This window comes from Nelumbo nucifera, chromosome 7, assembly GCF_055504915.1.
Source record: "Nelumbo nucifera cultivar China Antique chromosome 7, China Antique-T2T, whole genome shotgun sequence".
NCBI lineage: Eukaryota > Viridiplantae > Streptophyta > Magnoliopsida > Proteales > Nelumbonaceae > Nelumbo > Nelumbo nucifera.
Window position 1 is genome coordinate 59,045,061 of NC_142655.1, and position 117,740 is coordinate 59,162,800.

The window sequence follows — 117,740 nt, forward strand, 5'->3', positions numbered from 1 at the left end:
TGATTTGGGTTCAGTTGATATTCCTGAATCGCTTGTCGCAGCTCTAACAGATCAGAGAATTCCCAAAGATGCCTCCTAAATTTTGGACACCAGTATCCTCCTGTATTTCCCTGCCGCTCAAACTGATCTGCCACCACCACATTCCTGTCTTCTGCTATAAGGAATAGCGACGGGACGGTCTCCATTAGGGGAACACCATTGCACCAAGTGTCTCGCCAGAAACTAATCCTCTTGCCATCCCCTAAATTTAGCCTAATCCCTTGGATAAAAAGAGGATAAACCTTCTCAATTCCTTTCCAAACTAAGCATCCAGCAGGAGAGGGTGCAGGTCCAGGATCCCATCCATAGTTTCTAGTTTCAAACTCTTCCGCAATTATCCGCCTCCAGAGAGATTGGGGGCTAGAATTAAAGAGCCACCACCATCTACCTAGGAGACAAGTATTTACCTGCCTATTATTGGTAATTTTTAGCAATAAGTAGTTATTGATATTTTCAGTAAGTTTGGTCAATTTATTAGTATTTAATGATATTATCATATAATAATTAACAAATTTCAATAATTTATTTTTAGTGGAAAATTAATTTCAATAAATATACATCGATTTTTCAGTAATTTTGATATTTACTATAATTTTTGAGCAATAATTAGTGATTTTGGTAATTTAATTACTAAAAATTATTGATTTTGGTAATTTAATTTAATAAAATTTAAATTATAAAACTTCCAATTATTCAAATTAATAATTGAAAAATTTTACCATAAGTATTGGATGCTACATTTATAATTACCATAATTATTGGAACTATATTTATGGGTTTGGGGATGACCCCCAGGTAGGAATGACAATGGACGGGGTTAGAGCGGGGATCATATTCCTTGTCCCGATCTTGAGTTTTAAATTAATTCCCATCTTTGACCCCCGATCCCTGTCGAGAAAAGTTTAATTTACATCCCCAATCCCTGATGGAGACGGGTTTGCCATCGAGGACCTAAATCCCCAATTTTTTAATTAAAAGTTTGTTTTCAAAAATGTACTTATTTAAAATAAAGGAAAATTAAAATACAAATAATATTTTAAATATATTTTGATATATATAATATAAATAATATTTTATATTTAAGGACAAATTTCTTAAACTATCTTTATTATTTAGTTAATTGATTCTTACTATTTACATATTATCTAATACTACCCTTAAATTTTTTTAAAAGATTATTTTACCCATAAAACATTATCGTGAGTGATTCCTACCTCAAAAGTGACGAAAATGGTGGTATGCATCGTCCCAATAGGAACCGGCACCATCTTCTTCCTCTCCATCTCTCTCTTCTTCTTCACCGTTTTCTTCCTTTCGGAAGCGGCAAACCGAGTTCTTCACAATAGCGAATCGAACGAGACAGCAGCGGCGATTTTCTTCTTCCCTCTCTCTCTATTCGTTTCTATATTTTTAATTCGCCACCGCCGCTGCAACTATTAGCAGCGGCGATCCTCTCCTTGTCGGTTTCGTTTCTCTTCATCTTCATTCTTACTCTTCTACCATTTTCGCCCTCCTCAATCCCTGTTTATCCTGTTTCACCACTGAACCACCGCCTTACGCCCACCGTTGCAACAAATCCCCATTGAACCCGATCCAGTTTGGCAAATTCCCTCTGAATTGCATTTTCATTCGAACCCTATAGTTTCTCTATCAATGCTTCCTTCACACCCTGTCTCTCTCTCTCTCTCTCTCTCTCTCTCTCTCTTTCTTTAGAATGAGTAGAACGAATCCTATTTTACACCTCAAAAGTCTCTCTGATCAAAATCAGAGTACTCTTTTCCTTTATTTCCCTTTGGAGTTAGGATAACGATATGAGCCTGGATTCTATTTGTAGTTGCTTCGGTTCCCGCTTTGAAATCAACTGTTCAGTCAGTACTGGTTGCTTGAACAGGTAACATCGAATCATAGAGCTATGGCCGATCTTCTTTACTACATTTCTTGATAAAATTCTAGTTTGTTTTAATTCTCTTTATTGACTTTCGGAGTTTGGATTATGTCTTATCGTTATCTTTGTTATTCTTGTTAGATATGCTTATGTTTCCCAGCTTAATCTTTTCTTTTTTTTGGCGCTTACTAAATTTGGGTTTATCAGATTGATTTCCGGTTGTTCGTTTTTAGAATTTTATTGAATGCTTCTATGATTTTCTTAACAATTATACTGATTGACTGTTCGAACTTCGTATAATGCTTTGCAAAGTCAAGCTCATGTCAGGAGTTTCTGTTGCTTTTGTTGTTAAGTTTGTGAAACCAAATGTCCAATGCACAGATCCAGGACTTTCGGTGTCCATAAATAATTCGTATTCTAGTGATAATCAGAAGTCTATAGCCGTCCCTGTTCCTGAAAAACCTGAAAAGAAAAAGAAATTGAAGGAGTGTTGCTAATATCGGAGGTGCAGATCGAAGTGTTGTCGATCTTCTAGCTTGGATCGTTGGAGGGGTGGACGGGTGGACTAGGGGCTGAATCGGAGGGTGGATGAAGGTGGTGGTTGTCTTCTGCAATGGGAGATCAGAGCCGCCACGTTTTGATCCTCATCGACGGAGTGGATGGAGAGAGAAAGGGAGGGAAAAGATGAGAGACGAGAGATGGGTTGGTCATTGTTGCAGCCGGGCAGGGGCACAACTGCTAAAACGATGGCTGATATCTCTCTTGAACGACTGGAACTCGAGAAAATTGATGCAACGGATACATCTACGAGTTGCCACTGTGTGGGTAGTCGCCGCTTTTCAACGTGATGGGATTCAGTCACTGCGAGGCCCGTTCGAACAACCATCGTAGCCTTGCATTGGGAATATCTCCCTGTGACTGAAGCCGATCTCCTTTTCAAACCTCATTCCTCCACTTTTATCTTCCGATTTTTAAAATGGGAGTCTTTTAGAAATTTTTGAAAAATATAACAGTCACTGATGTTACGTGTATTTGTCAGAAAACTTAGAGGTAGTCTAAGTTAACATGTAAATAGTAAGAATAAAATTAGTTAATTAACTAAATATTAAGGATAGTTTAAGAAATTTGCCTTATATTTAATATAATATATATATTTTATATATATAATTGAAGTTAGGATGAGGTATTAGACTTCACTCCTCGTTCTTGTCGATATTTCTATTAATCCCACTCAACTAAAAGGAGAAAATTGCTATCCCTACACTCTGTGTAGCCTCATATATCAATATTCTTGTAAGTTGTAGCCTCTACTAAAATATATGTAGGTAGTGAGGTAGCCTCCATATAACTGAGGTGTACGTCTTTCGCCTCGAGGCGCAAAACATGCGAGGCGGGTATTTGGTCGTAAATTTTATTCTTCAACGGGGTAAATATGGTAAAGATTTTATAACTGTTGGGGACTTCGGCTAAACGGAATGTGTTTTGTTTCTTTGTGATTTGCGATTTTCCCTCCACTTCTTCACTCTTCGGAACTGAACGAACCCTCCTTGACCTCCCTCAGTCCTCCGTTTGAAGTTTTGAGTCTTTTTGAACGGCGATCAAGGTGAGTTTTTCTTTCTTTCTGGCGCATAGGGTTCCTCTCCAAGAACTGGAGTTTAGGCCATAACAGCAGCCCGGATCATTAGTTCTTCCTTCCTCTTTTGAACTGAAAATATAGTTTGGAGTTTCCTTTCCACGGTTTCTTCTTCGGTCTAATTTTTTATTTTTCTAACTTTATTTTCAGGTGAGAACTCAAAACAGAGTACCACTTTAGCAGAGATGGTGTCGACTGACCAACAAGGCAACGGCCAATCACGATTCAGTGGATCACGACCGAAGTAAGTCCTCGTCTAGTCGTCTTCTTCTTCTTATTCATAAATCTTAATTTTCTTCTTCTGTTCTTCTACAGGTTAATTGGATATTTGCCTTAGTGTTCTCTAATCTCTATAATTTAAAACTCAGTGGGTATGGTTATTCTTAGGTTGCATTTGCATTTGGCATTCCGTATTTTAAAGATTTATCTCCTTTTTGCAGTTAAAAACTTAGTGTTCATAGGGACATTTTAACAGCAAAAAGGAGATAAGTCCTTAAAATAAGAAATGCCAAATGCAGCCTTAATCCTTCCTTCCTTTTTTTTTATTTTTTATTTTTTTACTGTCACATGAGAGAATGAATGAAGTTGGATATATATATATATATATATATATATATATATATATATATATATTGACAATGTTCACTGAAACCAATTGAGGTACTTATGAAAAGGCATGAATTTTGATAATGGGTTAAAAAAAATTAAGATATCTATGAATACCTTAGAGAAACTCATGCGATCTCAAATAAATATAAATATGAGATAGAAGTATAAAAAAAACTTCAATGCATAGCCATCACCATACAAATGGAAATGGTAGGTATAAATAATATGAAATACATAAATAAAGTTCAGCTAATGTTTATTAATATAGATATCATATGATTAATAAGTATTAATATTAATATTAATATACTTTAACATGAAAAAGTGGAAAAAATACTTTCATTATACAAATCTGAAGTTCCAAACTATGTTTTGTGATTTGGAATGACCTCTTGAAGTGTAAAACGTGGAATGTAGAATAGTTTTCTTTCTAAAATTTGAAATATGGAATGGTTTATGTAGTCACATGTATTTTCTATCTTAGTTTCTTTCCTTTCTGCATGATTGAAACTTGAAAGTTCTTATTAGTTCATCTTTTAGGGTGAATTATGAAATAAAGAACACTCTTCTAAAGTCTTAATTTGCTTTTTATAGGAATTTGCAATTTTGAACTTCAAAGATTCATATTTCATAATTTATCTATTGGATTGCATCAAGTGTGTTCTCTAAATAGCTAAGGTACACTCATTTGACCCCATCTTCTTTTTTAACTTTTCTTCTATAGTTTAGAATTTGTATTGTAGTATCAAATTCTATATAATAGTTGGTAGTTATTTTAATTATAACATTGTTGTTTTAGTGCTTGTGTTTCATAAGAGGAATCTTGAAAAGATTTGAACACACAACTAACAGTTATTGGACCATTATACATTAAATAAATAACACATAATTACGTAAAATTTCAATTATTTATTTCTTTTTATGTTTTTTATTATTTATGAAACACATAACACATAATTACATAAAATTTCAATTATTTATTTATTTTTATGTTTTTTATTATTTATGAAACACATAACACATAATTACGTAAAATTTATACATTAAATAAATAACACACAACTAACAGTTATTGAACACACAACAGTTATGTTTTTTAGTTTGAGGCCTCAAACTCCCTTTGAGGCTTTTGCCTGACCTCTTTGGCACCCAACCACCTTGCCTCCACCTTTAGCCTTTTAAAACCTTGGTAGAGTGTACTTGGGTGGGGTTGAGTGGATAATTTATTAACTTGTGAATGGGACCAAGACAACACCAAAGCTTGATATAGTTGAGATTCATCAATTCAGCAGCCCAACTTTCACCTTACTGGCAACTGGCTCCTAGGTCATAATGAGTACAAGTCAATAGCTAATCCTGTAGAAAGAAGTGTGCGTTTTTCTCTAGGGTTTATGTGAGACTTGGCGGAAGTTCAGGGCTTCAAGATTGACTGTTATGGTTACTGTTGCAGGACGCTCAACCCTCTTTTATCTTCTTCATTGGTGCAGAACTGTTCTAGAGACATGCAGTCTTTCTTGAAAAGCCTTCAAATAATTGATCGCCATTTTACGAGTTCAAAGGTTGTTCATCCTAAATCAGCACATGGTTATCACTTAAGTGGTGGTCCTGGATTCATTGCTTTGGAATGTAATGTTGGAGGAGAGGGGCTTCATTATTTCATAGGCCATTGAATCATCTTTCAGACGGCTTCCTTTCTTCATTGTGCCCCAACTCTACTTCATGCTTTGCCACAACATTGGTATGTTTTCTAGATGTTACTTTTTGTACTTTTGTTCTTCCATGATCCATCTAGGATTCATGCGTTTTTGGATTCTCTGAGTGCATTTAATTATAATACCAGACTTACTGCTTCTGTGGGGTATATGTTAATTAGAAATTTCAAATGGATCATGCAATGCTTAATTATTGATTTTATGTGTAAACGTTGGTTTTGTGATTTATTAATCCCACGACATCATATGGGTTTTACCATTTGAAAAAAGTGCACCTATTCCTTTATGGTGTATACCAATGCCAGATATATGGTCTCATTTTTTACAGCTTTTTGGTGACCAGTGGGTAATCCCATGGACCTCAAATCCTTAATGTTCTTGTTTCAATTAAGGGGCCTTACTGCCTTAGTAAGAGGGGAACCAGGTTATGGATGATTGCACCTTTACAGTGTGCTGGGGAATTTGGCAAGAAAGAAACCGCAGGATTATTAGGAGAAAATAAAATATGTCCTCAACTAAGGCGTTGATTGGAAGTATTGAGAGACTCTTAATCTTCTGGTCAAATGCCCTCAAGGGGTTCCAAAAATTCAGTTATACTCACTTCTGTAATCAATGGCATCCAATTTTATGTGACATTTTTTTTGTCATTGATCATGGGTTGATGATACTTGGGGTTACATATTTCAAGTTGTGTGGTCTTGGTGTCTCAGTCATTTTTTGTTTTGTTGGGTTGTTTTTGACAATTCTATTTTTTGCATTCCCGTGAAATTCATAAATGAAGTTTTCATTTTCTTTGTTATAAAAAACACAAATATAATAAGGATCAAGGGTGGAGATGTAGGATAGAGGCTAGAAAATTAAAATGGGCTTAAGAAAAGGTTTGAGGTTGAGAAATAAAATGTAGATTGTTGACTAGGAAAACTATCAGACCAAAATTCCATAATAAACGGGATAAGAAATGCATACAAGAGAATTATTGGGAATAAATAAGCAAGATAAGGAGATTGAACTATCATAGTTGGCACCTGTTCTCTGGGAGTCATTGCCTTCATGAATTTGGAGTCATACAGTAGTAAAGAGAATTCTTCATTCTTCATTCTTCATTGATTGATCTTAAAAGAGAACTACACTATGCTATTTGTAATTTTTTTTTTCTTGATCAAATGAACTAGACAATTGAAACTTGCAACCAAATTAAAAAACATTTTATCCTGATCTTGAAGATTTTCTGAATATTTGTAACTACCAGAAATTCATCTTACAGATGTTGCTTCCAACACAGAACACCAAGCATTCTCTGCCAGATGTCCCAGCCTGGTAGCCCCATTTACATTTGATACTTGAGTAGATTATAAAAAGGGATGTGATCTTCAACCAATCTGAGTATATAAACCAAATATTGATGATCAAATTTGCAACCAAATTGAAAAAATGTTTTATCGAGATTTTGAAGATTCTGATGGGTTGTTTTCTTGTAGAGCTACCTTGGCTGCTCCTTGGAAGGCCATTCATGAAATTCTTCCTACCTTTCTACTACCATATCAGGTATGACTTGGCTTCTGATCAGAAAATCAGATTTTGGGAGGATGTGTGGATTGAGGATACCCCTCTGGGTGAGAGATTCCCTTCTCTTTTTTATCTTTCCAGGTTCAAAGATAGGCCTATTTCTGAATTTCTAAGTCAGCACCATCGTCCTTTAGAGCTGAACTGGAATTTTGGCTTTAACAAAAACCTTAGAGAATTTGAACTTTCTAGTGTGTCTGAGTTGTTAGGCTTGCTGAATTCAGTAGTCTTGAGAGAAGGTAGTTCAGATTCTAGTGTTTGGGGCCCTAATTCGGATGGGTTGTTTTTTTGTAAGTCCTTACATTCCTTGTTAGCCACCTCCTCCTCTCCTTCTTTCGCAGTCAAGGAAATTTGGTATTTGCTCATTCCCCCTAAAATCAGTGCTTTCTATTGGGAAGTGTTTCATGGTTGTATTAATACCTATGATCTACTCTGAAGAAAAAGACTAAATTGGTGTTTGTCCCCCAACTGGTGTGTCTTGTGTAAGTTGAATGGTGAGACTGCATTTCATCTTCTAATCTCCTACCCTTTTGTTAGCTTTATTTGGAATTGGTTTGCTTCTCTGTTTGGTTGAAAGTGGTCTTCTCTGACAGGTTGGATGGTTTGTTTAGTTCTATTGGCATTAATTGCACTAAAAGGAGGGGCAGGATTTTGTGGAGGAATACTAGAGCAACACTACTTTGGACTGTTTGGGAGGAAAGAAATGCAAGAAAATTTGAAGAAAGAGAATGAAGCAAGGAAGCCTTGGTAGAAACAATAACTTTGAGAGTGGCACATTGGGCAAAAAGCATGAAGCTGTTTTCAGACTTTAAGGTTGAATATTTCTTCAGGGTTTATTGCTGCATCTTCATCCACAAGACAGAAATCTGTTGAGACATGATCACCCCCAATAGATTGCTGGAAGAAGCTGAACTTTGATGGGAGTTGTTTGGGTAATCTGGGCCCCTTAGGCATAGGAGGGGCCATTAGAGATGAAGATGGAAACATCATTGCTTTATGCTTTGGTTCTGTGGAACAAGGTGATGTGACAAGGTCAGAGTTTTTGGCTGCAGTATATGGGGTTGAAAAGGCAAAAGAATTGGGTAATAATAGACTGATCATTGAGGGAGACTAAAAAACTGTGGTAAAATGGCTGCAAAAGGAGGAAGGGGTGATATGGCATTCGAGGAATAATTCCAGGAGATTTAAATGGCTATCAAAGGACATGTCAATCCGAGTGAGATGGGTGAGGAGGACTGCCAATAGCTTGGCAGATAGCTTAGCTAAGCACGGGGTATAAAGAACACATCTGTTTTGGGCTTAAATGTAAACTTGGATTGGGACAGCTTTCTAAAGCTGGTTTTTTCTTTTCACAACTTGTTATAACCTGATTTTTATAATTAATGAATTCTTTTCTGTGTTGCTGATAGAAAAAAAGAAAAACAATTCTCTGAATATTTGTAACTGCCAGAAGTTCATCCTTCGGATGTTGCTTCCAACACAGGAGGCCAAGAATTCTATAAGATGTCCCAGCCTGGTAGCTGTAATCTGAAGTGCTATACTCGAAGTAGCAAGGAAGAAAAGAGAATGACAGAAAAGAAGAGAATGTCGAACTGTACTAGCCAGTCGACCAGTTCTTTATTTATAGATGAATATAGTACAAGGTACAAGAAATTACTGGGATGCCCCTGATTAGTGATGGGACACCCAGATGACTTAAATCATTAAACATGATTAGGCCCATTAACACAAGCCCAGTTACAAGATAAGTTAAACATAAGAATGGGCTAATAAGAACTCTTATCAGCCGAACATAACTCTAACATTCTAACACTCCCCCTCAAGCTAAGCATAGATATCAATCATGTTTAGCTTGCCAAGTATGTCCCTGAACTTCGTTGATGCCAGCCCTTTAGTTAATACATCTGCAATCTGCATCTCTGATGGAGTATAAGGCACACAGAGTTCTCCTGAAATAATTCTCTCTCTGACGAAGTGTCGATCAATTTCAATATGTTTTGTCTTGTCATGCTGCACAGGGTTGTTGGCAATGTTGATAGCAGCTTTATTATCACAATACAGCTTGAGAGGACCCTCTGTCTTGATACCAAGCTCATTAAGGAGAGTCCTGAGCCATAAGAGTTCAGCAACCCCGTGTGCCATAGCTCGGTATTCTGCTTCTGCACTTAATCTAGCCACAACATTCTGCTTCTTACTACGCCATGTGACTAGGTTTCCTCCCAAGAATGTACAGTAACCTGAGGTTGATTTTCTGTCTCCAACAGACCCAGCCCAATCAGCATCAGTGTAGGCTTCAATTTCAAGTCTGCTGTTTTTTCTGAATAAAATTCCTTTCCCTGGGCAAGTCTTCAAGTATCTGAGGATTCTTTCCACTGCTCTCATATGAGGGGTCTTTGGTGAGTGCATGAATTGACTGACAACATGTACTGCATAGGCAATGTCTGGCTGAGTAAGGGATAAGTATATCAGTTTTCCTACCAACTTTTGGTACCTTTCCTTATCACAGTATTCCTCACTCATTGATTCTTGTAATCCATGGCTTGGTTCTATTGGAGTGTCTGCTGGCCTGCACCCCATCATGCCTGTTTCCTCTAGGAGATCTAGCACATACTTTCTTTGACATATGTAGATTCCTTCTCTTGATCTAGCAACTTCAATTCCAAGAAAGTATCTCAGATTTCCCAGGTCTTTGATCTCAAATTCTGAAGCTAAGAACTCCTTCAACCTCTTCATCTCTTTCACATCATTTCCAGTAATCACCATATCATCCACATACACAATGAGTGCTGTAAGTTTGTCATCCTGTCTCCTTGTAAACAATGTATGATCTGCACTGCTCTGAGTGTACCTTACTTTCTTCATGGCCAAACAAAGTCTCTCAAACCATGTCCGGGGAGATTGTTTCAAACCATATAATGCTTTCCTTAGTTTACATACCTTCTTTCCAACATCATATCCAGGTGGGGGTTCCATGAATACCTCTTCATGAAGATCACCATTTAGGAAAGCATTCTTCACATCCAGCTGATGAAGTTCCCAAGAGAATTTTGCTGCTAGTGACAGTAGAACCCTGATTGTGTTGAGCTTTGCTACTGGGGCAAAGGTTTCCTTGTAGTCAATTCCTTCCTTTTGTGTAAACCCCTTTGCCATGAGTCTGGCCTTGTACCTCTCAACTGACCCATCTTCCCTGTGCTTTACTGTGAATACCCACTTGCACCCAACAGTGCCTTTCCCTTCTGGCAGGTCCACCAATTCCCATGTCCTTGCTTTCATTAGGGCTTTCATCTCCTCATTCATGGCTTCTTTCCACCTTGGATCAGATGCCGCCTCTGAATACCTGGAAGGGACACATACAGAGGAAAGAGCAGACACAAAGGAATGATAGGCAGGGGATAAGTGTGAGTAAAAAACATAATCGGCTATGGGATGCCGAGCGGTACAAGAACGAACAGGCTTACGGAGAGCAATAGGAAGATCCAAATCTGAATTGAGTGAATCAGAATTACCTTGGATTGCAGAGACAGATTGATCTGAGTTCAACTGGTTGCAATCATGAGGTTGAGGGGCCTTCTTCCTTCTACTGTATGTATCTCTTTCTCTTGTTTACTGGAACCTTCGGAAGTATCAGCCGAATCTGGAGAAGCAACTGGCACAGTGGAAGTCTCACTAGGTTGACCCGGAATGTTATAGCTAGTAGTAGTGGAAGGTGCTGAAATGGGAACAAAAAAGAAGGGAGAATGAGAATCCTCTTCCCACTACTCTCCCCCTGAAGAGGATTTTGAAAAGACCCGAAATAGGGTTGAAACTCAAAAAAGACTACATCCCTGGTGACATATTTTTTCTTGGAGATAGGATCATAACACTTATACCCCTTCTGCGTAGGAAAGTACCCCAAAAATATTCCCTTTGTAGCCTTAGGATCCAGCTTGGTCTTCTTTGGATCTTTCACATGTATGAAGCATGTATAACCAAAAACCCGCGGGGGAAGAGGAAATTCTGGAAGAGTGGGACACAAAACAGACAAAGGGGTCTTCATACCTAGTACCTTAGATGGCATCCGATTTATCAGGTATGATGCAGTGAGAACAGCTTGAGACCAATATTGCTTGGGCACATTGTGCTGGAAAAGAAGGGCTCGAGCTGTCTCCAATAGATGTCTGTTCTTGCGCTCAGCGACCCCATTTTGCTGAGGGGTGTAAGCACACGATGATTGATGTAACATGCCTGCATCTTCCATGAATGAGTTCAGGGATCTTTCAAAGTATTCAGCTGCATTGTTTGAACGGAATTGCTTGATCTTTTTACCAAATCGTGTTTCAACCATCTTGCAAAACATCATAGTTATCCGGGGAACTTCTTCACGTCCTTTCAACAGATAAATCCAAGTGCACCGAGAATAATGGTCAATAAAACTGATGAAGTAACGGAAGCCATCAATGGAAACAATGGGTGAAGGACCCCAAACATCAGAATGAACAAAGTCAAAAGGGGCTTGAATTTCATTACTAGAAATTGGATACATTGATCTACATTGTTTTGACATTTGACACACATCACAAATTAAACTCTGACTCGAAATACCCTTACATAATTCGGGAAACAACATTGCTAAGGAAGAAAAGGACAAATGACCTAGCCTAGCATGCCACAAGTGCAGCCTAGCTATTGACTCCACACTCTCCGGACTAGTACTAGAAGCTTGCATGGCTGAGCTGACATCTTCATCAAAGTAGTAGAGGCCCCCATACTCATGACCACTCCCAATCGTTCTCCTCATCAATCTGTCTTGGAAGACACAATGAGAAGGAAAGAAAGTTATACTGCAGTTCAAGTTTTTTGTAAGCTTTGAAACAGACAACAGATTTGAGGTAAGACTAGGAACATGTAGGACTGATTTAAGAGAGAGATCCTTGCTTAGGTCAACCACCCCCTTTCCAGAGATGGTGGAGAGGGACCCATCAGCTACTCTCATCTTATCCTGTCCAGACAACAAATGATATGTGGAGAATAAGGAGGACATATGTGTCATATGGTCAGTGGCTCCGGAATCAATCACCCAAGAGGCAGAATTAATGGAACTAGATGCACTAAATGTAGAGGCTGTACCTGATTTGGCAAGAGAGGTGGAAGCTAAAGAATTGTTCTTCAGACGGGCTAATGCCCGACTGAGAACCTCTACCTCACTAGCTGTGAAGCCCAAAGTACTTGGTCCAGAGGAGTCGGCAGCCTGCCTTGCGGTGAAAGATGACACTGTTTGAATACTCTGTGAGTTGTCACTACTGTTGTTGGTGGCAAGATTCCCACTTGCTGTGTGGCCCTTCTGTTGCCTTTTGTCCTTTCTCAGAGCAGCTGGCTTCAGATGAGGGTACAGGACCCAACATTTCTCCTTTGTGTGTTTCTCACCACCACAATGTGTACACTTGAGGGACTTCTTGTCTGAAAATCTATTCCCCTTAGTGGAGACTAAGGCTGAATGTTCTCCAGGTTGTTCTGTTGACTGTGTCTGGGAGTCAACTTACATCTCCTTTCTCCTTACTTCTTCATTCCTCACCAGGTAGTAGACATGGTGAAGCTCAGGTAATTCATCTCTCCCTAGAATCTGTGACCTTATACCTTCATATACAGGGTCAAGACCCGCCAGAAACTTGAAGGCTCTGCCCTCCTCAATCTGCTTATCATGCCTCCCCTTATCATTAGCATTTTCCCAATCCAAAATCAAATGGTGGTCAAGCTCTTCCCAGAGGCCTTCCAGTGTTGCAAAGTAGGTTGCCACGGACATGTCTCCTTGCCTTAGGGCTGCAATGTCTTGGTTCAACCTGTAAATTCTAGCATTGTTCTTTTTCTGGCCATATGTCTTAGATACTTTCTCCCAAATTTTAGCAGCTGTGGGGAAGTGATGAACAGTTCTGGCCACCCTAGGAGTCATAGAGGCCAGCAACCAAGACATGACTGTGGCATTTTCCTTACGCCACACGGTGTATTCAGGACTGCCAATTTCTGGTTGTTTCTTGTCTCCATCCAAATAGCCTGTGAGGTCACGAGAGGTAATGAACAGCATTGCTGAGACAGACCACTCTCTGAAGTTATACTCATCTAGCAGCACACTTGTAATCTGCAAGCTGTGCAGATTAGGGTTTTCTAGGTTTGAGGACCTTGTAACAGGTCTGTTATCTCTAGAGGAAACTTCACCGGATAGTGAGGACATTTTGACTTCAGTCCAAGAGTTGTTCACAGTGCTGTAGGTGATTCTGTTTAGGACTGGCCGAAGTGGTCACAGTGTTCACCGTGCTGGTAGAAGTGTTCACAGTTCGGGTACTGAACCAGTTCAGTACTGATAACCGAAGTAGCAAGTACAGGGCTGCTAACTGAACCAGTTCACAGTGCTGTTTAGGACTGGCCGAAGTAGCAAGTACAGGGCTGTAACTGAACCAGTTCACAGTGCTAGTAACTGAAGTTGCTTCAGTTAGGGCTTGTTGTGCAACTTGAAGTAACTGTGCAGTGCAGTAACTGAAGTTCACAAAGTAGGACTGATAACCAACCTGAAGAGAATCTGTAACTGAAGTTACCACAGTTCTGCCCAAGTCTTGCTGGAGCACGAAGCTGCAACTGTAGAGGAAGCTCTCCCTCTTTCGGCTAGTGCTAGGACTACTGAAATCAGTCCTCAACTAGGTTTGTCCTATACAGACCTCTCTTAGTAGCCCAATAGCTACTACTTGCTGGAGATAATCTAGTAGGACATCTACTTCTGGGTCTTACTTCTCTTGAGTCCTACAACCAAGAGAAGCCCTAGGTTCGAACTTGCTTTACTCTCTTACACTCCTAGGTCTTCACTGCAGCAACCCAGAAAAGGAAGAGAGAAGATGAAAAGACAGCAAGAGAAGAGAGTGCGCCTGCTGAAACCAGGAAGGAGCTAATGCTCTGATACCATGTAATCTGAAGTGCTATACTTGAAGTAGCAAGGAAGAAAAGAGAATGACAGAAAAGAAGAGAATGTCGAACTGTACTAGCCAGTCGATCAGTTCTTTATTTATAGATGAATATAGTACAAGGTACAAGAAATTACTGGGATGCCCCTGATTAGTGATGGGACACCCAGATGACTTAAATCATTAAACAGGATTAGGCCCATTAACACAAGCCCAGTTACAAGATAAGTTAAACATAAGAATGGGCTAATAAGAACTCTTATCAGCCGAACATAACTCTAACATTCTAACAGTAGCCTCATTTACCTTTGGTACTTGAGTATATTCTGCATGTCAAACAGTTCCCATCTCTTTTCATTTCGTTATACTTTCTTTATATCTTCTGCATACATTTGATTTTAATATAATGTTGCTACTGATCAATTAAAACATAAAATCAGTGCATCTTGCATTTTCATCATCTATACACATCTAGTTGGTGTGATGATGCTAATGTTTTGTTTTTGTTTTTTTTTGTTTTTATGGTAAAACGAAATTTTATTAAATAAGAAAAGCTTACAGTCTAGCAGGTGATAAGGCATCACCCTGCAAGCAAAACAACAGAAAAGAACCACTAGGGAAGTTAAAAAAAAACGATTCTCTGAATATTTGTAACTTCCAGAAGTTCATCCTTTGGATGTTGCTTCTAACATAGGAGGCCAAGAATTCTATCAGATGTCCCAGCCTGGTAGTCCCATTTACCTTTGGTACTTGAGTATATCATAAAAAGGATGCCATCTTCAACCAATCTTAGTATCTAAACCAAATTATGAGGATCAATTTTTTTAAGGCTTTGATTTGGGAGAATATTTTGCATGTCAAACAGTTCCCATCTCTTTTAATTTCGTAATACTTTCTTTATATCTCTTGCATACATTTGATATTAATATAATGCTGCTACTGATAAATTGAAACCTAATATCAGTGCATTTTGCATTTTCATTATCAATACACATCTAGTTGGTGTGATGATGCTAATTTTTGTTTTTTTATGGTAAAATGAAATTTCTGTAGAGAACACTGATGTGGGCCCCACAGTTGTGGTCCCACTCTGTCCGTAGGGTAGAATGTACCTAGTCATCCTAGGGTTAGTTGATGGTCAATCTGTTATTCTAGTTGTTATTTATATTTCAGTTTTATATTGTTTTATGTGTTATGTAAATACCAAGGGTAGATGTGTCCTTTCATGTAACTAGCATAACCTATAAATATTAAATAGAAGTGGTGGCGGCAGAACATTGAGATTCTGTCATTCCTTTCAAATCTTGTGTTCTACTGCTCTCTCTCTACTCTTTCTCTTCTTTCCTCTATACTTTCTCTCCTTTTTCGAACCTGAAATTTATTAGTGCTCAGGACTGATAGTAGTCTTGAACATCTACAATTTCATTAAATAAGAAAAAAATCTTACCGTCTAGCAGGTGATAAGGCATCACCTTGCAAGAAAAACAACAGAAAATAACTGCTAGGGAACAAAATTAAAACAAACTATCCAAGTTACAAAGTTGAAATCCCAGAATATCTCTCAACTTTTCCCCCAAATCCTCCCTAGGAACTTGATTAAATTCTGGAGATAACGGTGTGGAGATTCTGTAACTTGATGTATCTTATTAGTATAGTCCTTGTTGTATATTATTTATACATCTTACTCTTCTTTTCTCTTTCAGCCCTATATGGGCATTCGTGTAATTGTGATATGTAAGAGACTCTTTGAGGTGGGGGTCATTCATTCTTGACACCTCTAAGATTATTCTTGTTCTTTTCTCTATTCAGCCAAGAGTGTTGACATGGTATTAGAGCAAGTTGCTCTTTGATCTATTTTCTCTCTCTTGAACCTCACTAGAACAGTAATCCTGTCGTATTAGGGCTGTTTTGGTCCACCCTTTTCTGTTCAGTTTTCTTTGTGCAACCAGCAGGAAAGATTTCATTAGATCTCTCTTGGGAGACATTGGTTCGAGGCCAAACTTCAGATCTAGTGTTGCCTAGACCTGATCTATTCTCCCTACAAACAACATCTGATTTGGTGAAGTTTTCAAAGGAGTTCTAATCTTCTTGGGGTGGCAACACTGTACAGTTTCTTTTTTTGAACTGCAACAACTTTGGACTTCAGATCTGGTGTCGCCTAGACCTGATCTATTCTACCTACAAACAACATCTGATTTGGTGAAGTTTTCGAAGGAGTTCTGATCTTCTTCTTGGGGCGGCAACACTGTACAGTTTCCTTTTTTGGACTGCAACTTTTTTGGACTTCAGGCCTTCTACATCGGCCTGCGATTTGAGTTTTTCTCTCCAGATTGAAGGGTTCTCTCAAGCTCTTCTTAACCCTACACTCAGTTCTGGTTTGGAGATTTCTAAGGATTGTTTCGATCAGCACAAGATACCTCCTTGTTTTTGAAAAAGACACCTGATGTGTTGGTAAATCACAATTTTCTCTCAATCGGCTGATTTGATCAACCTATAACCCTAGATCTGGTGTCATCCTAGGGTTTTCTTGCTTCCCATTTATTTGATTCAGACTTCAGATTCATATTTGAAAGGTTTTAGACTCGACTATCTTAAAAACTTGCCTTTTTTTTGGACTGTCATGTTGAGTTCTTGATTGCTGAATTTGGTTGTCTCTGATATCCTTGTGGCTTGACTGTTGTTTTCTTGCTGAAATGGCCTCCGATAGAGACAATATTATTCCTACAAAACTGGAAGGATCAACCTATGGAATTGACACTGCTGTTGTAGCACATGGGAGTAAGAAATCTACTACTGGTGGTGATTCTTTTGTTAAAGGTGATTCTCTGACACCTTTTTTTTTATCAGTAAATATGTATTTTATTAAAATTCAGATTGTAAGTAGTTTATACAACTTGATGATGGGACTGTTGATCCCCTTTAATCACTCTATTCACCCCTCATTACAGTGTAGCCCAAAATAATTGCTGTCTCAATGCCCCTTGTTTTGCTAATCCATTAGTTATCAGCTAGCCCATTTGCACTTCTTCGGACCCATTTAAATTCAGCCTCAACCTTCTTTGCAATCTTCTCCACTTCCCTAATCACATGTTTAAGCGTCCATGGGGTGTGGTTGCTATTTATTGCCCATGAAATTACTACTTTTGAGTCCCCTTCCACTTCAACATGTCTGCATCCTAGTTGTTTGGCTAACTTTAACCCTTGTAGTAATTCCAATAGTTCAGCCTTCAGTGAGTTTTCGTTGCCAATTGGTCCTGAGAACATACCCAATATCCTCCTGTCAAAGTTTACTCCTATTCCTGAGATGCTTGGGTTTCCATATGAGCACCCGTCAAAATTCAGCTTTACTTTATTGCCTTCAAGTGGTTTCCACTCCAGCCTTACTTTATCTCTTACTCTCGAAGATTGTGCTACTTCAGACCATGTTCTTAGAATATCTGTGAATGAGAAGACTTGAAAGTAGTCCAAGAGTTTTCCTCCTGTTAGACAGTTTTGTATGCCCTTAGTTTCAATCAGAATGATGTACTTTATGAGTTTATTGTAAATGAATAAAAGTGCATATTTGATTCATGTTCCCTTGGTATGTTTCTGTGTAATATCCTTAAACTGGACACTTAATGAGACTCGTGTTAGTTTAGAATGTTCACAGCCAGTGGGTCGGTCTGGGGAGACCTATCCTGACAAGGCTGACACTGTGGTGCCACCAAGTCGGTTGGGGTGGCCTGTCTCAGCTGCCGGGGTGAGACCCTAAGCACACAGTGTAGGATTAATTGAATCTATGAACTGGACCAGATTTCCAGTACTGCCCTGGACCTTGGAGATTGATGGGCAAAACTGGAAAGTTACACCCGACCCCTAGACTCGATTATGATACTGCACTAGGTGTCGGATTGGGCTGTCTTTGATATACCAATCAGTGAGATCCTTAGCGGGGGTAAAAACCTGGGTATGTTGGGACAGTCCGAGAATTCATCTGAGTGGGTGATCATAGTGACAGGATCAGCCCCTTTGTCGGACAAAGGTAATGATCGGGGATGCACTCTCACTGATGGAAACCAAGACTGCCGGCAGCCGATTTCAACCGTTGAGATTTGTTTTGCAAAGTATATTTTATATGAGATATAAAAGTATATGTATATTATGGTTTCTCAAATGTTTGCAAAAAGGTTTTAATTCCCGGGATCCATATAAGTGGAGAGTGCAACACTGTTCCTTGCAGTCGAGGGAGAGGTCCTCTCTTGTCGGGCAGTGTGTGATCATTATGGGCTGAGAGGTTAAGTGTAAGACCATTGAGGATAATACCTGATGGGCTAATCTTGCATCTGCCCACAGTCCCTAGGTGTTACAAGGTGGTTTGGCCCAAGGACCACTTAGGGTAAGTGTTGGGCCCATAAGAGCCCATTCGATGGGTTTCAGGGGGTGCACTGTCTTTAACAGTGTATTCGGCCAGGCCTTGTAACAAAGGCTGGGCCGAACCCATGTGGCTGATGTGTAGATCAATGCTTGGGTCCCACGCCATACAAGGAAGCCCAACTGGGCAGCAGTTAGGAAGGTTAAGTGAGCACATAAGCTTAATGGGCCTAAAGCCCATTTCGAACTGGGCTATTTATTTAGTTAATAATGGGGCGAATTCTAAGATGGATTAGCAGATAGGATAGGGTCTTGACCCTATCCACTCAGAGAGTCCAGATCTAAATGTGATTCAGATTTAGAAACCTCCTAATGAGATTAGGAGAAAGCTAATCTAATCTGCATATAAGATAAGGGTTTATCCCTATCACCTGAAGAGAAGGCTGATCCAAATATGATTTGGATAAGCAGCTCCTAATGAGATTAGGAGCTGATCTTTCTAGGTTAACAAAAGAAGGGGGCGGCAGCCTTTAGAAACAACATCAGATTCTTTAGTGCTGAAATCAAGAGGAGAGAATTCTGTACCCTGCGAATACTCCCTTGCTGCCTTCCTGTTCTTGCCGCCCTGTTTGCCAGTTCGATCTCCAGTTGTGGGAGAAGTCAAGATTGGATCTTGACATCAGTTCTTTAAGAAAGGATTGAAAGGAAGCTGTGCTCACGTACCATCCTGCTGATTCTTGCGAATGACAGAGTTCTTGGAGAAGAACACTGCTGATTCTGCTCCATCCTGCACTGTGCCATCTTCAGTGGGAGCAGTTTTTGGATCCTTCCTTGGGCGTGAACACCTCCGTTGGGAGATACTACTTCTCCGTATCAGGTATAATTCTCTCCTACTCCTTTTGGTTTAGATCTGGTTCAGTTTAAGGTTCAAGAATGATCCTTGAAAATATGATTTTCTAAATAGGGAATGTGATTCCCAGTTGAAGGGAGAGAAAAATTTTTGAAATTCGCCTCTTATTCCGCAATCTTTAGGCGTCCATGGGATTGATCTCTCATCCCTTCAATGAGCATCCGTCAAAATTCAGCTTTACTTTATTGCCTTCAAGTAGTTTCCACTCCAGCCTTACTTTATCTCTTACTCTCGAAGATTGTGCTACTTCAGACCACGTTCTTAGAATATCTGCGAATGAGAAGACTTGAAAGCAGTCCAAGAGTTTTACCCAATGGGATACTTTCACCTTGATACTATCAATCACTTCCTCTACTGTTCTACTTTTTTCCAAGAAATTTCTGTTTTTCCTCTCTTCCCATATTACCCAACAAATTGCTGCCTTTGTTGCTTTCCAGATTACCATCCCTCTTTTCTTTCTCTGTCTTAAGAAATCATGGTTGAAGAGTCCTGCCACATCTTGAGGGGGAGCCCACCTACAGCCAAAGAGAGTACAAAAGAATTCCCAAATTTGATGCTCAAAGGAACAAGATATCATTAAATGAGAAAGGGTCTCACCACTTTCCTTACACAATGAACACACATGAGGAGAAAGGCACATATATGGCCTTCTTTTCTGCAGCATATCACAAGTGTTTACCTTACCAAGGAATACTTCCCAATAGAAAGCTTGGATCTTCGGGGGAATAGGCTTACACCAGATTTCTTTCACAGGGAAAGTCCCACCTAGAGAGTTGGGGGAAGCAAGTACTTTGAAGAAAGAGGAGCAAGAAAAGAGGTCGTCTGGGGAGCCTACCTAGATTCTAGAGTCTTCCAACTAAGGGTCCAGGTGGATCTACCTTAAGAGGTCAGCAAGCGGATTAATGATTCACACTCATTCTCCCTTAGTCCCCTTCTAAAGCCCAAATTCCAGTTCACACCAGTTGGACACAGTGATCCCAACATGGATATAGCTTCCCCCTTAAGGTTAGATAGTGCAAAGAGATCAGGGAATTGGTCTTTTAGTGGGGTTTCCCCTATTCATAGATCTTCCCAAAACAGAATTCTATTACCTTGTCCCACATCGAACCGGATGGAATTGAGGAAAGTAGGGTAGATTTCATGAATTGCTTTCTAAGGAGAAGCCGAGGATTTGTGAGGGGAAACTTTTGCATCCCAATCATTTCTAGCCACCCCATGAATGCTCTCGATCACTTTGTGCCACAATCTGTCACCCTCAAAGGGAAACCTCCAAAGCCACTTACCTAGTAGAGTTGTGTTCCTTAAAAGGATGTTCCTAATTCCCAAACCCCCTTGTTCCTTGGGTTTACTAACCTCTTCCCATTTAATCAAGTGATCCTTCCCTTCCTCTCCTGGGTCCCATAGGAAATCTCTCATATACTTCTCTAAGCATCTTGCTACCTTAGAAAGGATTCTAAAAGTTGAAAGGAAATAGGTGGGGAGGTTTGCTAGAGTGGCTCTAATCAAGGTTATTCTTCCACCCAAAGAAATGTAATTCCTCTTCCAAAGGGCTAACTTCCTATCAAACCTTTCTAACACTAGTTTCTAGAAACCAACTAACTTGGGATTTCCTCCTAAGGGTAAACCTAGGTAACTAATAGGCCAGCTTCTAATCTCACACCCCAAGATTTCTGCAAATCTTATTAGTTCTCCTTCCTCTAAATTGACCCGTACAATTCCACTTTTGGTCCAATTTATCCTCAGGCCTGTCACTCCCACAAAATTATTCAGTAGCACCCTCAAATTTTCCACCAACTCCTCATTGTTTCCTTCACATAAAAAATATGGTGTCATCTGCAAATTGGAGATGGGTAACAATCACTCGGTTTCTACCTATCCTCCACCCTCTAGTGAGGCCTTAAGCATAATCTTTTGCCACCATTCTACTTAACACTTCTGCCACTAAGGTAAACAAGAATGGGGATAGGGGGTCACCTTGCCTAATTTCTCTCTTGGCCGGGAAGAAATCCTTTGTTGTACCATTGATTAGGATTGAGTAGTGAGCTGAACTCAAGCATCCTTTGATCCAAGCCCTCCATCTATCTCCGAATCCGAATCTTTCTAAAACTTTTAGAAGGACACCCCAATTAACCAAGTCATAAGCTTTTTCTAGATCTACCTTACAAACCAGCCCCTTTTCTCTACCATTTCTTCTTTCCCTTATGCATTCATTAGCCACCAAGATTTGATCCATAATCTGCCTTCCTTCTACAAAAGCTCCTTGCAAAGGAGAAATGATCGAGGGCAATACCTTTTTGTCTTTCTACTAAAACCTTTGAAAGAATTTTGTAAACACTCCCAATGAGACTTATTGGTCTAAAGTCTTTAGGGGTTTTGGCCTCCCTCTTCTTTGGAATCAAAGTGACAAATGTGGCATTTGCTCTTGGTGATACCTCCCCTTTGGAGAAAAATTCATTAAAGACTTCCAGGATGTCTGATTTCACCATATCCCAACACTCTTGATAGAAGGCCATGGAGAAGCCATCCGGCCCAGGGGCTTTAGATCTGTCCATTGAAAAAATAGCTTCCTTGATTTCTTGCAGAGAAAATCTCCTTTCTAGGACACGAGATTGTTCTTCTGACAAAACATCCCCTTCCATCTCTGGCAATTCTGGCAACACTCCGTGTGGGCTTGAGAAAATTTCTTTAAAATGATTTACAAAAATCCTTGTAATCCCCTGACTTTCTCTTACCACTTGTCCCTCTTCCTCCACCCTCTAGATTAAGTTATTCTTTCTCCTTCCAGTTGCAAGAGAGTGAAAAAACTTAGTGTTTCTATCCCCCTCTGCAAGCCACTGACACCTTGATTTCTGTCTCCGACAAATCTCCTCCTTTCGTACTATCTCTTCAAGCTTTTGCTTTTGATTCCATCTTTTCCCTCTTTTTTCTTTTGAAATGACTCTAAGAGCCTCTTTCCTATCTAGCTTCTCAATCCTTTTCACCAAGTTATCTTTTATTTCCTCTACCCTTCCAAAATGTGCTTTATTCCATTTTTTTATTTTTTCTTTTAGCCTCTTCAGTTTTCTGGAGAAATCTACCATTTTCAACCTCCCCAAAGGTCCGAGTACCTCCCACTCCTTTAGCCTAGTCTTAAAAGTAGGGTCTTCAAACCACATATTTTCAATTTTGAAAGGAGAAGGGCCTCCCCTTGGGATTTCTTTCTCGATACAAATACGGCAATGGTCTGAGGTAACTCTAGGTAAGCCTCTTGCTATCAAGGATCCCCACATTTCTTTCCACTCAGGAAATAAGAGGAACCTGTCTAGTTTGGAGCAGGTTGGGGGGGATTGAAAGTTTGACCAAGTATAATCCACCTAAAGCAAGGGGGGGCCTCTTATTCTTGTTGTCTTTTAGGTGTCATGCCAATAACTTAAATGACTAAATTCAAGATTCCAAGTCTTAAGCTATTATAATTCATATGCATGAAAATTAATTAGAAATTTAAAATTACAGGATAATAACTAACAAAATGATTCATAAATTATAAATCATAAATCTAAAAAGTAATTAAGAAACACTTAAAAATTATAAAATATCATATTAACATTTACTTTGTAAATCCAAGTGTCTATCATGTTAATATGAATCATATCCACATTCAATTATTAAATAAACTATTTAATTTCAACTTTCAATTGTTACTAAACAATTAAATTAGATTTCATATCTATAATTTATGCAAATTTCAAGTGATATTAAAAATCCTTTTTTTAATTGTTGTAAACATTTTTTTGAAATGCTATATGATCTAATTAAACAATTATTTAATCAAGCAATTGTGTAATATTTTTAATCTAGTTATATAACAATTATTTAATCAAACCTTTTTATAATTTTTTAAACAATTATTTATTTCTTATTCAAATAATTATTTTATATTTTTATATAAAAAATTATAACAAAAATAAAAAATAAATATGTAATAAAAAATTTAGTAACTCTGTGAATATAATAGATCACCCATAGTTGCAACATAGTAAATATTTATGGTTAGTTCACAATAACACATCAGAAAAGAACAAATATTTTCTATTTTAAAAAGTACAAAAAAATAAAAAATAAATATTTCATAATAAATTTAAAAAGATTTATGAATATAGTAGATCATCCATAGATCTACAACATAGTAAATATTTATGGTTAATCGCACAAAAATTAGAAAATAATAAATATTTTACAAGAAATTTTAATAATTCAATGGATATGGTAAATAATTCATCCATCTATATCACAATCATTCTTCATAGGCATATTACTCCAAAAATATATCTCTTTTGATATTTGATATTTTTTGAATTTTCTTCAAAAAATTATATAAACCTACCTAACGCATCAATAGGTGTAGGATTTTTAACACAAGAAGAGTGATATAAAAGTATTTCAAATGGTAGGTTAAAGGAGACATTTCAGACATGTCAGCCTCCCACTTTGTTGATTTCCCACGAGATTCTCAAGGAAAAAGCCTAAGAAATACAGGAAAAAACAAAGAGGAAAAGGTAGGGTGGGAGACAAACCCTAGATGAATTGATCAATAAAGAATGGAAAGGAAACCCATATAGCGCCGGAAGAAAATCTCTCTTTTCTTGATCAGTTTACCAATTACTAATTTCCTCATTTTATTTGAAAAGTAAGTTTCATTATTAATAGGAAAAGCCCAAGGGAAATTCACCCCTAGCTAAATTTTGTAGTTTAACCTTAACCATTTTGAGTTAAAGCAATGTGACATGAACTGATTTAAAGCCTAGTGCCACAGACCTAGTCTCCTCTAGCGTCTCGTGCGGCACTTGGGCAGTAGTCCATTGCTCCACAAGTCAACCTTCCTTGCTTAGAGCACTCTCCTGGCTCTTCGGACTAAGTAGCTCACTAACTCATCCCTCACACTAAGGCACACACTTAGGCAACAAATGCATAAAGCACACAAGGAAAGAGAGGTTGAAAACTCAAAAGAACTCCTTGTATTGTTCAAGAGAGGAATACAACACTTGAATTCTCAATGAATGCAAATAAGGGAGGAGGTCCCCTTTTATAGGCACTTCCACCTCCTTACAGGATTTCTCTAGAATATGAATATTCTAAGCATGCTTCTAGGCTTCTCCTTCTTCTAGATTTATCTTAATTCCCTTATGTATATACAAGAAAGCTCTAAAATAGTGTACAAGTATCTACAATGCCCAATGATCCTCATGAGTCTTCTAGAATGCTTCTGAAATATCCTTAAACTCTCTTAAAACTTCTTGGGGTTTTAGGAAGCTTCTAGGATGTTCTTGAAGCCTCTTCCATCAGCCATCTTCATTGAGTCAGGTCACATAGCTTCAATATTGGTACCTCGTGGCATCCTCCCCCACCACCTAATCTGGTGACGTCCTTGTTGCTTTCTCATAATGTTGAATCAAGTGTTCAAATTTCCAAAGGTCTCCCGCACGTTCCCAACTTTCTTTACTATCTAGCAAGTCCTTCCACTTGATGAAGTACTCCTTGTAAGGTGGCACACCACATCTTCTCATAGTCTGACCTGTTAGGATACATTCAACCTCTTTGTCAAAGGATGTAACCACGGTCGTGGGCGCTCTCTTAGAGACACTTCGGGTAGGGTCCTCCATGTATCTGTTATATGGCTTGAGGTAGCTCATATGGAAGACGGGATGTATCTTGAGCCTGGAGGGTAGTTGAACTTGGTATGGCACCTTGCCCACCTTCTTGACAATGGGAAATGGTCCTTCATATCTTCTAACTAACCCCTTGTGCACCTTCCTTAGGGACTTGAATTATTAAGAGAGTAGTTTGACAAGCATCAAGTCCCCAATGTTGAATTCCACGTACCATCTCTTTTGGTCAGCCCACTTTTTCTTCTTTGCGGCCTTGGCCAAGTAGGCTCGAGCGAAGTTCGCCTGTTCCTCCCAACTGTGGGCAGCACGGTAAGCTATTGGACTACTTTCTATGTAACCAACCGCAAGCGCCTGTGGTGTCATTGGTTGTTGTCTTATAGTAAAATCAAAGGGGCTTTGGTTGGTCGACCCAATCCTCTATAAGTTGTAAGAGAACTATGCAATGTCCAACTTTTTAACCCAATCCTTTTGATTGGCACTTACATAGTGCCTCAAGTATAGCTCTAGTAAGGCATTAACCTGTTCGGTCTGGCCATCTGTTTGGAGGTAAAAGCTAGTGGAAAAGCGCAACTTTGAACTTAAGAATTTGAACAACTCCGTCCAAAACTTGTATGTGAATCGAGGGTCTTTGTCACTAATGGCACTCTTAGGTACACCCCAATACTTCACTATGTTCCTCACGAATAGGCAGGCAGTCTCCTCCATTGTACAATTAGTCAAGGCAGCTATAAAGGTAGCATACTTAGAAAATCTGTCCACCATGACCATGATAGACCCACACCCTTTTGACTTGGGCAATGCAGAGATAAAGTCCATGGAAACACTCTTCTATGGGCACTCAAGTGTGGGCAAAGGCTTCAATCCACCAAGTGCCTGTTGTTCGATCCACATTGTCCTGTTGGCACACAAGGCATGTCTGAACATAGGCCTCTACATCATATACCATGTGAGGCCAATAGTAAGCTACTTCAACCAAGGCTAAGTTATGACGTTGACCGGGATGTCCAACCCATGGAGTGTCGCGACACTCTCGTAATATCTCTTTTTGTAGGTTTCCCCATTTTGGCACATAGGGCTTGTTCCCCTTGGTATAGAATAGTCCATCTTGCACCCAACCCTTCTTGGGTTGCCTTGAGTAGCTCTTTGGTTAGCACATCCTGCTCCAACCCTTCTCGTATGCGGTCTAGGAGAGGGCTCTTTGGGTCACTGATGGCCGCTAATCCCTATAATGAGGCCATCTCAGCCTTTCTACTCAATGCATTAGCTACTTGGTTGGTCCACCCAAGTTTATAGGCAAACTCTATGCCAAATTGGACCAGGAAGTCTTGCCAACAGGCTTGCTTGGGACTCAGCTTCTTTTGGGTTTGGAAGTAGTTGGTAGCAATGTTGTCCATCTTTATTGTGAACCTACCCCCAAGCAAGTAGTGTCACCAAGTTCTAAGACAATGGACAATGGTTGTGATCTCTTTCTCTTGGATAGTATACCACCATTCCGTCTCATTCAACTTCCGGCTCTCATATGCTATAGGATGTCCATCTTCGATAAGTACCCCACCTACGACATAGTTTGAGGCATCTATTTGTACCTCAAAGCTCTTGGTAAGGTTGGGCAAGTGCAACACTGGCTTCTCTATCACAACCTTCTTCAGTTGCTCAAAAGCAAGTTGACACCGCTCAGTCCAATGCAACTTAACATTCTTCTTCAACAAGTCAGTCAATGGGGTGACTATCCTTGAGTATCCTTGGATAAACCGCCTATAAGAATTTTCTAAGCCAAAGAAAGACCGTAGCTCTATGACTTTGGTTGGTGGCTCCTAATCCAAGATGGCCTTGACCTTGGCTTGGTCCGTGCTTAGCTGCCCTTAGCTAATCTTGTAGCCAAGAGATGCTACCTTTGTCTAGGCAAATAAACATTTCTCCCTCTTTAGATAGAGTCGGTTTTTCCTCCGCAACTAGAAAACCTTTCTTAGGTGGCCCACATGCTCCTCCATAGTTTTTCTATAGACCACTATGTCATCTAGATAGACCACCACAAATTGATCCAAGTAGGGGCAGAATATCTTGTTCGTCAATGGACAAAATGTGGTAAGAGCATTGATTAAGCCAAATGGCATTACCAAGAACTTATAGGAGCCATACCTAATCAGACATGTAGTCTTTGGCTCGTCCCCTTCAGCTATGCGGACTTAGTAGTACCCTGAACGAAGGTCCAACTTGGAGAAGTATTTGACTCCCCCAAGTTGGTCGAATAAGTCAGCAAAAAGTGGGATGGGATACTTGTTCTTGATTGCCACTTTGTTCAGCCCCCAATAGTTTATGCACAACTTGAGGGACCCATCATGCTTCTTCTAGAACAACACAGGGGCTCTATATGGGGCTTTTGAGGGTTGGATGTAGCCAGCATCTAGCAATCCCTTCAATTGTTTCTTCAACTCTTTCAACTCGGGTGGTGCCATTCGATATGAGGCCTTAACTGGTGCGATGACCCCAAGCTCTAGCTCAATCTTCTGGTCCACCTCCCACCTAAGCAGTAGCTTCTTGGGTAACTCGTTTGGCATTACATCTTTGAATCCTGCCAGCACATTCTCAATTTCCTTTCTCTTCTTGGGCCTCTTCACCCACCATAGCTGCTAGGTAGGACTCTTCGCCCTTCTTCAAGCCTTTTACTAGTTGTAAGGCTGATAGCATTCTTGGGCTTGTGCCTAAGCCACGGGTAGCAAGGACCATGCATGGGGCGCTTTTCTCCATGATGCACATTGAGTTGGCATGTGGCATGGGCACAACATTCAGTTTATCAAGGAAGTCCAAGCCAAAGACAACCTTGAAGTCGTCCATAGGTATTATTGACATCTTGCCCTTTCATGATCCGACTTGCAAGTCGACTCCTCGAGCTATTCCATGGTGTGAGTGACTTTGCCATTGATGGTCGCTTCCACATACATGAGTCCAGCCTTGATAGGCTTTGGGGTCGTCTCAACCTTCTTCATGGCATTGAGGAGTTGCATCAAGCCCATTGATGCTTCCTCCCCTTGATCATCCTTCTTGGTTGTAAGGGAATTGAAGATCTGCTTCTTTAAATAGTCCCTGATCATGTGTGCTCCATCAAATAGGAAGCATTTGAGTGGCTTCTTCTCTTGACCTTTAACCTTGTCTCTCCAGCCACCACCCTTTCCATCTTTATGGCCTTGAGAGGACTGGGGCTTGGATGATCCTTATTTGGCATGGGCCTTTTCTCCCCCACCTTTACCCTAACCTAGCTTGGTGGGTTGGCCCTTGGCTTCCTTTTTGTATTCAATTAGCTACTTAGTAGCGGCCATGGCACTAGCCAAATCTTGAATGCCACAATGCCTTAACTCTTGCTCCTCCCATGGCTGAAGGCCTTCTATAAAGTGAAACAAGAAGTCCTTGTTTGTCATGTCCAATACCCCCAACATGTGTAGAGAATGTATTCACATAGTTCCTTAGGGTACTTGTATGCTTGAAATGCCTAAGATTCTTCCGAGCAAGGTGTCACGTTCTTAAAGTCCTCCTAGGTATTCATGGTGCACGTGTCACGTTCAATGTCCATGCACCATAGCATGGCAATATCTAGTAAGTACATGGTCGCAGTACGTAGCTTGGTCCTCTCATCCTCAAGACCAATTGCCTCAAAGTATTGCTCCATTTGGTAGAGGAAGTTGTCTAGCTTGTGTGCATCTCGCGCTCCCTTGAATGGCTTAGGTTCATGGGTCTTCACCTTCACCACTTCACGAGCTAGGGTAGACGAACCCCCATTGGCCAAAGCCCTCTTCCACAAGGCATGATCTGCTTACATCTCCATCTTGACTTGATGCTCAGCAATAATTTGCTACATTGCCTCCATTTGGCCTTAATACTCCTTGCACAAGGCCTCTACAATCTCCTTGAACTTGGATAGCGCCTTTTCAAAGAAGTCAAGACTGTCATTAAACTTCTTGATTTCCTATTGGGCTTCACCAATAGTCGTTCGCACTTTGGTTAGCCGCTTGTCCAAGCTAGCAACCCTGTCTAACGATGCTTCTTGATTCTTGTTACCATGCTTACTCTTCTTGCTTCGCTCTACTTTATTCGCATAAATCCTTGTGGCATCCTCCACTTCAGAGGTAATGTTCTTCCTGTCCTTAACCATGTTCTTAGTGTTGATGAGACTCTAATACCACTTGTCACAGACCTAGTCTCCTCTAACATCTTGTGCGGCACTTGGGCAGTAGTTCGTTGATCCACAAGTCAGCCTTCCTCGCTTGGATCACTCTCCTTCTCTTAGGACTAAGTAGCTCACCAACTCGTCCCTCACACTAGGCACACACTTAGGCAACATGGGAACAAAGCACACAAGGAAAGAGAGGTTGAAAACTCAAAGAAACTCCTTGTATTGCTCAAGAGAGGAATACAATACTTGAATGTTCAATGAATGCAAATGAGGAAAGGGTCCCCTTTAATTGGCACTTCCACTTACTTACAGGATTTCTGTAGAGTATGAATGTTTTAGAAAGCTCTAGAATAGTGCCGGGCCGGGCCATCGGGCTACCTAGCCCATGAACAGGTTTATTGCTGAGTTTTGCGCTCTATGGACAAAGCCCACGCATCACCACAATTTATTTATTTTTGTGCCCTTTAGAGAGTTGAATAGTTGAGAGATACAAAACGAAGGAAAGAACAGGGTGAGCATCTGCGAAGGGGATGTCAGTACTGTGGGAGAAGAGCGAGACGTGGCGATGGATCGTTCGGATGACGCAGGATTCGAAGCCGTTCTTCCTAGCATTCGCTACGTTGTGCGGCGTCGTCCCTAGTGTCATCGGCTACGGCGTCATGCAACTCACCAACTCCCGCAACGGACAGGTCGAAGCTGAGCTCCGCAAAAACGCTCGGCCTGAGTCCCTGGTAATAACCAATCGGATTTTCTTTTAACGCTCCTTTTAGGGTTTTGAATTTTTCCGAACGAAATTATTTAACATCGATTCCTGGCTTCTTGTTTCGACAAATTTTGAAGATTGACTGCAAAATTGTTCAAGTAATTTATTCTCTTCGAATCCCTCTACTTAATACTTATGTTATTGAACTTAATCAGGGAATAAGACTTCTATGGATGGATTCATTATTCATGTGTTGAATTACTTTATATATCGAAGAGTCAACTTTGTGGGCTTACTAACTCATGCCGATGAGCTTGGCAAATTAACCTTGAAAGTTTAAACGTTAGTTGTTTTTATTAATTATGAAGTAGTTAGAGAGTTAGTAGGTTGATGGGATACTACATTTGTTAGAGAATTGTAACCAAATATGGCCTTACTTGTTTCACTTTCTTGGATGCTATAAATTCATTCTGTCAGTGAGTTGAGTCATGAATGAAGAAAGATTTTATTTTGGAGGCCAAACATCTTCGAAGTGTTTAAGGAGGTCGGACACCCTCAAACTGGTCTTCTCCCCCATTTTCCCTAAATTTCCCATTTTTTGCTAGTAGTTTAAGAAAGCATATATAGTTAACGTCTAATTGTGAGAGGACCAAGACAATGGTAGCCAGTTGAACCCTGTAAGCTGGATCTACTCTGGCTGCATCTGAAACTCAGAATGAAAAGAGACCAACAGTGCTGGATGGAAGTTACACAAAGGAAGGTGCAAATAACTTTTGTTGGAATCTCTTCAATTTTTTAGTATTGAATGTACAAATTACTGATCTAGAAGTTTTTAAGTAAAGAATTTAACAAGAAAAAGAATTTTAATTGCCCCTCGATTAACATGGATTCATGCTCTTTAATGTAATGATATTGGAGTTACGGTCTTCCATAAAATCCCTGCTGTATTGAAATTACTATTGCCTTATTTATTTATTTATTTATTTATTTATTTTGGGGGGGGGGGGGTGTATTCTGGATCTAGTTCATGTAAACCATTTATCTGAAAATGGGTTTGATATGATTTGCATCAAGAACTTGGAGCAATAGAAAATGGTTGAAAAAATGAAAGTAGTAAATATCATCTGCATCTCCTCCTCTTCCCTCTTCCCTTCTTTATAAAAAAAACCAAAAAAAAATGAGAAAGCTATAATATAGAGAGGCATTTCATGTGTCATATCTCACTCAACTCAGCCCTAAATCCCAACTATTTTGGGTCAGTTATATGAATCCTCTCCCGCCATTATGTTCTATCAAGAGCCATGTTTTCTGTCAAATTGAAGTCTTAAAATAATTTTTTACCACTTAACATCACATTTTCTTTGGTCTTTCCATAGTTCTTTTAGAGCCTTATACTTGCAACAATTCATCATGTGTCATGCAACTGATGTTTATTAGTCTTCTTTATTCCCCTATAACACATAAAAGATAAGTAGAAGATTTCTCCCGTGGATTATGAAGAATTTCTTCTCCTAGAGTTATTCCTTCACTTTCCGGATTATAACTAGAGTGGGTATGACTATGTTTAAAATGTCGTTGTCAGTGGAAATGCCGGTCATCCAAATTTAAGAAACATGTTGGAAATATCATATGGAAATATTGTATGCAAAATATAGAATGATATTTTATGAAATGATAAAGCATAGGCACACCTTTTTAAATTATTATCTTGTTCCAAATCATTAAACAAAGATAAGAAACTAAGGTTATAGACAAAAGAATGCACTTTGAAGTTGCCCTATAAACCTTAAGATTCATAGCTTCGTGATAGAATGAGTTAAAGCAAAATTTAAAATCATAGAAAATGTAAATGGTTGTAATAGATTAATCAAATAATTTGTTACACAATAAAAACTAATACTTGCCTTCATGTTCGAAATGAATATTGAGCTAGCTCAAAGTGGTAATCACGTAAGTTGGGTGGGTAATAACATTATCACCAACTTATGTTATAATATTTTCTCTTGTACTCTACATAATGCTAGTAGTGTTCACTGGGGAATATGTTGATTCCAGTAAAATTTCATGTTGCTACCCATGGAAGTGAAAATGGAAACATGTGGAAACTATCTCTTGTACTCCACATAGTGCTGGTAGAGTTCATTGGGGATTATGTCAATTCCGGTAAATTTTCATGTCGCTACCCATGAAAATGGAAATATGTTGTGGAAATGTTTGGGAAATTAGGGGCATTTTAAACCATGGATATGACATAAATTCAATTAGTTGTCTATCCAAAGCTTGGTCTATGAAATACAGAAACTAGTTGTTGCATGTTCTCAGACGATGTTATTGCCGTGGACGTTTGAGTGCAAGGCACTTGACTACTATGGTGCTCTTTCCTTGTATTGTCTGATAGTCAATACAAGCTGCTGGTGCTTCCATCCATGGCTATTGGGAAAAAAAAAATCCAATATCCCATACCCCAACCAACAACAACAAACCTACCACAACAAATCCAGGAACACAATTAAACAATTGTAATCACTAATGACACAATTTGTGGCGCAAACAGATAGACATGTAGAAAAAGTACAGATGTAACGGGGATCTCCAGCTTTGAACAAACTAAAATTGAACTTCGATGGCAGTTCGTTGGGCAATCCAGGAAGAGCAGGCATAGGGGGTGTATTCAGAAATCCAATTGACTTTGGAGATTCAGTTCGGGCTGAAACATGGGCTCTGCTACAAGGAATGAGACTTGCAATATAACTTGAAATTAGGGAATTGAAAATCAATTCAGCTCCTTGGAAATACAGATAGTGTGATAGGCTTTCAGGGAACTTGATATCCTAGAAAAAATGTTCAATTCTACTTTCAGCTAGGTAAGGACTACCAATGGGATGGCAGATGTATTAGCAAAACAAGGAGCTGATAGGCCTCTTCTATTTTGGGAAAAGTTGTAATATGATGTAATTTGAGATGGGAAAATGCTTTCATGATGCCAATAAAAAATGCTTTAATGACTGTACTAAATTTTATGAATTATTAATGAAATCCTTTTACTGATGAAAAAATGACACATTTTGTGGCTTTAACCCAAAATAAAACCAAATCAAACAACATTAACCAATAAGGATTCTCTTAGTTTGGTTATTCCTAGATTTACAAATTACAATGCCTAAAAGTGGAAAGATCCAACAACAGGCACCCTTAAGTATGATGGTAGCAAGTATTTCTTGGAATGGTGACAACTGACAGCACAGGAAGCTGTGTAGTTGTTTGTTCCACCAAGAACCTCCAAAATTGTCAAGTGGAGATATCTCCAAATAATCCAAAGAAGAGTTAGTAGTTTAGCAACAACCATAATGTTTATATTATGGATTAGTTGATTATTCTATTCAAGCTTAGTAGTTCACATGTTACGAGAATGTTACTGACAGCTTTGGAAGAATATAGAGAAGAGTGGTTGCATACCAGCATCTGATACACCAAAGTTGACTTCCAACTTTTTTGCATGAGATAATTATCAGTGGGAGTGTAGCACAAATATAGCACTCTCAAGGTGGAGAGGCATTTTAAACCCAACAAAGCCACCTAGGTGAAGCATCAATTCTAGTTGATTATCATTGCTTAGTTTTATTTTCCTTTGTAAAATATATGATCAATGCAATTTTTGATAAAAGTTAGCCACTTGTTTTTTGGGCATCATGGCTTCGTGGTTGGAGAGTGGATCATGGCAACTGTGCTAAAACCAACACCATTTCAGAGGGATGGTAAGTTAATTTTAATTATAGAAAAGATTGTAAAAGAATTAGTTGGGATTATGTCAGATTTCCTAAGTCAATCTTCTCACCTTCCAGGGTTGAATTAGAACTTTAGCTTTAATAGGAACCTTAGAGAGTCTGAACTTCTTGTCGTGTCCGAGCTGTTAGGCTTGCTGAATTCAGTGTTCTTGGGAGAAGGTGGGTCAGATTCTATGATTTGGGGTCCTAATTTTGATGGATTGTCTTTTTGTAAATCCTTCCTACACCCGTTAGTTGCCACCTCCTCCTTTCATCCTTTCCCAGTCAAAGAAATTTGGTACCCTCTCATTCCCCCTAAAATCAATGCTTTTTTTTTTGTTTTTTGATCAGTAACAAGAAACTTTATTAATGATATGAAACTTTAAATACAAAGGGAGGAGGTAAAATATCTTAACTCTCCAGCAAGAAAGTCAAAAGTTAGCCCAAAATATAGATTCCCTATTCACCCCTTGCTTGGCTGACCCATCAACAAAGGTTGGACTCTCCTGGCTAACGAGCTTTACCAGAGTCTTGTTATTAAAGAGTCTGGGGCGGTAAAGTTACAGGAAGTTAGGGTAGAAGGAGGGTTGGAGAAGAAGGAGGAGATGAAAGAAAGAAGGAAAAGGTTGGAATCATTGGGCCTAGAAGAAGTTGCTGAAAGCCAAGACCAGCCGGTGGTGGCTCTCACAGTATCAGAACCAAAGATCTCACTGGTAAGAGAGAAAGGAGATTGGGAGCATAAATTAGTCCTTGCTGCAAAAAAAGAGATTAAAGATTGGAAAAGGGTATTAGAGGAGGTGACTGTGAAACTTGGGATCCTTCGAACGGTCATTTTAATCCCCTTTAACGACAAGAAAGCAATAATGGATGTAGGGGGGGAAGAAATCAACTTCACCAGGGTGGAAACAAAGGAAGGAACCATCACAGTCGAAAAATGGTGTCCCTCGTCCAACACAGTAACACCGGACGACGGGAGCTTCAAACTGAAGCTACTGGGCTTACCATTTCATCTGTGGAAGAAATATTTCCTTGAAAAAATAGTGAAGGCGATGGGTGGTGTTCTTCTTTCCTTCAAGACCTTAGATTTGAGAGCAGTTAACCTACAGATTGCTGGTGTTAAGCCTGAAGCAGTGCCAAGAACTATCAAGATATGCGTAGAAGGGTACTGGTACATGGTATGGATTGCCTCAGAAGTGGAAGTGTCATTCTGGTTTGGGAGATCGAAGATGGAAGATGATGATGATGACCTGGCAAGGTGGGTGACACTTGGCAGGGACAAGAAAACCTTAAGTGGAAACGTAAACAGTCTTGCGGAGGAAGCTTCACATAGAAAAAAGAAATTTCCAGCTTCAGAAGTCGAACAGACAAGCTCCAAAAGTCAATTGGTTTTTAAGGAAATTTTTTCAAATATTTTTGAAATGAAAAAGAGTGTTGTTAGCGGCCAGACTTTTGCAGAAAAAGTTAGAGGGGGGACTCAGTCATAACAGGGGTGGGGCCCACTTGGAGTTGGGAAAGAAAATCATTTTACCCTCTCTGACCCAACCGGCCTAAAATTGGATCAGTCAGGGTTGAACCAAAAGGCGGTCCATGCTGAATTAAATGAGTCATGTGACTCTTAAGTGGTCACGTGGGTCGGGTATCGAGGGGGCCTTTGGGGGACCATTTCGATGGTCTATCATCTTCTCCACAGATTCAGAAAACCTGTTAAGGCCAAAAGTTTCCAGTAGTTCAGAACTCCCTGAAACAAGACTTATGATGGATCCCAGTAGCAAAATCAAAAGATGGGATCCAAAGGAGATTGGGAGAAGATCGCCCAAACCCAAGATATGCTAGGAGCAGAAGAGAGGAGGCTGAAGAGGAAGACGATGGATGGATTAACTACGACTCCTCAGAAGACGACTTTGATTCAGGGTGAGAAACAGAAGAGGAGATTCCAGGGGAGGATACAGAGCTAAAGGGGGAGACAGAAGACACTTTCAATGCTGCCTTTCTTTTTTCTGAGGATCAGAAAGAGGTTACTTCTGTGCCAAGACCCTCTTTTGAGAGCGGATTGTTAAATGAGGCTCAACGCTTGGATGATATGGGGGAAAACCGAACCTTGGAAAGAGGAGCACCAAGCCAGAACTTGAACATTGGGCAGGGGATCAATGTGACGAAAGTGGTCGATCACCAGTCTTCAAACCAGGATACTTTAGGAGGGGAAAAACGACAGAGATCCAGAAGTATTAGTTGGTGTGAATCAAGCCTAGGTTGCTCCTTGCAAAACCCCACTATGTTGTAGAATTGTGAAACCCAACTATTTGTCGAGTCTCCTTCTTCTTCAGTTCCTGATACGCTTGTGCTTTCAGATTTTGGTACTAACCTTTGCTCTGCCCCTGATGCTTGTCTTCCAGGTCTTAGTCATACATCCTCGCTGCTTGCCCATGGTTCTGATGGTGACAGAGTAGGTAGTACAAGGGAATCACAGGAGGAAGTTGAGAGAGAGGAAAGGGTATGGAAAATAATAATGGAAGAGTGGAATGAATTGACTGGAGTAGAACTAGAGAAGGAAAAGGAGAATCAGAACAAGGAAAGCTGGTTTAAGTAGCTGAAGAAGAGGTGGAGCATGAGATGTTGAGGGAGAGGCCCGGAGAGGAGAACAGAGAGAGAACTGGAGAGGAAAATAGAGAGGAAACAGAAGTAGGAGAATTCCCCCTGAAGCTCCCCATGAGGGTGTATATAACCAGCTCAAACCCCTGGCTCCCCAAATGCTCCTTATCCACCTTCTATTCAGCTTTGATAATTTGGTACCTATGGTTGAGGAAAACATTCGACAACTGGTAACATTTGCTCTTTCTGTTATTGGCTTACTTGGTGAGTTTTTCGGTTATTGTGCTTCTCCTTCTCATATTTGGATCATTGACTCTGGAGCTACCAACCACATGACAAGAGCCTACCCTAACCAACCAAGTAACCTTACTGAAACCCATCACAAACATATTGTTATTGCCAATGGTGAATTGGTAGTAGTGATCTGTCTCTTGAGCTTTCATCCACTGCATCTTTCCCTCTTACCAAGACCCTTCTTGTTCTTAATCTCACTACAAATTTGATTTTTGTTGGCCAATTAGTTGATGAAGGTAACATTCTCATCTTCTCTCAGGATGGATGTTTGATTCAGGACCGGAACACTGGGAAGGTGAAAGGGAAGGGGCGTAGGTTGGGCCATCTGTTTGCATTGGAGTTTTAGAAGTCTCAAACATTAGCATCATCAACTTATTTCAATTCCTCCACTTCTAGTTCCTTTCTGAATCATAGAAATAATGTTTGGGACTTATGGCATAAACCTTCGGGTCATTTACATGCTGAAAAATTAAAATTTTTGTTTGATTCAGGCCTTATTAAGAATAGAGTTCCTTCCTTGCATACCTTTAATACATCTTGTGTTTCTTGTTGCTTAAGTAAGAGTTGTACCTTACCATTTCCTCACATATCTGAGCATGCTACCTCTCCCTTCAAGCTTATACATAGTGATGTTTGGATTGCATTTGTCACTTCTCGGCTTGGATACAAATATTTTGTGTCGTTCATTGATGATTGTACCAGGTACACATGGATATACTTTCTTCACCACAAGTCTGAGGTGTTCCCAACATTTAAGCTGTTTCATGCTATGGTACGGGTTTAGTTTCAATCACGAGTGCGTATTCTCTGTTCGGATTCAGGGGGAGAATACACTGATGGAGATTTTTTTATCCTATTTGAAGAATCATGGAATACAAGTGCAACGAAGTTGTCTAGATACTCCTCAGCAGAATGGTGTGGCTGAGCGCAAGAATGGACACCTTAGTGTTGTGAGGACATTATTGTAGGAGTTCCATACTCCACCTTCTTTTTGGGTAGAGGCAGCCATTACAATTGTGTTTTTGATCAACTATATTCCTTCCTCTATTTTTGGTAATATGTCTTCCTTTCAAAAGTTGTTTGGTCGTTCTCCAAATTTATCTATGCTTCATGTTTTTGGATGTGTGTGCTTTGTTCATCTTCCCTCTCGTGAACACTCTAAATTGTCTGCATAGTCTATCATTTGCGCCTTTGTGGGTTACATTCCTAACCACAAAAGATTTCTTTGTTATGATCCCTCTATTCGTCGCATTCGTATATCACGTAATGTTGTTTTCTTTGAGCACACTTCCTTTTTTACTGGAATTGCTAGATTGTCTGCACCGTCTGTTTCTATTTTGCCAAACTTTGATTCATAGGATGCTCCACTTTCTGTCGAGAAGGACCTTCTCGTCTTCTTTCGCAAACGGTTACGTGCTCTAGCCCCTGTGCCTGTGACTCTCCTTCCTCCTAGTTCAGATCATCATCTCTTGTAAGTGATACCTCTACTTCAGACACTCTTCATACTTCTGTTCCTCTTCGTCGTTCTACTCGTATATCTAGATCTCTTGACCGCTATGGTTTTCCTTTAAACCGTAGCTCTTTGTCTGATGTCTTATCCTCCACAGATGTTCCTCGCTTCTACCAAGAAGGTAATAGTAGCCCTCATTGGAAGGAAGCCATGGATGCAAAGATTCATGCTTTACATGAGAATGACACTTGGGACCTTGTGCCTGCTCCTCCAGATGCATACATTGTTGGGAGTCGTTGGGTTTACAACATTAAGCTGAAATATGATGGATCTCTTGATCCATGTTCTTTTAGCAGTGTTTGCTGCTTAGTCTTGGACCATATGCCAACTTGTTGATGTGAAGAATGCCTTTCTTCATGGTTAGTTGAAGGAGACGGTCTACATGAAGCCTCCTCTTGGATATTGCAATGATCCTTCTTTAGTATGTCGCCTAAAAAAATCTATATGGTCTAAAACAAGCTCCTTGAGCATGGTTTGAACGCTTTTGCGATGTTGTAGTTGTTGTTGGATATAGCTAGAGTTCTTCTTATCACTCTCTCTTTGTTAGGCGATGGCCTCAGAGTATTGCCGTTCTCCTACTATATGTTGATGACATGTTGTTGACTGGGAATGATGCTGAGGGCATTCGTGAATTGAAACTATTACTTCATAATTCCTTTCACATGGACTTGGGCCCTCTCACCTATTTCTTGGGACTGGAACTACATCGTAGTGATCGAGGGTATTTTGTTTGTTAGCAGAAGCATGCCTCTGACCTTGTTAAACTTGCTAGTCTTAATAATGAAAAGCATGTTGATACACCTATGGAGTTAAATCTTAAGCTATCTAAATCTGAAGATCCATTACTTCCTGATTTTTCCTTGTATCGCTAGCTTGTCGGGTTCTTCATTTATCTCACTATGACTCGGCCTGATATTTCTCATGTTGTTCAGGTTGTTAGTCAATTTGTTTCTTCTCCTCGTTCGCCTCGTATGACTGTTGTTCATCGCATCATTCGATTATGTTAGAAGCACAACTTCTCAAGGATTGTTCTTCTCCTCCTCTCCTATTCAGTTGAGAGCATATGCTGATGTGGATTGGGCTGGTTGTCCAGACACTCGTAGGTCCACTTCTAGGTGGTGTGTTTTTCTGGGTGATTCACTCATCTCTTGGAGGTATAAGAAACAACAAATAATCTTAAAGTCTTCCACTAAAGCACAGGGTATAGGGCTATGTCTTCGGTTTGCAGTGAGATTGTTTGGTTATGATCTCTCTTTATGGATTTTGGCATTCAACTTCCTACTCTTGTTCCTCTCTATACAGACAATACAAGTGATATTAAGATTGCATCTAACCTTGTCTTCCATGAGAGGACCAACCACATCGAGGTGGAATGCCACTTTATCTGAGATCTTTTCACTACTGGGTCTATATCTCTTTCTCATGTAGCCTCGGACATGCAAATTGTTGATATCTTCACCAAAGCTATGACTAGAGTTCGACATCTCTTTCTTATAGACAAACTGATGCTTATGTCTAGGCATCAGTTTTACGGGGAGTGTGGAGACTTTGTAACTTAATGTATCTTATTAGTATAGTCCCTGTTGTATATTACTTATACATCTTATTCTTCTTTTCTCTTCCAGCCCTATATGGGCATTCTTGTAATTGTACATATCTTTTAATATATAAGAGACTCCTTTGAAGTGGGGGTCGTTCATTCTTGACACCTCTAAGATTATTCTTGTTGTTTTCTCTATTCTGCCAAGAGTATTGACAAACAGAACCTAGTCTGCAACCAAATTACTGACAGTTGCCACAATCTTGTCCAGATTCCAATATTTGTCTTCAAAAATTTTCTATTTCTTTCCTTCCATATGTTCCAACATATTGCAAACGAGAGACAGCTTCAGAGAATTCTTGCTTTCTTGTTTCCTCTTAACTTCGGCCATGTAGAAAAGAATTCTAGAGCAGATTCTGGCTGAAAGTTTGTTAACCCGAACATAGCACTGAATATTCTCCACAAAAGCCAAGCAATCTTGCACGAGAAGAATAGAATGCCAACAGTTTTCTCCTGTTCTTTACAGAGGAAATACATATTAGCCATGCTGAAGCCCCTAGATTTCAGATGGTCCACAGTCAATATGCTAATGTTTTGTTCAATTATAAAAAAAAATGCTAATATTTTGTTCGTCAAGTCAACCTCTGTCTTAACAGCCTAGGACTGCAAAAATTTCAAAGTTTACCTTATCTTACTATTTCTTTCAAGGTATAGAAAATTTTAAGCTCTTACATGGTTTGTTCTGAATATGTTACAGCAAGCCAAATATGGCATTGAAAAATTATCATCAACATATCAGATTAAAGGTTTGAAGTCAGTCGTATGGAAAACAAGAGAAAGCACTATTTCAATGGGGCACTGTGGGGCCTAGTCCCATCAGGTGCATTACAACAATGATTCAGCCAGAAGGATCTGTCTTGCAAGATTCTGCTGCTTCCAATCCTGATGTCGCTCCTCGGATCAAATTTAAGAGACTTGATAAAACAGCCAGGCATATAATGCAGGCATGGTCTTCATATTAAATCCCTCTATACAGCTTGCATCATCTCCTTTACCTACGATAATAGTGTTGTGCTTTGCAGATTCTGGATAAAGAGGCTGTAGAGGAAGTAAGGGCACAGAGAGAAATACCTGATGTAAAGCCTGGGTATATTGTTCAGCTCAAAGTGGTATGACATGCTTGGTGAGGTGATTTTGAATTGGGTTGTTCATAGCTGATCCCTGATATGAACAGGAAGTGCCTGAGAACAAGCGACGTGTTTCGATTCTGAAAGGCATTGTTATAGCAAGAAGGAATGCTGGTCTAAATACAACATTTAGGTTAAGGAGGCTGGTGGCAGGGGTTGGTGTGGAATCTGTCTTCCCTTTGTAAGTGAATATTATTTATATAGAGTCTTTCCTATGAAGTCTGTGCCTTTCACTGCTTTTTATTTTAATAAGTGAATGTGAATTCCAAAAAAAAAAGAGACAAAACATGCATTATGTCATAGATGCATAAATGAAAGGTTTGAATGAAAATGTCTTAAGTTAATAAAGGTAATCATGCATAATTAACATGCTAGGAGCTTCTTACTATATGTATATACATGAACAGGTGAAATCAAAAAGCAAGAATGCAGGGCAAGAGGTCTTCCAGATATCTTTCTTTATAGACCATCTTACAAATGCATCTATCATGTATATTCTTCATTGGTCTTCATTTGGGCTTAGTTTTTTTATTTATGGCATGATATTGGTAACTAGACAGGAGTGAGATTGTCCTTAGTTTGAACTATTGTATTGAAATTTATGTATTGTGGCATGATTGGGACTGGACATTTTTTTAATCATGATATCACTTTATGAGGGGCTAGATCACTAGTGTCTATAGTTAACATCTCATGAATTTCATCTACCTATTAAATAAGTTAACAACTCATTTATTTGGACTACTAGATTGGTCAATTTTTTTGGGTTATGAGATGGCCATGGGAGAGGAGGTAGGAGCCCTTTGTATTGTGGGATTGGATTATTCTCGTGGAGTCATTATGGGAGCTTTGTATTGTAATGCCACTTTTTATTGTTATTGCTTGCCCTTCTAGGGTTTTTTTGTAGGCCTATCTTCTAAGGCATATGCCAATGTTCCCTACTACCACTATTTTTTCTTTTTGATGTGAAATAATTTCTTTTGATGAATAATGAGTGAATTTATTAATAGATAAAAAGCATAAAAGATACACAGAGAAAATTCCTAAGATGAGGCACGAGATGCAGCCTCAGGTTAGAGCAAAAATTACAGTTTAGCCCAAAACATCTGATTCCTATGCACCCCTTGTTTAGCTAATGAATCTGCTAACCCATTTGCTTTTGCTGATCTTCTTTCCCATTGGAATTGGACTGACATGTTTTTCGTTAACCATTTGAATCTTTGTAAAGCTCCTTTATAGGACCAGGCTGCTGTTTCTGGTTCTTTTAACCACTGATCACCAACTTTGAATCACCTTCAATTAACAACTGTTCACAGTTCAGTTCCTTGGAAAATTCAGCTCCTTGTAGCGCTGCTTGAATTTCTGCATTGATTGAGTCCCCTACTCCTATAGGGCTAGAATATAAAGCAATGATTAGCCCTTTGGTATTTCTAAACACTCCCCCAACACCCGAAGGACCCGGATTGCCTAAACTGCAGCCATCAAAGTTGAGCTTAATGATACCCTCTTGAGGAGGTTTCAATTGTGCTAACGGTTTAGGTCTTGTACATTCATAAAAAAAAAAAACGGTTTAGGTCTTGTACTAGAGCTTTTGGCAACCACTTCCCAATTTCTCCATAAATCATCAAAAGAGAATGAGGAAAAGGGTTCCAGGGTCTTTACCCAATTAATGGCTCTATTAATTAAGCAATCCCATACAATGATCTCGTTCCTCTCCTTCTCATCAAAGATCCTGACATTTCTTTCTTCCCAAACAGTCCAAACCAGTTCAGCCCTAGCACACCTCCACAAGACTTTACCTCTTTTCTTAGGCCACTTGAAGGTTGTAGTCTCAAATAGATTGCTAACCTGCATTGGCATTGTCCACCTGCACCCAAAGACCTACAACAAAGGGACAAGATATTAGTAAATGGTAACAACTTTCTCCACTTGCTTTGCAGAGGACACACCAGTTGGGGGAAATACTCAGACAAGGTCTTCTTCTTTGTAGGTTGTCCAATGTGTTTAGTTTTTCAAGAGAGGCCTCCCAACAAAGGGCTCCCACTTTAGGGGGAACAGGTTTAGACCAGAGCTCTTTACAAGGGAAATGCTGAGAGCTAGGGACAAAGCATAAGGAAGAGAAAAAGGAGGCGCAAGAGAAAGTACCCGAAGGGTTAGGGGACCAAATATGAGCATCAGGTTTAGAAGGGTCCAGAGATAGAATCAAGCAAGAAAAGTAACCATGTTGTCTGGTCAAGCTCAGAATCTCTTAAATCTCTCTTGAAACCCAAATCCCAACTGAAACTAGAAGATGAGGAAAATGAGACAAATCTTTGAACATGTTAATTTTTAAAGCGAGAGAGGGAATACAAAGGCTACAAAAGATCCTTGAGGGTTGAATTTCCAATCCATAAGTCCTCCCAATGCCATAGATTGCCTTTCAAGGAAAGTTCAACGTGGCCCTTCGAGAAATGCCAACATCCCAACCATTGCCTTACTGCTCCATGAATACTCTCTACAACTTTGTGCCAAAGTCTTTCCTCCAAAGGCCATCTCCAAAGCCACTTACCCAAAAGGGTTGAGTTTTTCTTCCTAGGTTATCCAATCCCAGACCCCCTTGCTCCCTTTTCTTGCATACTAATTCCCATCTTACCAAATGATCCTGCCTTCCCTCTCCAGGCTCCCACAAAAAGTCCCTCATCAATTTCTCTACTTTCATTACCTCCCTTTGTGGCATTCTAAATACTGAAAGAAAGTAAATTGAGAGATTCGCTAAGGTGGATTGAATTAAAGTAATTCGATTCCCCGAGGTCACATAATTTCTTTTCCAGGCTGCCAGTTTCTTAGCATATCTTTCCACAACGGGATTCCAAAAACTTCCCTCCCTAGGATTGGCTCCTAATGGTAACCCCAAGTATCTCAAAGGCCAACTAGATGTCAGACAGCCTAACTCCTCAGCTACCCCACCCAATTCCTCCTCCTCTAAATTCAGCCCCACTACACAACTCTTTCGGAAGTTGATCTTTAGTTTTGACACAACTTCGAACAACTTTATCACCCCTTTCAAATTCCTTGCTATCAGAGGGTCCTCTGTCTCACAAAAAAGGATAGTGTCGTCTGCGAACTGTAGGTGTGTAACAGTAACACCTTCTCTTCCAACCCTCCATCCTCTAATCAAATTCAGCCTGTCCGCTCTCAAAATAAGTCTACTAAAAAGATCTGCTAACAAGGTTAAGAGGAGGGGAGAGAGGGGGTCCCCTTGTCTCAGTCCTCTAGTAGCTGGAATGAAATCTCTAACCACTCCATTAACCAAAACAGAGTAATGAGTAGTAGTCAAAGAATCTTCAATCCAACAACACCACCCATCTCCAAACCCAAAATTCCTCAAAACTTCCATCAAGAATGACCACCCATTGATCAGTGATTTGTCTACCTTGAATGGAAGCCCCTTGCAATTGACTTATTAAGGAGGGCAAAACTATTTTTAACCTCAAGGAAATTACTTTGGCCACTATCTTATAGATACTAGTCACCAAACTGATGGGCCTGAAATCTCTTGGCTGAATAGCATCTCCCTTTTTAGGTATCAAGGCTAAGAAGGTGGAGTTAATCCTTGGGCTAATAGAATGCTCCTCAGCAAATTCCTCAAAGACTAGCCATAAATCTGACTTGATATCCCAACAGTCTTGATAAAAAGCCATAGTGAAACCATCTGGCCCTAGAGCTTTAGCTCGATTCATTGAGAACACTACTCCCCTTATTTCTTCCAACTCAAAATCCCTTTCCAACCAGTGTGCCATTTCAGGGTTCAAGCTTGGCCAATCTAATCCTACCAGGCTAAAACTAGTGCCCTCCTGTCTCTTATATATCTTTTTAAAGTGATATACGAAACAAGTGACAATCTCCTCCCAGTTAGACACCAACACTCCATTGACTTCCAGTTTCTCCACAAAATTCTTTCGTCTTCTACCATTGACTAGTGCATGAAAAAATTTAGTATTGCCATCCCCTTCCTTGATCCATTGATGTCTTGATTTTTGTCTCCAACAAATTTCTTCTCTGAATAGAATTTCTTTCAACTCCTTCAGTGACCATCTTAGACTCTTGTCTTCCTCTGATAATATACCCAGACTTTCCTTGTCATCAAGAATCTCAATTTGGGATATCACATATAATTTCCTATCTTCTATTCTCCCAAAATTCTCTCTGTTCCACTCCTTGATTTTGATTTTTAAACTTTTTAATTTCCTATGGAAAGCTGCTCCTCTCCCTTGGACTCCTTCCTTCTCTTCATTCCACCACTCTTTCACCTTAATAGCAAAGTCCGGGTGAGTTTTTTTTTTTTTTGATAAATGAATGAGATTTATTAATCAATAGAGGAGAATAGTACAATGTCCCAAGGAGAGGCATGAGATGCAACCTCTCCTGGTTAGTTAAGTACAACTTCCACTATATTATAACAACTTACAAAGTAGCACAAAAAAGGACCTCCCTGGATACCCCCTGTTTAGCCAGAGAATCAGCCATAGTATTAGCTGACCTACTTACTTTTTTGATGAGTTCTTTGTAGCCCCAAATGGTAGCATCTGGGTTAAGCAGCCACCTTGTTACCACCTGAGAGTCCCCTTAACTAAGAGATTCTCCACCCCAAGCTGGTTAGCAATCTGAATTCCTTGTACTGCAGCTAGTATTTTCGCCTTTGTAGAGTCCCCCACTCCCACCGGTCCTAAGAATAAGGAGATGATGTTGCTGTCCTTGTTCCTCAGGACACCCCCAATACTTGATGGCCCAGCGTTACCTTGGCTGCTTCCATCAAAATTTAACTTGATGATACCTTCTAACGGCGGATCCCATTCTGATAAGCGTTTATTCTTCTTTGTAGAAGTATTAGCTATTATTAACCAATTCCTCCACAAATCATCAAAAGAGAAATCATCGAATATCTCCAAGGTTTTCAGCCAATGTATTGCTCTTGTTAGAATGCAGTCCTTCACTTCTTCTAATCTTCTTTCCTTCTCTAAGAAAACTCTTGCATTCCTTTCCTCCCATAGTGTCCATTAAGTTGCTGCCCTGACACATTTCCACATGAACTTGCCTCTTCTAGTGTGCCAAACAAAAAAAGAAGGGTTAAATAACATATTCAAATCAGTTGGCGGAGATCACCTCCCTCCAAATAAACTAAGTCTCCAACTCCATAAGTCTGTAGAAAGGGAGCATGAAATCAGCAAATGGAAACAATCCTCATTCTGGGCCTTGCACAAGAAACACCAATTCGGGGAGAGACATAGAGAGGGTCTCTTTTTCTACAAGTTTTCTAAGGTATTGATTTTCCCGTAGTAGACTTCCCAACAAATTATAACAATTTTTGCAAGGATAGGTCGGGCCCAAATCCCTTGGGAGATGGGGTTGGAATTGAGGGATTTTTGAAAAGAAGAGCAAGTGAAAACACCTTTAGGAAGGGGAGTCCAGACTCTTTGATTAGAAGAAGTGGGGCCAAACAAACAGACTCTAGTAAATGAAGAAGCTCAATGATACAAATCGACTCACCATCCCTCAAACCCATACGAAAACCAAAATCCCAGTTTAAAGACAGGGGACTCAATGGGTTCGGAAGAAAATTTGCAATCGGCTCATTTTTGTGAAGGGATAGGGAATAAAGCGATGGGAATTGATCTTTGAGGGGTTGAGTACCCACCCAAACATCCTCCCAGAACCTAATAACATCACCAGAGCAAGCATCATACCTGATAAAACTGAGGAAGCGAGGAAGAATGCCATGTATAGCTTTCCAAGGTGTTGTGAGGGTAGCTCGACGAGATATCCCGACATCCCAACCATTTCTTGAGCAGCCATGAATACTCAACACCACCTCATGCCATAATCTCTCTCTCTCTCGAGGCCATCTCCATAACCACTTCCCTAGGAGGGCTACATTCTTTAGCACTATATTCCCTATCCCTAAACCCCCTTCTTCCTTAGGTTTATTAATTATCTCCCATCTAACCAGATGATCCTTCTTCACCTCCCTTGGTTCCCATAGAAAGTCCCTCATTATCTTCTCCAGTTTCTTAGCCTCCCTTGGTGGAATCCTGAACACTGATAAGTAGTAGGTTGGAAGGTTGGAAAGTGTAGCCCTAATCAAGGTCACCCTACCCCCTATTGAGATGTAATTCTTTTTCCAAGCTGCCAATCTTTTATCAAAATTTTCTACAATAGGGGCCCAAAAACTGCTTTCTTTAGGGTTAGCTCCTAAGGGTAGCCCTAAGTAGGTCAAAGGCCAAGGAGAGGTAATGCAGCCTAAGCACTCAGCAATGGAATCAATCTCCCAATCCTCCATATTTACTCTAGCCACACAACTTTTGTCAAAATTTATCCTCAGATTGGAGGTAAGCTCGAAGGCTCTTATTAACTTCTCAAGGTTGTCCACCTTTCTCAAATCACTCCCTTTGCAGAAAATAACTATATCATCCGCAAACTGAAGGTGAGTTACTGGACAACCTCTCCTCCCTATTCTCTAGCCCTTTATGTGGCCCTCCTCATCTGCTTTGGAGATCATTCTACTAAGGACATCAACAACAAGTGTAAAAGGGAACGGAGAAAGTGGATCACCTTGTCTTAAACCTCTGTTGGTTGGAAAGAAGTCCTTAACCACTCCATTCACCAAGACTGAATAATAACAAGAACTTAAACATCCACTTATCTAATTACACCATTTGTCCCCAAACCCACATCTTCCTAACACCTCCAACAAAAAATTCTAGTCCACTAAATCATAAGCCTTTTCCAAATCCAATTTGCAAACAAAACATTTTCTGCTAGATCTCCTCATCTCTTCCACACTCTCATTTGCAATGAGGATCTGATCTATGATTTGTCTATCCTATACAAAGGCTCATTGTGCTTGGCTAATGAGAGAAGGGAGAACTGCTTTGATCCTCGTAGAAAGCACTTTAGCCAAAATCTTGTAGACACTTGCCACCAAGTTTATTGGCCGAAAATCTTTGGGGTGTTTGGCTTCAGTCTTTTTAGAAACTAAAGCTAGAAAAGTGGCATTGATTCCAGGACTTACAATATGTTTATCCTCAAATTCTCTAATGGTTCCAATTAGGTCTTCTTTGACTATATCCCAGCAATCCTGGTAAAATGCCATTGTAAATCCATCTGGGCCTTGGTGCCTTAGCTCTATCCATAGAAAAGATAGCTTGTTTGATGTCCTCTTCCTCGATCATTCTTTCTAGCCATCCCTTATTTGTCTGATTCAAGATTGGCCAATCCTCCTCCCCCACTAACAACCGATTCTCCAGGGGTCTTTGTAATATTGATTTGAAATGGTTCACAATCCTACTACCAATCTCCTCTTGAGAAGTAACCTCTACTCCATCAATCTCTAGCTTTAGTATTAGGTTTCTCCTTCTTCTCCCATTAGCCATAGCATGAAAAAATTTGGTATTCCCATCCCCTTCCTTGATCCACTTATGTCTAAACTTTTGTCTCCACGATATCTCCTCCCTCAGCAAAACCTCTAATTCTTTTTTCAATCTCCATTTCTGGTCTCTATCATGCACATCCATTATCCTTTGAATTTCTTTTGCATCCAAGTCCTCAATCTGAACCATTAATCTAGCTTTTGCTTCCTCCAGTCTTCCAATTGATCCCTATTCCACTCTTCTATTTTGCCTCTCAACCTTTTTAATTTTTTATGGAATCTAACCCCGTTCATTTCACTTTCCTCATCTCTTCATTCCACCATTCCTTAATCTTAACCAAAAAATCTGGATGTGTTAACCACATATCTCAAATCTGAATGGTCTAGGTCCATTTCCAAAAGGTTCTTGTCCTACTTCTATGGGGCAGTGATCAGAGGTTATTCTAGGTAGTGCCTTAGCCACCAATCCTCTCTAGTGTTTCTCCCAACCCTCATTAAAGAGAAATCTATCAAGCTTCGAGCAAATTGGGTTTTCTTGGAAGTTGAACCAGGTAAAGACTACTTGTAGTAGAGGAAGTTCTCGTAACTCATAGGAGTTAATGAAATCATTAAACTTCCTCATACTAGTCGTGATGGCCTATCTTGGATTATTTGATTCAATTGTGAATCTAATTGCATTAAAATCCCCCCCCCCCCCTAAACACCAAGGGCCTTCCCATAAACCTTGAATGCCATGAAGCTCCTCCCATAACTCATTCCTCGCTCTGTAATTATTTGGCCCATACACATTTGTTAGCACCCATATAAAGCCATCTTTCATCGTCTTGAATTTTAAGGATACAGTAAAGTTTCCTATCAGCTCCTCTATTGGTTCTACAAAGTCCTCCCTCCACAGAGTTACTATTCCCCCCGAAGCTCCCCACGAAGGAGTTGAACACCATCTGACCCCTCTTACTTTCCAGATCTCTCTAACTCACCTCTTACCCAGTTCAGCTATTTTGGTCTCCTGTAGCATCACAATATCAGGTCTTTCTTTCCTAAGTAATTCCTTAATCAATCTCCTTTTTCTAGCACTGCCCAAACCCCTCACATTCCAACTGATTATCTTCATTAACCTTCATGAATAAGCCTTAGAACAATATTTCCTTCATTTGGTTGCCTTTTTCCTTTCCCCTCTTCCACTGAATTCGATATCCCCTTCAATGTCCAAAATTAATCTCTCTACTTCAGACTTCTTTTTCCTGCCCTTATTACCCACTGACTTCCTAGATGGCCCTTTACTTCCTGTTTCCTGCCCCAAACTGTTTGGGTTAGTATCTGCTTCAGATTTTTTTGGAGTCTCCTCTAACATTTCCTCTTTCTATTTATATTCCTCCAGCAAAGTACAGATCTGCTCCCACATCCATTCTAGTTCCTCCTGTTTCCTTACTACCAACCTAACTCCCTCCTCAGTTTGAAATCCCACCTTATCAATCATCATCCCCCTGCTGCTGCTTGGTTGGTCTGGTTGAGATTCCAGGATATCTGTCACAAGCTAAGAACCCTTATTAATATTTAAAAACAAATGGACAGGCTTACCTGAAGGTGGCTTAGATGATTGCAAATGGACCAGCTGTTGGGTATCAGTTCTTGGAGTCTGAGCCAGACCCATCCCCATTTCCTGATTCAGCCGTGGAAGTGAACTAGGTTCAGGCAATACTTTTTCACCCCCTACAACCACAGATTCCTCCCTATGCTTTCCCTCTGCGTGAATCCTTTGATAAGGCGCCATAACTGATTCCTGTTTCTCTGGTCCGATGTCCTGACTATGCTGAGCAAGTGGAGTAGAGTCGTTTATTGGCAGAGATGTCAACTGCCAGACCTCTTCGAGAGTTCCCAACTCCCTCTGTTTTTTGTTCGGAATACCTGGACTGATAGACATCTGTTCACCGCTGCTGAGATTTAGGACTCTTTGCCGTCTAATGTTGCCAGTGTCTTGCATGTCTTTCCTCCTCTGGAAATAAGATTTCCGTGTTTAAACTTCCTTCGTCCAAAATATCTTTTGGTTTTTGAAGGTCGATACTTCCCAGACTCATCGTTCCTCCATATTCTGAGTCCGAATCAGAGAGCTCTTCATCTTCTGTCAGTCTGTCCGAATCTGAGTCAAGTGACTAGCTTCGCTTCACACACCTCGGATTGCAGCGGTACTCGTCTTCTTTGTCGAAGGGATCCATTGTAACGAACTGGGAGTTCTCGCTGAACTGTTCACTGACCTGTGCGAGCTTGAGGAAGACAATGGTAGACCTTGTTTATTGTCTACCCGAGGTCCTTCCCCTATCACGTGCCCCTTTAAGTCATCACGCGCATACTTGATTCCTGGGCCAGTTATTTTTGGCCCACTTAACTTTTTGGGCCTGTTGGGCCCAGGAAGAAGATCAGAATTAGGATTTGGGCCTGCTGGGTGAACCACCACGCCACTTCCTGGCAAAACCCCCACCTGACCCGATGGTTTACCTCCCTCCAGCTGTACTGTATCCAGATCCTTTCCTTCATTTGAAACACTCAAAATATTTTTGGTTGGCGCCACAAGCGGCTACCTGAGCATAGGTTCTATTGGTTGTCAAACTTTTGCCTTGTGTCACACGCCTCCTAAGAGTTTCCTGGCCCAAATCTTTTGGACTGCCTAAAGGTAGAATTTCCATTTTAGTGAAACCTCCTTGTCTCTTTCTTCCAACCAACTTCAAGCTGCCACGTAGCTCCATTTCCTCCACCTTCTCATCTTCCTCCTTCCTTGCCTCCCTCCAAAAGTTAGCTTCAATGGAGGATACTAACCAAACTGGTACAAACAGTTCATTCACCATTACAGTCACCTTCCTCGGTATATCTTCTGGTTTAACTCCACCCAGTAGAATGGCTGCACTTCGTAGATCTCCCCAGAAGACACCATCAAGGCGAGCTCCACACAGCAAAGTTATTGAGTTTGCAGTTTCTTGATTCCAAAGATGGAAAAGCAACCCAATCACTTGGACAGTAACATTGTCTTCAACTGAGAACACTTTCGAATTTGAAGAGACGGACCATTTATAGACTGAAAAGGTCCCCAGAACATCTTGGATACAACAGGCTCTAACATTTACCTGGTTTTCAAGAGGGTCCAATACTGCTTTAACAGAATCGAACGGAGTTAAAATGAAGGTGCTTCTTAGCAACAGTCTGAGCTTCAGTAGTTCTACAACTTTCCACCAATCTGTCACCAATCCTCCAGCTTCAACCACTAGTGTTCTTTCCCATTTTCCTGCTGTTCCATCTGCTATCCAGGAAGGATCCCTCCTACTGTTTGCCATGGTTAAAAATTTCTTTTCTGGTACCTCTTCCTTGTACCTGAGCTGTCTTCTAGTTTCTGGTCTTTGCTCCCTTTCATCAATTTCCGATAGTTCTTTTTGTTCCTTTCTATTTAGGAATTTTGTAAGTATCTCAGCTATCTTTATCCATCCTTCGCCATTCTTCCCTTGAGGGAAGCAAACCATCTGCTTCCATCCTTTAGAAAAAAACTCAGTGAGGGATATGAATGCACCCTTTGCATTCCCCTTGTTCTCCATCACATATCGCCTACCTGACCCTGAGGACTTCTCTTTCCACTTTATCTGTTTCCCTTAGTTGCTGCATCAGAGACATATTCCTTCACCCAGATAATCATGTCTGAGCCTTCCACAAGAACCGTAGCCCTCTTCTGTTCTCTTATTTTCAGTCCCATTCTTCCTTTGATCCAAATTTCTTCAAAGAGAAACTCTTTGGCCTCTACCCTCAAAGCTGTCTGCCATTTTGCTTTCTCCACAAAGCCTCCTTCCACTAAGCCTCTATCCATGGTGTTATGGATTCTCTTCTGTTCTATGTCTTTAGTTCTAACCACCTTACAATCTCCTTCAACCATTAGATCCGACCATGGAAATGCAAAGTTTTACATTGGCTGCAGTTTTTTTCCTCTCTTCTCCTTCCTTCCTCCTTACTTCTTCCTCTCTCTTTTGTTAATTCTATATGGTAATAAGAGCGATGGGACTCAGAAACTTAGCCTTGTTAGGGAAGTGGTTATGGATATTTTCCCTACAGCAACTCTGAATATTATATTTGTGATGTTTGGATGAAGCCAAGTCAAGCCATTAGTCATGATTGTGTTTCAAATGGCTTTCCAAGTACAAATTACAAACTCAAAACAATTGGCACTAGAAACTCAAAAGTTAATCACTAGGAACAACCTATGGATGCTACCTCCAAACAGGTGTTAATTCTTGCATGGTTAATCCTTAGTAGTGAAACAAAAATCTAAAAGGGAACTCAGCCACTGGATGCTAAAAGGGAATGTATTGAAAATGCTGATGGAAATAATTGAAAGTGTAATTTGTGGGCACAGGCCTGGACGTTCATCCATGGGGCTTATGTTTTTTTGTCCATACAGATAGTTTTAATTATGTTAGCAACATATTTTCAAATCTGAAAGGTCTAGGGCCACTTAGAAAGTCTTTAGTCCCAATGCTGATCAGCCAATGATCCGAGGTGACTCTTAGTAAAGCTCTAGCTGACAATCCTGTCCAATGTACTTCCCATTCTTAGTTAAAAACAAATCTATCCAGTTTGGAGCAACTTGGGGGGTTTTGTAGGTTAGAGCATGCGAAAATGATCTGCTGAAGAGGAAGTTCCATCAATTCACAATCATCAATAAAATCATTGAATTTCCTCATGCTTGTCGTGACCAATTGGTTGGGGTTATTTGTCTCGTTTGTGAATCTAACCACATTAAAATCACCACCTAAACACCATGGTCCATCCCACAAGTCCACAACCCTCTAATGTCATAAAGCTCTTCCCACATTAAACCTCTATCTCTGTATCTGTTGGGACCATAGACATTCGATAGAACCCAAGTAAACCCTTCTCCTATACCTTTGAACTTTAGAGAGACTGAGAATCGACCTATTAACTCCTCCACCGGTTCCATCACTTCCTCCACATTGTCACAATCCCCCCAGAGGCCCCCCACGAGGGCACAAAGGACCAACCTATCCCTCTAGAACACCACACACTTCTCACCCATCTTGTATCCAGGATTTCCAATTTTGTTTCTTGTAGCATTACTATATCTGGACACTCTTTTCCGAGAAGATCCTTTGTTACCCTTCTTTTCCTAGCACTGCCTAAGCCTCTGACATTCCAGCTCAATATCAAAATTCAACTTAATCCCAACTCAAATAATCCCTTACTTTGGACCCTTCCTTCTCTGCCCCCTCGCACTAAATTCAAGATCAGTCGCAACATCAGATTTTAGTTTCTCTACCTCTGTTATTTTTCTCTTCCTTTGCTCAGTTGTCTCTTTTTTCCCTTTCTTTTTGGCATGGGTTTTAATGTTTTCTACCTCTCTCAACTTTAACCACATCGCTTGTACAAGATCTGTCGCCGGTTCCTTTTCCTTTTTATTTGTCCCTTCATCTACCCTCCCTTCCTTCTGTGAGACATCCTGTACACCCAACTCCCTTGCATTATCTTCAGTTACAGCCTCCTTTCTTTGCAGATCCTCAAAATATTCACACACCAGCCTCCAGATTTTTTCACCAAGTTCCTTCAACTCATTCTCCTCCCTCCTTCCTCCAGCTTCACCCCTCAAATCTTGCTCACCCTGCACACTATCCTTTTTCGTCTTCATAGGCAATGGCTGGGGCTAAACAAATGCTGTTACAGGCATAATAGACTTGTTAGTGTTCTTAAACTTAAAGACAGACATACCTTCCAAGGGGAGATCTGTAGGACACGATTTCTTGGATTAGAATTCAATCCACAGAGGTCTGTTTCCACTCCTGTAACAAGAGGCCTGGTACTGATCTGGACAACGGAACTTGGCGGCTGAACTTGGTTTTCACTCAAAATCTCTGGCGATGTGCCTCTCCACTTTGCAGAGAAGGTAAGTTATTAGCCATTAACAAAACATCCTGCACCTGCAGTCTCTGGGTTCACTTCGAAGTCTGCTGGATGGTCTTCAATACCTTTGCCGATGGCGATTTCTTCTCCCCTACCTCCTTCCGTTGAAGCCTCAGAAAAAATAGGAACAGTCAAGCTCGTTAGGTTCTTTGAACAGTCTTCTCCATCAGACTCCCGAAACTGTAGTTCTGTGTAAATGCTTTCATCTTTGTGGAACCCACCGTTTCTTACCAGGCAAACACTTGCAATGCTCGAGGTCTCTGCATCTTCAGGGTCTAATCTTCATCTCTTGATGAAAAAATGTTTTCCTCCTTAATAGATTTATCAGCAGAGCATTTTCTACTCCTTGGATTACGGCGTTCTGGAGACTACCAAATTCACTGTAACTGGTCTCCAGCTTAAACTCATTTGCCGCTGCAAATATTAAGATGGATGAATGGAAAAATCTAGAAAGGACAAGGTCATAAATGTAGTCATTCAAAGGAACTTAGGAGTAGCTCCAATAGGTGATAAATGAGAGAAAGCAGATTAAGATGGTTTGGTCATATATGCAGAGTGGATCATCTACAATGCCTGTAAGAAATGATCTGTTACAAGTTAAAGGGGCTAGAAGAACTAGGGGCAGACTGAGGACATGAGTTGAGGTAGTAAAAAATAATTTAATGGCTCAAATTTTAACAATGGATATGATACTCAACAGAATGGAATGGTGAAAGAGGATTCATGTTACTGTAGCTGGCACATGGCTTAGATGATGATGATGATGATGGATTGGAATTGGAATTGGAAAAGTTGAAAAATAGCTAGTTCCTAGTTGGCAGAAAAAAAATATAGCTCTTCTTTTCTTATTAACTACTAAGTTGTGGGGTTATTAAGTTTCTATTATCTTTGGGAATTTGATTGGTTTTCCTTTTACCTCACTGCCATACAATAATTGGAAATTGATCTTATATTATTGATTTGACTTAAAACTGACGTGCTATAGTTAGTTAGGTTTTGAATGTATCATGACGAGAAGAATATTCAGAAAGGGGCAACTGTACTGCATTATATAACGATTATTCCTCTTTTGAAATCACTGCTGCAGTCGTCCCCCTTGGTGCTTTTAGCCAACTTGTATTTATATTTTCATGCTTTTAATCTTTATGATTTCAAAAGTTGTATTAATACTCCATCCTGTAAATTGCTAAATTCAATTGTTCCAATTACAAGTATGTAGTGATGCCACTTGGAGGTTATTCACGTCATGTAGTTTTGCCTTTCTTTTAGTTTTTGATAATTAATTTATTTGCATTCTTAAAAACAGCAATTATTTTTCCCCTCTTAGGGTAAGCTTTCAAAGATTCCAATAAAATAAGTGAGATAGATTCAAATTTGAGATTTCAGGTAGGAAGTGCAGATTCACCAAAACAAAGGGCTTTTGGCACAATTGGTAGCCCTAGTTATTTCCTTAAACATATGAAGACAATCTTTTTATTGCTGTAATCAGCCAAGTATTATTGTTGGCATTTCTTCTTTCCTTCATGCTGTTTTTAACATTTTATGAAACCTCATCTCTAATATCTGAAAAATGGGTGATAACAGATACTCTCCCAACATAAAGGAGGTGAAAGTGCTGGACAAGAAGAAAGTAAGAAGGGCCAAGCTTTATTATCTCAGGGATAAGATGAATGCACTCAAGAAACAATAGCTGCAATTGAACTTGATTGGAGAAGATCAAATAGGTGCTTCCCTTTAGGTTAGATGACTCGGTGTAAAATTTACTGGACCGCAATTTTGACTCGGCATAATGTCCTTTTTATTTTCTTGAGATGTTGAGGAAATTAAAAGAACCAAGTGTGCAGGGGCACCCGCACAAGTAGTAATCTGTAATTGTTGTGGGGCTGATAAGCTAATTTGACATTGTAGAAGAGAGACCACTTGAATAAGGGGTCTTTGATCATTTTCTAGTATTTAGCTCTAGGATCGGGATGTGAAAATCTGAGTGGCCTAATTGTGGCTCCAATTCATTAATCCAGATTCTCAGCATGTGAACCAGTGAATTGGCGTATTAAGAATTCTCAAGGGTACCTAGTCTGAGACTTCATTGGTTTCTTCCAAGGTTCAAAATAGGGGTGGTCACGGGTTGGATTGGGTCAGTTTGAGTCATTTTGTTCAGCTGACCTGACCTAATAGGTTTATTTATTGACTAAACTGAAATCGACCGATTTTAAAGCAAAATCGACCCAAACATGAAGGGGTCGGTCTATCAGTTTAGTCGATTTATTTAATCTCTCTTTTTTTCTCTTTCCAAAACTAGAGTGAAGATTCCAACAATTGTCTCTCCATTACAATTTCCAAGAGTACTTGACAACAATGCTAGCTAAATCCAAAAAGGTAATAAATAAACTAATAAGGATAATAAATAACTTTATTTAACCTCTCTTTTTCTCTCTTTCCAAAATTGAAGAGTGAAAGACTTCAACAATCCAAAATGCATGTTCATTCCAATTTCCAAGATTCTTTCACATCAATGCTTGTCAAACCCAAAAAGGTAATAAGTAACTTTACTTAAATTTAAAGTTAACTATGATAGGGAGTAGGGCTGAGTAGCGATTACTTAGTAATTACTTAAAACATATAGGGTTGGTTCTTTCGGTTGTTATGTATAAAAATTGAAATCTGAACTGAGTTGTCGGTTTATTTTCTCTCACAAATCGGAACCGACTGGTGGTTTTGAGAAACAAATCAACTTAGGTTGGGTCGGACCGGTTTGGTCGGTTTGACATTTAATGTGAACACCCTAGTTCAAAATATTGAGTATTGGGCTCTATCGACCCTTGCTCTTTTTTTTTATCTTTGTTAACCTGGTTCAGAGGGGTCGGCTTAAGGCCCTTCTACCCCCTGAACTGGGTTAAACCCCGAAACACCCCTTGTAGGGGCATACCGGGAGGCTCCTGATATGATACGTATTGGTCGATACGGCCTGATATGTATCTCAAAATTTTGAACCTTGGACTTCTGATGGTGCTCAGGAGTCTGGACTATCATGGTAAGTAGTATTATACATTTAAACAAGGTTTGAAATTTTGATATGTATCGGGAGACTCCCGATGTGCCTCTACAGGGAGTGTTTTGGGGTTTAACCCGGTTCAGGGGGTAGAAGGGCCTTAGGCCGACCCTCTGAACCAGGTTCACAAAGAAAAAAAAAGAAAAGAGCGAGAGCCGATACAGCCCCGATACGCCCCTACCAGCGTATCTGGCTATATGATATTTTACCCATATTGGAAAATCCTAGTAGTAGAACAACTCTGCGTATGGTCTCTTGCTTGGTATTTCATGGAAGTGGGATGCATTTGAATTCACTGATCCATGGACATTGCATTTTGCATATACTAATATATTACCTAGATCCGTCAACGGTATTTTGAGGCGTTTAGTTATTCATCTTCTTAGTTCCAGGAATGTCTGATATGATAAAGAGCCCATTTAGTAACGGTATCAGAGTAGAGTAGTGAAAAAGCAATATTCAAAGATTTGTCGGGTTACATTTTTTTTAAGGCATCGGGTTACATTTTAGAAATGTACTAGAAGAGAGCGGATTAACTGACCTTGACCTTAATAGTTGTGCCAGTGTTTTCAAAATCTGACCGGAAAAATTGAGAACTGGTCACTTGATCAGTTCCATTTAATCATCAAAATACTTTTTGGCCAAAAATCATTGATTTGATCAGCGAATCATTGACTTGGGCAATTGAACTATCGAACCATTTGATCTGAGAACAATTTTTGATTGTTTTTTAGGTTTTTTATTTTTTTGTCAGAGCAGCTGTCCATTCAAATCCAACGATTGAACTGTTCAACCCAGGAATCAAATCCCAGAACGATTCCTGTCCGATCCCATTTTAAAAACCTTGAGCTGTACTATTCTCAGTAGACCCGTGCGATGCGATGCATGGTCCGAGGGTTGAAAAGGCTGCATGATTATGAATCCGACTATGATATCTAAAAAATCTGATATCCAATCAACTGGACCAACTGGTATTGATCAAAACTCAGAGGGATTCTGATCGGCTGAAGTTCTGGTATCATACCCTTCCAGCATGCCAGCATCATAGAAAGGGTCTTACTAATATATAAAATATGCTCGAGAAGCCAAAATAATTCTTACTAATATATAAAACATTGATTTAATAGTTAATTAAAATTTATTTTTTGGTTGGGAACCAGATGGGCAATAAAGAAAATCTTGCACACTGGGCTGGGCTATTTATCGCGAGCGAACATGTCAATGTTCTGGTCTCACATCTTATCATTATGGAAATAGTGAATAGTGATAATGATTTTTTTCTCATGGGTGACTTTTGGGTTTGATTGTTTGGCAATTGGGTATCTCTATACAGGATGATAGTTTATGTGAAGTGTTGTTTACCTAAGGTGGTGTTATTGATACCGTTTTCTGAGAAAATGGCACCACGTAAGTGTTTTATCAGAAAAAGTGGTGCTTCAGAAAATAGTCTCTTATTTGGTATCGTTTTTTCAGGAAAAAAAAACATTGTTCCAAACCACGTATTGAAAATTGGGAAAATGTGGTTTGAAGAAATGTCAAATTCAATGTTTTCTTAAAAAACAGCCCATTGCTGCCAGCAGTGCAATGATGTAGCATCATCTTGGACATTGGATAATGACCAATACTGAAAACAGTTCTACAGCACTGATACCAAATAAAACTAGTGTTGTTTTCCCAGAAAACAGCCTATATGACAGCATCGTTTCCAAACAAAAAATAAGAACCACTTTCTGAGAAAACGGTGCTTACAACTCAGACATATACAGCACCGTTTTCTGAAAAAACAGTTCTGTATTCCCAGCACCGATGTCAAACACCTACTAAAAGAATGATTTTGTTAAATGTGAACAAATATGCTTTATCAAAGTTCGAGAAATGTATACCTTAGGAAATCAATATAAATCTCATTGATACTTGAAAAACCAATTTCAATAATTTAAGTAATTATTTTTCTAACTTTTGGTTGATATTATACTAAGGTCAGTTTGGGAAGATACAGATATAAATATGTACGGTGTAAAATACAAGATTTAGGAAAACAATATTAAAGGTTTTGAGTGTACAGATTTGTATTTACACTCTTGAGCCTAACTTAGTTTGGAAATACAAATCTATACAATACAAATATATATAAAATAATACAAAATACAAAATTTTACACTTTATAAATTTGTATTTATACTCCGTCCAAACCGAGTCTAAGTTACTAACAAGACTAATAGTGGTGGTATAAAGTTTGATTGTTAAACAAGTGTAATTTAATAGTCCTCATTGTTGCATCACTCAAGTGGTTTGGAATTAACCCCATCCAATTGTTAAGCTCTCAACAGCAATTTCAAAAGGTGGACATGTGTCATTCCACAACTTTGTGGATATGAAATTCCTAAGAGTGTCTGTATTCTCTCCACATAGCTTGGTACCAATATCCAACTGGAGTCTGGAAGGACTAAATATCTCTCCTCCAACCATGAATTTTGTTGAAAAGTTCTCTTTACAACTGTTCAACAACGCTTAACATCTCTTATCCACCAATGACCCAATTCTTCTTCAACCACTTGTAACAGTGGACAAAGAAGGGAACTTTCTAATAGAGAACCCACTGACCCACAATCTTTATTAGAAAAGGAGAAAAGAAACCCATATGAGCATAAATGAAAATGAATGAGTAATCGAATTGAATAAGGGATTGGCTGCCATGGATCGGAGTATACAAAATTACAAATTGTAACCGAGCCGATTGGAGTGGTGACTCGAATCGGTAGTCAACCAAAATTGAATATTTAATTGAAGAATGGGCTTTTCCCTAATTATACTTTTTCCATCTACTAAAATAAAAGAAAAAAAAATCTCTTCCTATCTCTGGAAAAACTGCCGAATAATGGTTTATGGAGATGGCATTAAAGTATAACCGCTGACAATCCCAAAGTACATGCTAGTTATCTATAATTTTCTCTAAAATAAATAAATCTAGTTTGAAAGTTAAAATAAATCTCAGAAAATATCAGAATTATAGCTGATAAAGGCAACTTTTAGATCTTATTATCAATAAAAATAATCTTTTTAATATAATTTTTAGAATAGGGTAACTATTTTAAAAAAATATCATAAAAGGATAGAAACACAATTCATCTCTTTTCTCCTTTAGACCATCGAACAAATCTCCCCGTCTTCGGTCTCTACCTTTCTCTTTCCTAGTCCTCCTTTCAATGGCCATGAAAGAGCTTCATCGCTGCTTCCTGAAACCTTGGCCCTCCTTTCGGATCCACCTCCACGCCCAAGATCGCTGGAACCCTCTACTTCATATCCTTGGAAGATTTAATTATTTCAAGCTGGTTCTTTAGGTAGAGAAAATCATCCGGATCCATAAGTCTATGAGAAGCTTCCAAATTCACTTGAGTAACCAGCAACCACTCGCTACTGTTCCGAATTCCTGGCCATCGGTTCTTTCTTCGATTCGTCGGAGAAGCTCCCAAGATACCTGATGTAACCGTTTCCGGTCACGTATCATTTTTTCGTGATGTGTCAATTTTTTGACTAAGTACCTCATCATCTCGTCTACTCCCAAGTGGCCTGTGACTCAGGGACTGAAGTGGAGGTCCCTGGTGGTGAGCTACCTTGATGAACTGCTTGGAGGTGAGTTACCTTGATGAGTTGCCTGGTGGTGAACCACCTTGATGAGCTGCTTGGAAGTGAGCTACCTTGAGCCCTGTTGCTCTTTTAGAGGCCTCTTCCTTCAGCCTCTTTTCACATACCTTTGCCCCTGGGGGGTGAGGTCTTTATATACCGGAGTCTTCGTGGGTTAGGTGGAGCAGTTCCAGGATCCCAGCTGTGATGGGACTGGCTTACGTGTTAGGTGGATGAAATGCCATCAAACGGTAAAACTGTCCCTTCTCGTCAGAATCGGGGAGTGGGTGAGCTAATATAGTCGTTACAAGTCATAATCCCATAAAATGCGGGGTACAATGGTGAGCTCCTCGAGGTTGTCAGGTTGGCGCTTGTGTCAGGCCGCCAGGTCGGTGCTTGGGCCAGGCCGCCAGCTCATGCCAGGGCCAGGTCACGCCAGGGTCAAGCTGCCAGCTCATGCCAAGGCCAGGCTGCTAGCTCGTGTCAAGGCCAGGCTGCCAGCTCGTGCCTGTGCCAGGCCACCAGGTTGCGCCTGTGCTAGGCCGAGCCTGTGGGACATCATCATCTTAGCAAAGGCAAGTTGTTGTCAAAGTGGTCTTGGGTGTCACCTAATTGTTCTGAGTTGCCAGGCTACATGATGGCGAGCTGCCTGTGAGTGCTGCATGATGGCGAGTTACCTAGTGGCGAGCTGCCTGTTGCGAGCTGCCTGTAGCGAGCTACGTATAGCGAACTGCCTGTAGCGAGTTACCTGTAGCGAGCTGTTTGTAGTGAGCTGCCTGTGGCGAGCTTCGAGCTGCCTAGCTGTCAAGGGGCTACACTTAGTTGGCATGAGGTGCCAGGTGTCACAAGATCATTGGAGGGTTGAATCCGCCCTCATCAATACCTGTATCCACGATTGCAATATTTGGTGAGTGGTGAAGAGCGTCTGGTTCTTGTGGTTATTGAGATTCCTTCGATCGGATGAGCTTTTCTTCGAGGAATTAATGGAGGTCAGACGGTTTACAGATGAACTCATAGTAACTCTGCTCCAAACTTAGATGCAAAGAAGAAGAAAAAACATAAGAAGAAAGAAGAGAAAGAAGAAGAGGGGAATCCAGGGCCTTCGGGTATTCGGGGGGTGTTAAGAGATGAGAAAGGTAATGTAATAGCTATGTTCTCTGGCCCAATTGGAGTTGGAGACTCCTTGAGGGCTGAAGTGTTAGCAGCTTTAGAAGGGGTACAAAGGACCAAAGACCTAGATGTCAAGAAATTGATTATAAAAGGAGATTCTGTGATCATAGTGGACTGGCTAAAAGAAAACACTTCTAAGATGTGGAGCTACAGTAATGAAAAGAGAAAGTTCAAATGGCTGGTCAAGAATATGGAAGTCCATTGTACTTGGGTAAAGAGAAATGCAAACTCTTTTGCTGATGGATTAGCTAGGCAAGGGGTTAATAGGGTTTCTGGGTTCTGGGCTCAGTTGTAATTGTTGTTTTTATCAGTTTGGGTGCATTCCCAACTTCTAGGAAGTTAAGATTACCTTAGCTCCTCTTCTTTGTAAGTTTACTACTATTTAATGAAATCTGTTGTTATTGATAAAAAAAAAAAGGAAGAAGCAGAAGAACGGCTTGGCACCTAGCAGAGCCAAATGACAATTCCCGTTCTGGGAATGTGCTGGTTTGGGACTCGAAGCTTGGCTTTTGAATTTGATTCGGTGGAGTTTTGGATTGCCCAAAGTTGAATTAATGGGGATTTAATTTTAAACTAAGTCATGGACCATACGATGGATTTTTAGATTGAGCCAAAGAAGAACGGCCTGGCACCTAGCTCTGCCAGGCCGCATACGGTGGATTTGTCATTTGTGGGCGACACCGTCCATAGAAAGCAATTCCCGTTGGCTCTGCCAGGTTGTGACGGTTCAGCCACCATCAGCACGCCATCTAAGTGTCTTGGGTGGGGTCCTTGTACTCTTTTTGTAAGGGGGGTATGCCAATGGCAATTATGTAAATAGTAGTATGAATGTATAGTATTATGATGTATCCTTTTGTCACTCCCCCAAAAGCTTAACGTACTCTTTGAGGGGAGTTAGGTAGTCAAGTGAGCTCATAAGCGTGTAAAGGTTAAGCACGAGATCCCCTCGACACTGTACTGTGTGCTTGTGCTTACCACTGATTAATGCAATACAAGTTGCCTTTTGTCTAATTTGTGTGCACTCTTGTTTCCTTTCGTGTGTTGTTGCTTGCATTTGTAGGCTTTCTCGACCCCAATCGAGCGCCGCACGGGCCCCGTCGATTAGCCCCGTGACAGTTGATATCAGAGCCTCATTGACACTAGCGGTTGTCAAGCGCAACGAGTCCCTTTCGTGCCCCGCAACAACACCAGCTGGATGAAGAATCGTGACACACGAGAGGAGATCCAGGAAGGGATCTCACGGGTTTATGATGAGGATGAGCCTAGAGGTAGCTCTCCCAAGGACAAAGGCGTCAGCTCAAAGCATAGCAAGCGTGACAAGTCAATTGACAAGCTTGCGACCATGGACAAGCGCATCATGCGCTGTGAAGCAGTGGTTGACGAAACTCGTGACCGTGTGGACGAGCTTCAAATCAACCTTGAGACCGTAGCATCGGTCGTGGAAAGATTGGAGGACCAGTCCGGTGACAGCTCCAACAGGCCAGATAACCCACTAGAAGACCTGGTGAAGTGCCTACAGATCCAGCTTGAAGACTTGAAGGGCGAAGTGACCCTTCTGAAGAGGCTGATGGCCAGTACAGCCAGCACACCTGCTGCTCCAGCCCCTCCAAAGATCAAAGTCCGCGAGCCTACCTCATATGCAGGGACCCGCGATAGCTTGACAACTTCCTGTGGCAAATGGAACAATATTTCACTACCGCCAAACTCGTCGAGGAGGCGGCCAAGGTGCGTACTGTTGTTATGTATCTTACTGATGTTGCTATGTTATGGTGGCGCAGGAGATGTGCCGATGTGGAGCGAGGATTATGCTCCATTAATACTTGGTCCGTGTTCAAGAGCGAGATAAAGTGCCAGTTCTATCCAGAGAACGTGGAGTATCAAGCTCGTCGGAAGCTCAAGAACCTAAAACACACGGGCCCATTGCATGAGTACATGAAGGAGTTCTCCGCACTATCGCTCGAGATCACGGACATGTCAGACAAAGACCTTCTCTTCAACTTTATGGACGGCCTACAACAATGGGCCGAGCTTGAACTCCAGAGACGAGGTGTGAAGGACCTCGCCACAGCCATGGCCGTTGTTGAACAACTGGTAGACAACAGGCGACCAAGCAAAGACGGCCCCAAACCCAACTCATATCAGGGCGTAGGCAAGATAGGAGGTGATAGGAAACCTTACTACGCGCCCAAGGGAGACCCTGGGCCAAGTAAACCCAACACTTTTAAGTTCTACAGGAGACCCGAAGGAGACACTGGATACAGGGGTGGCCAGTTTGTGAAGAGAACACCTCCGGCACCATGCTTCATCTGTGAGGGAAAGCATTGGACTAAGGATTGTCCTAGTCGGGGGAAGCTCAATGCCTTGCTTGCAAAGCTTAGTGATGATGAGCATAGCGAGGAGGAGAAGGAACCAGGGGAGACAAGAATGGGGGCTCTACGAAGACTCAATGCAATGAAGAAGGAGACGAGCCTGCAAGGAGCATCGAAGTTCAAGCCAAAGGGACTGATGTATGTAGACATTCGCTTGAATGGTAAGCCCACAAGAGCCATGGTGGATACTGGTGCTACCTACAACTTTATCTCTATGGAGGAGGCATCCCGAGTAGAACTTGCACCTACCAAGGAAGTCGGATGGTTGAAGGCTGTGAACTCTAATGCCAAACCCATACAAGGTGTAGCTCATGGGGTGGTCTTGCAACTTGGTGACTGGGAAGGGATGATAGACCTCTCAGTCGTGCCCATGGATGATTTTCAGGTTGTTCTCGGCATGGACTTCTTAACTCAAGTAAAGGCGGTGCCCATGCCCTTCCTCAACAAAGTGTGCATATTTGAAGATCATGCTCCTTGCATGGTTCCGGTTGTGCCAGATACCACGTCCACCCCCAAGATGCTCTCAGCATTGCAACTCAAGGATGGAGTGCGGAAAGGAGAGACCACTTACCTAGCCACATTGGTGGACTCCGACCTGCCTGATCCACCAACTGAGCATATCCCGCCAGCGATTACAATGGCACTAGAAGAATTCCAGGACGTCATGCCTCCCACATTGCCGAAGAAGCTTCCCCCAAGGAGAGAAGTTGATCACAAGATTGAGTTGGAGCCTAGAACCAAACCACCGGCACGCCCGCCATACAGAATGTCTCCTCCTGAGTTGGCCGAGCTACGCAGACAGTTGAATGAGTTGTTGGATGCTGGATTGATTCAGCCTTCTAAGGCCCCTTTCGGAGCACCAGTTCTGTTTCAGAAGAAGCATGATGGATCTCTTCGGCTCTGTATTGACTACCGAGCTCTCAACAAGCTCACCATCAAGAACAAATATCCCATACCATTGGTGGCCGACCTCTTTGACCAACTCAACAGGGCCAAGTACTTCACCAAGCTAGACCTGAGGTCGGGGTACTATCAAGTCTTGCGGGACAATAACCTATTTGTTAAGAAGGAGAAATGTTCTTTTGCCACAGAAGAGGTGGCCTTCCTCGGTCATATAATCCGAGCAGGCACAATCAGTATGGATCCAGCTAAAGTCAAGGCCATTCAAGATTGGGCACCGCCCACCAGGGTCACCGAACTTCGCTCCTTCCTTGGCCTCGTGAACTACTATCGAAGATTCATCTCTGGATTCTCAGCACGAGCCACTGCCCTCACCAACTTACTGAAGAAGACTAATATGTGGACCTGGAGTGAATGTTGCCAAACAACTTTTGATGATTTGAAGAGAGCTGTCTCAGCAGAACTTGTCCTCGACTTGCCTGATCCAAGCAAGCCGTATGAGCTACACACAGATGCTTCTGATTTTGCTATTGGCGGGGTCTTGATGCAAGAAGGACATCCCATCGCCTTTGAAAGCCGCAAATTGAATGATATAGAGAGGAGGTACATTGTACAAGAGAAGGAGATGACAGCCATCGTCCACTACCTCCGCACATGGCGACACTACCTGCTTGGCTCCAAGTTCGTGGTCAAGACTGACAACATAGATACTAGTTACTTTCAGTCTCAGAAGAAGCTGAGCCCTAAGCAAGCTCGATGGCAAGATTTCTTAGCGGAGTTTGACATGACTCTAGAGTACAAGTCAGGGCCGATGAACAGGGTTGCTGATGCACTTAGCAGGAAAGCCGACCTTGCAGCACTATCCACAGGTGAAGGTCCCTTTCAAAGCCAGATCAGACTAGACCTCATCAAGCTCATCAAGGAAGGACTCCAAAAGGACCCCATTGCTCAGAGCCTATTGACAGCGGCTCGTGAAGGGAAGACTAGGCGGTTTTGGGTTGAAGAAGACCTTCTTTTGACAAAGGGAAGGCGGATATTTGTGCCGAGAGTTGAAGACTTGAGGAAGACTCTCCTACGTGAATGTCATGACAGCTTATGGGCAGGACATCCTGGGTGGCAGCGTACTTTGGCACTTTTACAACATGCCTACTATTGGCCTCATATGGAGCAAGATGTTCGAGAATACACAAGGACATGCCTGATTTGCCAACAAGACAAGCCCGAACGTGCCAAGCCTCTTGGACTCCTACAACCTCTTCCAACTCCCTCACAACCTTGGGAGAGTGTTTCCATGGACTTCATCAGTAGTCTTCCTAAAGTGGGAGACTATACATCCATCATTGTTGTTGTTGATAGATTTTCCAAGTATGCCACTTTCACCCCAGCACCAAAGCACCTTTCAGCTGAAGACACGGCATACATTTTCTTCAAGCACGTGGTGAAGTATTGGGGAGTCCCACAGAACATTGTTAGTGATCGGGATCCCCGATTCACTAGTGCTTTCTGGACAGAGCTATTCAAGCTTCTTGGCTCGAACTTGAACTTCTCCAGCAGCAGCCATCCAGAGTCAGATGGGCAGACAGAGAGAATGAACTCCCTCCTTGAAGAGTACCTCCGCCATTTTGTATCAGCTACACAGAAGAATTGGGTTCGATTGCTGGACATTGCGCAGTTCTCCGTCAACACACAGAAGAGCTCCTCCACCAATCAAAGTCCTTTTGAAGTCATCACCGGCCAACTACCAAGATGTCCGCACAGCATCGTCAACGACCATCAAGGAAGAAGCCCTCGAGCCTTCACTTTCACCAGGGAATGGAAAGAATGCCTTGACATCACTCGAGCCTCCCTAGAGAAAGCCTCTAGAAGAATGAAGAAATGGGCCGATTTGGGTAGACCCGAGAACTTCCAAGTAGGTGACCTGGCCTTAGTAAAACTCCATACCCATTGCCTTAGGTTCTTTCGAAGAGTTCATCCCGGGCTTGTGAGAAAATATGAGGGACCCTGTGAAATCCTAGCCAAAGTAGGAGCTTCAGCCTACAGACTCAAACTATCTCCATGGCTAAAAGTACACCCTGTCTTTCATGTAAGCCAACTTAAACCCTACCATGCCGACAACCAAGACACCTCCCGAAACCAAAGTCAACGCCCACACCCATCCTACCAACCACCCAAGAACCGATCCCTTGACTCCATCCTCAACCATAGGTTGTCCCAATCCTCCCGAACATCAGAATGGGAGTACCTGGTGAAGTGGAAGGGACTTGCAGAAGAAGACACCTGGGAGCTTGCAGAAGACCTCCTTCCGTTCGCAGTGAAGCTGGACAAGTACCTGAGGAAGAATCTTCGAGAACGAAGATTGAATTGAGTGGGGGAGACTGTGACGGTTCAGCCACCATCAGCGCCATCAGCACGCCATCTAAGTGTCTTGGGTGGGGTCCTTGTACTCTTTTTGTAAGGGGGGTATGCCAATGGCAATTATGTAAATAGTAGTATGAATGTACAGTATTTTGATGTATCCTTTTGTTACTTCCCCAAAAGCTTAACGTACTCTTTGAGGGGAGGTAGGTAGTCGAGTGAGCTCATAAGCGTGTAAAGGTTAAGCACGAGATCCCCTCGACACTGTACTGTGTGCTTGTGCTTACCACTAATTAATGCAATACAAGTTGCCTTTTGTCTAATTTGTGTGCACTCTTGTTTCCTTTTGTGTGTTGTTGCTTGCAATTGTAGGCTTTCTCGACCCCAATCGAGCGCCGCACAGGGCCCCGTCGATTAGCCCCGTGACAAGGTGCCATTGCCACCGACATTAGAGAAACTTATATGAAGGAGGAAGGATATGAACAATGTTTTTACCCTTTTTTGATATTTTTTTAAAAAAAGTTACTCTATCCTATAAATTATGTTAAAAAGATTATTTTTATTGATAATAAAACCAAAAGTTGCCCTTATCAACTATAATCCCAAAATACATTATCTGAAATTGGTCATAACTAGCTTGATGTAGTGTCTTGGTCTAAGCCTTGCTGAGAGCCCTGACATAACATGTCACATTAGTCAAGTGAGAGACATTCTTTACCTTCAGAAACTGTCTGTACTTCCTTCCTACTCCATTAGCTTTAGCTTCAAAAATTAAGTGTAATCTCTAGTAAAACAGAAGAGGACAGTCGTCTCAAGGACTGCAGCATATGAGAGGCCACTTTTTTCATGTGAATGCCTCCAAGAAATAAATGGGTTGAAAAGAATTTTATTTCTTTCTTCCTCACTTAACAAAAAGAGCCTACAAGTACAAATTCCTTAATCTCTGCAATTTCAAAGGCTGCCTTCTACCTCTACCAAAGAGAATGAAAGGTAGTAACTGTAGTCAAGGTGTGCCCAATTTCCAGCTTAGTCCATAAATGATTCATCATTCATGACAGCTCTTTGGGAGTTTAGATTACAATGTTGTGACCAAGAACCATCTGCTTGGGTTGTAGGTTTGTCTGGCAGTTGCCAATTAAAGTTCATGAATTGCTTCAGTGAAGAGACCGAAATGATGAATGCCTACATTGCTCCATTTCTAATGAAACTAGATCCTCGGACCTTCTTCACATTTTGGTTGAGCATCAATTTCCTGACCCGTTCTGCATCATCCCACTTATCATTCAAAACATATAAATCGGATATTAGAGTATAAACACCTCCATCATTATCTGGCTTCACAACCTGCATAACCTGTTCGATCACTTTCTCAGCCAACTCAAATTTCTTATGCATCTTACAAGCCGCTAAAAGAGAACTCCATACTATAACATTGGGTTGAAGTCTCATTGTCTTGATCACCTCATAAGCTTCTTCCAGCCTCCCTGCTTTACCTAATAGATCAACCATGCATCCATAGTGTTGAATCCTTGGCTCCAAGCCATACTCCTCAATCATGTCTTTGAAATATTTCTTGCCTTCATCAACCAGACCCGCACGGGTACATGCACTAAAAATCCCTGTAAATGTGATCTCATTGGGTTTGATGCCTGCTGCTTTCATTTCCTCAAATAAGGAGAGTGCCTCTTCACCGTATCCATGTTGGGCCAACCCACAGATCATCGCACTCCAGGATAAAACGTTCTTCTCCGGCATCTTCACAAAGATTCGACATGCATTTTTTAAGAATCCACACTTAGCATACATGTCAATCAGAACTGTTCCAAGTTCCACATTCAGTTCCCATCCGTTCTTCACTGTAAAACCATGTATTGATTTGCCCACCAACAACCCAAGAGAGCCCATGTGAGCACACCCAGATAAAATCGACCCTAAGGTCACCTGGTCAGGTTTCAATGGCTCGTTTACCATCATTTCTCGAAATAGTGTTAGTCCTTGGTCCCAATTGCCAGAGTTAATGTAACCAGCAATCATGGCAGACCACGATGCAAGGTCCCTAACAGGCATGGTTTCGAAGAGGGAACGAGCCTTTTCGACATTACCGGCCTTGGAGTAGCCGGTGATCATCGTATTCCAGGTGACAGTGTTTTTCTCGGGCATTTCATCGAACAAGAGACGTGCATCATGGAAGGTACCAATAACATATGCATAGAGTAGCGATGTAGCAACGTAAACGTGAGAGTTAAACCCAAGCTTGAGTAAATGAGCGTGAAGATGACGGACAAGGGTGAGATTCTCTAAATGGGTACAGGACTTTAGTGTGAATAAGATGGTGAAGCTATCGAAAGGGACGCCCTGGCGTTGCATTTGTGTGTACAGGTGCAAGGCTTTGTAAGGAGAAGCAGCATTTCTTATGGCGGAAGCCCATGAGTTGTAGCTTTTACTGAACCACCGAAACTGATGCTCTATAGCGGGCTTCACCAGGTAGGAGACCATGGCGGGTGTTGGTGATTGTTTATTTCAGTTTGAGTTCAGCCATGCCACATTATGCACTACTTGAGAATTGATCACTAGCATCCGAATAACGTTCGCTAGAATGCCTGTAAGAAACATTGATAGCGAAGAGACGAAGAATTTTCTAAATCGCTGTGGGTAGGGATGTGGCGTCTACTCTCTTATTTATAAATCGTAGGGGCTGAAACAGAAATTGTCCGGGAGGGGCGGGGAAGGCGACGTAAATGACTGTACTCGGAAAAAAAATTACTTATGAAGAATGAAGTGAAGGCTTGGGCTAACTTTGGAAGTGCTTAAAAAAATTACTTTATGAAGAATGAAGTGAAGGCTTGGGCTAACTTTGGAAAAAAAATTACTTATGAAGAATGAAGTGAATGAGCACTTATTTTGTAACTGGCCTACATTAATAAGCACTTATTTGTTTTTGGAAAATATTAAAATAGGTGATTATTCTAAGGGCAAATGTTTTAAACTACCCCTAAGGTTTAGGAAATTGACTAATTCTATTCCTATGTTTCAGTACTGTTTTAAAGTATTCTAAATGTTTGAGTATTGTTTTAAGGTATTCTACTGTTTCTAACAATTGTCTAAAATTTCTCCTGCCGCTAACTTTTCATCACAATCGATCACATATGACATCACGTGACTGATTTTTTTTTCAAAAATACCAAAAATACCCTTTAATTTGTGAAGATAACTAGGAACCAGAATCATTTATCGATTTTAGATAGAATCGTCGTCCCTGTTTATCGATTTCTGATGAGGGCGGATTTGGCCCTCCAATGACATTGTGACACATGGAATCTCGGAACAACTAGGTGACATTCAGAACCACTTAGGCAACAACTTGCCTTAGCCAAGATGATGGTGTCCCAGCTAGCGACCTGGCACAGGCGCCAACCTGGCGACCTGGCACAGGCACCGAACTGGCGGCCTGGCACAAGTGCCGAATTGGCGGCTTGGCATAGGCGCCGACCTGGCGACTTGGCACAGGCACCAACCTGGTGACCTACGAGACGTGCTCGCCGACAAATTCGGCATGCATATTCCAACATTCCCACGATCATTGGAAGTTGGCCCACGTACCGAACGATCCGGAGGGTGGTCAACGTGCATGGCGGTTGTCTCCAAGAATCTCGGACCACTTAGGCGACCTCTCGGAAATCTCGGATACGGTAAGTGAAACCCATGCCAAACAATGCCTATATAAAGGCACCAACCCCAATGGCATGGAGGGGGGCAAGTAAGTATATTCTAGCTCTCATACTTTATGATTTTTAGCTCGTAGTCTACTATGAGAGTACTGACTTAGGCATCGGAGTGATCTCGCCGGGTTAGCCACCCCGGGTCCTCTGACATTGATTCCTTGCAGGTCTCTAAAGAATTACGAAACTCAACAATCAATCCAGCTCAGCCCTCTGGTCAGCTCGGCATCTAACATGCAGCTCGGCACCTAACCTGCCCAGCTCGGCCCAGTCAGTTTGGCACCTAACCTGTCAAACTACGTAAATAAAATAAACATAGCTAATTAATCTAAATAAGTAAGTTAAGCCAACTACGTAAATTAAGCAATTGATTAAGTCAATTAAGTTATGGTCACTTAAGTAAATTAAGATAAGAAAATAAAGTAATTAAAGAGATTAAGCAAATTAGTTTAATTAAGCAAATAAAGTTACTAAGCTAACTAAGTAAATTAAGTGATTTTTAATTTACTATTAGTTAAGCTAATTAGTTAGAGTTTAAGTAATAATTTGTTATGAACACACCACCCGGCAACGCACGGCGGCACAGCCATAGGCAGCAGCACACACAGCGGGCCGCCTAGCGGCACGCACCGCCCGGCAGCGCCGCATAGCAGGCTGGCAGCACGCGGCACATACCGCCCGACAGGGCGCTGCACGCACACGCCCGACACCACACGGCAGCGGCACCATGGCGCGCGACACGCACCGCCAGGCAGCAGCGCGCACTGCACGGCAGCACGCACCGCGCACACGCCGGCACCGCAAGGCAGCGATACCATGAGCCGCGCGCACGCACTGCGCTGCAGCATGCCGTGCGCGCCCGCCCGCGCAGCAGGGCACCATGAGCCGCGCGCACGCACCCGGTAGCAGCAGCAGGGCGGGGCCCACGCGACAGCTCATAGGGGTGGGCCCATCCTTATCTGAATATGCCAACTCGCCACCAGCTTACCTTATCCTTATCTTATCCCTTATCCCTTATCTTTATCTAATCTTATCTTTATCTTTATCTTAAGTAAGAGTGAGTTACCAGTAGGAATAGGTAATTAGGAGTTTGAGTTCAAATTGGAATTTGAGTTTAATTAGGAATTCCCTTCTGTAATCTCCTATTTAAGGAGCTACGAATTGAAATAGAGCATTCAGTTTTCCAGTCAAGAAAAGAGTGAGGAGAGTTTGGGTGGTCTCTTGGACAAACACCCTCTTAGGAGAGTTCGGGTGGTCTCTTGGACAAATCACCCACTAGATATGCAAAATAGGGTCTGTGCGCAAGGCCAAAGGCAAGGGAAGATCAGGGGTTCCTGCCGTGGAACGACCCGTGACGCGATCCTACGCTCGGGCCCATAACAAATTGGTATCAGAGCCAACCGTCATGGGAGAACAGGAGCCGTTGTCTTGCAGAGTCCATGAACTGGAGCATAGGCTCGCTGAAACCAGTATGGAGGTCCGAGAGGTCAAGGAGGACGTTCGGGAGCTACGTCGCCTGTTAGAAGCGTTCCTCTCCAACAAAGATAAGAACTCGGAAGGGCTAGCCTCTACCAACAGTCGCCGCATGGACGGGACAGAATCAGCCAACGAACATCAAGCTGCAACACCAATGGCTGCAGTTGTTCCCAAATACAGTCGGCTTGAATTTCCATCTTACGACGGCACCGGAGACCCGTTAGGATGGTTGTACCGCTGCGAGCAGTTCTTCCGCAACCAGCGCACGGATGACAGAGACAAGGTCAGCCTGGCAGCCTTCCACCTTACGGAAGAGGCACAACTTTGGTTCTACCGCGTGGAGCAAGAAGAACCAGGGCTCAGCTGGGAGCAGTTCAGGTCCTACTGCCTCCTTCGGTTCGGACCCCCACTAACAAACAACCCCTTGGGGGACTCATTAATCTCAAGCAGACCAGTACCGTAGCAGAGTATCAGCGGGAGTTCCAGACCCTTCTCGCCAGGGCCTCTTCAGTACAACCGGACCAGCAGGTTGATATGTTCACAGCGGGTCTAGCCGAATCCCTGAGAGTTGATGTAGAGATGCAGAGCCCACCTAACCTGGTCACAGCAATGAATTTAGCCCGAGCCTTCGAACGCAAACTGCAGATCAGTCGAGGGCCGTTCAGCAGGGGATGCCCAGCAGTGGCTTGGACAAACCCGAAGCCTACTGGAGGAGGGTCTTCACAAGCAGACAACAGGGAACCACTCGGAATGGCCTCATATCCAGCAGCCAGCCTAGAACGGAAGCCACAGACGAGCACCAATTCCATATCAACATCCAGTGTGGGTAGCAACGGCGGTACACCTCCTATCAAGCACTTGTCAAGGGCTGAGATGGCAGAACGCAGGGCGAGGGGGCAATGTTTTAATTGCGATGAACCCTACTCGGCAAGGCACAGGTGCAAGAGACTTTTCTGCCTCCTGGTGAAACAAGAGGAAGATGAGGATGAACCCCCTCCATGGGAACCCGATCCAGGAGGGCAAAGCCACCCAGGACTCCCTTGAGGGTGTTTCGACACCCAATTCGAGCTTGGGGACAAGCTCGTAGTCCGGGACGGGTGTGATGTTATGAACACACCACCCGGCAACGCACGGCAGCACAGCCATAGGCAGCAGCACACACAGCGGGCCGCCTAGCGGCACGCACCGCCCGGCAGCGCCGCATAGCAGGCTGGCAGCACGCGGCACATACCGCCCAACAGGGCGCTGCACGCACACGCCCGACACCACACGGCAGCGGCACCATGGCGCGCGACACGCACCGCCAAGCAGCAACGCGCACTGCACGGCAGCACGCACCGCGCACACACCGGCGCCGCAAGGCAGCGATACCATGAGCCACGCGCACGCACTGCGCTGCAGCATGCCGTGCGCACCCGCCCGTGCGGCAGGGCACCATGAGCCGCGCGCATGCACCCGGTAGCAGCAGCAAGGCGGGGCCCACGTGACAGCTCATAGGGGTGGGCCCATCCTTATCTGAATATGCCAACTCGCCACCAGCTTACCTTATCCTTATCTTATCCCTTATCCCTTATCTTTATCTAATCTTATCTTTATCTTTATCTTAAGTAAGAGTGAGTTACCGGTAGGAATAGGTAATTAGGAGTTTGAGTTCAAATTGGAGTTTGAGTTTAATTAGGAATTCCCTTCTGTAATCTCCTATTTAAGGAGCTACGAATTGAAATAGAGCATTCAGTTTTCCAGTCAAGAAAAGAGTGATGAGAGTTTGGGTGGTCTCTTGGACAAACACCCTCTTAGGAGAGTTCGGGTGGTCTCTTGGACAAATCATCCACTAGATAGGCAAAATAGGGTCTGTGCGCAAGGCCAAAGGCAAGGGAAGATCAGGGGTTCCTGCCGTGGAACGACCCGTGACGCGATCCTACGCTCGGGCCCATAACAAAATTTGCTCTTAATTATTGTTAATTATTTGTTATTAAATTAATATTTGTAAATCTAATGACCCTAATTTGATAAAATCCTTGAAGTAATTTACTGGAAGGATAATAAAGAATTTATTTATTAACTAATAGATTTTTTAACATCCAATTTTCAAACTTTAGGATCTAAAGTGGCATGTAATTTCTCAATTTTTTTAATTAAGTAGTGTAAAACATAAACACCTTTAATTATTTTATTCATTGTATGTTGGATCCGTTGACGACATGCATCTCTAACATCATTTGATTTTTCCTTAAAATGACCTTTCTAGCATAATTTGAGGGTGAAAATGACCCTTTTTAATTCTTTAGGCTCAGTTTGGAAGGAGTACAAATACAAATATGTAGAGTGTAAAACCTCATATTTTGTATGTATTTATACTATACAGTTTGGAAGGAGTATAAGTACATACAAAATATGAGGTTTTGCACTCTACATATTTGGAGTACAAATACATACAAAATAATACAAAATACAAGGTTTTGCACTCTACATATTTATGTGTACTCCTTCCAAACTGAGCCTTTAGGGTCTAAAGTGTTCTTTTTTTTTTTTTTTTTTGCAAAGTTTAAGGGTTGTCAAAGCCACTTTGTAACTGAAAGTTTTGGTTTGATTAGGAAAATATACTCAGAGTGGAAACCCCTAATTTTCTGCCATATGATTATATGAGGTAGGGGTTAGCATGGGTCGGTTTGGTTCAATTACATGGTAGAACTTGGAACTTACCTTGTAGGGGTGGTCTAGGTTTTTGGAACTGGAACCTATCTTGTGAAGGCTGATTCCAAGGTTGGTTCTAGCCTTGGCAACTCTTGGGTTGGTTCCAAGGTCTACTTGTAGAACATATTCTTTCTTTACTCTTCCCCTTAAAAAATTGACATGTTTTTTAAAAACTTGATTTTCAATAAATATAATATATAGTTTAAAACTTGTATCATTTTTGTTGATTAAATTAAGTAATTTAGTGTGTAGATTACATAATATATTTATATATGGTTCAAAACTTATCATTATAATTCAAATTTTGTAAATATTACCTTTTATATTACTTATTATATGCGTTTAAATATTAAAATGAAAATAAATGATTAAATCACTTAAATAACTCAATGATCAAGTGATACATGGGCTTTGCAACCATGAATTTTTGGGTTCAAATCTTCATATCTTTAAAGGTATTTTGGGGTTTATTTTAAGATAAATTTGGTTCCAAGGCCGGTTCGTTAGGTCGGTTCTAGGTTGAACCTATCCATTTGCTCGACCCTAATATGAAGCATGATGTGGAGATAGGATTTGAGTTGGATATAGGAATTAATTATGTGGTCAATCCACCAGGGAGCCTTCTTGAGGTTATTTATTCAATCATTTGTCCATATCAACACTACACTTTTCATGATTAATGTTAGCATTTCAAAATCCCAAAATTGCCATGTGGCAAGAGTATCCAGGCTGAAATTTGGCATGCACATTTAGAATGTTATTGCGTCCTAATATTTGGTATACATTTCAAAAATAAATTTTTTAACGTGCCACTAGGGCCTAGGGGTGTTCATTGTTTGCTTCAAATCACAAAACCAAACTGAATTTGTGATTTGGTTTGGTTTGCACCTAAAAACGGTTTAGTTTGGTTTCATATTTTTTTAAATTGTGGTTTACAGTTTCGGTTTGATTCATGGATTTTATAAACTGAACCAAACTATAAACTGTAAACCAAATTTTTATATAATAAAAATCTATAAATATATAAATATACAATATAATTATATAAATTAATAAAGTGAAAATATTATATATAATTTAATACAACATATCTAAATTGAATGTATAAAATTATAAATATATAATAAACTTTTTATTTTATAATAAAATAAAAGTTTTAAGTTTAAATTTTAGGGGTATTATTTGGGCTTTCTAATTGGGTGAAACCCACTAGAATCAAAGAATGGTCCAAAGTTCCTCAAATCATATTTGAAATGCACCAAACCATAATAAAACGGTTTGGTTTTCATGCCAAAATGGTTTGGTTTGGTTTGGTTTAAGAATTTCTCAAACTGTAATTTTCTGGTTTGGTTTGAGATATTCTCTAAACCGCACCAAACTGGACCATAAACACCCCTACTTGCCACGTATCTCATGTTTAGATGTTTGGAATTACATCAAATGGTCTCTTTTTTATAATTAATTGGGAAAAATAATTAGTTTAAAACATCTATACTATCTATATAAAACAAAGTGATTCTATATCACCCACATTCTCCTTTCCTACATTCTCCTTAAATCTCTCTCTCTCTCTCTTCTAGGCCTTTCTAGCCCTTTCCTTAGTTCCATGTCACCACTCCTCTTTTTCCATTCTCTTGGTTTTTTAATTCTCTTATTAATGATGTGATCTCATTGAATCACTCCTAAAACATTTCTTTGTTTAAAACTTCTCCTAATCTCTCTCACCTTAAATTTTTCCCTAATATACATTAAATACTATCTCACATACACAAATAGACTATCTAACATCTCTCTCTCTCTCTCCATTCTATTAATTATTTTTTAATAACTGTATACACAAATCTCCCCCCCCCCCTTAATTATTAAATCCAATGGACCTAATTGAATTAATGTAATTCAATTAAGTAAATTAGTTTTGAAATAATTCAATTAGGTCATTATCATCATAATCATCTTCCATGTCTTAATCTAACTATATAGGATCGGCTACATGAGTCCTATTTCACCAATCCCTTATTTAAAGCCATATCCACTGTTAAAGTATTAGTGCTTAAGTCATTGCCTACTACTTCTAGCCATGTTATTTTTTTGTCTATCCTAGCCTTTCTAGCCCCCTCAAATTGTAACAAATCATTTCTTCTAACTAATGTGATTTGATGGTAATCTAATTATATGACCAAACCATCTTAGTATACTTTCTCTCATTTAATCACCTATTGGGGCTATTCCTATGTTCCTATGGATGATTTCATTCCTAAACAAATCCTTTCTAGTTTTTTACTCATCCATCTTAGCATTTACATTTTTTCCACTCTCAATTAGGTAAATTAGTTATTAAATTTAACTTATTTGACCCAACATGATAAATTTAATTTATTCAATTAAATTAACTAACAAAACAAAACTAACTTAATAAATGTATCACAACTTAATTTAGTGTAAACTAGGATAACCATTAGATATATCTTGCTTCCCCAACCCAATCTAGTTGGTGATGGAGATTGCTCTAGTGGCAATGAGAACGACGATGGGGAGTGAAGTCATTGGTCTAATCAGGAACCCATTGGGACAAATTTTGAAAATACTTTTGTATAATTACAATAATGACATCATTTCATATAGGACACATTTTTATGTTATCTTGGTGATTAATGATAATAGTTAAGTGTTAAACCAATTTAGATAAGCAAATCGTTTTCCCATAACAGGCTTTTAATTCACAAAAAAAATAATAAAAAAAGAATTTGGGGATTTGGCTCCCTAATAGGAACCCATCTCCAATGGGAATGGAGGTTCATTTTTCTCCCCAAGTAGGGATTTGGGACAGAGATGGGGAGTATGGTCCCGAAGCTGTACCATTGGCATTCCTAAATTCTGCAATGTCACTATATTAAATTAATAAAAAAATTAGATATGTAATATTAGTAAAAAATAATAATTAATAGTATAAAATATCAACACATGAAGTAATTTAGTCACAACAAAATATTATTAAGATAAATTAGGAAATTTAAAATAAGTATTAGTAAATAATACTGAAACAAGTTAATAAGTAATAGTAAGTATATATGTGTAATAAAAAAATGTATATCTGTGTAATATTTCGCTAGATGTTTTAAATTAGCCATTTAATCTAAAATTATTATTTGTATACTACATCTATATTTAAATTCCATTTAAAATAAATCAAAACAAATCAAATCTAATAAAAATTATTAAAAATCAAAACAAAATTATCGAAAAAATATAATAAACAACAAATTTCATTTAAATTCAATTTAGAATAATAAAATTTAACAATAGTTTATCTAACCATAACAAAAATAAATAAACATTGATAGAAAAATTAATACAATTTTATATAACAATATATAATCCAAAAAATGTCACAAGGGTCTTTCAACTTGGATTTTGTTTAACAAAGCTTGTGCATCCCGCTCCTACTAGATTAGATAGGTCAATTTAATATTTTAACACATTGCTTAATTAGGTATGTCAATGTAGTTTATATTGAAGTAAAAAAAAATACTTAGATTAATAATACCTATATATTGTTAACTTATATATTGATTATATAAAAAAACTTTGTTAAAAATGGCTTTCCCTATTTTGTTAATAAATATATTTTCCTAGATTAATTGTTAGTAAATATATAGATTCTATTTCTATTTAATTCATTGATTAATTAGCTATATTTGATTAATCAATTATCTATTTAACTATTTTTATTAAGTAAAATACCTTTTCTCTGGGTCAATGATATAATGTTTACATTTCTTTTAACCCTTTCTATCATCATATTGGATATTGGGTGTTTCAATGCAATGCATGGGGCTCCAATAGTTCTACTATATAAAATTCTTTTGAATTAGAGGACACCAAGTCACCAAATATCTAGGTCACGTTATCAGATAAGAATTGTCCATTCGTATTATACTATTGCTAATATATACTAAGAAAATCATTATGTCGTGCTTACATATACATTTTATTAATTAATTAATTAATACAGTGGTGAAGTATCTCTAAGAAAAAATTATTTACAATTTATGGACAATTTTTGAACAATTATAAGTGGGCAATTTTTTAACTGTTATAAGTAGGCAGTTTTTGAACAGTTATAAGTAGACAGTTTCTTAACCGTTATAAGTAAGTAGTTTTTGGATTAGAGTAAATGACATATATGCCCTTTTTTATGCCCGTTGTATGTTGCTTAAATAAGAAATAAAAATATCTAATGAAAAATTCAGAAAATGAGGCTATTCGCTCTTTTATTAGTAGTATAGAGGAATTTTAACACAAATTATCCCTTATTCTAGTGGTAAAAGATTAAATATTTGAGGCCAGCATTTCAAATTAGGACAATTCAAAATAGATAATTCTTTGCCAGCCCTGATGGGCTTGATCAATCCTGGGCTCTCAACTTAAACTATAGTATAGGGCCGGGCCTTTAGGCTAAGCCCAACACTGGGCAGAACCATGGTATGTTATGTACTATAAATAGTTTTAAGCTTCATTTTCATTAGGCATTTCTCCATGAACAAATGCAAAATTTTTATTTCAATTAGACACCTGAAAAAAATAGAGGAAATTAATAAAATTTTAGGGAAAATAATGATTTATTTATTTATCAAACTTCTGTAAGACTGTAACTATTAAAAGATGTATAATTATATACTCAAACCTGAAAAATGTAAAAATCCATCGTGTACAAAACAGATGGATTGATCAAGAAAAAATAAATTCCAAAACATTTTTCTTGAATTTATGCAAAACACCAGTGTCACCATTTTCTATGCCTTACTACTTTTTTCAACTGATATTAGAGAAAGTGATGAAATTTGGGAGAATGACTGTTCAGCCCACCTCAGAATTCTTAGCCCCACCATACAGGTGGGATGAATCCTGACTGTGGATTGATGCCAAATCCACGGACAGGATGTGGTTTTAGAATTCTGCAGTGAGCTGCAATGTACTTCTCCGATGAAATTTTCCTAATATTTTCTCGAAACTAAGAATGGCTATAAATAGAAAAAAAAGCTGATATATCATAAAAATTTAAAGCATCAAAGAAACATTTGAAATGCTTGGATTCTGAAAGTTCTTATATTCACCCATTAAGGAAATGAGGAAATTTCAGAATTTTTTTTATTATGTTTGATGAACCCTAGCTCTACCCACCAAATTGCCACTATTTAAAAGGTGGACCTCAACCCATAAGCTGAACAAGATTCATGCGTGTAAAAGAATGCTAATTAAATTCATTCAATGGGTTTTATATCCCTGGTCCCAAGATAACGCATGAGTTTAATTTGAACATCCTCAACCTAAAGCAGATAATTATAGAGAAATTAAGTAGATATAACATACAATCACATAATAAAAATAAAGAACTTAATAATTAAGCTTGAAAGTTTCCTACTTTATAGGAACACGAAATACAAACTGTGACTTCATTTTCTTGTCTTAAAGATCTGGAGAAGTTTTTTTCTTTGGTGTAGAAGAGATATATAAAATGTGTGACATACTGGTATACGATTTTGATACGTCACCCATAAAATGATAAAACTTGTGGTTTTTACTAAAAGCATGATAATGCACTAAAAAAAATTAAATAAATAGTTAGTAAATGTCAGGTGTTATTTAATTATGCAAAATTATTCCAAGAAAAACTATGCAAAATAGAACCAAGTTGGTATCTCTTGGGGGAACCAAAGCCTTTTTTTCTTTTTTTCTTTTTTTTTTTTGGGGGGGGGGGGCACCAATTTTGAAGTAGAGATATGCATTGGTATGAACATGCAAATGAGAATATTTGTTTTTTTTTTCTTTTTATTCTTCTGTCTTTGATCACTTCTATTGTTTTCATCCTCTTTCTTTATTCTTTTATCTGTGGAGATTAAGGGTGATTCTTCTCACAAGTATTTTTTTTTTCCTGTCCAACTTGCCAGACCAGGCCATAGGCCCATAGCCCAATTACCTTAGTGGGTTGGGCCAAGGTTTCATTGCCCAGTTCTAAGCCCTGGCCCCTGAGATGTTTTCTCCCAAATTTTGATTTAATTGATTGCATGGACAAAGGACAATAGCCAACTTTGACTCATACCTGTTGTTGGGTATAAGTTTGATTTCTTTCTTTCTTTTTTTTTTCGGTATTAAGTATAAGTTTGATTTATGTCATAACAGAGTAGGGTTGGGCTCATATTGATTATAATCACATTTACTTGGATATCTGGATTACTTATAAAAGTATGGTTCTCATCAAGGTTTTAAGAACCGGACTGGACATGGAACCATTTTGGCCACTGGTTCCCCATTCAAACGGTCCCGAACGGATGGCCTGTTCTGATTTAAGAAATTAAAAAATAATTAAAATAAAAAATGGCCAAAAACTGTTGGTCAAGTCAATGATTCAACTGCCTGAGTCAACGGTTTTTGGCACAAAAATGATTTTAGGGTGAAATGGAATCAGTCGTCTAACCCATTCCCAAGTCAACTGGTCTGACCGTCCAGTCTGGTCCAGTTTTCAGAACCATGGTTCTGATAGAAAAAAAAAATTGCATAATTTTCAGAGCTTTTAATTTTTTATTTATATAAAATCTCTATTTCCTAATTTCTAGGCTTAATTTTAAATTCATTATTAAATTAAATAATTATTTTCTGCTATAATTCTTCAAAATAGATATGGCTCATTGTTATAGGAATCATATGATGTCGTAGAAGGCCCCTAGCCAGGGCTTAACCTGCTTTAGCTATTAATGGTCTGGGCTTGGGCTAAATTGCATCAGGCTCTTGTGCAAGATTTGCAAGCCCAACTAGTCTGAAAATCTACATTGAAAAACATTTCTTAGGGAAACATCAGTCTCTCTCGAGAGAGAGAATCATCCGGTCAATTTACATAAAACCAGTCGGACGACAATGAAAGAAATTAAGAATTTAGTGTGAGAGAGTAGTGAAGAAGAATCAACCAAGTCCGATTGCTGAAAGTCATTAACTTGTTGAAGCTGCCTTTTAGTGGGTAAAGCCATAAGCTAGCGGTGTGTTAATTAGAAGTGAAAACTAAGCAATCATGGGTGTTTTGATACATGCCATTCACGCGTGGTGGTTGAGGAGGAGGCGTCAGATTTCTTGTTTGGATATCTCCGTTGAAGCAGTTCTTTTTATTTGTTTTCTTTAATTTCTTTTGCCAGCCCCAAACCGGATATTTTCTTGATGGAATGGAGTGGAAAAAGTTTGCAGATTAGTGAGTATCAAAGAAATAATAGAATAACAAGAAAGCAACAGGAGAAAGTTCTACTCATGAAGAAAACTGTTGTTGTACGTACTTTTATTCTCTCACAATCTGTTATTTGATGAGGCAAACGTCTTAACCTCCACCATTATTTCTACCATTTGTGGGTAAAAATAATGGTGATACAAAATTAAGGCCCCGTTTGGTTTGTGGGAATAGGGGTTTGGAATTGGAATCAAAATGGGCTATTTCGATTCTAATTGGTTGGTTGATATTTCCTCATTTGAAGGAATGGCAATTCCCATCCCTTTCTTGAAAATAAAATCTTATTCCTGTTGATTTTAATTCTCATTCTCATTTTTATTTCTGTCTGAACCAAACAGATTATGAAAATGGACCATTCCCGTCCCGATTCCGATTGTAAATCAAATGAACCCTAATTTTTATGTGTATTATAAGCAGCAGCCACAACTCCAACCCTTTTGGTTTACCAGAGTTGAGTGTACAAATGCAATGTATGAATTGATCTTTTAGCTGGGAGTCTACAACTATTGACAATAGGATATTAGGATTCATTGCTTTGTCTTCATCTTCAGCCATTAAAGAACTCATCACAACCTCTATAATGGCATAAAGCCTGCTTTTTTCTCAACAGTATCCGGGTTGAGTTTGAAACTGGTGGCCCTAAACGTGGTCATGTCATTAAGATGTGAACAGTGACTAATATATATGAGAGAGAGAGAGAGGTGTCATAAAGTGATTCATTAGTCAAATTAGCCAGCAGCAATTGGACATTAGTGGAATATTTGCATTGGATGGTTTGAAGTGTGAGCTTTGATTATTCACTTGAACACTTCATCTACACTGTTTTCTTCTTCATGGTGAAGTATTGATGAAAAGTTTGTCATACATAATTAAACCAAATCCGATTTCTTAAGACTTCACCAATATATCTTAATCCAAAAGTCATTGTCGGCCATCGCGATCCTTTACAATATTAGTTAAAACAATGGTTTTCTGGTTTGGTTAAGCTTCCAATTTTATATTGCAACATTTCATTTTTTTTAAGCTCTTAATTAGCTTTTAAATTGAGCAATTGAAGAGAACACGAAGCCCCTATAGATGGGTTGATGATGAGCTAGCTGTTGCGGCAATGGCTTCTCATCAACATAATGCCCTCTCTACCCTTAATTACTTCTGATGAATTGAACTGACCTTTCTTGAAACCTCCATTAATCTTAATCGAAAGAAAGCTGATCACCTCTCAATAAGGTATACCAGGAAAGAAGAAACAAGAATTATTGAATCAAAGTCAAGAGTAGTCAGTTATTTATGTTGTCCAAGAAATGCTAGTAATTAGGGCTTTAATTACAAAGAAATGAACTAGGATTGGCTTCCTTGTAGCTAGTATATACTTGGGAGGGGCCCCTAAAACATCAGAATATAGCACTTACCAGTCACTGTAGTGCCAGCTTCTTTTGGGTCCCAAACCCACATTTCTTATAGATCAGACCATTGTAAATATTTAATGAATGATTCTTGTGAAGAAGGGGTGAGGGTGATTTTTTGATTGATGTTGAGTTCAGCTCTATGAACCCTAGAGTCTTGTGTAGTACTACTTCTCTATTTTGTAAATTATAATTCATTTCTTACTATATATGCTCCCAGCCTGCAATTAAAAGAATAGAAAAGAAAAAGGAAATTAAATTCATTTTAGAGTCATATTGTATAATAGTCTCCAAACATAAAGAACACACCCTTTCATCTTACTTTTTTTTCAGTTTCTTTTCTTCCTTTTCTTTCTCTACTTTTACATTTATAAATGAGAGGTTTTCTTAAAAGAAAAAGAATATGAAGAAACCGCATTGGTTTCACGTTGCTGTTTATTGAAAAACGACATCAGTTTATTGTCACATACGTGTTTATTTTGAAATGCTATTTAATAAATCGTTTATTAAGGTTATGTTTCTGTGGACGTTTATTGAAAAAAATGCCATACTACATCAGTGTCATATAAGCATTGGCGTTTATTGTGGATGAAACAATTGTTTAGTTTCAAGGTTTATCAAATAAACATTGAAAAGCAGAAACTTTTTGATTTATGTGCATGAGGTGGAAAATAACTTTATGGGGTATTACTTGAAACATCCAACCAAACAACAAAAGAAATAAATGTTTAAAGTATCATTTTTCAAATAAATGTTTATCTAATAAATACCTCTTCAATAAATGCCCACAGAACCAAATACATATTAAATAAACGTCTATCTCAGTTTGTGTGGAAGCCAACCATTCATCCAAGGAAACTTCATTTTAATGTTTCCTTCAACTCAAGGTGTTTTTGTACTGTTCAGCTTATGTATCGTATAATAATGCCTAAGTATCAAAACAACATTAAAAAATATTTATCAACTACTTTTTTTTTTTCAAGATAAATCTCATACAAAACGTTTATTAACCACAGTACCCAAGAGACCGGTGACTCTGCCCCCAAAAAATGAAAACTCGCATTTGAAAACAAATACACCTACATTAGATGAAGATGGTTGATTTAATAAAAACCAAGGCTTATTCAATCTGGTCCAAGTCATGAACCGTGTCTTCTGTTGATAAAATAGAATACGAAAAGTCGTGGTTAGCTATTAGAAAACCAAGGTTAGAACGTAATAAGATTGACATACTCTCCTTTCCGATGACGATGTGTGTCCTTTTAGAAGGCGGGGGCCTATCAGTACTAACAGAAGAAATTGAAAAACATTTTTTCTGCATTTTTGTTAGATAAGCAATAAGCCACTAATAAAGTAGATTGCTTCAAGACAAAACCAATTCTGATATAAATTTCCCAACCTAACCAGAGGAATCAATTAGGCGGTTCAACCATTTGATGAGTTGAGGGCTGTCAATGAGCCAAGCTGAATCGAGCTTAATTTGAGAATTTCCCTAGCTAGCTTTACAGCTCTCCATTGCTCAGGCCAAGATAGCTTGTTTTCTTGGCAAGTGACCTAAAGAAAAGGGTTCAACAATTGGGCTTATCTAGAAAGCCTGGAAGTCAAGCTAATTAGCTGAGGCTTGGCATGAAGTTAAACAAGTAAGACAATGGGGGCATTATATATACAAAATATAAGATTTCTTGTCTCCAAATGACCCAATTTCCTAATTGAGAAAACTTCCAAACTCAACTCCCCCTAGACAAATTCTCCACGACTCGTCCATTTTGTTGCTTTCTTGTCCAGATCGTTTCTGGGTCTAATTTAACAGTAGCCAGAGTCAATGATAGCCCCACCTAGGCCCTAGCTCGTATGAACCATATAACATAAATCCACGCGTAGCATTAGACCCTTGTACCCATTATATTATTATTATTATTATATGACACGGTAATATCCTATAATAAATCCACAACTTACCGACTTGGGTTCCCATGGATAAACGATTCTAAAACCGGTTCAAGTGTCCCAACCCATGCATATATTTAGAGTTGTCAATGGATTAGGTCTGACTTGATAGATTCCATGGGACTGAACCAATTTCTGTTCTGATTATTACCAATAAGTTATATATGTGTATAATATTTTCAATAGATTTATTATAATTGAGTCTGATTTGATTTGGGACAGAATCTACCCTGTTCCAACCCGTTGACAGTCTTATTCATCATAACTTGATGCTCGGGTCGACCGGTATTCCTGTCCAGTCGGTTGGTTCAGAGCTGGTTCGGGCTGCAGGCATTTTAAACCAATTTCCATCGGTTTTGACTAGTAAGAGTCGTGATAGATATACATAGAAAGGACCAAGGAGAAGAAAGGATGGTAGAAGAGCAAGCGTCACCGACAGAAAATTAATTAGCCAATGCATGGAAAGGATGAAACTGTCGTGGGCTGTATGCAGACCACAGAACATATAAACACTTCTACTTGTCTCGTGGCACCAAGCAGGCAGAGGCTGATTGGGTCACCGTTGAAGATTGGACCACCTAGCTAATTACTAAGATTCGATTCAGTTACTTACAAGTTTAATTAAAAGGATTTATTATTCAAACACTCCCTATAGTATTAAGTATTTATTAAAACCTACCCTGTAATTTGTATATTAAAACACCCCTTGCGATTTACAACCATTATCATCATCATGGCTCATTCTAATTATATGAGGTCAGCTGCATGAATCCTACTATTTAGACGGGGAGCCAGGAATTTTCTATGAGAGGGGCCAAAATCTAAGTGGAGAGAAGGGAAAATAAATATGGATGAGCCTATAGGGGGAGGAGAGGCAACCGTTGGGGTGGGGAGTGGGAGGAAAGGGAAAATTTACATGAAAAACTGTATTAGAGCGGTGATTTCTAGACCATGGGGATGGCTCTTAATCCTTTTTGGTCTACTCTTAATCCTTCTAACCCCTTCAACTAAAACCAAACCACTTCTATAGTGTTGCAACTGTTTTAAAATGACTAAAAAATGTAAAAGAGTATTGGCTGAGAATTTGATTAATTTGATTGAAGAGACGTTAGGGTCAACAACATCATGATAGTGCTATGTAAACTATAAGGCTCAGTTTGGTAGGAGTACAAATATAAATATGTACTATATAAATACATACAAAATAATATAAAGTACAAGGTTTTGCACTCTATTCCTTCCAAACTAAGCCTAAGGTTTCTTAATGATATAAAAACTAGCTATAGGGTGGATTTTAATAAATACATGAAATTATAAGGGGCGCCTGTGTAAATAACCCTAATTAAAAAATAAAAGAAGATTAATTAATAATAAATGTATGATTAATTTGTTTGACACAAGAAAGCTAGAGCAAAAGACAACATATACTTTCTAAATACAGAGATACATACAGATTTTGGTTTAAAGAAAGATGAGCCACTCAAGTAAACCCTTGGGCATGAAAGATTGATTCATCATTTGATTAGGAAAGCAAAATCCAAATCTTAATTATGCCATCTTTATTTGTTTCCGTGTACTACGGGCATACAAGGCTTCAAGTACACACAAATGAATGAATCAATGAACCAGAGGGGGAGAGAGAGAGGTGTTTGACAAGTGGGCGTAATCAAGTCTGTAGCCTGTTGGCTCTGACATGTGAGCATAATAATCGTTTTTAATTAAAAAAATAATGTTAATAATTATGAAACTGTCGGTAGGATTTGTTTAAGAGAGAAATTTATAATGGATTTGTGGTCCATTATTGTTGATGGGCTCTCCTCGTATTCGTACACATGGACCATTAAATTGATGTCAACACACAATTCAACAGTTGGAACCATCTTCCAGAATTCTAAGGCAGGGTTAGCAGCTTTTACTGGTTCAATAATAATAATAATAATAATAATAATAATAAAGATCTGAATTTGGAAATGAGGCAGACCATCTGTGATATGAAAATATAAATTATGGAATGCAAGTCTTATAGTCTATACTGTTGAAATTTTGCTAACATGTGTATTTATTTAGAATATTGTAATTTATATTATCATTGTTTAAACCAAATTGTCTCCCTGTATATTCTCCAAATTTGGAATCCGGATGTGCTATTCACAAAATTACTCACGAGTATAGCAAATTAATAAGAATGACACTAAAGCTATTCATCAAAAAAAGTTCATTTATCATTCATGGAGAGATGTTCTCGATGTACAGGAAATAAACTTCATTGCTCATAAGACCATGCTTATACTGTTGGAATAATCCCCTATAGTCTTGCATTGAGAATATCTTTCTATGAAAATAACATATAAGTGTGAAGATATTCTCAATGCATGGTGTAAAAGGTTGTACAAATGGTGTAAACACGATCTTGTGAATGTGAATACTGAAACCGATCTTGGTATACAGCTATAGTGTCTTATAAGTATGTCTGGATAGATTCTTTTTGGGTAACAGATCCAAGTTCATCTGATAGTGGGATCTGCTCCTAACAAGCAGATCAGATCCGAAGTCATCTTGTAGGTACATGTGGCTTGTGGGTAGTGTCATGGGTAGCTACTGTCCCAACTCAGTTGTGGGAGTGTTGAGTGATGAGTTGGTATCTGCTCCCAACAAAAGAAAACCGCTTCAACATGCTTCCGACATGATCTATGTCCACACATCTCAGACATAGTGGATTTCAGTCTTATAATGAGATGTGCGGACACAGATCATGTTAAAAGCATATTGAAACAATTTTTTTTTGTTGGGAGCAGTTCTGGTCTCAGTTCAAGTTATTGTTTTAAAATTTAAAAAAGAAAATAACTAATAAAAGCAAACAAGGGACAACAAAGATTTATGTGGTTAGTTATGTATGAAAAAATACACTATATATATTATCAATTAGAATTATGTATAATCCTAACTTATCTCTTCATAAACCCTAATTCAAATCCAATTGATATATACTGATATACATACATAAAATACCCCTCCCCACCTCAAAGAAAAAATAAATAAACAAAAAAATTGTATGAATGATATATACAGACAAATGCTGCTTATGTCTTCGTAAAGCTGTATGAATGATTAAAGGTGTAAGACGGATTGGCCCAAGTTAACAGTTTATACTGTTTTGTACTCGGGCTTCGAATTGAACCTATTTAAATTTTGTCAAAATCTCAATCCTAACCCGTAAAAATCGCACCCCATATATGAATGCTACTGTAATGTTGCTCAAGCAATTCATGTCATCATCAGTTATACCGTTTAGCAAGTTTGGTGCCTTTTTATATTTTGACAAAGAAATGCCGAGTAATCAATTTGATCCAATGATCAATGTTTTAATTGTGTATGAAAATTCTGTAGCAAGTTTCTAATCACTGTCACATTCTCATTTTTAGGTAGAAATTAAGTCTTTATTATAACATTTTCAAAGTACAGAAGAAAACAAGAAAGAAAACTGACGCAGCGTGGAAGTAATGAGAAACCGGGCTGGCTATGCAAGTATCGGGCGATCGCTAGCTTCGAGCGAAGAGCACCGAATTCTCTAGGAGAGAGAAAAGGTGGCAAAAATTGGAAGAAGAGAACTTGAAGAAATTCTGAAAATATGAAGTATGAATTGATGATTAATTTTGGGAAAATAGCAATATTTATAATACATTTGGAAATTGTAAAAGAACTAGAAAATAACAATTAGGATAGATCCAAATATCTAATCTGATAGGATCGAACTCTCCTTGGTTTGATCTCCACTGTCCGATCTCCCTAGATGCATGAATCTTGGCTTATCTTGCTAATCTTGATGCTTCTTGGAGTCTTTCTTGATAATCTTGGAAGAGTCTTGGAAGAGTCTTGCTTTATCTTGAATTCTTGGATCTTAGTTAGACTTATCCTTATCCTAGGAGTTGCCGCCCCTAGGGGTGAGATGGACCTTGTGATGGGCCTCCATCATTCTCCCCCACTTGGAGAGAACTCGACCTTGAGTCGTGACTAGGATAGGCAAGTGTTATTTCCGGCAGGTACCAATGAAGGTCAGCAATGTTAAAGGTCTTGGATATACCCATATGATCTGGTAAATCTACTACATAGGCATTGTCATTAATCTTCTTCACGATCTTATATGGTCCATACTTCCGAGGCTTCAACTTGTTGTAAGTACCTACGGGAATCCTTTCCTTCCTTAAGAAGACCATAACCTCATCACATACATCAAACGCTTGAGGTCGGCGGTGCTTGTTTGCGACCATCTTGTACTTGGCATTGAATTGCTCTAGCTTCTGCTTCACGGCCTCTTGGACGGACTGGATTTGTTCTGCCATCTGCTCTGCTGAGATACTGGCGCTAGGTACTTTGGGTAGCTTCACTAAATCTAGTGCATGGTTAGGGACCTTCATGTATACGATGGAGAATGGGGATCTGCCTGTAGAACTGTGCGCTGCATTGTTATAGGCGAACTCAGCCTGGGCAATGGCGAAGTCCCACTGTTTTGGCCTCTCCCGGCATATGCTACAGACTAAATTCCCTAAGGTCCGGTTTACCACTTCTATCTGTCCATCTGTCTGCGGATGGGCTGTACTGCTGAAATTAAGTGATGAATCAAACAACCTCCACAGTGTCATCCAAATGTGACTGAGGAACCGTGTGTCACGATCTGAAGTGATGGTCTTGGGTACCCCATGCAAGCGGACAATCTCCCTGAAAAATAATTTCGCTGTTGCGGATGCATCTGCTGTTTTCTTGCATCGGAGGAAGTGAGCCATTTTTGAGAATCTATCAACCACCACGAAGACGGAGTCCATGTTCCTCTGGGTCTTTGGCAAGCCTAGCACAAAATCCATGGACAAGTCTTCCCATATAGTAATAGGAACGGGTAGGGGCATGTAGAGACTAGTATTTTGGGTTTGTCCCTTAGTTGTATGACAAATATAACATATGCTTACAATGACACATCCCTTCTTAATTTCGGCCAATAATATCGCCCCTTAACTGCTTCTACTATTTTATCCCTTCCCAAGTGTCCTGCTAATCCCCCCCATGCAAATCCCTGATGATCTTTTCGCGGAGGGAGGTGCAAGGGATACACAGTTGTTCCCCTTTCATAACGAACCCATCATAAATAAATATGTTTTTTGCTGGCTGCTTATTCACACATTTCTCCCATACCTGTTGGAAGTCTTCATCCTGGGCATATAAGTCTTTTAGGCACTCAAAACCCACAATCTCAACACTGAGGGTCTTGTTGAGAACTACACGCCTACTAAGTGCATCAGCCACTTTATTTTGATGTTTTGTCTTATACACAATTTTATATGGGAACTTGTCTAGGAAAGCAGACCATCTGGCATGTAAATCACTTCTTAATTGCTTTTGCCCACTAAGATATTTTAGGGCCTGGTGGTCAATATAGAGAACACATTCTTTTGCAATTAAATAGTGTTCTCGTGTCTTCAAGGCTCTAACCACAGCATAGAACTCTTTGTCATAAGTAAACCACTTTCTCCTGGCTTCACATAATTTTTCACTGAAGAAAGCAATGGGTCTTTTCTTGGGACAATACAGCCCCTATGCCAACTCTACTGGCATCACATTCAACTTCAAATAATTTATTATAGTTTGGCAAGGCAAGAATAGGAGCAGTACATAATTTTTCTTTTATGAGAGCAAAACTTTGCTCTTGTTCTTCTCCCCATTGAAATTTACCCTTTTTCAAGCATTCAGTAATGGAAGCCATGATACTACTAAAATTCTTAATAAAGCGCCTATAGAAGGTTGCCAACCCATGAAATCGCCTGACATCTGTGACAATGGATGGGGTCGGCCACTCCCTAATGGCTTTCACTTTTTCCTCATCTACTTTCACACCATCCTTACTTATAATAAATCCCAAGAATAATAAATTATCATTCATAAAGATGCACTTTTTCAAATTAGCATATAATTTATTTTCCCTCAATGTTTCCAAGACCTCCATAATATGTCCCACATGCTCAGTGATAGATTTGTTGTATATCAAAATATCATCAAAATAGACTACCACAAATTTACCAATGAAGGGGCGCAATACCTGGTTCATCAGCCTCATGAAAGTGCTGGGTGCGTTGGATCCTAAAGGCTGTCTTCCATTCATCTCCGGGACGGATCCTGATTTGATGATACCCACTCCTAAGATCTATTTTTGAAAAAACTACAGCTCTGCTCAGTTAGTCCAGCATGTCGTCCAGCCTAGGAATGGGAAATTTGTACCCAATAGTAATCTTGTTAATGGCCCTGTTGTCGACACACATTCTCCAACTGCCATCCTTCTTAGGTGTAAGTAAGGCAGGTATTGCATAATGACTCATGCTAATTTGAATGTGTCCCTTCTTCAATAATTCTTCTACCTTTTCCCGTAAGATTTCATTCTCCTTAGGACTCATCCTGTAATGTGGGAGGTTAGGTAGACTAGCACCTGGAACAAAATCAATATGGTGTTGTATATCTCTCATGGGAGGGAGTTCATTTGGTAACTCCTCTGGAACTACATCATTAAATTCATCCAGTAGTCCTTGTATTTCAGCTGGAATTTTATTTTCATCATTAACATCTTCTCCTTTTACTACTAACAAATGTATTTCATGAGTATCCTTACATTCTTTAACAAATTCAGCATGATGATGGGTGATGGTAAGGAAATTCTTCTCATGTGTTTTTTGAACATTTGTAATATTCTTCTCAGCTATGGGTAACAAAGTATAACGTGTACCTTCTTTTTCAAGTTGATAGGTATTCTTCCTACCCATGTGCCTTACATCTGTATCAAACTGCCAAGGCCTTCCTAACAAAATATGGCAAGCATCCATATCAACAATATCACAATATATTTCATCATGGTACTTACCAATCGAAAAATGTACCTTGCAGTGTTCTTCCACTCGTACGCCGCTTCCTTCCTTGATCCACCCAATTGTGTATGGGTTGGGATATTTTTCAGGAATCAGCTGTAATTGTTGGATGGCATCCCTGCAAATAATATTTTCCTGACTATCACTATCAATAATTAAATTAAATAATTTTCCCTTGACAGTACATTTGGTACGAAATAATCTGTGCCTTTGAGAAGTATCCTTATTTTTCTTGGACAACATTAATTTTCTTACCCTTATCCTAAGAGCTGCCGCCCCTAGGGGTGAGATGGGCCTCCATCAAAAACGGACCCAGTAATTAGTCTTATTGATATATAATTAGTATATAAATAAGGTAAATTTCAATGAGACAATGACCTCCTTTGTCTTCTTAAAGTTATCATCTCACGAACAGAGAGTGTTCAATGATATAAATGCCCAAAAGCTCAGTTGGCCAAAATATTATGGTCCATTTGGCTTATTTTTGGAATCGGAATCGGAATCACTAGAAATTAAAGCTGGAATGAGATCTCATTCTCATGGGAGGAGGAGAGAATGGGGATTCCAATTCTATTCAACCAAACTGTTGGACCATTCTGATTTCAATTCCAGACCCTTATTCCTATAAACCAAACAAGCCTTTATAACCTAAAAATCAAAACACTCACTGATGGATGAGAAGAATGATTAACCATATATTTCTACGGGGAGGTCTTTTTTTAAAAGAAAAAAAATCAACGTAGGGGTGGTAGGTGATTTTTTTATGGTGAAAAAAATGAAAGAGTAATCAAGAATATTCGGTGAAGTTTTTTTGAAAACATATAGGAAAGGTCAATGAAAACTACCCTAGAATAGAAAACTTAACAAAGGCACAAGTCACTAGAACGAGCCCGGATCTTCTGTCCACGAGAATCCTGCCCACGTTTATCAGTCACATATAGAAAACATCTCATCCTCTACATAGTATTATGCAGGGAGAGATATTTTCAATTCATGAGAATAGTATATTGTAGGTAGACGTGAACAGGGTTCTCGTAGACAGAAAATCCGGAGTCCACTAGAACAAGCATACGATGACTCTTTCTCTGAAATTTTAGTAGAAATTTCTGAACTAGACCAAGCATATATATATATATATATATGAGATAGCTACTCTTGGAAACTTCTGTACAAAATTCTTAACAAATGCTTAACAGCCTTCAGCCTTGTAAAAATTCTTTTCTAGATTGCAAAATATTCATAGAAAACTGGGCCAGAATCACCAATTTGGTTGAACGAGGAAAAGGAGACTAGGTCCTCTGTTGGACCCACAAAATCAAAACTAGTGAATTAGTCAATGAGGATGATATAAGCATTGAATTATAACAATGGACCTACTTTAATTTAAATTTCAGATTTAAGTGCGTAGGTGATAAAACTAGTAGGTTAAACCAGGTCAGTTGCCCAGACACCGATTAGACCAGACCGCAGTAATGGGGATTGGGGGACGTTTGGTCAAGGTTTCAAAACATTAATAAATTCTCTCAAATATCGTATATATCTCTGGATTATGGAAGTCATGAAATTTAGAAACAAACATTTCCCATTCAGGTGGTAATCTGTTAAATAGAAAAATATTTACCAAAAAACATCATCAATATTGCAAGAAAAGTAAAGTTAAATAAAATAGTAATAATAACTTAAATTATATCAAGAAACATATTCCAACAATTGAAAATTTTGTTTAATTTCTCCAAAGAATGTTCGACCAGAAATAGAGAAAATTAAGCAATACAACCGCAGAGAAGCAAAAGCAAATGTTTACAATTCATCATCATGAAATGAATGAGAGAGAGAGAGAGGGGGGCATTAATGCAGGGTTCTCCCCCATGTATGACAAAGAAGAAAGTGGCAAGCATCTTGATTGCAAGACCATCTGATGGTCATACCATCATGCCATTTTATGAAATTTTGAGTGATTAAATTTTTTATTGAACAAGTTGCATTTTTTTTATTTGTATTAATTATTTTAAGGTAGTTCTATGATACCAGAAGAGCCTTGATCAATCAAAATCCCCATGAATCTTGATAAATACCAATCAACACAAATTAGTGTTGCAGAAAAAAAAAAGATTAATTACCCTTTTTCTCTTATGTATGTTGTAAAGATGTTAATAGCTTGGTGTATTCTTTCTAATCAAGTCATCTTGGCAATTTGGCTTTGATAGTAGTTTGATGAAGAGAAAATAATATATAGTTACTTTGTTTCATTCATTATCTTCTTTTCCCTTCTTCCCTTCTTTAATCTCAGTTTGGAAGGAGTATAAATACAAATTTATAGAGAGCAAATACATACAAAATAGGTTTTATGCTCTACAAATTTGCATTTGTACTCCTTCCAAACTCAGCCGTACAGTATAAATCTTACATTTTGTATGAATTTATACTGTACATATTTATATTTGTACTCCTTTTAAACTAAACTTTGAAAAAAATACAAATATAAATACATACAATACAAATGCATACAAATAATACAAAATACAAGGTTTTGTATAGTCTACGTATTTGTATTTGTACTCTTTTCAAATGGAGCATTAATCTCATATATTTGCATTTGTATGGTAAAAATTTAAAAATTCATACACTCGACTCTACAGTTTACAGTCTACACCACCTTTAATTAATATTAGTATTAACTTATGCAAATAATTGACTTAATATATAATAAATTGGTATCGAAGACTCTCTCTCTCTCACTTTCACATGTATTATTACAATGTACTTGTGAAAAAGTACAAAAGTGTATTCAACTTTGTACTTCCATATATGACCTTCTCAAATCACTTCACTGAATTATTGTTCATATTACCTGAGGGCTGAGGGTTAAATTAATTATATATATATGGAAATTCTTGAAATAATATGAACTAATTAAAAATTAGAAATAATCGCCACGTATCGACAAGCGACACCTGTCATTGACAATACAAGAAAAAAGAATGTTTATGAAGAAATAAACAAGGGAAACTTTCACCCATAGAGAAAGTCAATGTGTCAATTTGTTTAAGAAAAATATCGAGTCTTTGTTGTTTATGAGAGAGCCTTTTCTTTCTTTGCTTTTCCACGTGATTTCCTCCTTTGAAAAGAAGCTATATTTTAGGGAACATTAGGAAACAAATAATGCAAGAAAAAGAAAAAGAGAACAAGGTGTAAGAAAATCATGAAAGGAGATACACCCAATCATCACCCCCTACGTTGACACCAAGAAATTGACACTCCCAAGCAACGGTTGAGTGAAGGAAAGATATGGCCTATCTGTTTGGAAAGAGATTTCAAGGTTAATGTATTTCCTGTTTAGGCAGAACAGTCTTGAAACTGTTAATACAAGTATTTTACTCTTAGCAATAATAGATAGCAGTTCTTCACCTATTGTTGGAAAATGGGGTCACTGTAATTTTGAAGGAGAAGCTCTGAGGCGCATCTGAAGATATTGTCTTTAAAACGTTATTTGCCCCCACTTAGTTTCACTGAGTTTGCTGTTGGGTTAGGAAAATCCGTTCCCAGGATACAACAAAGCCTTGGGCGAGAATCTGTAACCAGCAAAGTTGAAAAATCTCTAGAGAAACCTTCTGTGAGACTGTAACAGACCGGACTGAGAGAGAGAGAAAGTGAATTTCGAAAATGTGTGTTTTTAAAGTCTGATTCATGCTCCTTAAATAGTTTATGAAGAGGTATGAAGAAAATGTAGGTGCTAGTTTAGAGAAGGCACCTTGAACAGTCACAATTTCAAACATTATGACTATTTAAAAAGTAGTTAACAGTTAATGATTGTTAACTTTGAATTGTGCCTCTTGATCACACCCGATCGAATCATGACCATTGATCTCATCAACGGTGATCGACGGTCAACATCGCACCAAAACCAAAGCCGCCCTTTGCGAACCACGCGAATAAGAGCAAAGTGCACCTCTAAAGCGCCTCATTGCGCTGCACACACACATGCACGTGCATTGAGCAGTATCAAACCCCCATACTCTCCTCTACTATTTCTAATGAGTGTAAATCAGCTCCTATTAAAATACTAAAAACAAAGCTTATAATTTTCCAATATGGGACAAGTTCAAAACTGGGTTTTGCAAGAGAAACTAATTTTTCAATTAAATGTGTAGGTGCAATTTCTCATGTAATTGACCATTCAAACCCATTGGATTTAATCTCTTATGAGATTAAAATCCAACACCTATAACCCTCTTCCACGTGGCAAATATCTAGGAAATCTAACATTTTTTATTGAAGAAATCGATTGGAAAAGAAAGGGAACTCATGATCTATATATGTCAGAGTTCAGATTGGCTTCCCATAGAGCACACCCCACGACACATCCCAACCATACATTTGAAACATCTCTTATACTTGTCATGGGTGCTATGGGGTGCGTGTGGAGTGCGTTTTATAGGGCTCTCAAATGGATGGTGCTGATTTAGGGGTGTTCCATACCATGATTGGTTTTGTTTTTGAAAATAAAAACAACTGCCACATCAACAAAATCATACTTCCTTGATGTGCCATGTCAACCCTATAAAAACATAATATATATAACGTATTTTTCTTGAAAAAATAAATAATATTTGAAAATTTTTGTACCTTTAAAATTTTGTATTTTAATATTAGGATTGCTAAAAGGAGACATAAAAAGACATACAGATGGTAAGAAAGAGACTAAATAAAGATGCCATAACTTTTGGCATGCTGAATTTGGATCCAAGAAATGATTTGGGTTGTGTCAGAATCATTAGGCCATCCTCTCAAATGCTCACATAATCATTCTTCTTCCCACGTTAAGAACATATATAGATTCTTCATACATCGTTGGTATATATGACACATATGCTCTGTGTATGCAAAACTGAATTTATCATCATCTACAATACAGATCAACATGGCCCACATGGAAATCTTGATCATCAATCTCAAGATGGATGGTTAAGATTCAGCTGCAATTGGTGTGATTTGTGGGTAGGGTCACAAATAAACAAAGGGGGGGTGGCCCACATCTGGAACATCTTTGCCAGATGACAAAGTGCTAATTCGCATGGAAAAGGTCCACAGAACAAACAAGTGGGATATTATTGTTAATTAATAATAAGTTCAATCTACTTGACAACTAGACGAAACCCATGAAGGAAGAAAACGAGAGATTATTTGATTTATTCATATAAAACTATTTATACTTGGACCTCATGAAATGGTCAAGCTAGGGATGCTGCTTCTTGAAGGTTCAAGTTTAACTTTTGCGCGTTTATTGTAAACGAATTTTTTTTATCTTTTTAATTGAAGGGTTTGATAATCCAATTGAGAACTACGGGTGACAAGTCTTGGAAGCTATCAAAACACTCATGAGACCTGTGGTCCTCCTATGAGTATACCTCAAGGTAGAATTCCAGCACATTTCTCAAATACTCTCTCTCTCTCTCTACAAATAATAAATATATTAATGTAGAGACCACACAACACATATAATATATGTAGGCATATATAGAGAAACACCTCCAATGGCACTATGTGCAGATATGGCATCTACAGTTGTAGAAAAAGGAATATAAAGCTCCCATGATAAATGTTGAACTAACCAGTTGAGAGGCTGTGGTTTTTGAGATGGGCCATCACTGTTGCAGCAAGCAGAAAGTAAAAAGAGGGCTGTGGTCACCTGAAGAAGATGAGAAGCTCATCAGATACATCACAACCCATGGCCATGGTTGCTGGAGTTCTGTTCCAAAGCTAGCAGGTGAGGTCTATCGATCTTTCATTTCATTTCATCTCTAGCTAGCTCTTTGTTTTTTATTTTTCTTGTTTCTCTCTTTGATTTCCTTAACTGATGAGCTCAAGGTGCTATTGCAGGGCTGCAAAGGTGTGGCAAGAGTTGCAGGTTGAGATGGATCAACTATCTGAGACCAGACCTCAAAAGGGGTTCTTTTTCTGCACAAGAAGAACGAATCATCATCGATGTTCACAGAATTTTAGGCAATAGGTGCGCTGGATGCCAATCCTTCACACAGGAAAAGCAATGTCCTACTCAGATTTCTCCGCATTCTAATTGTATATATAAATATATATGTGTGTGTGTTTTCTCTCTTCTCGCAGATGGGCTCAGATAGCTAAGCATCTACCAGGGAGAACAGACAATGAGGTGAAGAACTTCTGGAATTCATGCATTAAGAAAAAGCTGCTTGCACAAGGGTTGGACCCAAAAACTCACAATCTGATCTCCTCTCATCACACCACCAATAATAACAATGCATGCAATCTCCTCCATACCCACCAGCAGCCCATTTTTACTGTAGAAACACAGACAAGAGAGAGATCCTCCATAACCATTAATCCACCTTTCATTACATTGCCACCACCACCACCACCACCTCCTCCTCCTCCTCCTCCTCCGCTTCATCCTATTACCACTACTACAACTACTGCTGCTCACCATCCTCCATTGCATGAAGCCATAACTAACCCAATCTATGATTACCAAAACCCAAATCTTGTTTGGAATGCTAAAGCTCAAAACTTACTTGCTTCGGTTGATTTCGTTGGTCGATCTCCAATGGATAGTGTGCCCATCTCTTCTGCAACGAATCATCCATCTGGGCTTGGGTATTTAGAGGAGAACTGCATATGGACTACCAGTGCTGAACCCTTTGAACCCCCAAAACAACAAGAAATGCAACAATTACAGCAGCAGCAACAGCAGGAAGTTTGTGATGTGGAGTTCGATGATGCCAATGAAGTTAAGGGCAGTCAAGACATGGAGACTTCATTCAACAGCTCCAATTTCGATATTGATTTTGTGGATTCTACAATGATGCCTTGTGGAATGTATTGCACTTCCACCTCCATGGATCAAATTGCATGGGATTGCTAGGTCTTTTTATGTATTCTATTAGAGTTTGGTTGTGGCTGTGTATTCTAAAATTCAAACACAAGGGCTTGTACATGGGTTCAAGGACAGTATGTTTTTCCTTCAATAACACCTCTCTCTCTCTCTCTCTAGATCCCTAGATTTCTCTCTCTCTCTCTCCAAGACCATAATAAAAAATTGTAGTAAAAGAAAAACAAAAAACTTCCCTACAATAGCTTCTTCCCAAGGCAGCATGCATGGCTAAGGAGACTGAAATTAGACAAGTTGGTTTGTTTTTTCTATTGTTTTGGCTTCAGCTTGCCTGTTGTTATTAGATGCGTGCCACTCCGTGTTAGGCCACTCTACCATTGAAATTTGTCTCAGACCATCTGGCGAGGAGTGGGCCTGCTGGGTCTTTGGCCTTTAAAGGCACGAAGAAATGGACCTTTTATGTTATAGTCAATAGTCATCACTTGGCTCCTGTATGCCCGAAGATTTGAAGTCGATTTTTTTGTGCCAGGGCCCATGGAAGCGGGAGCGACAATTCTAAATTCTTGACCCCATCCCCAGGTTTTTGTTTAGTTTGTGGCTTTGTGCTCCCTTACATGCTACACCCCTTTAATAACTAAGTTGTATCTAGTCCTATCTAACCCTCTCCATAGGTGGTCTGCCCGGATGGTTCAACCATGTTGAGACTTGAGACTATCACCCCAAACCCAGGCTGGCCTTAGACCAGGGGTTCCGGCTCCAAAACCATATTGCAGTTGAAAATGGATATTTTCATTGAATGAGTGTAGCTAAGTTTACATGCAAACATATATGTCTGCCAGTGCATAGGATATGTTATTTTACTTTTGTTTTTTTTTTTTCATTTTTTCGTATTTTAATTTTCCTCGTTTCGGATGGTTCAAAAATCAAACTAGATGGTCCGATCACCGGAATTGTGAACCGAGAATTCGAGGGAGGCTCAATGCTGAGACACCCATATTTTCTAGGTCCATGTTGTCAAGTATCGATTCACATGATGCAATGATCCATGGGGGATGAGTGATGAGTGGTTGGCTGGATGGGATTTCACTCACATATGAGCCAGCAGAGCTTATCAGCATTGGGTCCAGCCTCCTCTAGGGATGACTTGGAGCGTAGGGCAAACCATCCTAATTGCAAGGAAGCGTCACCCCTAATATTGTATGACTTAATGAGGCAGCATGAACCAGTTAGCTACGTACCTGACCCAGAAACTTAACCTAACCCATGTCGAGATTGGGCCATGTTATTTATTGTTTCGGACCAAGCTTGAAATTCAGGCACCATACCCAACTATCAATCTACTATCATATGAGATATTACTGTAACACAGTTCCCTATCCAGGCCCAACCCATCATTGAAATTGCTAACTCCAAGTTGTCTAGTAACAATATATCCAAGCCCAGGCCCACTGCAGGTGATTTTGGCTCAGTGATAACTGATAACCCAAGGGAGCTGTGACCTACAGAACTAAAGAGCATAGGCCAAGGCATCCGGGACAAAGGAAATTCTCCAACATTTCCTTCAATCATTTTGCAGTGTCCTCCATTAGTTGGTTACTTCTAAGCTAAACCAAGAGTGTAGTTATTGATTTCCTACAATAATAAATATTGCTCAGAGGTTTGAAAGAAGTGGTTTAAATTTACAGATCAGATGCTTAGTGAGAGAACTATGTTTATTTGGATTTTATGGTAATTAGACTCATTAGGCCTAATCCCAACTTAGTCTTAGATTAACGTTGTAGCAGATCAGTTGTTTGCTTAGTAAATCTTTTGATCCATAACTCGAAGTACCACAGGTTGTCAGAAAGCATATTCACTAAGTGTTGTAGTTTGTTTAACATTTCATTATTATTGTTAGAGATGAATCATATGCATCAATTGTGTTGAGATGGCCGAGTTGGTCTAAGGCGCCAGATTAAGGTTCTGGTCCGAAAGGGCGTGGGTTCAAATCCCACTCTCAACATTTTGGCATTTTTAAATTTTAAATTTAAACAAACCGGAACCATAACCATTTTGAATTTGTGGCTATTTTTCAGTTTTCACCAAAACGGAAAAAACCCGACCCAAATAACCTTTGAACACAAAACATAGCTGGAAAGCCTGGAATGCTTGTTGGCAAACTTTATAGGGCCTTCGGGCTGGGCCCATTCAAATTTAGACAAAACCTCAAGACGAGCCCATGCATCCAAATTGCATACCCTTAATTTTTCTCAAGACTCTGTTTGGGTAGAATGCAAAATCTTGTATTTTGTATTATTTTGTAAATGGTGTAGAGACTAAATAGAACCGGGACCCAGCCAAGTGATGGATCAACCTATCCAACCAGTTGAGTCGACAACAGATTGACCAAATCCTGATCTGGATATGGATAAATCAACCTTAATTTTTATGGAATGTGGGGTAGTAGATTTAGTATGTGTTTGGTTCCGTTTATATTTTTTCATTCAATATTTGTACTTTATTTACTTACAAAACCGAGAAAGGTAATAATTACAACTGTTTATAACAACTAGGTGCCACTAGGCACCACATCAGAATAACAGTGAAAAAACGTCTAACCCTTTGAGTAAACTTTAAAAAATAACTTCCCAGCCCAAATGTTAGGCATGCACAGAAACAAAAGTCACCTTTTACTATTCTCAATAAGTACAAAAGAGCATGAGAAGAGAACTGGTGAAGTAACACTTATGTGGCAGCATTTATTGAATAAACGCCCACGGTTCCAAACACTCTCTTAATTGTAATCGCGAGTCAAATTTCGATAATTTATTAAAGATGGGATCCCGGATCCGTTTGGGAAGTGAAGATGCTGTATACATATACACTTTTCAGTATTAATTAATTGAGAAGCTATAATAGAAAACGACTGCATCACTCTCATTCTTGAAATGTATACACAAAATAGAAGACAGAGAAACATTTCATCTGAAGACGATCCCCCCAAAACTTTTTTCTGCCTTTACAAATCACAATAGCTTTCTTCTTTCTATTATTAATTGATCATTAGACTCCTTTTCAATATGTATCCTATTGAATTGTGGTATTACAATACCTGTAGGAAAGGGGAAAAAGGAAAAAAAAAAGTATCAAAGTCATGTGGGTATTTCAGTGTAATCTAAGAATTTATACTCCCTCTCTCTCCATTAATTTCTCAGTTGTTTTGATTGTTAAAACAACTTGTATTGTCCTGAGTTAGGTGGATTTCCATGGATGTGATGTTGCTTGAGTTGTTGCAGTAATCTTGTAAGGATAGAATCATTGAGTTATCTTGGGAGGAACACATGTAGAAAATCTCCTCCAATATTATATTTGTGTCACTATTGTAAGTTCTATACTTGTCCGGCATCATATATTCGTCCATGGCTTGAGGGTTTGATAACTTGGTTTCCAATGTATCCATCTGTGGGAAGTCTTCTAGTGCCAAGGGTGGATAAGAAAGTTGTTGCTGCTGCTGTTGTTGTTGTTGCAACCTTGTGCAGTTAGGCAATACTGTTATTTCCTGCATTAATTACACCAGAGATAAAGTGAAATTCAGTACTTGAGCCAGAAAAATGGCCAACAATACACAGAGCAAGTAGCTCCCATCAAAGCCAATGAATGGTTATATATGAAGAAAACCTCAGAAAATGAGCAAATTCATTCTCATGGCATTACAGAAGACCATGAAAAAAGAAGAATAAAGGGACCTTTACTGTCAGGATCTGATTATCAAGTTGGTTTAAGAAACTTAGTTCAGAAAAAATCAAGAAAACTTGGGTTTTCATTCACCACAAGATGTAGAAAGAAAAATAGGTTTGCTTCACTGTTTATAGAATAATAATTGTGTACATTCTGAATATTCTCATTATGGATCCACCAATCACTGATCCCATCTATAGAACTTTCTTAGACCAAAATCAGTCCTTATTATTGATGACCCTACCATTCAAGTAATTATGGAAAAGCACAGAAGAATAGGACTCTTGAAAAGCTTTTGTAAGTCTTTCTTTTTGGGGTTTAGTTCCACTGATTGACTGTTTTTTAGGCTCTACATCCTAGAAAAAAGTAATGTCATGATAAAATGCAGTCCAGGTGTTTTATTACACTGTATGTGCACAAGGATCCAGGATGATCAGGCTCAACAAAACAAGAGAGAGGTTACTCACTCAAAATTCAAGTATGAAATCTATCAGGCCAAAGACCTAAAGCTCACTTATCAGAGGAGATATGAAGTTCTTTTTCTTCTTTCGCAGATGGTTAGGAATGAAGAATAATAAACTACTTTTTTGTAATACTAAATTACTAGAGGTTGATGGAAAAAAAAAATATTCCAGGTGGGTTCTGAATGTAAATAGCAGATCCAACTTTAAAGTTTAATCCAAGCATAAAAAAGATCAGTCAAGAAATTTTGAAGAAAGGAAAACTTTAAAAAAGAGATGAGTTCAACTTTATATAGATAGATAGCTGGAGAGAGAGAGATGAGGACCAAGTCCATTTCATAAGTCTACTTTTTTTTACATGATCAAGCCCAAGGCTTAGATGCTTATTAGAATGAAAGTATCTTGTTACTCAAGAAACATACAAGTTGTGTCACAGAATGTCTCATAAAATGTTACATTGCTCTAATTTAGTTTTTTTTTCAATTAATGGTCAGATATATATCATAAACTAATAAAAGGAAATGAATAAAATCAAACTATCAAAGTAAATCTTTCATTAACGGCTAAAAGGAAGAAGTTACCAACCAACTGAACTTTTGGAATAAATGGAGTTGATGTTCCTAGAAACCAATCGTAGCTAGCTAGATCCTGTGTATTTAATATATATATGATCCCTTAAATAAAATCTTTTTTTTTCATAGCTAACAAGAAAGAATTGTACCTTGCTTAGATTTGAGAAGTAATCCACATTGAGAGGAGACACATTTGTAGAACTATTGGCTTCATCTGAGGCAAAGGAGACATGTTGATCATCTGTTGTACCATGGTGCATTGGTGTCCCTTCAGTGACTTCGGAAGAGGAAGCATCAGATAGAATTCTGGAAGTATCCTGATCATAGGTCTCTTCACCAACCTCTCTCCTCTGAGAGATGACATTGCCACTTGTGTCATCGCCTAATAAACCCTCTCGTTCATTGTTGAGCCAGTGTAACTCCTCAGAGCACCCATTTTGTTCTTCTTTAGTTTTGGGTACTTGAATTGTTTTCTTGAAAACCCGGCATAATGCATAAGCATCCTGCATTCCAGCCAATCTCAATGTGCTTTCCACAGAAAGTTGATGATCTAAAATATATATATATAGATATATATAAAGTTCTTCCAACCCTCAGGATAATAATTAGTCTTAAAAATGAATATACGGTGTAGTTTAATTGATTAAACGTAACATTTTGAAAGAAACGCAGCAACTGGACTACAGACTTCCGAACAGACTATTAGGTCAATCCATTACAACACTTGAGAGGTGAGTGTGGGTACATTGGTTAATACAATCAATTGGACTCTAAGCAGTCCACTCTAGGTGGGGCCTATCAAATTGTGCTGGGATCAATCCCCTGAACTAGTCTAAAATTGTTGGATCTTTTGATCAGATATCTTAGGTCAAAACCTGGCCACCCTATATATCTCTGCTTCTCTCTACAGAGAAATGGTCTTATGATGAACTAGAAAAGTTTACTAGGTTATTTATTCATTCCCAATATGGTTAACTATATATGTCCCTAGCTAGAAGCTATATAACTCTGATGCACAAACTACTCTACCAGCAAAGCTTCTCAATTAAGATGTACATCTCCCATGCCCCCCCCCCCCCCCCACCACCACCACCACCACCATCACCATTACAATATAATCACTCTTCGCATCAAAGAAAGAGAGAGAAATTAAAGAGAGAAAAAGAAAGGTCCCCATGGCTTCTATTTTAATACTTTAAATTAAAGGGTTCACTTGCTTACTATAATGAAGAAATTAAAGCCAATATGCTTATTCTATATAAAAGTCCATTATTTTCCCTGAGATCACTCACTCATATAACCATCAAAAAGAAAAGGTGATAAAACGAAACCACCAAACCCTAATGCTCTCCATCTAATTAAGTATATATACACACACTCCCTCAGGATAAAAGTGCTTTTGTTTTCATGCATGCATGATTGTTGTAGTATGGATGATCCATCCATCCACACTAGTGTGAAAGTGGATGCATGACTAGAGACTAGTCTTCTCCAGCTTGAACAGTCGTCACCCATTAATGGTGCGATATGATGTGGATCCGGTCAGTGTCTTTGTCATTGCAATTTGGTGCTTTAATTTAAATCTTCATGTTTTGCTTTCCTACAGTTCATCCACTACTCAAATCTTTTCTTTCTTTCTTCTACTGGTAAATATATAAAGACTAAAATGCGCTTAAATCTGGAAGTGCAATCATACCCTTAACGCCGATGATGAAGAAGATCCAGGTTCAGAGACGGAGTCGGCTAGACGATACTCGTGCATCACCCAATTGGTACGGATTCCATGAGGAGCCCGTCCTCTGTAATACACCAATGTCTTCTTCATGCCCACTGGGCGCTTGTGAGAATGCACCATCCGATCCTTCCCTGTTGCCTTCCAGTAACCAGCTCTGGTTGCTCGATTGGTTCTTGAGCCATTAGGATACTTTCGATCTCTTGGGCTAAAGAAATACCACTCCATATCTTTACTTGGTAGATATGACTTGTCTGTGATCGATGAAGCAAGATAATAAGATTCAGACTGTTGATTAGGTGATGAAAAAGTGTAGAACAAACTCATATGCTACTATTACAACCGACATCAATGTTGTATATAACAAAGTTCGGACTGCTGTTATTCAGTTAGCAAATATCTTACCTGGTAGCTCCCACGGCTCACATTTGTAGAGATCAACCTCTGGGATAATTTCCAGTTCAATTGTCCGGCCGTGGACTTTTCGATCAAGGTAGTATGCGACGAGCTCCTCATCTGTTGGGTGGAATCTAAATCCCGGAGGGAGAGTCACGGGTGCCATTCTAATCGCACAGAATATAATTGAGACACCCAGAAAGACACAAAGAGGGAATTAGGGATCGATAGAGAGAGTGACAGAGACAGAGATGCAGAGATGGAAAATTGAGTAAGGGGGAAGAAGACAGACTTATAAGCAGGTGGCTGGCCTCGTACCAAGTTCAAATAAATAGCCTACTGTTTGAACGAAAAGAAGAAAATACTCCCTTGGTTTTCTGATCTGGTTGTTACATATGAACCACTGTGTCTTAAAAACAATGATCCAGAAAGTAGGCTCTTACGTGTAAATGTGCTGTCAACATAAGGATTGGAATCCATTGCCAGATCTGAAAAGATGATGACAAATATATATAGAGGAAACTGAGATTAAGAAAAATGGTGGTATACGTGGTGGGTATTATGGTATTGCATGGATTCCAATCCGACAGTTGACAACACGTCTGCATGCTTTGTGAATCATTTTCCACTTGATAAATCAAAATGTTAATGTAAAACGGTGCAATGGCTGTAATTTTGAGAGCAGGATAGGGTTTTTTTTTTTTGAAACCTAGCTGCAGGGAGTACTTTGGCTTTTCTAGATTCCAAGTGTGACGTTTTGTGTGAAAACCCACAAGGAGGATAAGAAGCTTCTCTGCTTTTGTCTGCTCACAAACTAACAAAATCAGAGGCCATCCTAAAAGGTTGTGTGGGCCATCCACCGCCCCTTACCCTACACACGCAATACTAGGCCCTCCCAATTAAAATAATAATTTTACTATTTAAATTAAAATATAATATTTTTATATTATTGTACCATTTATAGAAATGTTAAGTTTATACTGTAAAAAATATGCAATCCCATCTTTTTATGCATCTTACATATATACAGCACATGAGAGAAATGGGGTTTCTTAGTTTTCTTTTCCTAGGGTGGCAAAAGCTGATTTTGGGGTCATTTTTAACCAAATGGTTGTAATTTATAATGATCAGTTTGGTTGATGCATGGGGGAGTGTAATTAAATAGGTTGATGAGTTACTTTTGTTTTATGTTATTGATTTTGTTAAATGGGGTAGGAAGTTAGATGATGTAATCCCCATTTTAAACGAGGTAGGTAGAGATACAAAATTTGCAAGGCTGATGAATGCAAATGATGATAGAAGGAAAAAAAAAAACTAAAAATTTTGTATTAAGTATGAGAGCAAATCATAATTATAATAAATAAACGGATGTTAAATTAAAATTAAATACAAAATTTGTATCCATTTCAGATTTGCATTGCAAACCAACAGAGCCTTAAGGATATCAAATCCTTCTTTCAGGCCCCTTTATGGAGGAATCATGCATGATGACATTCGTCCCCCAACTGAATGGATTGAGTAGCTTTTGTTTCTATTATATTTTAAGCTAGCTAGCTATATATTATTCTTTAAATAGTTAATGGTTACAAGTTATAATGATTCAATTAATGGAGCTAGTGGGAAAATTAGCAGAGACTAGAGAGGCTATTGAACTGAAACTTCTATATCTTTTCAATTAAAGGTGAGAATGTTTTTTCAGCCCTTCCAAATGAGTTTGGAGCTCCAAAGTACATTGGATATTTTCTTTTAAGTTTTTAAACCAATTGAGCTGAAGCAATGGGCAATATTTAAAGAAACAATTTTTTTTTCAAGTCTAATTACCTAGAGATCACATCTGCTTTTTTAACCCCAAATTTTACTCTAGGTGGAGGGGTGGCCATTTTATAATTTTATTAACCGTTATCAAAAAGATGAAAGAAAATTATAGAAAAGACACCATCCACGGTACCCTAAAAATAATTAGTACAAATATCTCTCTTTTAAGCTCAATACTGGTCATTACAAACTAGAAATCAAAAAATAAACAAATTTAGGCTGCATTTGGCATTCCTTATTTTAAGGATTTATCTTCTTTTTTGCAGTTAAAATGCCTAACACTGAGTTTTTAACTGCAAAAAGAAGATAAGTCCTTAAAATAAGGAATGCCAAATGCAGCCTTAGATAAGCTTGAGATAGATCACCAACAAAGTTATGGGTTGAAATAGTGAAAACTTATGTGAGAGCCTATATGGATATGAGAGTGAATAGACTGGAATAACATAACAGAATTCATATACTGGCCCCTTATAGTTGGGATAAAGCTTAGATGGTGAGGATGATGATGACAACGACGACGATCAACAATGATGACTGGTATAACATAGCAAAAAGTGTCAAAAGATGAAGAACAAATCGTCAAAATTAACCCATCAATAAAGTATGGCAAGAGGATCATTATCATTCAGCCTTCATTGCTAAATGATCAAACTGACCTAGTCCATCTATTGTAATGCCATGTTGGTGTATTCACCAATATATTCTCTTTATTACCCAAGATGAAATTCTAAAATAGACAAGAATGGGTAGAATGAGAAAATATTGCTATAAACCAAACACTTTTTTTACTTCTACTCTTGAGGTGCAGAATTTTCTTCTTGTTATAGTTATTTGAAATGTTAATTTCCCTTCTTTCCAGATTTTTCAACTGCTAGACTTGCTAGTTTTTATCCTAGCTATTGCTTCCAAAACTATTCTACCGTAATTTACATGAAAAAAAAAACGAAAAACTGTTGAGTTAGATATAGATATCAAAATGAAAACAAACTAACAATAATAACTATACCTGTTGGCATGACCATAGACTTATAATATACAAAATTGATAAAGAAAACAAACTGATCTAAGTCTAGTGTGTTCATATATATGTTTATGACATGGCCTTGACCAAGACAAATTTAATAATGTAGTATGATATTTATGATATTTTTTAATTAAATATTTTAACTATATAAATTTAAATGAACAAAGTGCAACATATAGCCAGAGATAACGTAAACAAATAGATCTTCAGATTCAAGTTTTAAGTGCAGCCCTTTAAATCCAGCTCTGGCTCACTTACAGCAAACTGATCGGGCAGACAGCCTTACAAAGTATTTTTGGCTAGGGCCGCAATTCAAAAAGGATAGCTTCATATGAGGAGGTGCTTTATAGTTTAGACCAGTGGATTGGTTTCACATAGGGCTTGTGACAACATATATAGCTAGGGTAATGTACATGTGATTTAATCATATTCCATTAATCTAACAACAAAAACAATATCTCCTTATAAAACTTAATTGCTTTTTTTCTTTTTTGTATGATGAATAATTTCTAAACTAAAGTATAAAATTAGGGCAAGAATCGATCATAAGGTATTTGCTCATATAACTATCAATCAAAATTGTTCAATTTGTCATCAGCAGAAGGTACCCAAAAAGAAAATAATCCTAATTATACATGTATAATTAATTCCCTTATTCTTTAGATTTTCTACTCTCTAATAACTAGAAAGATTAATTGGGTACTAATATTCTGATTCTTATTATTTATTTATATATGTGACAATGGCATTGCATAATTAATCAGGATTTCCCAAGTGAGTTATGGCAAATTAAACCCCAATCATTTAATTTTCATAAAATGAAGTTATATATTAATGGTATGATGAGTTGGTGGGGCCACATGGAGGGCATATGTATATGTTTTGGGTGGGGTCCATCAAACTTTCCTCTCCTTTTCATTATTATATTCTAAGGATAGAAACACTTTATCATGGGGTTACAACTCGGTCGCCCCATCACCAACTGAGCAAGACTATCTGGCACACCGGCCCCTCCCCTCCCCTCCCCTTCTTCTTTCTCTTTTTCATCATCTAACTTTTTCTTTACTGTTTTTTTGTTTACGAGTGCCCTTTATTTTTGCTTTGCTTTAAAATATCATTTTTACATATCGGTAAAGACACATTAAGCACTTTAATCATTACGATACAATCTTTGACTGGTCCTCAGCTCGCTCCCACACACACACACAGCTCCGGTAGATCCTCTCCCTTACCTTCTCTCTATATACAAAATATAAACCAAACCCCTTACGTGGAAAGATAAGCATTTTCTGTTTCTCCTCTCCCTCAGACTCTAATCAAGAAAGATGCATTCAGACATGCATAAATCATGTGTTCCTACCAAAGTTATACATTTATATTATGTGAAAGACATGCCAACCTTTACTTGGTTCTCTCTAGCTTTGGTGGGCTCTCTACCTTTAGTGGGCCCCTTGAGTTTTAGAGTTTTACACCTCAAAACAGGAGAGGGAGAGGGAGAGGGAGAGAGAACTAGACCTTAAAATAAAATAAAATCAATATGAATTATGAATGAATGAATGAATGAATGAGGGAAGGGGGGAGATGGGGCTTTTGCCGAAAGCCCCTTTTCACCTTTACCAACCGTCCTAGACATTATTTACTGCATCCACAACCATAAGGTTGTTTGTGGATTATGAAGAAGCTAGCTTTTCATTTTTGCATAAAGAGATTCCAATGGCATGCAACTTCTTTCTTTTAGGAATGAGAAGTGGTACTCAGTCATCTGTTACTAAAGAGACTTAACTTGAATCAGCAATAACAAGACAACAGCGTTACTTTGATTATATTGCAGATGTTATGTGTTCTAGCCTCTAGGTGTGTGTGTGTGATGGCAGATGGACTATCGGTTGCTTCAAATTTTGCTTTCCTGAATCTTAATGAGTTTCAAAGACATGTTCCCTTTCCCACAGTCTTAGAGGATAAAGAGATGTCGATGGTAACATGGAGGTTGGCTAGAGCACCAGATTCTCAAATAATGGTCGGCTATGTGTTGCGTGCAAAGACAAGTAAGCAGATTCTTCATGCATTGGCAGTATTAACTATGAGATGTAGTGTTCATGGGATGAGATGGAACCTGCTAAAAAGAGAGGATTGGATCTTCTTTTGTTTTTGTCCCTTTTTAGATCTTTCATATGCTGTTGTTGAATATGTCTTCTAGGTCACTAATCCAAAAGTTTTGGGCCTACGTTTTTTTGTGAAGTTATTAAACCAACAAATTTTGAGGTTACTTGATTGGATGTGAGGTTGCATTTAAATATTAGCAAGAACATAAACATGATTTGGTGTATGGATTTAACATTATAAGCTTTCTAAGGAAGCAATTAATAATTAGATTTTTGTTTCAAAGAAATAAGTGACCGATAAACATGTATGTGCATTGCACGTGACAATTTCAAAGGATGATGATGACGATAAAATTTTAGTGTATTTATCAAAATCCATGTAAGGAATGCAAGTAATTTAAGCAGGATGTGTTCATAGATTTGTTGCCTTATTCAATGCTTTTTTAAGCCCCAAACTTTACTCCAGGTGGAGGGGCAGCCACCTTATATTTTATTAAGGCCCAGTTGGAAGGAGTACAAATGCAAATATGTAGAGTGCAAAACCGTATATTTTGCATTATTTTGTATGTGTTTGCACAATATATATTTGCATTTGTACTCTTTCCAAACTCAGCCTAACCATTACCAAAAGGAAGGAAAACAAGAACCCACCTTGTCCCTAACCCAACAAGATACAGAAACTCCCTCACAAACTCAAATTCCCCTACAAGAGGAATAAAACAAAGAATGAAAGAGAAATTAAGCTTCATTACATAAATGGATTCTTGGAATTTCTAGACCTTGATTGTCTTCAACAATCAAAGTTATCATGTGGCCCGTTAAGTCAGAAAGATAATTGTAAATAGTCATAGAACCTTTATCCACTCTCCCATTAGCAAGGCAATTGGAAACTCAGTTAGCTTCCCTGAAAGCATGATGAAATTCAATATTGAGACCAGCTAAGATTTTTTTATTTTGTCGTGTGTATAAGAGACTGAAGGGATGGGAGATCCATCATATGGATGGCCAAACCCTGTAGAAAGGTCAGGCGAAATTTCAAAAATTTCTTTACTCCCATCCAGAATTCCTATTCTCAATTTAGAAAATTGCATTTTCAATGTTCATTCTTATAACCAAACCGGACCAAATCTAAAACCAAGATGAGGGGGGATATACCTGATATGGAATCAACGCAAGAATGATCCTCCCAACATAGGTGTTCACACCCAAGGAGGGTACCAAATCCTCCCTCCACTGAATATGACACAGCTTAGGGTGAGGCAAGATCAACAGGTAGTTCTTCACCAAGAACTAGTGATTCTTCAGCAAGAATCGAATAGGATAGTAAGCACAGCTTCTAGATTGTTTCTTCTGGCAAGAAACAATATCAAGATCCAATCTTGATCCAATCCAAGAATTGGAGATCGAACAGGGTGGGGCGAAAAGAGCAGGAAGAAATAGAGCAGAAGGCAAGAGCAGTCTAACTGTGTTGTCTTCTCTCTGTATTCAACGAATGTGTCTTTGGAGGTTCGCCCTACTCTCTTATTTATAGCCTTAAAAAGAATGTGTCTTTGGAGGTTCGCCCTACTCTCTGTATTCAACGAATGTGTCTTTGGGTCCAACCATCCTATGAAGGCCCAAGGACTGTAAGCAGATGCAAGATTAGCCCAACAGGTATAACCCTCAATGGTCTTACACTTAACCTCTCAGCCCATAATGATCAAACACTGCCCGACAAGAGAGGGCCTCTCCCTCGGCTGCAAGGTACAATGTTGCACTCTCTACTCACATGGATCCCGGGAATTAAAACCTTTTTGCAAACATTTTTAAACCATAATGTATATATGTATATCTCTATATAAATATATTTTGCAAAAATAAATTTCAACGGTTGAAATCAACTATCGGCAATTTAGGTTTTCATCAAAGAGAGTGCATCTCCGATCATTCACTTTGTCTGACAAAGGGGCTAATCTTGTCACTATAATCACCCAATCAGATGAATTCTCGGACTGTCCCAACATACCCAGGTTTTGACCCCCTCTAAGGATCTCACTGATTGGCATATCAAAGACAACCCAATCTGACACTTAATGCAGTATCATAATTGAGTCTAGGGGTCAGGTGTAACATTCTAGTTTTGCCCATCTATTTCCAAGGTCCAGGGCAATACTGGAATTTTGGTCTGGTTCAAGGTTTCAAGAAAACCCACACTGCATGTATCTCAGGTCTCACCCTGGCAGCTGAGACAAGCCACCCCAACCAACTTGGCGGTACACCAGTGTCAGCCTTGGCATGATAGATCTCCCTAGATCTATCCAACGGCTGTGAAGATTCTAAACTAACACGAATCTCATATGTGTCCAGTTTAAGGGTATTACACAGAAACACACCATAATAACATGAATCAAATATGTACTTTATTCATTTACAATAAATGTCATAATGTACATCATGCTGATTGGAGCTAAGGGCATACACTATCTAACATGAGTAGAGAGTGCGACACTACACCTTGCAGCCAAGGGAGAGGTCATCTCTTGTCGGGCAGTGTTTGATCATTATGGGCTGAGAGGTTAAGTGTAAGACCATTGAGGGCAATCCCTGATGGGCTAATCTTGCATCTGCCACAGTCCTTGGGTTTTTATAAGGTGGTTGGACCCAAAGACCATTTAATGTAAATGTTGGAACCATTAAGAGCCCATGGTGATGGACTCAAGGGTTCACTGTCTCCTACAATGAATTCGGCCAGGCCTTGTAACAAAGGCTAGGATGAACCCATGTGGCTAATGTGTAGATCAATGTTTGGGTCTCATGCCATACAAGGATATCCAATTGGGCAGCAGGTTAAGAGGGCTAGTAAGCACATAGACTTAATGGGCCTAAAGCCCATTCGAACTGGCTTAATAAGATTAATTAAATAAGGGGCGGTTCTGGGATTTGGATCAGCTGATAAGATAAGAGATTATCCATATCCACTCAAAGAGTCCAGATCCAAATAAACATTTGGATCAGGAAACTCCTAATTTGATTAGGAAGACTGATCTTTATCTGTAGATAAAGGGATTATCCTTATCTCTTAAAGAGAGTCCAGATCCAAATATAAGATTTGGATTAGGAAACTCCTAATAGGATTAGGAGAACCTCTCTTTATGGCTATAAATAGGAGAGCAGGGCAGACCTCCAAACACACTCACAGTCTGCTGAATTAAGAGAGAAGACAACACACAGTTCGACTACTCCTGTCTTCTGCTCTTTTCTTCCTGTTCTTGCCACCGCTACCCAATTCGATCTCCACCTGTGGGAGTGATCAAGAACCGTTCTTGATATTGCTTCTTGCTAGAAGAGGCAATCTGAATGCCCTCCACTACATTCTTGATGAAGAATTTGGTTCTTGTTGAAGAGTTGTCCAGCTGATTCTGCTTCACCTCACACTGTGTCATCTTCAATGGGAGCAAATTTTGGTTTTCTCCTTGGGTGTTAACACCTTCGTTGGGAGTTACTGTTACTCCGTATCAGGTATATTCCTCTCCTCCCTTTTGGTTTCAGATATGGTTCAGTTTGTTTCAAGATTGATCCTTGAAAATAGTTTTCTAAAATAGAGAATGTGATTCCCAGATGGAAGAGAGAAATTTTTGAAATTTTGCCCAACCTTCCTGCAGGGTTCGGTCATCCATATGATGGATCTCTCATCCCTTCAATAGATCCATTTTCAACCAATTTCTTTTACCCTAGGGGGCGGATCTACTAGAGTCCAGACTCCATTGGTCTCCATTGAGTTCATCTCAACTCTCATGTCTACCAACTTCAAGGAATCTATGTCCAATAAGTCACGGGATCCTCCTCACTTGTCATGGCTTCCACCAAGTAACTTTCTTGGTCATAGCCGTAACGAACTAGAGGCCTAGATTCCCGGGTATATATCCTAGTTTGGTTATTAACTGGAACTTGTGGGACGTCTCCCACTACTCCTGAGCTCTCTTCATCAAAAACAACTTCTTGATGATGATTGTTCAAGATGTAATCTTCCTCCAAGAAATGGGCATTTCGATTACAGAACACCTTCTGTTCTCTTGGATCATAGAATAAATACCTTATAGAGTCTTTTGGGTAACCTACAAATAGGCAACGATTGGTCTTAGATTCCAATTTGTTAGCACTTGTTCTTTTAACATGTGTCGGACAACCCCAAATCTTCAAGTGTCTTACACTTGGTTTCTTATTGATCCAAAGCTCATAGGGAGTCTTCGGAACGGATTTGATTGAAACCTTGTTTAGCACGTATATCGCAATCTCTAATGCATAACCCCAAAAGGATGTGGGTAATTCTGAGTGTACGAGAAATGATCGGACCATATCCAATAAAGTTTGGTTCCTCCTTTCTGACACATCGTTTGATTGTGGTGTAGCAGGAGGAGGTAGTTGTGATACTATCCCATTTTCCTTTAAGTCGTCCTGAATTCGTCAAAGAGATATTCGCCTCCTCGATCTGATCGAAGGGCCTTAATGTGTCTCCCCAACTGTTTCTCGACCTCTTGCCTGTATTCTTTGAACTTTTCAAAGGATTCTGACATGTGTCTCATTAGGTACACGTAACCATACCGAGAGTGATCATCGGTAAATGTTATGAAATAAATGTGTTGGTTACGTGTCCTAACATTCATAGGACCACATACATAATAATTATAATAACAACAACAAGAATAATAATAATGATGATGATGATGATGATGATGATGATGATGATGATGATGATGATGATGGTGGTGGTGGTGGTGGTGGTGGTGGTGGTGGTGGTGGTGTTCTTATCAAAACCTATGGAGCGTTAACCAAGAAAGGGTGAACTGGTTTAGCACTTGATATTTGACTGCTCCAAGAATTCTATCTTGTCACTAAATCTGCTAAAATGATAGAAAATCAGTTAGAGTACCAACCTATGCCAAGATCAATCAAGTTGATTGTCATTTCTTAGATAAGTAATGGTTGGTTACTATCTATAATCATTTATCCTTAGTCTAGCCTAGATTATTACAATTATGATTTGATCAACACAAGTGAAGACTAGAGTAAGGATTCTACATTGTCTACTTTAGAATGGAGATTATAAAACAAGAAAACCAAACATACAATGGAATGTTGAACACATAAAGATTTATAGTGGTTTGATCTTCCTAACCTACATCCACTCCCCAACCCATGAGAATTTCCACTAATTGATCAATTTCACCATCACCAATCAAACCCTACATCATATTAGCTTTCAAAGAGCTAATCATCACACCTAACCAAATTACATAGGGCCTAGTCACACCCAATAACCAAATTTCATTGGAGCAGGCCACACCATGATTAGACTTTTTTGGTGTTAATCAAACCATTAGGAATGACAATGGGGTGGGTTCGAGGTGGGGATCATATTCCTCGTATCCAACCCTGATTCTGAAATTAACCCCCATCCCCGTCCCTAATCCCTGTCGAGAATAAAATTTGTCCTCCATCCCCATTCCCCAATGGGGATGGGTTCCCCACAAGGACCCAAATCCTCAAAATTTGTTTAGATAACAGTATTTTTTTGAAAAATAAATTTATTTAAAATAAATAAAAAAATAAATTATAAATAATGTTTCAAATATATATATATATTGATATATAATATAAATAATATATATAATTGGGGTCGGGGTGGGGTGGGGACCTTAATCCCCATCCCCGACCCCGACCCCGATTGGGGATTCCTACTAATCCCCATCCCCATCCCCACCTTGCCAAAACAATTGCCATTGTTGACCCCATCGAGTCGAGGAAGTCAGGTCCCCGTCAG

At 39.2% G+C, this 117,740-nt stretch overlaps 4 protein-coding genes, 1 non-coding gene and 1 pseudogene across 12 annotated transcripts; 3 read left to right on the plus strand and 3 right to left on the minus strand.

Moving 5' to 3' along the window:
• Positions 1-638: 638 nt before the first annotated feature.
• On the plus strand, positions 639-56,464 carry LOC104599776 (large ribosomal subunit protein bL19cz). Of its 6 annotated transcripts, XM_088891216.1 has the most exons (9): positions 639-1,930; positions 3,708-3,801; positions 4,761-4,844; positions 5,617-5,904; positions 7,357-7,423; positions 40,598-40,844; positions 40,923-41,009; positions 41,075-41,208; positions 55,963-56,464. In XM_088891216.1, exons 6-9 carry the CDS (start codon positions 40,734-40,736, stop codon positions 56,066-56,068), a joined length of 438 nt encoding a protein of 145 aa, XP_088747342.1. In that variant the 5' UTR covers positions 639-1,930; positions 3,708-3,801; positions 4,761-4,844; positions 5,617-5,904; positions 7,357-7,423; positions 40,598-40,733; the 3' UTR covers positions 56,069-56,464. The 6 variants fall into 6 exon arrangements, with proteins under 6 accessions (XP_088747342.1, XP_088747341.1, XP_088747343.1 ...); XM_088891215.1 differs by lacking the exon at positions 7,357-7,423 and having other exon boundaries at positions 641-1,930; XM_088891217.1 differs by lacking the exon at positions 7,357-7,423 and having other exon boundaries at positions 641-1,930; positions 5,654-5,904.
• Positions 40,935-55,949, minus strand: LOC104599775 (uncharacterized). 3 transcript variants are annotated; one of them, XM_010262476.3, is made up of 2 exons: positions 50,011-55,949; positions 41,358-42,908 (listed from the first exon to the last, which is right to left on the minus strand). In XM_010262476.3, exons 1-2 carry the CDS (start codon positions 50,411-50,413, stop codon positions 42,871-42,873), a joined length of 441 nt encoding a protein of 146 aa, XP_010260778.1. In that variant the 5' UTR covers positions 50,414-55,949; the 3' UTR covers positions 41,358-42,870. The 3 variants fall into 2 exon arrangements, 1 of the variants encoding a protein (XP_010260778.1); XR_016078482.1 differs by lacking the exon at positions 41,358-42,908 and adding an exon at positions 40,935-41,061.
• Positions 56,465-68,715: 12,251 nt separating the features above from the next.
• Positions 68,716-70,703, minus strand: LOC104599778 (pentatricopeptide repeat-containing protein At5g66520 pseudogene; annotated as a pseudogene).
• Positions 70,704-98,760: 28,057 nt separating this feature from the next.
• LOC104599779 (uncharacterized) lies at positions 98,761-100,281 on the plus strand. The gene is made up of 3 exons (XM_010262493.2): positions 98,761-99,023; positions 99,137-99,266; positions 99,380-100,281. The coding sequence occupies exons 1-3, from the start codon at positions 98,894-98,896 to the stop codon at positions 100,152-100,154; spliced, it is 1,035 nt and encodes a 344-aa protein (XP_010260795.1). The 5' UTR covers positions 98,761-98,893; the 3' UTR covers positions 100,155-100,281.
• A 1,761-nt stretch (positions 100,282-102,042) lies between these two features.
• TRNAL-AAG (transfer RNA leucine (anticodon AAG)) lies at positions 102,043-102,123 on the plus strand. The gene has a single exon. It is a non-coding gene; the product is annotated as a tRNA-Leu (tRNA).
• An 826-nt stretch (positions 102,124-102,949) lies between these two features.
• On the minus strand, positions 102,950-107,394 carry LOC104599781 (NAC domain-containing protein 54). The gene is made up of 4 exons (XM_010262494.3): positions 107,009-107,394; positions 106,568-106,857; positions 105,021-105,374; positions 102,950-103,659 (listed from the first exon to the last, which is right to left on the minus strand). Exons 1-4 carry the CDS (start codon positions 107,163-107,165, stop codon positions 103,312-103,314), a joined length of 1,149 nt encoding a protein of 382 aa, XP_010260796.1. The 5' UTR covers positions 107,166-107,394; the 3' UTR covers positions 102,950-103,311.
• Between the last annotated feature and the right edge of the window lie 10,346 nt (positions 107,395-117,740).

What these genes read in the sequence shown, in the direction of transcription:
- LOC104599776 (XM_088891216.1), top strand. Translation starts at nt 40,734, where the DNA reads ATGATTCAGCCAGAAGGATCTGTCTTGCAAGATTCTGCTGCTTCCAAT. An exon ending in ATATTGTTCAGCTCAAAGTG is followed by an intron (nt 41,010 to 41,074) that starts GTATGACATGCT and finishes TGATATGAACAG; the next exon opens with GAAGTGCCTGAGAACAAGCG. An exon ending in GTGGAATCTGTCTTCCCTTT is followed by an intron (nt 41,209 to 55,962) that starts GTAAGTGAATAT and finishes GGGTGATAACAG; the next exon opens with ATACTCTCCCAACATAAAGG.
- LOC104599775 (XM_010262476.3), bottom strand. Translation starts at nt 50,413, where the DNA reads ATGCAAGACACTGGCAACATTAGACGGCAAAGAGTCCTAAATCTCAGC. An exon ending in ATCATCTAAGCCACCTTCAG is followed by an intron (nt 42,909 to 50,010) that starts GTAAGCCTGTCC and finishes CCTTTGTTGTAG; the next exon opens with GTCTTTGGGTGCAGGTGGAC.
- LOC104599779 (XM_010262493.2), top strand. Translation starts at nt 98,894, where the DNA reads ATGGGCCATCACTGTTGCAGCAAGCAGAAAGTAAAAAGAGGGCTGTGG. An exon ending in TTCTGTTCCAAAGCTAGCAG is followed by an intron (nt 99,024 to 99,136) that starts GTGAGGTCTATC and finishes GTGCTATTGCAG; the next exon opens with GGCTGCAAAGGTGTGGCAAG. An exon ending in CACAGAATTTTAGGCAATAG is followed by an intron (nt 99,267 to 99,379) that starts GTGCGCTGGATG and finishes CTCTTCTCGCAG; the next exon opens with ATGGGCTCAGATAGCTAAGC.
- LOC104599781 (XM_010262494.3), bottom strand. Translation starts at nt 107,165, where the DNA reads ATGGCACCCGTGACTCTCCCTCCGGGATTTAGATTCCACCCAACAGAT. An exon ending in TGAGCCGTGGGAGCTACCAG is followed by an intron (nt 106,858 to 107,008) that starts GTAAGATATTTG and finishes CATCGATCACAG; the next exon opens with ACAAGTCATATCTACCAAGT. An exon ending in ACTTCTCAAATCTAAGCAAG is followed by an intron (nt 103,660 to 105,020) that starts GTACAATTCTTT and finishes TAATTAATGCAG; the next exon opens with GAAATAACAGTATTGCCTAA.